Source organism: Argentina silus (genome assembly GCF_951799395.1).
Source record: "Argentina silus genome assembly, chromosome: 6".
Lineage (NCBI taxonomy): Eukaryota > Metazoa > Chordata > Actinopteri > Argentiniformes > Argentinidae > Argentina > Argentina silus.
This window is the reverse complement of record NC_139660.1, coordinates 23948301-24092479: the sequence shown is the minus strand read 5'-3', so window position 1 is coordinate 24092479 and position 144179 is coordinate 23948301. Positions and strand designations below refer to the sequence as shown.

Here is a 144179-nt window from a genome sequence, read left to right as displayed (position 1 = left end):
ATTTCGTTTTTATTCCTCTGGGAACGTTGTCTTTATTCGCCTCAAACAGTGGACCTCTCCCGTGTATTCTCTTTGATCGTGTTAGAGCTGGCGCAGTTTTGAACAATTCCAAAGCCGCGCTCATACGTCCGCTACGTTCCAAGGTAAAGTCCGATGTTTCCATTGAAATGGTTTTGGGTTCTTTGTTTTGTTAGGAACACTGGGATATTTCATTTTTATTTCGTTTTTATTCCTCTGGGAACCCTGTATTTTTTCTCCTCAAACAGTGGACCTCTCCCGCGTATTCTCTTTGATCGTGTTAGAGCGGGCGCAGTTTTGAACAATTCCAAAGCCGCGCTCATACGTCCGCTACGTTCCAAGGTAAAGTCCGATGTTTCCATTGAAATAGTTTTGGGTTCTTTGTTTTGTTAGGAACACTGGGATATTTCATATATATTTCGTTTTTATTCGTCTGGGAACGTTGTATTTTTTCGCCTCAAACAGTGGACCTCTGCCGTGTATTCTCTTAGATCGTGTTAGAGCGGGCGCAGTTTTGAACAATTCCAAAGCCGCGCTCATACGTCCGCTACGTTCCAAGGTAAAGTCCGATGTTTCCATTGAAATGGTTTTGGGTTCTTTGTTTTGTTAGGAACACTGGGATATTTCATTTTTATTTCGTTTTTATTCCTCTGGGAACGTTGTCTTTATTCGCCTCAAACAGTGGACCTCTCCCGTGTATTCTCTTTGATCGTGTTAGAGCTGGCGCAGTTTTGAACAATTCCAAAGCCGCGCTCATACGTCCGCTACGTTCCAAGGTAAAGTCCGATGTTTCCATTGAAATGGTTTTGGGTTCTTTGTTTTGTTAGGAACACTGGGATATTTCATTTTTATTTCGTTTTTATTCCTCTGGGAACCCTGTATTTTTTCTCCTCAAGCAGTGGACCTCTGCCGTGTATTCTCTTTGATCGTGTTAGAGCGGGCGCAGTTTTGAAGAATTCCAAAGCCGCGCTCATACGTCCGCTACGTTCCAAGGTAAAGTCCGATGTTTCCATTGAAATGGTTTTGGGTTCTTTGTTTTGTTAGGAACACTGGGATATTTCATTTTTATTTCGTTTTTATTCCTCTGGGAACGTTGTCTTTATTCGCCTCAAACAGTGGACCTCTCCCGTATATTCTCTTTGATCGTGTTAGAGCGGGCGCAGTTTTGAACAATTCCAAAGCCGCGCTCATACGTCCGCTACGTTCCAAGGTAAAGTCCGATGTTTCCATTGAAATGGTTTGGGTTCTTTGTTTTGTTAGGAACACTGGGATATTTCATTTTTATTTCGTTTTTATTCCTCTGGGAACCCTGTCTTTTTTCGCCTCAAACAGTGGACCTCTCCCGCGTATTCTCTTTGATCGTGTTAGAGCCGGCGCTGTTTTGAATAATTCCAAAGCCGCGCTCATGCGTCCGCCATGTTCCAAGGTAAAGTCCGATGTTTCCATTGAAATGGTTTTGGGTTTTTTGTTTTGTTAGGAACACTGGGATATTTCATTTTTATTCCGTTTTTATTCGTCTGGGAACGTTGTATTTTTTCTCCTCAAACAGTGGACCTCTCCCGCGTATTCTCTTTGATCGTGTTAGAGCGGGCGCAGTTTTGAACAATTCCAAAGCCGCGCTCATACGTCCGCTACGTTCCAAGGTAAAGTCCGATGTTTCCATTGAAATGGTTTTGGGTTTTTTGTTTTGTTAGGAACACTGGGATATTTCATTTTTATTTCGTTTTTATTCGTCTGGGAACGTTGTATTTTTTCGCCTCAAACAGTGGACCTCTGCCGTGTATTCTCTTAGATCGTGTTAGAGCGGGCGCAGTTTTGAACAATTCCAAAGCCGCGCTCATACGTCCGCTACGTTCCAAGGTAAAGTCCGATGTTTCCATTGAAATGGTTTTGGGTTCTTTGTTTTGTTAGGAACACTGGGATATTTCATTTTTATTTCGTTTTTATTCCTCTGGGAACGTTGTCTTTATTCGCCTCAAACAGTGGACCTCTCCCGTGTATTCTCTTTGATCGTGTTAGAGCTGGCGCAGTTTTGAACAATTCCAAAGCCGCGCTCATACGTCCGCTACGTTCCAAGGTAAAGTCCGATGTTTCCATTGAAATGGTTTTGGGTTCTTTGTTTTGTTCGGAACACTGGGATATTTCATTTTTATTTCGTTTTTATTCCTCTGGGAACCCTGTCTTTTTTCGCCTCAAACAGTGGACCTCTCCCGTGTATTCTCTTTGATCGTGTTAGAGCGGGCGTTGTTTTGAATAATTCCAAAGCCGCGCTCATACTTCCGCTACGTTCCACGGTAAAGTCCGATCGTTTCCATTTGAATGGTTTTGGGTTCTTTGTTTTGTTAGGAACACTGGGATATTTTATTTTTATTTCGTTTTTATTCCTCTGGGAACGTTGTCTTTATTCGCCTCAAACAGTGGACCTCTCCCGTGTATTCTCTTTGATCGTGTTAGAGCTGGCGCAGTTTTGAACAATTCCAAAGCCGCGCTCATACGTCCGCTACGTTCCAAGGTAAAGTCCGATGTTTCCATTGAAATGGTTTTGGGTTCTTTGTTTTGTTAGGAACACTGGGATATTTCATTTTTATTTCGTTTTTATTCCTCTGGGAACCCTGTCTTTTTTCGCCTCAAACAGTGGACCTCTCCCGTGTATTCTCTTTGATCGTGTTAGAGCGGGCGTTGTTTTGAACAATTCCAAAGCCGCGCTCATACGTCCGCTACGTTCCAAGGTAAAGTCCGATGTTTCCATTGAAATGGTTTTGGGTTCTTTGTTTTGTTAGGAACACTGGGATATTTCATTTTTATTTCGTTTTTATTCCTCTGGGAACCCTGTCTTTTTTCGCCTCAAACAGTGGACCTCTCCCGCGTATTCTCTTTGATCGTGTTAGAGCCGGCGTTGTTTTGAATAATTCCAAAGCCGCGCTCATACTTCCGCTACGTTCCAAGGTAAAGTCCGATGTTTCCATTGAAATGGTTTGGGTTCTTTGTTTTGTTAGGAACACTGGGATATTTCATTTTTATTTCGTTTTTATTCCTCTGGGAACCCTGTCTTTTTTCGCCTCAAACAGTGGACCTCTCCCGCGTATTCTCTTTGATCGTGTTAGAGCCGGCGCTGTTTTGAATAATTCCAAAGCCGCGCTCATGCGTCCGCCATGTTCCAAGGTAAAGTCCGATGTTTCCATTGAAATGGTTTTGGGTTTTTTGTTTTGTTAGGAACACTGGGATATTTCATTTTTATTCCGTTTTTATTCGTCTGGGAACGTTGTATTTTTTCTCCTCAAACAGTGGACCTCTCCCGCGTATTCTCTTTGATCGTGTTAGAGCGGGCGCAGTTTTGAACAATTCCAAAGCCGCGCTCATACGTCCGCTACGTTCCAAGGTAAAGTCCGATGTTTCCATTGAAATAGTTTTGGGTTCTTTGTTTTGTTAGGAACACTGGGATATTTCATATATATTTCGTTTTTATTCGTCTGGGAACGTTGTATTTTTTCGCCTCAAACAGTGGACCTCTGCCGTGTATTCTCTTTGATCGTGTTAGAGCGGGCGCAGTTTTGAACAATTCCAAAGCCGCGCTCATACGTCCGCTACGTTCCAAGGTAAAGTCCGATGTTTCCATTGAAATGGTTTTGGGTTTTTTGTTTTGTTAGGAACACTGGGATATTTCATTTTTATTTCGTTTTTATTCGTCTGGGAACGTTGTATTTTTTCGCCTCAAACAGTGGACCTCTGCCGTGTATTCTCTTAGATCGTGTTAGAGCGGGCGCAGTTTTGAACAATTCCAAAGCCGCGCTCATACGTCCGCTACGTTCCAAGGTAAAGTCCGATGTTTCCATTGAAATGGTTTTGGGTTCTTTGTTTTGTTAGGAACACTGGGATATTTCATTTTTATTTAGTTTTTATTCCTCTGGGAACGTTGTCTTTATTCGCCTCAAACAGTGGACCTCTCCCGTGTATTCTCTTTGATCGTGTTAGAGCTGGCGCAGTTTTGAATAATTCCAAAGCCGCGCTCATGCGTCCGCCATGTTCCAAGGTAAAGTCCGATGTTTCCATTGAAATGGTTTTGGGTTTTTTGTTTTGTTAGGAACACTGGGATATTTCATTTTTATTTCGTTTTTATTCCTCTGGGAACCCTGTCTTTTTTCGCCTCAAACAGTGGACCTCTCCCGCGTATTCTCTTTGATCGTGTTAGAGCCGGCGCTGTTTTGAATAATTCCAAAGCCGCGCTCATGCGTCCGCCATGTTCCAAGGTAAAGTCCGATGTTTCCATTGAAATGGTTTTGGGTTTTTTGTTTTGTTAGGAACACTGGGATATTTCATTTTTATTCCGTTTTTATTCGTCTGGGAACGTTGTATTTTTTCTCCTCAAACAGTGGACCTCTCCCGCGTATTCTCTTTGATCGTGTTAGAGCGGGCGCAGTTTTGAACAATTCCAAAGCCGCGCTCATACGTCCGCTACGTTCCAAGGTAAAGTCCGATGTTTCCATTGAAATAGTTTTGGGTTCTTTGTTTTGTTAGGAACACTGGGATATTTCATATATATTTCGTTTTTATTCGTCTGGGAACGTTGTATTTTTTCGCCTCAAACAGTGGACCTCTGCCGTGTATTCTCTTTGATCGTGTTAGAGCGGGCGCAGTTTTGAACAATTCCAAAGCCGCGCTCATACGTCCGCTACGTTCCAAGGTAAAGTCCGATGTTTCCATTGAAATGGTTTTGGGTTTTTTGTTTTGTTAGGAACACTGGGATATTTCATTTTTATTTCGTTTTTATTCGTCTGGGAACGTTGTATTTTTTCGCCTCAAACAGTGGACCTCTGCCGTGTATTCTCTTAGATCGTGTTAGAGCGGGCGCAGTTTTGAACAATTCCAAAGCCGCGCTCATACGTCCGCTACGTTCCAAGGTAAAGTCCGATGTTTCCATTGAAATGGTTTTGGGTTCTTTGTTTTGTTAGGAACACTGGGATATTTCATTTTTATTTCGTTTTTATTCCTCTGGGAACGTTGTCTTTATTCGCCTCAAACAGTGGACCTCTCCCGTGTATTCTCTTTGATCGTGTTAGAGCTGGCGCAGTTTTGAACAATTCCAAAGCCGCGCTCATACGTCCGCTACGTTCCAAGGTAAAGTCCGATGTTTCCATTGAAATAGTTTTGGGTTCTTTGTTTTGTTAGGAACACTGGGATATTTCATATTTATTTCGTTTTTATTCCTCTGGGAACGTTGTCTTTTTTCGCCTCAAACAGTGGACGTCTCCGGCGTATTCTCTTTGATCGTGTTAGAGCGGACGCTGTTTTGAATAATTCCAATGCCGCGCTCATACGTCCGCTACGTTCCACGGTAAAGTCCGATCGTTTCCATTGAAATAGTTTTGGGTTCTTTGTTTTGTTAGGAACACTGGGATATTTCATTTTTATTTCGTTTTTATTCCTCTGGGAACCCTGTTTTTTTTCGCCTCAAACAGTGGACCACTACCGCGTATTCTCTTTGATCGTGTTAGAGCGGGCGCTGTTTTGAATATTTCCAAAGCCGAGCTCATACGTCCGCTACGTTCCAAGGTAAACTCTGATCGTTTCCATTGAAATGGTTTTGGGTTCCTTGTTTTGTGAGGAATTCATTTTTATTCATTTTTCCGCTGGGAACCCTATCTTTTTTCGCCTCAAACAGTGGACCTCTCTCGCGTATTCTCTTTGATCGTGTTAGAGCGGGCGCTGTTTTGAATAATTCCAAAGCCGCGCTCATTCGTCCGCTACGTTCCAAGGTAAAGTCCGATGGTTCCATTGAAATGGTTTTGGGTTCTTTGTTTTGTTAGGAACACTGGGATATTTCATTTTTATTTCGTTTTTATTCCTCTGGGAACGTTGTCTTTTTTCGCCTCAAACAGTGGACCTCTCCCTTGTATTCTCTTTGATCGTGTTAGAATGGGCGCTGTTTTGAATAATTCCAAAGCCGCGCTCATGCGTCCGCTACGTTCAAAGGTAAAGTCCGATGTTTCCATTGAAATGGTTTTGGGTTCTTTGTTTTGTTAGGAACACTGGGATATTTCATTTTTATTTCGTTTTTATTCCTCTGGGAACGTTGTCTTTTTTCGCCTCAAACAGTGGACCTCTCCCGCGTATTCTCTTTGATCGTGTTAGAGCGGGCGCTGTTTTGAATAATTCCAAAGCCGCGCTCATACGTCCGCTATTGTTCTTGATGCAGGTTAAGCTCGAAAAGCTCAGTTCACTCACATATGTCGTGGAAAAGGGTAACAGTATGTCAACGACACTACTTGACACTATCCGGTATTCCTTTTCCAATGATATCCAAAATGTATCCAATGTCATATCTTGAAATTTCATCCTTAATGTACGATCTTCTTTCATCTCTGCCAGTTGCTCCTGTGCCTGCATTGGCAGGTCGGCTGCGCTCTCCAAAGCGCACGAATTCCAAGGGTCACGGACCCAGTCAAAACCAGCAAAGGTCTCAGCTGGAAAATACTTATTAAATCTCTCGTCAAGGGTTTGCAGATGCTGAGAGATAAGGCCAGAAAGTTTTTTGCTGTTTGGATGTGCACTGTACAGGGGAAACATCTAAACTCTCCCCTGTTTCACACAAGAGCGCCAGAGAGTGACGTTAGACTTGAAGCCACGCAATTTGTCTGATGAGCTTAGTAGATTTTCCTCTTTACCTTGCATTTTAGAATTAAGTTCATTGAGGTGCTTAAATATATCGGCCAGGTATGCGAGTTTCGCGCACCATTGCGCATCTGCAATGAACTCTTTATATGCAGAATTCTCTCCCGCTAGAAACACTCTGACTTCTTCTCTTAACCCTCGTATTGTCTTCACTTTTTGGACCCTTTGGAAGTCTTCGGGTCAAATTGACCCGGGACATTATTGGGGCTTTAAAAGCAATACAAAAATACAAATTTCCATTCAAAACTCTTTAACATATATTGTCTTTATCTCAATTCCAAACAATATAGATAACATGTATGATTAATATTTGCAATTAATCTCTGCTAGATCATATTTAACAGTGGAAGTGTAATTCGTTTTTTGTGATAAAGTTATAATTTATGTAAAAAATCTGCTATAATAAGGACTTGGGTGGAATGCTTATCTCTGAAAAGTTGAAATGAAACAATGTTTTCATTGATGTTTATTATTTTTGAGGAGATATTCTCATTTGATTTTCATCTTTATCTTATTATAATCAAAGCTGTGAAAAGCAAATACAGGTGATGAACGACAATAGAAACACAAGAACCAAACTTAGATCGATTTAGTCACTGGATATGAAATACATCTCTCAAAAATGTCTCAAAAATAATTTGAGATGATTTACAATAAATAGAAACACAAAACATGAACGAAATGTACACTGCTTTATTCACTGTCAATGAAATACAGTACACTGAAAAATACATCTTTCAAACAATTCTGAAATAATATTGGATACATACAATTTGAGAGTATGTGTCCTACAGATGTACTTTTAGCAGTTTCTGCATGTGGTTTGTGTCTTTGAGTCCTTTGAGGGTTCACACACCTCGCTGTGCTTCCTCTTGTTGCCACCAGCTGCAATCTAGAATAATGAAAATACTTTATTAGTTCAGGATTTTTTTCCCACCACATCTTCTAATAGTCAATTTCAATTTGACCCACATACATACAGAGATACTCAGAAACATACACACACACACACACACACACACACAGATACATGCACACATAAACAACAACAACAACAGGACACTTACTTCAGGCACTGGAGGTTGTGGTTGTGTGGGTCGTGCAGGTGGGACAGCAGGAGCCTCCTCCACCCTCCTCACTATGGCTAGAGAAGCTGGGTTCCTGGGCACATGTTGTCTCCTCTGTATGTGCGGTGTCACCAGTGCTCATAAGCATCACATTTTTGCCCTTTTTGGGTATGTAGGATACCAGGGCCATGTTGGCCGTAAACACAAAGTGGGAGGAATGGACTGGCCTGTTCGTTACAGTTAGAAGCTGAGGTGGGAGCTCTGTCTTATTTTTTCTGACTGTTCCACCCATTGTCAGCTTTCTTTTGAGAAGTTCCTGTCCCGGGCTGTACGATGTGAAAAAATTATCCCAAGTGATGTTGTGGCCACTGAGGCCCTGTGACATATCCAGTACCACCCGTGTCCCCTGATGTCTCTCAGGGTCTCCTCCCTCTGGCTTCCCAGAATGTTTTGTAACAACATTGTGCAGATTCTGTGTGTGTGTGTGTGTTTGTATGTGTGTGAGTGAGTGTGTGTGTGCATGTTTCTGTGAGTCTGTGTGTCTCTGTGTATATGCGGGTCAAATTGACCCGAAGACCTTGTGAAGGACATAAATGTGTAGGGGGGGTGTAGCATGTGCACTCAATGATTTTTTTTTCTTTGACATGTTCTTCACAGTAAATAAGCCAAGGCCATGGAGTTTCAGGTTGAAAAAATGTTTCCTTGTATATTTTTTCTTCAGGTAAAAATTTAAAAAGGGTCAATTTGACCCGAAGACCACACAAGGGTTAACTCGTACAGTCGGTCCAAGCACTTTCCGCGTGAGAGCCAGCGGACATCCGTGTGCAGCAACAAGCTCTGATGCTCGGCTCCCATTTCCTCGCATAGAATGGAAAAAGACGGGACTTTAACGGTCGCGCCTTTATGAAATTAACTATGTCCACTGCCCTGTCCAGTACATCTGAAAGATATTTCGGTAAAGTCTTGGCAACCAGTGCCTCCCTGTGAAGGAAACAATGCGTTGTGCGAACATTTTGGTTTTGCGCTCTGATCCTGCTGATGAAACCTTTGACACTGCCGGTCATCGCAGCAGTGCCATCGGTGCAGACACTGATACCATTTTTCCAACTTAGACCTCCCTGTTCAAGGTACTCTGTTGTGACACGGTATATTTCCTCTCCCGTTGTTTTGTGCGGCAAACACTTGCAAAATAAAAAATTCTCACGAATTTCTCCTCCATCAATAAATCTCACAAATCCCAAAAGTTGTGCGTGGCCACTCACGTCTGTTGATTCATCAACTTGCAGAGAGAATTTCCCACATAGCCTTATTTTCTCTAAGACCACGTCTTCTATGTCTGCCGACATGTCATTTATACGCCTTCCAATGGTAGAGTTCGAAAGTGGTACCTTTGCGATCTCTTTAGCTGCTTGTGGGCCTATCATTTTGTTTACAATAGCCGTGCAGGCTGGCATTATTACTGATTTGGCAATGGTGTGAGGCTTTTTAGCCTTAGCTATTATTTCGGCTACCAGATAGCTAGCCTCCAGTGCATTGTTTGAGACTTTCGCACACTTGAACATCACCTGCTCCTGTCGGCTGTGTTCGCTTTTCAAACGAACAAAGTATTCCCTACTTTGGTTGGCATGTGATGGGTGATTGGTTGTCAGATTTCTTTTCAACTTGCTGGGTACCATTGCCTGGTTGGACAATTTCATACCACATAACAGGCACAGGGGGAGAGGACATGACAGCTCTCCAGTGAAGATGAATCCAAACGTGAGGTAATTGCCATCATACTGTCGTTTCTTCATCTTGCTGGAGGTGCCTACCTCCTTCACTGACTGACCACACGATGACGATGTTGAGGGCTCAGATTCAGATATATCAGACTGTGGAGCTTTTCTTTTCAAAAACTTGTCCATGCTGCTGGCTAATTAACCGCTGCACAACGCTATGACAACTCATCCGATATCGCGCGCTGTAAATAAAAGTATTTGCCTACGTCATGCAGCCTACTTTCCAAACACTGATTGCAGCGTCGGTAGGCTACTAGAAAATTAATCCGAACTATTTTCTCTGATGTGTGCCTCGATTTACTTAACTGTATGATACAGCTAAAAGAAAGATTCCAAAATGATGCATTCATTTATTTCAATTTCACTATATTAGCCTAGTGTCAGCCACGTTTCTGCAGCACCCCTAAGGATGCCAGACGGCACCCAAGGGTGCCGCGGCACCCCTGTTGAGAAACACTGGTCTAGGGTACTCCAGCCCTCCTCCTCCTCCAATCCCAGTCAACTCTAGGAGAGCAAGTAAATATTACAAGCCTCATGTAGCCTTAACTCCTTCTAATGGATCAGCCAGTCATGACTGTGATGATGATGATGATGATGAGGAAGAAGATGAGGATAATGATTATGATGATGTGATCATATTTCCCTACTAATGATGATGTGATCATATTTCCCTACTAACAGCACGTCCCTTTGCCTGCGGGGGGTCAGTATTGATTTCAACCATAAGTGTCCTCTCTTTACTCTGCTAGAAGCCTGATGTGCTGGTGACCTGAGAACAACTCCCACCATTTTGAATATCTAGCTTCTTGACAGGCTTCACTCCTTATTCTGCCTAAGCCATTCATAACCGTGTGATGATCTCTTGCTAACACACCCAGGTTTGATGCCGATTAACTTGGACCATTCATCGATGATGGCGCCCAGCTCTGTGCCATTCCCACTCGAGAGTCAGTATTCATTTGAGTAATAGGTTTTCTCTCTTTTCTTCCACAAGCCTGATAGGCTGGTGATCTAAGGCATCTCTATTTAATGGTGGACTTTAACGGTGGACTCATCATTCCCATGAATGATGTTATGCCAGTCAATGCCCCCCTTATGAATATGACAATAGTTTGTCAGCAAGCTTCTTGACAACAATCTACAGCCCCTGGTCAAAGCCCCTGTAGACTTCAAATAATTTCAGTTTGAGCTGAGTTACAGTATGGTAGCCAGGGCTGTTTTGAACAGACAGTGATGTTTTGTTCATTCCTCGGCAGCTCCTGAGGAATACAAGGAACCTGAGGAGACAATAGTCTGTGGTCTCTTCGGAGGCAATCCTCGACGCGTTGTGATAAGGTCAAGACCCTCTCAGCCATTCTGATAGAGACGGTTCAGTAGACAGTCGCTGAGGTCAGGAATTAACACCAGGGGGAATGAATCTTGATTCATTGATACAATGCTGTCAACCCTCTTCACAATCCTGTTACATAAATACACATTTCAATATGTTCTCTCCTTTATTTATCCTCAGCTTCCTCGTGGACATCATTAGATGTCCGCTTCCACGGTCCTTCCAACTGAGGTGTGTCTCGCTCGACAATCCAGCCCAGTTGAGCACTGTTGCAATGTTTTACTTCTTTCTGTGAATGTACCAAAAATATATTTCTTTTTTTAACTTTAGATTCTTTACAGTAATGTACAGTATGACTGAAGTAAGAGTGATGATAAATGACTTTCTCTTGCTTTCACAGGCCATCAAGGAGGAAGACAAAAAAAAAGGACAGCATTGAAAAATTGGAATAAAAAAAGCATTCAATCATAACATACCGTCTCTCTCCCTCACTATGTGAAGTTAGGTTGCTTGTACTGTGGTGTTCATGCAAAGTCAGAAACTCAAAATATCCGATTTAAAATGAACATGTTATTTTCATAGAGCTTCCTGTTGGTCGAACCTATTGGTTCTGATACTCTCAGAGTGGAAAACTCAGGCATCATCTTTCTATGAGTTTCCAAGTCTGAGATTTCCGAATGTCATGGTTCCAAGCGCACTGTGAAGGCAGGACGTTATCCCTCTTTTCTATTGCCTTTCACAGACCCACTTGTGTCCTGGAGTACTGAATGTTACAGACACAGGGTTGTGCTCATAATCATATCCATGGCAGGGGAGGCTGGTGGAGGTAGAAATCGGAGGACGGGCTCATTGTAATGCATGCAACGGAATGAGGAATGGTATCAAACATCCTGATTTCTCCCCCCACTGATCCATGGGATATGGATTTGCTTCCACTCTTCTGTAAGATGCTGACCCTCTGAGTCACAGGGGTCTCAAACTCGCGGGCCGCGGGCTAATTGAGGCCCGCGTGACGATATTTTGTGGCCCCCTACGTGACATCAAAGTTTAGTGTTAGTGCGGACCGCCCGTTTTTTTTCGTTGCCCTGGGCGTTTTATATATATTTTTTAATCACTTATGGGCTACCATAGCTCAGGCTCGTGACAGCTTCCGGTGGTGTTTGTTGACAAGTTAGCGAATTTTTCCTGAAATTGTCTGTGCTCGTCGCCAACCTTTCTCTTCACGGCAGGTTTTTTTTGGAATACTTGAAACCCTTTTTTTGTGAAATACTTGATGCGGCCCAGCCTCACCCAGACTCCTCCTCCTCCAGCGGTCCCCAGGTAAATTGAGTTTGAGACCCCTGATCTAGAGCGTACATTGTCGTTAGACTTGTTTCAGTCGCTCTACGCGTCATTTCGCTCCGCAGCCTTTTGTCATCTTGTGCTCGCTCGTTTTGTGTACAAGGGTCTACCTTCCACGCACGAATGCACGGGCTGCTGCAGCCACTGCGCGAAAGTTAAGTGTGTGTGTGTAATCGGGTTGAAATGGTAAAACATTGGGTAATTTAGGAGACGGTCTCGTGTGTTGGCAAGTCAGAGGTCGGAAATTCGAGACTCGGTCGGAGCAACCTCGATTGCGGGGCTACTGTTTGCAACAACTTGACAAACAATTGACTGACCCGATTGGAACATAGGGGTTAAATGAGCCAAAGAAAACAGTCATGTTTTATCCATAATGTTAAACTGCTGGTCAGTGGAAGTGCTCCTTGCTCTCCTTTTGGCCATATGTGCTGGCCCAATTTAACCCCTGAGCACCCTTCATAAGTATTGGAAAGAGGAAGATTGTGTCTTCTTTTAGCTCTATACTCCAACATGTTGTAAACAAATCATATAATGTCCAAATAAAGTACTCATGTCTAGTATTCAACAATTCTTTGCATGCAATAATTGACTGAAGTCTGCAAGCCATTGACCTCACCAGATGCTGGCTATATTCTCCGGTGATGCTCTGCCAGGCCTGTACTGCAGCCATCTTCAGTTGTTGTTTGTTTTGATGTATTTTTGTCTAACCCTTATTACCAGGAAATAAAATGCATGTTCAACTGGATTTAAATCTGAAGATTGACTTGGCCAGTCAAGAACCTTCTGCTTTTTGGCTCCCTAGTTGCTTTGACAGTAGTATGTTTGGGGTCATTGTCTTACTGTATGATGAACCGCCATCCAATCAATTTGGAGGCATTTGCTTGTACTCGAGTAGACAGGATGTTTTTGTACACAACAGAATACATTCTGCTGCTGCTGTCAGCAGTAACATCATCAATTAAGACAAGTTAGCTAGTTCTTGTGGTAACTATACATGCCCAAAACATACACAACATATGCTGTAAATCTTGGGCTGATCCTTTTTTCCCAAACATTTCTCTAGCAATAACTCTGGTACATAATAATATCTGTCCACAAGACCATTTTCCAGCATGCTTTTTAGAAACTTTTTAGCAAACTGTAACCTGACCATCCTTTTTGAGGATAACTACTGGTTTGCACCTTGCAGTGAAGCCTCTGTAGTTCTGTTTGTGACATATTCTGTGAATGGTAGTCTCTGACACATGTGCACCTACCTACTGGAGAGTTTTCCTGATCTGTGGGACAGTTTTATTTATTTATTTATTTATTATTATGATGAGCATTCTTCGGTCATCCACTGTTGAAGTCTATCTTGGCCTACCAGCCCGTTTGCAATTGCTGAGCTCACCAGTGCTCTTTTTTTTTAAAGATCAATTAATAGAATCAATACTCGATATTGACAGCTCTATTATACCTGCACAAATGATGTGACGGAACACACCTGTCAAGCCAGTCTTTCAATACTTTTGGTGCCCTGAAATAGGGGAACTATGTATAAAAGGGTTGTCATTTCTAAATGTTGAAACCAATCTAAAAAACCAAAACATTTAATTGAAGCTGAGAATCTCTACTATAGCTTCATAGTAATTGTTTGATTTAAAATCCAAACTGTTGGAGTATAGAGCTAAAAGAAGACAAGATAAAATAGGGCACTGTATTTCAACCAACAGCTTGGGAGAGTCTGACATGTTTTTATTTAGGGGGGAAATACCTTGTCCTGTCATGCTGGTGGGAGACACAGTGTGCCCGCTTGGCATAACTGTAGCCCACAAAATCTTCAGTCAGATTAATGTCCCCCACTGATGAAAGCAAAGGGGACTATGAAACGTTCTCTGTCCGTTCGTATGAATCTTTTTCTCTGACACCACTGGAGCAATTTTTATGAAACTTTGAATGATGGGTCTTACCATACAGATGGGACATGTACGAAATTACAGTGATTGGCCCAATTTTGACTAATCTACAGTGAAAGATGTGTCTTGCCATAGAGATTGTTTATGAGTTTCAAGGTGACATTATTAAACACGTCATAATAGGGTGCAAAGTGAAGAGCTAGGAGTGTAGCAAGGAACCGTGTCCACAATAAGCTTTTTTTTGTTAAAGCAGTGCTGGGCTTTTGTTGTTGCTTTACTGTTGCTGATACAATACTTCAGCTGGCAAGGTAGCTAGCAACGATTAGAGATTATGCTAACAGAAACTTTGTAGGCGTTTCTATGCTAGTAACAGAGCTTGCTAGCAAGAGGGGGTAAAATACATTTAGAGAGTGTTTGTTTCATACAAAAAGAGTGTATATTTATTTCAGATTTTTTTTTTTACATTTTTAAAAATCGTTGAAATTTGTTTTTGTCCCGCCCCTCCTTTAACCTTAGTCGGCTAGTATAAAAATGACATTGATGTGAGCTTTTTATCAAAAGTTGAACCTTATTTAACTCTGAGGTTTGGGTCTGACTTCTACGGGTTCAGGTCTCTTCTCCTCCTGTCACCTTTCCCTTCCTCTTCTCTCACCTCTAGTAACAAAATGGAATGCTTGAATATCAATCCATTATGACGTCATTTAGAAATGTTGTTTTAGCAACAAATAATTCTATCTCCATGGTGTGAAAAATAACATTCTATTTTTTATTGGAATCCTGTTACATCACAGTTGACTTCTATATTCTATATGGAATGTATTCCCCGGGAAACAGAACCAAACATGCATATTACCAAGAAATGATGAATGCATTCATAACACAATGAATGCATTCACAACGTGTGACAAAGAATTCTGCTGAGATTTTCAATAGCATCATCAATTAGCTCGGAGAAATAGGTAGGGGTCTATTTTTGTCTTGGATTCATTTTTGCAAACTTCATTTTGATGAAGAAAAATTCATAATTTTGGAATACTGTACCAGATTTAATTTGATTCTCTCATAGAATTATCACTTAGGCCTAATGCAATGTTGTCAGATCTTACAGCAATATTACCTGCAGCAACATTAACTGTACTGTAGTGTTGGCCTGTGACAACTATACACTAAACAGGTGAAAACCATATATCTATTATTATTATTAATAAATAATAATAATTTTATTAAGTCTGCACATTTGAACAGTGTCTGCACAGTGTGTGTATGACGCTGGTTGAGCTGGCTGCCTGTTTTAGCAGCTCCGTCTTTTTTAGTTATTTATAGTAGTTTATCGTACTTTTTTATACTGTTTGTTAAAACCGACATCGAAATTTAACTAAAATAACCATGGACACTAAACTTTTTATTTACTTTTTCACCGTTTTATTACTGATGGGGACTGTTTTTATTCCTGATTTGCGTGCTACGAGACCGCTATTGTTTACTTTCGAGAACAACTGATCGCATTGGCTCAGCCGGCAATGGTTTTCGGCATGCGGCCCACTGTACCAGAGGAAATAAGGAGACGGCATTGGGGAAGCAGAGCAGGGGTGAAGTGACGGATGAAGAAAAGGAGATATAAACCGTATCTTCCTTCTATCATCATGGGCAACGTGAGATCTCTGGGCAATAAGATGGAGGAAGTTATGGCACTGACGAGAGGACAGAGGGAATACCGTGAATGCAGTCTTATGTGTTTCAGGAGACATGGATGCAGGAGGTTATTCCCAACGCAAACACCACCATCGAGGGCTTTCAGACAGTGCGGGCGGACAGGACTCACCTTCAGTGCGGCAAAAAGCGAGACGGAAGAGTTGCTGTATTTATCAACAACAGGTGGTGCAATCCTGGCCATATTCACATGAAGGAAAGCGTCTGTAGCCCGGACATTGAACTTTTGGCCGGTTATATGCTAATGTGAAGGACGCCTACATCTCTACAGTACCCCCCCCCGGGCAGATCGGACCACAACCTAGTCCACCTCAAGCCCATGTATGAGCCTCAGACCACTAGGACTGTGAGGAGATGGACACAGGAGGCTGATGAGGCTCTGCAGGACTGTTTTGAGACAACAGACTGGGAAGTTGGTGGTCTTTCATATTGCATCTCAGACGACATTAACCTCTGTGTGGAGAACACTGTACCTATTAGGAGGGTGCAGTGTTTTTCCAACAACAAGCCAACAACAAGTGACCTAAAGGCCCTCCTCAACAACAAGAAGAGAGCCTTCAGGTCCGGTGATAAGGAAGAACTGAAGTGGGTGCAGAGGAAGCTCAAGGAGAAGCTGAAGGAGAGCAGGGACAGGCGGAAGATGGAGGACAGCCTGTAGGACAACAATACAAGACAGGTGTGGAGCAACGTGAGGAAGATCATCGGCTACAAGCAGGCTAAAGACCCGCAAGTACCAGTTCTTAGGTTTGACTCGGGGGCTCATTGTCTCCCTCCCCCCAGCTCCACCAACGACTGTACAATCCGTCCTCCTTCTCCTTCTCCTCCCCAGCTCCTCCAGCCCTGCTCAGCTACTAGACCCATTCACACCTACCCCTTTGTTATATGTTTTTTTTATGTCTGCAACCCTGTTAATTGTGCTGCTGTCTGTCTTGGCCTGGACGCTCTTGTAAAAGAGATATTTAATCTCAACGAGACTTTTCCTGGTTAAATAAAGGTTATAAATAGATAATGTCCCATCCAGTACCCTCTCCCCTCCCTCTCCGCCCCTCTGACTCCATTCACACATCCCCTCCATTCCCCTCCTCCTCCAGCCCCACCATTTCCTTACATAACAACTCTTCAACGTCCCCCATCATTCTGCCCCCCATTCTGACACCGCTGCCACAGCCAACGACCCCCCCACCACCCCCCACTCCAGTGTCTTCATCAGTATGGCTCAGGTGAAGAGAAAGCTGGGGAATCTGCACCAGGAAGGCTGCAGGCCCTGACGGTGTGAGCCCGAGGGTGCTCAAAGTCTGCGCGGACCAGCTGTGTGGAGTACTCCAGTACATCTTTAACATGAGCCTCAGTCTGGAAAAGGTCCTATCAATGTGGAAAACATCTTGTCTGGCACCGGTACCAAAGAAAAGGAACCCCATTGTTCTGAATGACTATAGACCGGCAGCCTTGACATCCCACATCATGAAGACCATGGAAAGACTGGTGCTAGACCTCCTGCAGTTTGCCTACCAGGCAGGCATTGGTGTGGATGATGCCATCATCTACCTGATACTCAGAGCTCACTCCCATTTAGATAAGGCAGTGCATTTAACACCATACAGACCTTACTACTTGTGGATAAACTGCTAAGGATGCAGGTGGACTCCCCCATTGTTTCCTGGATTACAAAAGACCTGGCCAACAGGCCAGCGTTTGTACGACTGCAGTGATGTGTGTCAGACTGGGTGGTGAGCAGCACTGGTGCCCCCCAGGGGACAGTTCTGGCTGCCTTCCCCTTCACCCTCTATACCTCGGACTTCAGGCACAACACAGATACTTGCCATCTGCAGAAGTTCTCGGACGATTCTGCTACTGTGGGATATGTCAGTGGAGGCCAGGAGACCGAGTACAGAGTACTGGTGGACAGTTTTGTTGAGGGGTGTGAGCAGAACCACCAGCTACTCAATATCAGCATGACAAAGGAGATGGTTGTGGACTTTAGGAGGGCTACGGTACCCCTGTCTCCTGTTTCCATCCAGGGAGAGGACATGGAGGTGGTCCAGCGCTACAAGAACCTGGGGGTGCACTTCGACACTAAACTGGACTGGACTGGTAACACAGATGTCCTATAAAAGAGGGGCCAGAGCCAGCTTTATTTCCTGAGGAGGCTCAGGTCCTTTGGCGTGTGTAGGGCTCTGCTGAACATGCTCTACCAGTCAGTGGTGGCCAGCACAGAAGTGCTGTGCGCAGTGGTATGCTGGGGAGGCAGCATCAAGGAAGGTGACACCAAGAGGCTGAACAAGCTTATTAGGAAAGCTGGTTCTGTCCTCTGTGTCACCCTGGACACTGTGGAGGAGGTGGCCAATAGGAGGATGAGGACCAAACTCCTGGCCATCATGGACAATCCCTCCCATCCCCTACATGACACTGTGGCAGAGCACTGACGGTCCTTTAGTAACGGACTACTACAATCACGTTGCACTAAGGAGCGCTATAAGAGATCTTTTCTGCCTGCCGCAATAAGACTGTACAACTCCTCCTCCGGCTGGGGTGATCAGAGTCCGGCTGGGGGATGTTAACTCATACAGGACTGTTCCTACTGTATATAATGTTTCAGTTGTCTATTTTATTCAATTATACTATTGTCACTTTATTTTGTTGTTTGTGATGTGAGCTGCTGTAACGCCTTAATTTCCCCTCAGCGATCAGTAAAGTATCTATCTATCTATCTATCTATCTATCTATCTATCTATCTATCTATCTATCAGTTTACAGTTTGGTTTGGTGGGTATATCAAGCTGTGGGAGGGGGATATGAGCAAATGTTTCCAATTGACACCAATGCAAATTCATAATGCAGAGTTTCAAGAAACTGTTTTAAAGGAAGTTAGGTTGAGTGTGCCTACATATTGTAACACTTGTTTGGTGTGTCTTAGCTAGCATAAATAATTAAATACTACATACTTGTATTGAAACTAGTAAAATAAGTTCCAGAAGAAACTGTGGGCTTGTAATGTCTTATTTTGGTAGTAGAAAAAGTTTCAAGATGACGATACATTTGCTGGGTAGCTGGGTAGTTTAAAGAAAGTGAGACGGTCTTACTATGGTAGCGGATAAAGTTAAAGATGGTTTGGTTGCTGGGTTGGATGGATGGATGGATGGATGGTTGGTTGGTTTGTTGGTTGATGAAAGAGAGATAGATATGAAAGCAAGATGGGCTACTTTTATTATGATAGCAAATAAAGTTTAAAAATGCTTTGGTTGGTTGGTTGGAGTAATGAATGGTTGGTTGGTTGGATGGATGGATGGTTGGTTTGTTGGTTGGCTGGTTGGTTGGATGGATGAATTGGTAGATGGGTGTAGTTTAATGGAGTGGGTAGAGTCGGTTGGTTGAGTGGTTGAGAGTGATTTCAGTGGGGTAGAACTGGTAGCCAAGAGAGTGCATTGTTGTGCAATCATTCTAAGAATTTGTTCTGCAGGTCTCCATGTTGTTTTTATTCAAGAGTTCTAAAAATTCCATAGCGGTTGCAGTAACAATGGCAGCTCTCAGAATGTTGTCCAAAATCTGCATTCCACAATGTTAACTGGATGAGAGTTTTTGCAGTTACAAATAGCTTAATAGTATTAAAAAGGTTAATAGGTAGCCATAGTCCCATACACCTCCATGTTAAAAAGTGCACTTTCAAGTTTGTATAGTTTGAAAAGTGTAATAGGTTTCAAAACCAGTCATAGCAACATGAGTTAGACCTCTCTGCACGTTGTAATGTTGGATTGGTGTGAAAAGCTTGAAAGTTGTAGTAGGAGCAGCACACTTGGAAGAATTAACATGAAGTATAATAATAACTATGAAGTAAGTTCATGAAGTGGGAACTTTGTGGGCTTGCAAAGTCTTACTTTGATTAAATCCAACTGTGAAATAAGAAAAGAAAAGAAATACAATAGATTGAATGCAACACAAACATTTACTGAATGATTTAGGTGGGCTTCTGGGTCTTCCTGGAGGTCTTCTTGAAGGAGTTACACAGGCCCTTGTTGACAGCTGACACCATCCTCCTGAAGAGGGCCGCTAGAGACAGTGGGAGGGAGAGAGAGAGAGATTCACTTCGGTAGGCAACACTAAATTCATGTTTTAGAAAGATTACATTTGTCTTACATGTCTTTGACATTTGTTATAAATATTGTTGATTGTCCTATCAGTAGACTTACGGATGCAGTGTTCAACCTTCGGCTCCTGTGCTGCCTCTGGGGCCTGGCTTTCCTTCTTGTTGCTCTTCTTAGAGCGCTGTGAAAGAAACAAGTATTACAAAACAAAATAAATGGCAAAGATGGGCCTATCTGTAATTAATGGACTTGGTAAGATACCATAACTCCAAAAATATTATGTATAAGAAGATTGTGTATATAGTGTATACATTTACAGTTGTAATCTTTACAAAGAGAAATCAAACTTGGACTGGAATGTATATAATATAGTAAAATATGGTTTACCTTGAAGCTGGCCTTAAGCTGACTGAGTTTAGGGAGGAATCTGAGGAAACTGGACCTCCTCTTTCCTTTGGGCTCAGCCTGGACCTTCTCAGCCTCTCCCTCAGACCCAGTCGGCGACACACACATCCTAACTGACCCTGACGCTAAAGAATTAGTAGCCTTCACGCTACTCTGGCACCCACCGGTACCAAAGAGGGTGGGGCGGGGGGAACATGTGACAGGCTGACAGCCGTCAATCATCTCACTCAGAGGTGTTACCCTCTCTGGCTCCTCGGGTGACTCTGGCTCCAGAGAGACCGTGTCCATGACTTGGTGGACCATGGCCCTCGTGAACAGGTTCACAGTCTGGTTGTAGGACTGTGAGCTGCTCTTGGAGACCATGGAGCTTCTGCGGCTGGAAGAGACATCGGAGGAGGAGGCTTTCTGATCCAAGCCCCAGGTCATGGGAGGGATGAGGAGAGTAACCAACAGACGCTTCACTGACTCTTCAGCAAAAGCGTAGATTAGTTCAGAGGGACCGAGCCCCCTTGTAACTCTTCCTCCCTGTGTGTATTTTAACAGGACAGAGTCTGAGAGACTTCTGCCAGCTCCCACATGGTGCAGAGAGATGTTTCTGTGTTCAAACATCAGGCCCTTCAGTCGGTCTACTAGGTCACGGGACAGAGCCTGGACCTTACCTTGGGACAGGAGCTCCTCCAGTCTACTCAGAGGGGCAGTGAGGTCAGACCATGAGGAAGAGGCCTGCTGCAGCTCTGCAGGACTAAACATGGTGTCCACAATGGCAGCCATGGTGTCCCTAGCACCAGCCAATGACGATTCCAGCATCAAATCATTCTGATCATGATCATCACCATCTTTATCATCATCATCGCTCATGTCAATCGTTGAGCTACGCACAATAGACCAACTTATGACTTTTTGCAGGTCAGACGGAGAGGGGGTCCCAGGGAGTGTGAAAGACATATCTTTCAATGTCCTCTCTGACCTCAACGTTTTAGAAGAGGATGTGGACGTAGAGGAGGTGGTTCTAGGTTCACTGTCTTCACAGTAAACCTTCTCTAAGTTCTCCAGCATATTTCCCACCAAGCTGTATAACCCAGAGAGCTCCCCTGTCCTATTCAACAGGTCTGACTTGGATATTTCATCCTGAACTACACCCAGGATCTGGCTAACGCTTTTCTTGGCCTGCGTTAATGTAGCTATTTGGGTTTTGGGCTGGGGCCGCTTATGCACAGACAGAAAAACGCTAAACTTATGGCACAGACTCTTGTACAGCCTTTGTGCCGTTGACCAAATGTCCATCTCAGACACGCTAACCCCACTCTCAGAGGCCTCCGGGTCTCTAAAGCTGCCCAGCAGGACAGAGTCTGCGGGCCCAACAATGGTGGAAGACTCACCTCTCTGGAAAAGGCCTTTTACACCATCAACAACGGTGCCAAAAAGATCCACTGCTGCAGAGTCCGTACTGGCAGCAGACATGGTGGAAGAACCTTGTAAAAAGTCCAAATGGCTCCGGCTGACCCCACTGGTGAGAGACTGGGAGTCAATGCACCTCAAGGACTTAATGAGGACCTTCCTCACAGTGCGAGTTCCCCTCCTCTTAAACCTATCGGACGTCAGGTCTCTAATGATCTCATTTGGAGTAATATTCACACCCTCCAATGACGTTGACTCAGAGGAGGAGATGTCCTCTAGCCAGCCAATAATACCCTCAACAAACTGTGAGATAACCAAGGATTCATTTGACCATGTCATTGGCACTGAGGAGGACCCCTCCTCCTTTGACATGTCAGACCTAATCAACACCACAAGACTGCGAACCACCTTTTTAGTTTGGGTGTCCAGGAACACCTGACTGACCTGGGAGGTCCCTCTGAGTGGCTCGCTACGCCCCCTACGGAGCACCACTCCCGATGACCCCTCATCCCTCATGACCCCTGACCCCACCCCTGAGAGAATAGGCTGGCTCATGCTGGACTTAGGGGACTTTGCATTCGAATTGAAAACAGAGGCGGCATTAACTTCTGCCGATGCCAGAGGCTCTTCGCCCTGAAGCGGGACCTGATCCTGAGCCATAACCCCATAACGCGCATAAAACCCTCTAAGCTTACCCTGTAGTCTCTTAACGAGACCGATAAGGGCGGTTAAAGATTTGATGTATTTACCAGGCCAAGCTGACTGTGAAATCAACTTAAAATCAGAGGCGAACGTCTCAACGATTTCTGAGGCCTCACGTTCCACAACCAGGGGGCTCAGGCTGGTCTGGCTGGGCAGACGGACTGACGGCTCGGACTTACTGGTGAAGACATGGGCGGATACATCTCTGAGAGATCTAAGAAGCACCTCGCTCACTGACTTAGTGGCCTTAGTCTGAAACCCCTCACTACAGAGCCTCTCAATAGCTGGAATCGAGGGGGCAGTGGTTTTGGTGCTCGACTTTGTACTGAGTTCGCGGGATGATCTGTAAAATGATTGAGAACTTGCAAGCATTTCCTCAGAAGGGGAGGGGCTGTTGGAGGGTGTGAAAACCCATAGCTGGGATAGCACATCCCCCACAAAAACACCAGCCGTGAGGGATTCCTCAGAAGACCTACCGATAGAGGACTGGGACTCCACTTTTGCCATTGACTCAAATGTAGTCAGTATCCCCCCAATGACTTCCATGGTGCTCTCATCGAGGTGGGTTTGGGAGTCACATCCAGCCCTAAGTGACTGGGAACACTCGCTCAGAGAGAGGGTCTCTATGTCCTCAGAGTTGACCTCCTGCCGGGGCTCCTCGAGGGGTGATGACGTCACCAAATCTGCTCTGCCGGTGGCAGAGCCCGTGTTGAAGAACTCTGCCACTTTACTCTGCAGGTTGCTGTAGAGCCTCAACATGGCTGAGAAGACCCTCTGCCTCCTGCTGGGACGTCCACCGGGTCGGTCGACGGAGGACGCAGTGTCATGATCTGTGCCTCCAGCCTGCATCATGCTGTTCCCCGCCTCCACGGCCTGTGCTGCTACGTCCTTCACATCTGCCACAAACGTATCAATGATCTTGTTCGCCTCAGCGTCACAATGGGCGTGGAATGTGTTAGTGGAAGATGGCGAGGTGACATGAGAGCCATGCACGTGGGTTAGGCTGGGACCAGCACTGGCAGGCCGGGATGACTGCACAGAGCCGCTCTCAGAAGATCCACTTCTCCGGAGAATTCCACTGACAGCCCTTGAGGCTTTTGTGTGGAACTCCCGACTCCCGATGATGGCGACGTCTTTCTGGCTCACTGTGCCCTCAGAGTCTCCAGTCTCTTCTGAGGAACGTGAGCCTCCCTGACATGAGTCATCTCGGTCGTCGCTTTGGGACAACATCTGTATTTTCAGTGCCACCTCCCTTAGCATTAATGCTGCATCCTGTCCGCCTCCCAATGTCTCCTTGCAGCTCTCCATTGTCTCAACAAGGGCGGCCATTACTTCACCTGCCATCGGAGCAAGAATCTTTTCACTTACCTCCATACTTACGTTTGCTGCGGGTGGCGATGCTGACGGACCCTGTCCAGTGACCCCAAACGCCTGAAGAGTGCCAGAGATCACGCGGACCATCTCCTCGGTGGCCGGCATGGCGTTCTTCTTCTCAGTCATCACTGGGGACGATCGTCCGGAAGTGGTGTAGGCTACGACCACCGAGAAGGCGGAGTTCAGCTGGCTGAGTGTTTCCCCCACCAGAGCTCTAGTCAGTTCTGGTGAGGAAGAAGTGTCGTCACCCAGGGCCTGGAGTACGGTGTCCGCCGTCACCCCAAAGAACACCTCGAGGGGGTCTCTCACAGGAGCCCTCTGCAGGGACGTCTTGGAGCTAGAAACACAAACATGAACGCTACAGTCTGATGTCTGAAACATTATGCCACACAATTATTGTAGCTTAAATTGACTAAATATGTTTACATTTGTAAATAATGTCTCCTATTCTGGATGTAATGATTATGGTCCTTTCCTAAGTTCTATTTTGCTTCAGTCTTAAACCTCCTGAGCCTAACGAGGCCTAACAATGAGGGTCTTTCTATGCTGTAGTTGATAAACCTTTAAAATTAGGTGCATCACAAAAATGGACAAGAGTGAGTAAAACACGTCCTCCAAACTGAACTTCACTGCAAAAGATGTTATGTATCTTATTACAGTTTAAATTCTATCTAAAAAAAAAAAAAAAACATAAGAAATGAAATGTCAATGTGGGTCACCTTAAAAATGTAACAAAAACCATAGGCCCCTTAAAGAGTAGTTGGGAACCTTCATAAGTGGATGTGTAAATGAACCCTGGTCGACAGCTTACCTTGGGGAAGAGGAGAGGAGTGTGGGTCCAGCCTCCTGCTCCTGGGGGTTGGTACTGGAGGAGCGCTCTGGGTCTGACCCGGGGGCTGAAGCCTCCTCCTCCTCGCTGTCGCTCTGCTCTAAGATTTGCACCAGGGCTGGCAGGAAGACCCGGAAGGCCGTCTCACAGATGACCTTCACCACCCTGCGGCACAGTCGGCCCAGCTGCATCCTGGTTGTCTGTGGTTCCACAAGAACACAACATCATCATATTGCATGTGTTAGTGAAGTTAGGATGTATGGTATATTATGAAAATATATATTTTTATATATAGAAAATAAACACAAATCTGGACTGATAGGTTAGAATGTTATGAACAAAGTGTATTGCATTTGTGTATGAAACGTGTTATACAAATAAAGGTTGATTGAGTGATAATCAATCATTCAATCATTCAATCAATTACAACTCACAGGGTCTCTCATGCCCTTACGGATCACTCTCCATTGCCTGAATGATGAAGAAATAAGGAAATATTTTCAGCAGTTTGGTAGATGTAAAAGACAGGCTACAGCAAGAACAAAGTTACACACAATAACAACAACAAAGCTACACACAGCACACAATACCAACAGTTGTGAAAACACAACAGATGCACCGAACCCACAGAATGTCCACTAACTTTGTTATAGACACACTCAAACAGCACAGTCAGGGGAGGCTGATGGAGGTAGAAATCAGAGGATGGCTCTTTGTAATGTGTGTTTGATACCATTCCTCATTCCATTCCATGCATTACAATGAGCCTGTCCTCCGATTTTAACCTCCACCAGCCTCCCCAGAGCACAATCCCCCTTAAGATACCTCCATTACAGAGAGACATTAAACATACTTATCAGTCAGACTCCTCAGGAAGTTGATGAGGATGGGGTAGACCTCTTCTTCCTGGTCTGAAGGGGTTTTGGCACTCTGATGTGCCTTCTCCTCCAAGAGCTCAATCACTGCAGCTCGGTTCTCAAACCTGTCTGGAGACCGGGGCCCAGGCGGAGGGGAGGGAGCTGCTGGCAAATACAAGGAGACATAGAAAGTTGTATGTAAAGACTAACTATCTATGGTTCACAGTAGCCTGTATATTTCAAAGAGAAAATCAAAGTTGTATCCAAATACAGTATATATGGCCTCTATAGGATATTTCATCCAAATATACATGATCTGAACGAAGAATTGTATGCATTGTAGTCTGTCTGAACAGAATAACACAATTTCCCCACCATCGGGAATCATTGTAACATTCTAAAGAGAATCTCTAACCTGTGTTACGTTATAAAGATAATCTCTAACCTGTGTTACATTATAAAGATAATCTCTAACCTGTGTTACGTTATAAAGATAATCTCTAACCTGTGTTGGTGGCATTCTCAGCCATGGTCTTCTTGCCACTACTCTTTCTCTTGGCCTTCAAAGAAAACACACATCAGATCACACATGATAAAATCCAGTCAAATCAACACAATAACACATTACGAAGTAGTTACCTCTTTTTTGTTCGGCATTGTCAAAGCAAATATAAAAACACCGTAGATTGTCGTCTTACTTTAGCGTGAAACACGTTTGACAAAGCAGTGAGGGCTTTTTAACTTTATGATTGTACAGCGACTGTTGTTGAAGCAGGTGTCACAAAACAACTATGACGTCACAATACGGCTGTTGCCATGGGACCATGCAACCTGTGTAAAATCATGGTAGCTAATAATGATAGCTAACGATATTAATAATAGGAAATTACAAATAAATATAATAGCCTAATAATAATGATAATGACAATATTCCACACATTTTACATCCGTGTATTGGTTTTAAAGTTGGATATCAAAATCACTATAACACATAGTCTAAGCAACATGCAGTTTCGTTGTATGTACATATTATATTACCGTATACTCTCCGGCCATTATATTCATAACAACAGCAATTGGCTGTTAATCATAAACTGTTGAAATAAAATCGCATTATCTGATGTAGGCCTAGATGAACAACTTTTTGAAGGACGATCAAACAATATCCAAATTCACCTCAACCATAGCACACCTGCTAACTGTACAGCTGCTGTTACAGTGTAGGCCCATAACATAATAGGAAGGATGCTTTTAGCTCGGCCAATAGCCCTACATGATGTACACATTAATGCTTTAAGCACTTTGCAAGACCGATTAATTTCAGAGATTAACAAATAGTATCAGAAGTGTACAGTGAGGAGCTATTCTAAAACCAATCAGAGTTCATTTCAAAATCTCTTAATTAATATTAAAAGAATATTATAGCCTAAAAGAAAATGTATTCCACTACAATAGCGTACAATATATCTCAATGTGCAAGTACACCTGACCCGCTCCTCACTATCGGCCTAATTGGGCAGAAATCCCCAGTCATATGCTAGCCTGTCTATTTGATTGTCCTGCACGCTGTTACTTACCTTCTTGTTATTCATATTTGCGTTGATTGGCAGGTTCGGTAACTCCTCGGTGTGTCGGTGATTATGGCTCGTTAATGAACTGATCAGAGTTATGACCAGGCGATAATGACTGACGGTAACAACATAAGCAGCAACTTTTAAAACTGTATTATGACGTCACAGTGCCGCGATGGAGCAGAGAGGGGCAGCTATGTGTGTGAGTGTGTGTGTGTTTCGGGGGGGGGGGGGGGGGGGGGAGTTTGAGGGGGGTTATAAAATGCTTAACACACACACACACACACACACTCACACTCACACTCACACTCACACTCACACTCACATTACCATATCAGGATTCGCTTAGTTCCTATCAGTGCTTAGGACTGCTGGGTCATGGGTGATAAACTTGTGTAGAATCACTATAATAATAATAGTCCATGTTGGACTATTACAATGTGGACACTTGTGACTTCTCATTCTTCACCCGTAGAGGGCAGCACCCCCACAGGCCAATTGAGTCTACTAAACACTAATAATAGGAAAGAAGCACGACCTGTTCAATAAAATCAGATACACTTTATTTCTAAAACAATTACAACAAGAATGTATTTTACAAAATTATTCAAAATATACAGCACAATTTCAATGGTAGGAAATTTGTGTCATTGAGCCAAACATTTTAAATGAAATGACATGAGTATTGACGTGAGTAAATCGAAAATGATCTGATCGTTCCAAGCACCGTTGTTGAAGTCATGTTACTAGTGGTTTGGCTACTTGTCTCAGTCAATATCTTGGAATTATTATTTGTCACAAAGACTAAACCAGCACCTCACACATGCTTACAACGCATTATATTTAGAGAGAATTTTGATCTCATGGATGGTCAGTCCTTGCAGCCAAAGGTCTGTCTATGAAATTGAGAGTTGTTACGTTTCTCACTGAGCTGTTTCCCCCCAAAAAGTGACGGGGAGCCGCTGTGTTCAGTTCAGTTCAATTTTATTTATCATTATATTGAATTCAAGTATACAATGCAACGAAATGCTTGGGATACAGGGGGGTGCTGGGTCGGGCTACGCCCCCCAGTCAAGTCCTCACTCTACCACGCTCACAGCCAAAACCTTAAACTGTCACTCAACAGACACGCCCACATTCAATTAGCGTGCGGGAGTCAACCAGTTGCACTATTCTCAGCGCTAGCTAGCTAATTAGTAGTACACGTCCTCAAGGATTAACACAATGAGGTAAAGTGCATAAGAGATTAGAACACGTGTTGACTACAAATGCACTAATTAAACATATTTAATGTGGAACCTTTGCTTCAACGTGTGTTCAGTGGCCCTGCATATGTTAGCAGCAAGCAAGGAAAGTCAGCTAGCTAACTCTGTCAACGCCGTCCACCTTCACGCCTCCTCCATCTCCCCTTCAAATGACATTATGGATTGGTCGCTTTGTCACTTTTGTCTGATGTCTTCATCATTTTTACGTCTCGTCACACTAGCTATAAAGAAAGTGTCTGTCTGTTTGGTTGACTACTTATGCTTGAGGATGAACACAAATGTATAAACACGTGCCCGGTCGCCCATTCCTGTAGTGAGTGTTCATCATGGATCCTTGTGTTTTGTGCATTGCAAATGAAGCCATATCCATTATTTCCCAATGTCCACCTCTTTTACCAGAGGAGAGAGGACCCGGGGCCGGAGTGGCCGTTATGGCTGTCGTGGAGGAGGTGCAGGCCCTCGGTATGTAGCAGGACGTCTGTCCATCCTGTTCTGCATGCACGGTTCCCTCTGCTCCTCAGTGTTTGGGGAGGGGAAACGACCTCACTCATGCTGGACTGGCTATTCTGCCTTGAAATGAGGTCCATTGGGTTCCAATCTTATCCGTAGAAGGTTGGTTTGGGTCCAGGGTTTCTGTCCAACCTAGAAGTAACTAACTAACTTCTGTCCAACTATGCTAATCAATGCTGTCTCCTTTCACTGTTGTAGGTTTCACAAGCCCTTTGACCTCTATGTGGTGAGTGTGCCTGTCCTGTGACATCACAGAAATAACTGTGTATTCATAACTAATGATTATAATAATGAGTCAAGTCAGGCTTTGTTTAAAGTATATTTCACAGTGCCTCAATACACCTTACAGTTTAAAGAAGATGATATAAACAACATCGTGTTTACACTGTAAACAGCCCCTGTGTCCCCTCCTCTCAGTGTGAGATGGCCTTCCCGCCCCTGAAGCCAGCCCCAGATGAGACTGGCTTTAGTGAAGCTCTACTGAAGAGGAACCAGGACCTCAGCCCTACCTCTGCAGAGCAGGTGGCTTTCCTAAGCACCGACTCTCTTCCGGATTAACTCACGTTGCTGAAAACCTTTAACATTCATACATAACACACATATATTCATTTATACATGTATATTCATCATAACACACACATTATTTTATACATTTATATTGAACATGCATTATGTTCAGTTTATATTACATTTATACTCAACATACATTTTACAATTAACATACTCCTTGACAAACTAGAGTGATCAGACAGTAATTCAGATGAGGTGGCCTGACTGCACAAAGGCAACCTAGCAGCAAGCACTGTATTGATGACCACTCTACCAGTGGTCCAGACCCTCTCAGTTTGTTAGCCAGGATGTTTCTCTAATATGATTGTTAAGCTGTGAAGTGTTTGCTTCTGAAGCAGTGCAGTGGTGAGGGCCTGCTATACTGTCCAGAGCCTCCTGGGGGCAGCACTTCCCCACATTTTGTGAGATTTCTCTGCACAATTATCACAAACACAGACAGCCTGCTGTTTCAGGGCTATGGTTGAGAAATTGTACACAAAATATGCAGCAGAAGAGATGAAACACAAAATGAGTTTTTAGAAAGTACATTGCACAAATATTATGGGTCCTTAACCTTATGCTTCTGCTTACTAAGTTAATCAAATGTTTTACATCATATTTGACTGTTCTCCCCCTCTCTCCCCCAGGCCTCCATCTTGTCTCTAGTTACCAAAATCACCAATGTCATCGACAACATCATCGTTTCGGCTGGCACTGATGAAGTGGTGGGTACCAGACCTGGGATGAAATAGTATTTCAATTACATTCAAGGCTCTCTCCAATTTTTGGGGGGAAATTGTCATTAGAAAATGTCTGTAGTATTGGAATGTATTTGAAACTATTTAAAATACATTGAAACTATTTAAAATACATCTGTTTAAATATTTGTAAGACTATGTTTAGAATTAGCTTGATCTATTTGGAAATACACAATGATCTGGTCTGAAGACACTGGGGACTGGAACATGTAGGTACAGTAGGCCTGCTACAGGGGAGGCTGTTGGAGGACGGGCTCAATCAGCCTATGATTTCTACCTCCACAGCCTCCTCTGGTGTACTACTGTCACAGGTTTGTGTAACCTGTTATTGTAGTATTTCAGTGGTACCTATGCTGGATTAAGGTTAGCTGATATTATCGAATATTGTGATATTTGGAGCATATCGTGGTATTGTTTTCTTACAGAACATTGTCTGTGAAAATGCTGACAAGTATAGTTTCCCGCTTTTTGCAAGGTAAATCACATCAAGCAGTGAAAACATCTTTGTTTCACCAGATTATTTATAGTACAACTCCAGCCACATGCTCTATGCTCTGCAGATCCATAATCTTTGCTCACTGCCATGTCTCCACCGTATTTCAGCGATATTATTCTGATATTTTCTCAAAGTAATTTGGATGGCGCCCAACCCTAGCTAGAGTTATCTTTTGCCCTCCAGGAAATAGAGGAAATGAGGCAGACAGGCTCCTACAGGAAAGGCACCATGACCACTGGACACAATGTTGCAGACCTTGTTGTCATTCTCAAAATATTGCCCTGTTGTAAGTTTCCCCAAAATGCATTGATGCCACTTCCTCCCAACTGTCACTTCTCAATGCTTCTTGCAATGATGTTACCAGTTCACACCATTATTTAGTCAGAATTGCCCCCATACCTAGCTATGTTCCCCCATTTCCTGCCTAAAATTAGTTTGGCTTCAACTTCTCTGTATTGGCTGTCAACAACTTGTAATTGTGCTTTAGAGGCCTTGTTGCCCCGCCTACAAAATAAGACGCAATAAGTTGGAATGGGATGCAATATGTTCAAGAGGAATGTGGTGTAGTTGTTGGAATATGGGTAATACTGACCAGTAACAGAACTTTGTTTCTCTTAGTGGACACAGTGGCATGTCTGGGAAACAAGGTAGTGGAGACCCTACGCACACAGGATCCCTCAGAAGGTAATACCGCTGGAAAATGCTAATAGTGATGATAAAGTTTAGAATGCTCTATAATTTAATTAGATTTCTGATGGCGCTATAGTGTACTGTAGTGCGACATACTGTGTAATATATAATAATATATGCCATTTAGCTGACGCTTTTATCCAAAGCGACTTAAATTGCAGTGATTGCATACATTTCAGTATATATGTTCTCATCGGGAATCAAACCCACAGTAGTGTAAGAAGTGACCTTACATTAGCCCCTGGGTAACTTTGTGAAGCAGGTTTGTAGGGCTGTATGATATACCATACAACTATTGGTATTCTGGTTGGGGGGGGGGCGGGATTCATGCCCGGACGCAGTAATATATTCAAACATTAAATTATCTCATAACAGTCGAAGTACCAGAGTGATGTCTGGACACCTCCATTTGTTCTTGTTACAGTGTCATCATTGAGTTACGTCAATACAATGCAAAAAATAATTAACTGGTTGTGTTTAGTCAGGACTTAAGAATCATTAGAATACCACATTTTGTGTTTTAAAGAGCTTACATATTGATGGACATAATTAGTGAAACTGTACATAGCCTGTAAAAAAAAAAAAGAAAAGAAAAAAAAACTTGCAGTCAAATGTGAAGCGCCAATGCTTGATAACGAGTAAAACAGAACACAAATCTGAAGCAATAATGGAATGAAATACAATTATACATATTTGCAAAGATTGATGTTGTCTCCTGGCTTATAACAATTGAAATTGTAACAATGCTATTATGTTAAACAGACATTTAGGAAAAGCCAGGGAAGTTGGGGGACATTGGTTTCATAATGGCAGAGGTATTTTAATTAACTTGTGTAATGTTCTCCACACTGCACTTGCCTCCCTCATCAGCTGACGGTCTGCTGCTACCTACCGCAGCCCTACAAACAGCCCACTCACTCACTGCCACTCTCTAACCACTGTCCAACCATTGCGTGTGTCATAGCAAAGAGGATGAATACAGTACTTATTGACTGAAGGCATTTCAGCTTTTAACTTTTAAATGCCAGGCTTGGCAGCTGGGAGGTGAAGATAATAAGATTTGTGCCCCCGTTGTAGTCAATGCTGAGTGAGCCGGTTAGAGGGTAGATCAGGAGCCACACATCCGAGATGGAATAGGGATGTTGTGGGTTCCAGACCTGATTTGCTCAAAGGCTGACCAGAAGGTGGTCATTGACATGAGTTTGTTTAGAATATGCAAATGATACTCTGGATGTGGTAGAAGCGGGCAAGGTTGCATACTACACACCAATTATCCCCCAGCTGGCCGCGACTCTAGAGTGGGGTGGAAAGGTCCAGGTCTTTGGTTTCCCGGTGGGAGCCACGGGCAAATGGCCTGCCTGTAACAACCAGGTTTTAATGGCACTGGGCCTGTCTAAGTCTAGGAGGACTTCCCTGGATGTGCTTTGGGATTTCTACTCTCCGACACCGAGTGGCAATGAGTGAGTCCCCGCTCATTCCCCTGGGGGAGGGTTGCCAAGTCTTGTAGGTGGGTCGAAGCATCTCCACTCACCTACTGGAGTCACGGAAAGAGCGGACAGGGTGAAACAGGAGTGAGGACTCATCAGATGGCGGGAGTCAGGAAAATGTGTTGAAAGGGCCCAGGCCTTGTAAAACCCATAACAGAGGGGAGAGTCTGAGGGGGTCACCGGCAGGTGGTCAGATGTTTTGGGGGCCACAAGGAGTGACGCAGATTTAAAGGACAAAGTCATAGAGTGAGGGAGGGGGTCACCGGCTGGTGACCCAGAGAAGTATAATGGCCGGAGGGCGACGCTACAATGGCCTCCTGAACGATTGGCTCGTAGGGCATCATGGGTTAACTTATATGATCTTAAAATGTATTGCTGGAGGAGGGAGTAGAGAGGAGGCTGACTTGGACCCAGGGCGTCGCGTATTCGGAAAAGGGGGGGCTACGAGGCCATAGCGCCTTGGAGTTGTTTGAAGTACGAGCGTGTATCCGTGGGTTGGAGGAGGTCTATCAAGAGTCGGGGGTGTTCTCCGAGCATGCACGCATCACTGTGCATGAGTTTGAATCCCGTTGGAGGGATGCCGGACGCAACACGGACCCAGGGAGGGGACTAGCTCTAGTCTCATTAGCTGCACGGGCGGGGCCATGCAATGTGTTTCGATGGGGAGTTTCCAAGCTGAGTTACCCGGTATGCGTACATCTATCGCATGGACCGGGCGGTTTACAGACAGGAATGGCTTAATTGAGCTTTAAAATAGTGCTAAAATGCCCATGATAAATCGTTAGTGATCAAGGAATGAGATTGCATGCTAAAGAACGTTCATTGGAGAGTGCTGTTTTGGTCCAGACAAGGAGCACCTGGTGTCATGGCCGAGCACTTGCCCATATGTATAATTTGTATGTTTTATGGATATGCACACATTTGCCGCTATTAGAAAATGCAATATATTGTACATTTTCAGTGTTGCCAAATAGGGCAGCAAAGCGCCTAACTTCATGCTACAACACAATCAAACCATTTAGTGGTTGAAATTAAATTGTGCATATAAAGAGGTACCTTACATGACATTGGTAACGGTATGTGTGTTTCCCCAGAGCTCTCCATGCTGCCGAATGAGACAGGCTTTGAGATAAACTCGTCGGACGCCGGAGTTAAGATCCTCATTGCCACTGTGCCACACAACATGAATAACTTGGTGGAGGGGGTACGCAGTATGTACGGGATTGAGCAATGCAAGAGTCAAACTCTGAGATCGGTTGGTGTTTGTTAAAGCCACTGTCAGTGACACTCTACTTACTTATTAATGATGAATATGACCTAGATACTGTAAAACAACTGAATTACCTCCTCATAAGCAAAGTCATGAGGACATATTACTCCATTCATCACTGTGGTAATTTTAAGAATTTGTTAACAGATGCCTTTTGGCTTCAAATCATGTTAAAAAAAGTAACGCTGCTCTCTTGGAATGTCATTCTGCACAACAAATGGAGAGATGGCAACAAGTATATCATAGTAATCAAGTGCTATTTGCACTAGCCTCTTTTCTCTCAACCTAACCAAAGCTTGTGCCCTGCGTAAGTAATGGACAGTGAAGCATGTTTTGTTCTATTGGCTCTATACTCCAAAAGTTACTATGAGGTTAAGTTATAGATTCTCAGCATTTATTTGATGGTATTTGTGTACATTGGTTTCACCATTTTTTTGGAGGTATTTTCTTATGCTTGAGCAGACAAGATGTTTCTGTACACAACAGAATACATTCCTAAGACAAACACAACTTAGGTTAAAATAAACCATATGGATAACAGAAAAGCAAAGCAATAGATAGGAGTCACATAACAAAGGACCTGGTAAAACATTTACTGTAGGTAGGGGTTTAATAGGTCCAAGCCGACACTTCAGCGGGATACATCGAAGGCCTGCCACTGCAGAAATTTCAAGATGTCAAGTGTTGCCAAAACCCACCACAAGATGGTGACAAGAGCTGTGAAGGGTGGGCTATTTGTCTTGCACTTGCAAACATCCATGTTTGTTTACATTTGTCAGTTTGCATTTCACAGCACGCACAAACTATAACCGTCATTGGATTATTTAAATGTTCTGGTTTTAGTCAATTACTTTGATCACTAATGAGCTCACACTTAATGTGATCAATTGTGAATTGTAATCGCTACATCTCAAATGTAGGATGATCTCACATGAGACGACATACCTTTGTCAGAGCCAAACGGCAGTTTTACTGTTACACCATGTTTTGAAGCTAATATACAGCATCAAGGACAGGAAAATATTGTTGAACAAGCAAATCTGGTTACTTTTGACAGGAGAATAACGTAGTGGTTAGTGTGAATGAAAAACATTAAATTATCGGATCTCAGGTTTATAACACATGGCCTATGACAAACAGCTCTGATAAGCGTTGCACATGTCATCCGCTGCAATTCCATTCTCCTGTCAAAAGTCACCAGAATTGCTTGTTTAACATGTGATATGCAACACAGTCCCCCTTCACCCCTCACAACATTTTAGGCTGTAGCCCCCTCACATACATTTGTCAGATATCCAATACAGGCAACATTGAAGATGACATCAAACTACTGTATACAAGCTAGACCAACCTTTTTAGCCTACCAATGTGATGACAAAGAGTTTATTTATTGCAGATATGAAGATTGGAAATTGTTTAAATATCAGGTTATTTTAACGAGAACCAAGCAATGGTTATACCTCATACCGTCATCAAGCATTCTCTCAAAGCGCAAAGAAGCTGGATGAGCCTTAATTTAAAAATTATAAATGTCTTCATGGACACTTCATAAAATGATGGCAGACAATGGAATATGTGTCCCCGAAAGTGCATATTAATTAACTCATAGGATATAATGTTTCTCACTTGATTCCGCGTATTTCAAGTACATGTATATAAATATGTTCATATGCGCAGAGAAGCGGAGGAAATTTTTAGCTTAGTCTGACATGAATAAGCGTGAGCTTTAATAATGCAACAAATGTTCATGCGAGACAGGAGTAAGGATTTGGGGTTTCAGTTAGATGATGATGATAATGCATTTATTTTATATAGCACCTTTTGGTGGATCGTTTGAAGGGGGAGAGCGTGCTGGAAAATTGTCACGCCTTGATTGGAAACGATCAAGAAAATGATGACCCTCCCCCATGAACCATACAGTATATCACTATAAAGGTTCAACTCCTGGCTGGCCCGGGAACATCTCGCTCCAGTCACACTGGATTTTAGGTTTTAGTCTGAATAGAAACGTGCCACAAGTGAGATTTGTTGACACAGGTCTGTTTGCTACAGTTGTCATAGAGAACAACTATCAGTCAGCTAAATGGTTTTGGACACACTCTGCTGTATCCCCCTCTCTCTCCTGCTCTCTTGCTTGATTGTGACTGAGCAAGTCCCCTCTCCCTCCCCCTCCCATTGTAACTTTAACTAAACTATTCTGCTTTGATTATTAATCTAAAACGATTTTTGCAAGCAAGCGATTGCAAAAGGCTATCTTATTAAGATGAGTACGAAGAGCTGTGAACGATGTTATCACCACCGTTGAAGTAAAGCTACTGGATAAAGCTAGACCAAACTTTTTAGCCTACCGAGGCTATGGTACAGCACCTTTTGAAACAACTCATCAAGCCACAGTACAGTACTCTCACAATGTAGACATATCTATCATACTCAATGATGCCTCCTGGTGGTTGTTTTGCGAGGTGAATGACCTGGAAAAAAAACCCTCACAGGGGACGTCACGGGACGACATTGTCACACCAGTGGGGACTTTCTAAATTCCTACCTACTGTACATTTTTCAGTGAATAAATCTGCTAAATATCTCTCGCCAGTTATAAACCGGAGCACACTGTGATATAGCATCCAAGGATTTTAATGTGCTAGTGGGAGTATGCATGCATGTATAAAAATGGTAAACTCACTTCAAGTTCAAATACCCCCACCCACATTGTCGAATGGCAAGCTTTTTGATGGCGTAGCTGGTTAACATCGGCTAAAAATGCTTCACCCATTACTTGTATATGAAAGGTTTTTCAATGAAAAAGAATTTCTCAATGGTGAAACCAACATCTGCACAAATACCATCAAAATAAAAGCTTAGAATCTACTTTAACCTTTCAGTAATTGTTTGATTTCAAATCTAAGCTTTTGGTGTGTAGAGCCAAAAGAAGAAAAAATGCTTCACTGTCCCATTACTTAAGCAGGGCACTGTAGATGACTTAAGTCTGTGGAGCCCCCCACCCACCCACACACACACAGATATTGATGTGGTCTATCCTCTATCTCTGCCAGTGGATATGATGCTCCTGCAAAACAACATGGCTGCCGTTCGCCACGCTCGCTGGGTACAAGAGAATGCCTCCCACTCCACGTGAGCTGTCATTTGCAATGTCACACACAGACAAACACACATACAGTACAATCGTAAATGCATTTATTATGGAACTCTTAGAATTATACAATTCTGTCAATTATTGTGACCAAATGGACAGATGGATGTCTACAGACATCAAACCTTCTTCAGTGCTGTTTATCAACTATATATATATATATATATATATATATATATATATATATATATAAAACCTTGTTAACCCTGTTATATTATTTCACTACAATTAAGTACTTGATGCCACGTGTCTTGCAATATTTCTGCAGCAGTGCAATTTCAGGAGCTCTAGGTTACCTCTCTTTGTGTGCAGTGAGTCACTACTCTCTCCAATGCACAATTAACTTGAACTCAACATCAAAGAGCTCAGCATTCAAATGACTCATTGTTCATCAGTGACACTTCCAATCCACAGGTGAATAAAATATTTGTCTAATTCATTTTTTGATATGCTCATCATGTGTAAAGACATTACCTAGGCTAAAAGTCATACAAAACAAATTAACAAACCGTTGCAGGACAGAAGGTTTTTTTCTTTTCAAAGGTAGCACTTTTATTTGCATCTGTTTCTTTTTCCCTATATTGGTTCAACCTGGAACAATGGCATTACTGTTCAGAATTGTGTGCTTGGCTTCCCCAATAGTAATGCAGTTGCTTAGTTTCAGAATATCATGTCAGAGTGATGTTTGTTATTTGGTTCTGGGATGTCAGGGTGAAGGTTCTGGTCCGCTTGCTAAAGGACCTGCGGAGCCGCTTCCTGGGGTTTGAACCCCTCACCCCCTGGATGCTGGACTTACTGGTGAGCCTCCATTTAAACATGGTAAACTCCTACACGCAGCTGTCAGAGTTTACATGCTCCATTTATCAACGTCTAAATGTCCATGTCTGTTGAATGGAGCTGTTAATTGTGTGTGTTTTGATTTGACACAGCAGCTTTTTCACATGCAGAGGCGTTAAAGCGCTGTGGTCTCATTACAGGTGTGTGTGTGTGTTAGACATTTGACTGCACTGCACCTCCTGGCGTGTGTCTGCTTTTATTTAGCTTAATTCAGAGCAGAAACTCTTGGTCATCAGTTGGACAAGCACACAACTGTCTACTGTCTGCCGCGTTCTTCACCCAAGTTCACTGGAGCACAGTGTATAGTTGTGGGGGGACATGCAGCGTTCGGCCTGTAGAGGGAGCTACAGGACCGTGGCCGGGGTTGTGTCGGCGAGACTTTTGTTGCACACCTGCTGCGAATTAAGTCTCGCCGGCAAATGTTTAAGATGTGTGTGCTTCTGCCATTTCAGGGGAGAGGCGAGGTGAGCTGGGAACGGCGAACGAGAGAGAATTAGGCTGTTTGAGAAGCTTTTGAATCCTAGGCAACCTGCCCAGTGGAGAGGCGAGGTGAGCTGGGAACGGCGAACGAGAAAGAGACGACGGCAAAGTCGCCGAGTTATCATTGAGGAGGCTGGAAAGCCAAAAGGACATTGTTACCAGAACTATATGAATAAACGGGAGAGATTCCCTTACCGTAACGCTGCGTCTGCCTCTGTGTACAACGGACTTTGTTACATTGGCGCCCAACCTGGGACACAGAGGGAAGGCAGAATGGAGGCGTTGGCAGCGGCGATGGCGAGGATAGCGCTTGTCCTCGAGCGGCAGACGGCCCTGCAGCAGACCCAGCAGACGACGCTGGAGGAACTAACGGCGGCGAGGAGCACGGACAGTGCCCTCCTTCAGGACTTCACCAGGGTCGGCGGGCCGGCGCCGGGGACCGGAGCGGCACCAGGTCCCCCCAAGGTCCAGTACCACCGCCCCCAGGACCTCCAGACCGCCGTCGGACAGGCCGAGGACCATCTCTCCCTCCCACCGCGGGGGCCACAACGACCAACCCCGGCCCCGCGGCAAGGGGGGGGGGGCCAACGCCCAGGAGGAGCCGGGGGAGCAGAAGGAGAGAGGCCGGCGCCAGCCCCGAGGACGAGATGGCAGGGGCGCACCTATCCGGAACCGACCCCGGCCCCACAGGGAGCACCTCGAGCGACAGGGGGGGTGTGTTGGCGGTGCGGACGGCCGGGCCACGTGCAGGCCGAGTGTCGGGCGATGGACGTGGGACGGGTCGTCCGCATCGGCGACATACCGGGCCCTCCCCCCGGACCAGGAGCGGCGTATCGTATTCCGGTAAGGATACAACATGATACGCACCAGGCATTCTTGGATTCGGGCTGCATGCAGTCCATGATCCAGGAGCGCCTGGTTCGGCCGGGGGCATTGTGGAAGGCATCGAGGGTGCGGGTGAGGTGTGTGCATGGGGACATTCACGAATATCCGGTGGTCGCTATCGAAATTCATTTTGAGGGGAAAACCCATAGAGTACAGGCGGCGGTTAGCCCACGCCTCACGCATCCCCTGATTCTAGGTGTGGATTGGGAGGGGTTTCCTCAAGCGGTAAAGAGGGCTACCGGGATGCGTGCACGACAGCTAGGGAGGTGTGTGGCGTGTAATGTGCTCTGTGCCGAGGCGGCGCCTCGCGACACTGCCGGGGAGCCGGAGCCGGCGGGGGCGCCTCACCCCGAGACTTCCTCGCCGAACTATCCGCTGCTAGGCGACTTCCCCCTCGAGCAGTCTCGTGATGAGACCCTCAGATCAGCCTTTGACCAAGTGATAGCAATTGATGGTACTTTGATACGGCCAGACACAGTGCGCGCCCACCCCTATTTTGCGATTATCAGCGACAGGTTATATCGAGTAAGTCGTGACTCACATAGTCAGGAGGAAGTAACCCAGTTGCTGGTTCCCCGCAGCCGCCGCGAAATGGTCTTCCAGGCGGCTCATTTCAACCCCATGGCGGGCCATCTAGGGTATGACAAAACACTGCACCGTATAATGGCTCGATTTTATTGGCCGGGGATTCGGGCAGAGGTGCGTAGGTGGTGCGCATCCTGTCGGGAATGTCAGTTAGTAAATCCCCCGGCCATCCCACGGGCCCCCTTGCGGCCCTTACCATTGGTCGAGAACCCGTTCGACCGCATTGCGATGGATATTATCCATTTGAACGGAGCACACAGGGTTATCGATTTGTGTTGGTCTTGATAGATTACGCCACCCGATACCCCGAGGCAATACCTCTGCGCAATACCTCTGCCAGGAGTGTAGCGCAAGCATTGTTTCAAGTCATCTCCCGCGTGGGAATCCCGAAAGAGATTCTCACCGATCAGGGCACTAATTTTATGTCACGCACCCTCAAGGAACTGTATGGCTTGCTGAACATCAAGGCGATTCGAACCAGTGTTTACCACCCGGCCACGGACGGCCTTTGTGAGCGGTTCAATCGGACCTTGAAGTCAATGATCCGGAAGTTTGTCCACGAGGATAGTCGGAATTGGCATAAATGGCTAGATCCCCTGTTGTTTGCGGTGCGGGAAGTTCCCCAAGCTTCCACCGGGTTTTCCCCGTTTGAATTACTCTACGGCCGTAAGCCCCGGGGTGTCCTAGACCTGTTTAAAGAAAATTGGGAGGAAGGGTCTAGCGACAGTAAGAGTGAAATCCAGTACGTCCTCGACTTGCGCACAAAGCTCCACGCCCTAGGGGCTATCTCACGTGAGCATTTGCTGCAAGCCCAGGAGCGTCAGAAACGCCTGTATGACAGGGGGTCTACCCTACGAGAGTTTACACCGGGAGACAAGGTGCTCGTACTGTTACCCACCTCCAGCACGAAATTACTCGCGAAGTGGCAAGGACCGTTTGTGGTCACACGTCGCATGGGGGACGTGGATTATGAGGTTGTACGCTCGGACCGGGGGGATAGCTTGCAGGTGTATCACGTCAATCTCCTAAAAAAATGGAACGACGTGGTCACGGTTGCTCTGGCTACGGTAATTCCGGAGAGAGAGGAGTTCGGTCCGGAAGTCCCAAAATCGAAAGTTAGCACTCCGGTCGATATTGATAACCATCTCTCTGCTAGCCAGGCCGCGGACGTTGCAGATTTGCAGCTTAAGTTCGCTGACGTGTTCTCTCCCCTGCCCGGTCGGACTACGCTCATCGACCACCATATAGAAACGCAGCCGGGTTTAACGGTGCGCACGCGTCCCTATAGGTTGCCGGTGCACAAACGAAACGTTGTGTGCACGGAGTTGGAAGCCATGCTGGAGCTGGGTGTGGTCGAGGAGTCCCGCAGTGATTGGTGTAGCCCCATCGTGCTTGTCAACAAGCCAGATGGGACTATACGGTTCTGTGTGGATTATAGACGGGTTAATGCGGTCTCCAAGTTCGATGCCTATCCGATGCCCCGGGTCGACGAGCTCTTGGACCGGCTTGGTACGGCCAGGTACTTCACGACATTGGATTGCACGAAGGGATACTGGCAGATTCCACTCTCGCCGGTGTCCCGGGAGAAAACGGCATTCTCCACTCCGCTCGGGTTATTCCAGTTCACCGTGCTCCCTTTCGGGTTGTTCGGAGCCCCAGCCACTTTTCAGCGCCTCATGGACCGTATTCTGCGGCCGCACGCCGCCTATGCTGCGGCATACCTAGATGACATTGTCATTCACAGTGACACCTGGCCGCAGCATGTGCGGAGTGTGGCTGCTGTTCTGCGGTCCCTGAGGCAGGCGGGGCTGACGGCCAACCCGAAAAAGTGCGTGATCGGGCGGAGGGAGATCCGGTATCTGGGGTACCACTTGGGACGGGGGGAGGTGCGGCCGCAGATTGAAAAGACTGCGGCCATCGCCACCTCTCCCCGGCCCAAGACAAAGAAGGAGGTGAGGGCCTTCCTGGGGCTGGCGGGATATTACCGCCAGTTCGTACCAGGGTTTTCGGAGCTGGCCAGTCCCTTGACGGACCTCACCCGGAAGGGTGCCCCGGATCCGGTCCAATGGTCGGGCCAGTGCCAGGGGTCGTTCGAGGCCCTTAAGGGGGCTCTTTGTGGAGAAACGGTCCTGTATGCGCCTGATTTTAACCTCCCTTTCTCCCTACAGACGGACGCGTCGGATAGAGGGCTGGGAGCAGTACTGACCCAGCGCGTGGAGGGGGCCGACCGGCCGGTGCTGTACCTGAGCCGCAAGCTGTCGGAGAGGGAGGGCCGGTACAGCACCGTGGAGAAGGAGTGCCTGGCCATCAAGTGGGCGGTCGGCACCCTCCGCTACTACCTGCTGGGTCGCGCCTTCACCCTCTACTCCGACCATGCCCCCCTCCAGTGGCTCCACCGCATGAAGGATGTAAACGCGAGGATCACCCGGTGGTACCTCGCGTTGCAGCCCTTCAACTTTTCCGTCGTGCACAGACCGGGTGCGCAGATGGTCGTGGCAGACTTCCTCTCCCGTGCAGGGGGGGGGGAGTAGGTCGTCGGCCGTCGGTTCCCCGGCCTGTGTCGGGCGGTGGGGGTATGTGGGGGGACATGCAGCGTTCGGCCTGTAGAGGGAGCTACAGGACCGTGGCCGGGGTTGTGTCGGCGAGACTTTTGTTGCACACCTGCTGCGAATTAAGTCTCGCCGGCAAATGTTTAAGATGTGTGTGCTTCTGCCATTTCAGGGGAGAGGCGAGGTGAGCTGGGAACGGCGAACGAGAGAGAATTAGGCTGTTTGAGAAGCTTTTGAATCCTAGGCAACCTGCCCAGTGGAGAGGCGAGGTGAGCTGGGAACGGCGAACGAGAAAGAGACGACGGCAAAGTCGCCGAGTTATCATTGAGGAGGCTGGAAAGCCAAAAGGACATTGTTACCAGAACTATATGAATAAACGGGAGAGATTCCCTTACCGTAACGCTGCGTCTGCCTCTGTGTACAACGGACTTTGTTACAATAGTATATGAGGCCAAAGAAATGTCAGATATACAGTCATGTTTGGGTTGTAGATGCTGGCACAAGTTACCTGCCTGTTCATTCTCCTGTTGCCATTGGAAATTACCCCCCCCCCCCCCCCTCTCTCTCTCTCTCTCTCTGAGAGAATGACCCCGGTAACAAACAGCCAGGAGCCACTTAACCGTGTATACCGGCCCTCCATCAATGAACCGGGGGGGTGGGGGGGGCTTGGAGGGGAGTCGAAGACGCACAGCCACTGGATAGGCATTACGGAGGTCCAGCTTAGTGAAAATCTTAGCCCCTTGCAATAGTTCAAAAGCAGATGAGATAAGAGGGACATGTTCTTTATGGTGATCTCATTAAGGCCTCGATAGTCAATGCAGGGACGAAGCGTCTTATCCTTTTTGGATAAGAAAAAACCTGCCCCAGCAGGAGAAGAGGAAGGGCGACTGATACCAGCAGCTAGAGAAGAGTCAATATATTCCTTCATAGCATCCCTCTCTGGGGCCGATAAGGAATAGAGACGCCCTCTGGGAGGAGACGATCCTGGGAGCAAGTCAATGGTGCAGTCGTAATAATAATACAATAATAAGCTTTTATTTATATAGCAACTTTCATATATAAGAATGCAGCTCCAAGTGCTGTACAATACTGCGCAAAAGAAAGAAAAAGAACCAGATTAAACAACCAAAACATTAGCAAAGTGCTGTACAATACAGTGCAAGTGCAGATTAAAAACAAAAACAATTATAACATAATTAATTAATACAATAAAAGCAGCATCACTCAATCTAGTTGCATAGATAGTTGATCAATACAGCAGAAATAGCAGCATAGATAAAATGCTAATTGAAAGCTAAATTGAAGAGATATGTTTTTAACTGGCGCTTAAAGATGTTTACTGAGCTTGCTTCCCTGATTTCTTGAGTTACCGTATTCCACAGTTTAGGGGCATAGTTAATAAATGCCACATCACCAACTTTCTTTCTTTGGGTTTTGATAGTAACCTTCAATAAACCAGCAGCAGAGGACCTGAGTGCTCTTGAGGGCGTATAGATTGTCAGCGAATCAGTTAGGTAGCCCATTTAGTGCTTTAAATACGAGTAGAAGGACTTTGAAGTCAATTCTAAACAATACAGGGAGCCAGTGCAGAGCAGTTAAGACTGGAGTGATATGCTCTCTCCTCTTAGTTTGTGTTAGTAGCCTAGCAGCAGAGTTTTGAATTAGTTGGAGCCTGTCTATAGACTTCTTGAGGAGGCCAGTAAAAAGTGCATTACAGTAGTCAAGTCTACTTGAACTAAAAGCATGAATCAGTTTTTCAGCATCCCGCTGAGTTGCACCTTGGCAATGTTTCTCAGATGAAAAAAGGCTGTCTTGGTCACCTTGCTAATGTGGGAATTAAAACTCAGATCAGAGTCTAAGATAACACCAAGACTTGTAACCTCTGACTTAATCAAGGGAGTCCCAAGGCTGTTTAAAAGCATAGCTTTTAAATGTATATCATACTCATCCAATACATGATCTCCAAGACTGACATAGAATTTTCTTCCTGTAATATATGTACGGAACTAGCTTAGGATGCAATCAGACAGGCCAACCCAGTTTTGAAGACGATTGATGAGGATCTTGTGATCAATTGTGTCGAATGCAGCACTTAAATTCAAGAGAACAAGAATGGAGACCTTATTAGCATCAGTGTTTAGTCTGAGATCACTGACAATTTTAGTGAGAGCAGTCTCTGTGCTATGATTAGACCTGAAACCTAACTGAAACTTTTCCAGAATCTTGTTTTCGTGTAGGAAGGAGTTCATTTGATTATAAACCACCTTTTCGAGTATCTTGCTAATAAAAGGAAGATTGGATATTGGTCTATAATTAGTTAGAGTCTGATTAGAGTCTCACTATCTAAATTTGATTTCTTCAGCAATGGTTTCACAACAGCTGTTCTAGAGATGTGTTGATGATTGTCAAGACAGGGTTTGCAACACTGTCAAAGACCCGCTTAAAGAATGCAGTGTGGACAGGGTCAAGTCACATGCTTATTACATGTTTTATTATAAGGGTCACCAGTGTCAATAATCTCACCCCTAATGGTTATGATTTTATTGTTCAAGAATTTGGCAAACTTCTCACATTTCGAAGCAGAGGCTTGTGAGAGAAAGTCAGTAGAAGGGGCAGGATTTAGCAGCTGGTTAATAGTTGAAAACAATATTCTAGAGTTGCCAGCTGTTAGCAGTGCTGATGCGGTGGACCCAAGTGCGGAGAAATACTCAGACAAAAAGGCGTAAGGACAAGACGTTTACTTTAATAGGGATGATCGGGGCACGATACACAAACAAATACTGGGGGGAAAGTGGAGAAAACTAAGCTCCGATAACTAAGGTACTCACTTCACAAGTGGCATAATGTAGAACTTAGGAAATTGCGAACACAGAATACGGCAACGGGGTAAACAACTGGAAATACGGGACCGACTGGCAGACAGGGTATACATGAACAAAACAGGGAGAATCTCTGACAAGGACATGGGGAAACACACAGGCTATAAATAACAAACAGGGGACAGAAATACTGGTATATTAGGAGGGCACTGGCCCCGTACCGCCAGAGGAAGGCGCCAGAGTCACCAGACAGCAACCTCAGGCGTGACAGCCAGCATTGTCACTAATCATCTTAGACAAATGTGTTTTTCTTGCTGCGTGTACTGCCTTATTATAGTCAGCTATTGCTTCCTTATAAATGCCACAGTGAACTTGTAATTTGCTTTTTCTCCACTGCCTTTCCGCCAACCTGCACCTTCTCTTAAGCTCTTTAACAGAGTTGGAGATGTTTTCTCATGTGACCTCTTTTTAACTTTTTTTTTACTGTTTAGAGCACCAGACATGATATTGTTAAAGGCATGCACCATTTCATTAAGTGAATAGGTTTGAATACATGGATCAAAAGAACTTCAGAAGAATTTCTGTGAATTCATGTTCCGCCGAATCATCTAGAAATCGCTTTCACACTATAATTTCCTTTGTTTTCCTTGGCAGAGTCAAAGTAGTATCAAAAAACACGCAGAAATGGTCAGATATAGGGATGTTATATACTAAAAGATTTCCAATGTGTAGCCCTTGTGACAGCACCAAATCTAGCGAGTTACCATGTTGGTAAGTAGGTTGAGTGACATGTTGAATTAGGTCAAATCTGTTAAGTAAGCCTAAGAATTCAATAGTTTTGGTATGACTTTTTTTTCTTTATATGAATGTTAAAATCTCCATTTAAAATTATCCTGTCATATCTAGTGATAGCAATAGATGCTAGTTCAATGGAATCCGATAAAAATAGTGATAGTTGCTTTGGTGGCCTATATAGAGTAATGATAAGTACTGTAATTTCAGCCTTGAGTTCAAAAGCAAGATATTCAAAGGAAGAGAAATTGCCTAAATTGATCTTAGTACAAGTGAACTGGTTTGAGTATAAGACAGCAATTCCACCTCCTATTTTGTCATGTCTAACTGACTGAAAGAAATTGTAATTTGGAGGGCATGTCTCAATTAAAGTTGCTACACCATTGTTGGTAAATCAGGTCTCAGTTAAAAACATAAAATGCAGCTTTTTTTCAGATATAAAATCATTAATAAAAAAAACTCTTATTTGTTAAAAATCTGACATTTCGCAAAGCCATATTGATTGTGTCAGACTCAGTGATATGGCGTGGTGGGGACATAGGGAGTTGGGCAGTGATTAGCCTTGCCTTGGTGACTAGCTGCTGGGGGGTCATGGATTTAATGGCCATAGTGACGTGTTTCCATATCAGCAGTTAGATTCAGATAAGGGTTTGAGTCATCACTGGAAGACTGAGGAGTTGAAGGCTGCAGTTGGACTGCCCCATTGTTTCCTGGATTATGAACTACCTGACCAACAGGCCACGGTTTGTACGGCTGCAGGGATGTGTGTCGGACTGGGTGGTGAGCAGCACTGGCACCCCCCAGGGGACAGTTCTGGATCCCTTCCTCTCCACCCTAAATACCTCAGACTTCAGGCACAACACAGATACCTGCCATCTGTTCTCGGACGATTCTACTGTTGTGGGATGTGTCAGTGGAGGTCAGAAGACCGAGTACAGAGGACTGGTGGACAGTTTTGTTGAATGGTGTTAGCAGAACCACCTGCAACTCAACATCAGCAAGACAAAGGAGATGGTGGTCCCCATGTCTCCTGTTTCCATCCAGGGAGAGGACATGGAGGTGGTCCAGAGCTACAAGTACTTGGGGGTGCACCAGGACAATAAACTGGACTGGACTGGTAACACAGATGTCCTGTACAAGAGGGGCCAGAGCCAGCTTTATTTCCTGAGGAGCCTCAGGTCCTTTGGTGTGTGCAGGACTCTGCTGAACATGTTCTACCAGTCAGTGGTGCCCAGCGCAGTGCTGTACACGGTGGTATGCTGGAGGGGCAGCATCAAGGAAGGTGACACCAAGAGGCTGAACAAGCTTATTAGGAAATAAGCTTGGAGCTGCTGTAACGCCTTGATTTCCTCTCAAAGATCAATAAAGTACCTATCTATCTATCTATCTATCTATCTATCTAATCATACTCCACCTGGACCCTTCTCTACATCGGCAAAGACACATGCTTGTCTCTACTAAGTGTCTATCAGCTCTTCAATGCTGGAGAGACCCATCCCTGTTGTCGTGGGGTTGCTCCACAGGGAGAGTCCTTGCAAGTTGGGGACAGACGAGTCACTGCAGGGATGGGGGGCATGGTATGGTGAGACTGAGCACAGCCAATATCAATGTTCTGGAGCTCTAAACAGTGTTACAAGCCCTCAGACACTTTCATCCGTTTCTGCAGAGACACAATGTCCTGATCAGGTCGGACAACATGTCCACAGTGACGTACGTCAACCGCCAAGGAGGAACGTGTTCCTAGCATCTTATATCCATAGAACAGGAGAAATTGCTTTGGAGCAGCGTGCATCACATCACAGTGCAACACATGGCAGACTGAGCTCGGTTGCGGATTTACTGTCTCAAGGGAGCCCCCTACCAGGGGAATGGTTCATCTCTAAGTTGTCGATGAGGTATAGAGAATAGGAATGTACCCGAATCCAAAGATGTGCATGAATAATGAGATTTAAACATGCAGATTTGTGAGTTTTTTTTTCTCCCTCAGCTGCTGAGAGCACGAGGGGGGAGGGGCTGGTCCTCTCAGTCAAGCCCACTCGCTTACACACACAGCAATCTTTTCCTTTTCCTAACGTGTCTGTTGTTTATCCATTCACTTCACATGATGGATAATAAAGTTGGTAAAGTTGTGAACAAAGCCTGCTTTTTTGCCAAGATAGTATCATGTCATCTATGTTGAACTTTTCCCTATTGCTAGTGAACATGATGGGCAGTTGTTTCTCCAGGGAAACTTGGCTAAGCCATCCAGCTTGTGTTCCAAACTGTTCAACAATTTGAAAATTACTTTGAAAAAATTAAAGTCATATGATGGTCGAGTTCTACCAGGCCATCATTGAGCCTATCAGAAATATTGTAATTATATTGGCTTTATGGTACGAAGACAATTGTTTGAAAAGCAACCCTTTTATCATTAAGCCTTAATTATTATATGAGTGAAGAATGGTTGTGGCAATTCCTGTGTCAATTTACATTGTATTGGCCTATGTAAAATCTGTTTCATGGATATTTTCGGACACTTCCGGTTTAAGCCACGCCCACCCGAATAATGATCAGAATACAGATAGAGATACAGAGGATTGAACAGATACAGATACAGATAGTGACCTCTCAGTACACCCCTAATGGAGACGTTACAGCAGGGCTGCTGTCCATCTTTATGCATCACAGGACAATGTGCACTGTCACCTGTTCTGTCCTCCTGCACCTCGAACTGATCAATCTCCCCATCATGGGACTTGTGACTGGTTCTTGAACACTCACCAGTGCTCGATTTGAACCCCGGGACATCGTGGACCTTAAGACTCTGTCTTACCAGATGGCTTCTTCTTGCCTTGGCTACAGCCAAACTCCATGAGCTCTCAGTGGTGCTACAGGATTTTTGGTGCTAATTCTTTAATTTCTTTTAACCAAGTTTTGGCTGAAGTGTTGATTATATGGTTCATGACAATGTTAATCCATGTCTTATCTCATTAGACCACACAGTCTTAAGTTTAAAGCCAACAAACTTTTGCTAAATAAGCTTTTGGTCATGGAGGTGGAGAGGTCTGCCCCTCTGTCCAATCAGGTAATACAGAGACCCGTTTTTGGCTTGTGAGCACTCATTTTAGAGTGGCTGAAAACTATACAAAAAATCATTTAGCATCATATTAAGCCAAAAATCATTAGAAACACAAATCCTGTAGCATTTCTTTAACTCTCTTTAATTTGTTCCTATATCATTATATGGCGATATACAGTGCTCTGCATTTGTATTTGGACAGTAAAGCATTTTTTCTTCTTTTGACTCTATATAAGGCTTGGATTTTAAATCAAACCATTAATATGAGGTTAAAGTACAGATTGTCTTTTATTGTTGTTAATTTCCACCCTAGTAATTTTCACATTGTAACTTTATGGTCCATGGTCTGTAAATGTTTTAGTTGTTCAAGTGCGATAGTGCCAGAAAAACATTTTGAGTGATAACTTGTGTCCTTAAATCAATCATCTGTGTCTCATGAACTGTACTTTATATGCTTTGCTAATTTTAACTACCCTGTTGTTGTTTTTTCATTTTCTTTATTTTCTTTTAGACCCGGGTGAATATATGTTTATTGTTGTTGTATGTATTGTCCTTGATTTGTATTGTACACTTATTGAAAAAAAACTAAAAAACGTAATTTCCATTAATATAATCAATGATTCTCAGAGAAAATGTGTACAACTGTCTTACCCTATCAAACCGGGTTTCAGTTAGTCTTTGCATCCGGAGAGCTCTATGAATTTGATTGTGGACTACATTTCTTACCTGTATAACAAAACAAGTGGGCCAGGCTTTTGGCTGATAAGCGAATTAAAACATAAATGTTATCAAAAAGCAGAGGCGGTTAATCATTTATTCTCAAACTCTAAACCACATGTGTCAAACTCAAGGCCCGCGCGCCGAATCCGGCCCGCCACGTCATTTTATGTGGCCCGCGAGAGCTTAAAAAGTACATAATTGTCTTAAAATAAAAATCTACGCTGCTTTACAGCGTAGTGACCACAATGCATGTCAAATTTGTGACCCGCGAAATGACGGGATCCTGCCGCTAGATCGCATATCGGCGTTTGACTAAACCGGTGATGGATATGAAAAAGATCTACAAATAATCCCAAAATGTCCAAGAAGAGAAACGTCGATGCAGAGGGAAGGCAATTTAATGAAAGGTGGGAAGGCGAATACATGTTTTTGCTTCAAGGAGAAAAACCGATATGTCTTCTGTGTTACGAGGCAGTGTCGGTGATGAAGGAGTACAATTTTAAAAAAGTTGATTTGTAATAACTTGTTTAATCATATTTGTCTTTGTTATTCACTTGAAAAGTTTGATCTTTGATTGATGGAGTAATGTGGGTTTCTTAACCTGATAAATTAAAGGGATTTATGTTATAATAACAGTGCAATGTGCTTACATAGATTTTTACATTTATGTAAATGCATGTACAATATTTGTACACTTGAATAAATAATAATCAAATGCAGACAGTTATTTGTTACAATATGTTAAGGAGAAGTAACATCTATACAGTCTTACAGTTACAACCGGCCCTTTGAGGGCAACCATGATGCTGTTGTGGCCCGGGGTGAAAATTAGTTTGACACCCCTGCCGACAGCCTTGTGTTAGAGAAATCTAACTACCGGTACTAAAAACTGAAACGGTTCAACAAATAAAACCAATGAAAAAATTGATGATCAGACTATGCTTTTAATAGCGTTCTCCTTGCTTGGGCTAACATAGCTGTCTACTACAGAAGCACTTGACAAGACAAATTTGCAACCACAGTTGACTTTGAGTGAGCAGTCGATTGGTTTGTTTCGGAGTTTTATCAGTGAGGATTGAGGCGGAGCTTTGCGTTTACCAACCAGCCAATCAGAAACTATTGTAAAAACTATTTGAAGAAAGGAATTCAATGGTTGGTTTCCAGACGTTTTACACGAAAATAAAAATAAGGTTTTGGCTGTGAGCGTGGTAGAGGGAGGACTTGACTGGGGGGGCGTAGCCCGACCCAGCACCCCCCTGTATCCGGCCACCGGCCCCAAGCATTTCGTTGCATTGTATACTTGAATTCAATATAATGATAATAAAATTGAACTGAACTGAACACAGCGGCTCCCCGTCACTTTTTTTGGTAAACAGCTCAGGGAGAAACGTAACAACTCTCAATTTCATAGACAGACCTTTGCCTGCAAGGACTGACCATCCATGAGATCAAAATTCTCTCTAAATATAATGCGTTCTAAGCATGTGTGATGTGCTGGTTTAGTCTTTGTGACAAATAATAATTCCAAGACATTGACTGAGACAAGTAGCCAAACCACTAGTAACATGACTTCAACAACGGTGCTTGGAACGATTTCGATTTACTCACGTCAATACTCATGTCATTTCATTTTAACTTTTTGGCTCAATGACACAAATTTCCTACCATTGAAAATGTGCTGTATATTTTGAATAATTTTGTAAAATACATTCTTGTTGTAATTGTTTTAGAAATAAAGTGTATCTGATTTTATTGAACAGGTAGTGCTTCTTTCCTATTATTGGTGTTTAGTAGACTCTATTGGCCTGTGGGGGTGCTGCCCTCTACGGGTGAAGAATGAGAAGTCACAAGTGTCCACATTGTAATAATCCAACATGGACTATTATTATTATAGTGATTCTACACACGTTTATCACCCATGACCCAGCAGTCCTAAACACTGATAGGAACTAAGCGAATCCTGATATGGGAATGTGAGTGTGAGTGTGAGTGTGAGTGTGTGTGTGTGTGTGTGTGTGTGTGTGTGTGTGTGTGTGCGTGTGTGTGTGTGTTAAGCATTTTATAACCCCCCTCAAACTCCCCCCCCCCCCCCAAACACACATACACACACACACACACACACACACACACAGCTGCCCCTCTCTGCTCCATCGCGGCACTGTGACGTCATAATACAGTTATAAAAGTTGCTGCTTATGTTGTTACCGTCAGTCATTATCGCCTGGTCATAACTCTGATCAGTTCATTAACGAGCCATAATCACCGACACACCGAGGAGTAACCGAACCTGCCAATCAACGCAAATATGAATAACAAGAAGGTAAGGAACAGCGTGCAGGACAATCAAATAGACAGGCTAGCATATGACTGGGGATTTCTGCCCAATTAGGCCGATAGTGAGGAGCGGGTCAGGTGTACTTGCACAGAGATATATTATACGCTATTGTAGTGGAATACATTTTCTTTTAGGCTATAACATTCTTTTAATATTAATTAAGAGATTTTGAAATGAACTCTGATTGATTTTAGAATAGCTCTTCACTGTACACTTCTGATACTATTTGTTAATCTCTGAAATTAATCGGTTTTGCGAAGTGCTTAAAGCATTAATGTGTACATCATGTAGGGCTATTGGCCGAGCTAAAAGCATCCTTCCTATTATGTTATGGGCCTACACTGTAACAGCAGCTGTACACTGTACACTGTAGAGGGCTGCATTGGGATTGGGTCCCGCCGGGTCCCGCGGGACCCAACGCAAATCTCGCGGGAGCGGGCGGTTTGAACTTTGCTGCGGGCGGGAACGGGCGGCTAAAAAAAACACTGCGGGATCGGGATGTAGTCTAGGCTAGCTAACACTATAGCCTAGCTTCGGAAGCTCTGGAAGTGCTGCTCACATTTCACGTAGGGCTTTGACGAAATAGAAGCGCGTCAAAATACATGCAGGCCAGGGAAACGAAACAAACAACCCCATGAATCTCTTTATTAATAGCCTATAACATTACGTGTTTTCTCCTGCGGGACAGGAGAAGACACAAAATCAATGCATCTCTATTATTGTGCGGGCAGAAATTCTCAGAGTTTTGCGGACACGGGCGGGAGTGGACATACACACTGCGGGAGCGGGCGGGAGTGTAACACGCACCCTGCGGTCGCGGGCGGTAATGGTCAGAAATTCAGTGAGAGCGGGCGGGAGCGGGATGAAGAAAACAGTCCCGCGCAGGGCTCTACGCAGGTGTGCTATGGTTGAGGTGAATTTGGATATTTTTTGATCGTCCTTCAAAAAGTTGTTCATCTTGGCCGACATCAGATAATGCGATTTTATTTAAACAGTTTATGATTAACAGCCAATTGCTGTTGTTATGAATATAATGGCCGGAGAGTATACGGTAATATAATATGTACATACAACGAAACTGCATGTTGCTTAGACTATGTTTTATAGTGATTTTGATATCCAACTTTAAAACCAATACACGGATGTAAAATGTGTGGAATATTGTCATTATCATTATTATTAGGCTATTATATTTATTTGTAATTTCCTATTATTAATATCGTTAGCTATCATTATTAGCTACCATGATTTTACACATGTTGCATGGTCCCATGGCAACAGCCGTATTGTGACGTCATAATTGTTTTGTGACACCTGCTTCAGCGTCAGTCGCTGTACAATCATAAAGTTAAAAAGCCCTCACTGCTTTGTCAAACGTGTTTCACGCTAAAGTAAGACGACAATCTTCGGTGTTTTTATATTTGTTTTGACAATGCCGAACAAAAAAGAGGTAACTATTTCGTAATTGTGTTGATTTGACTGGATTTTATTATGTGTGATCTGATGTGTGTTTTCTTTGAAGGCCAAGAGAAAGAGTAGTGGCAAGAAGACCATGGCTGAGAATGCCACCAACACAGGTTAGAGATTATCTTTATAATTTAACACAGGTTAGAGATTCTCTTTAGAATGTTACAATGATTCCCGATGGTGGGGAGATTGTGTTATTCTGTTCAGACAGACTACAATGCATACAATTCTTCATTCAGATCATCTGTATTTGGATGAAATATCCTATAGAGGCCATATATACTGTATTTGGATACAACTTTGATTTTTTCTTTGAAATATACAGTCAACTGTGAACCATAGATAGTTAGTCTTTACATACAATTTTCTATGTCTCCTTGTATTTGCCAGCAGCTCCCTCCCCTCCGCCTGGGCCCCGGTCTCCAGAAAGGTTTGAGAACCGAGCTGCAGTGATTGAGCTCTTGGAGGAGAAGGCACGTCAGAGTGCCAAAACCCCTTCAGACCAGGAAGAAGAGGTCTACCCCATCCTCATTAACTTCCTGAGGAGTCTGACTGATAAGTATGTTTAATGTCTCTCTGTAATGGAGGTATCTTAGGGGGATTGTGCTCTGGGGAGGCTGGTGGAGGTAGAAATCGGAAGACTGGCTCATTGTAATGCATGGAATGGAATGAGGAATGGTATCAAACACACATTACAAAGAGCCCGTCCTCTGATTTCTACCTCCATCAGCCTCCCCTGACTGTGCTGTTTGAGTGTGTCTATAACAAAGTTAGTGGACATTCTGTGGGTTCGGTGCATCTGTTGTGTTTTCACAACTGTTGGTATTGTGTGCTGTGTGTAGCTTTGTTGTTGTTATTGTGTGTAACTTTGTGACTATATCTACCAAACTGCTGAAAATATTTCCTTATTTCTTCATCATTCAGGCAATGGAGAGTGATCCGTAAGGGCATGAGAGACCCTGTGAGTTGTAATTGATTGAATGATTGAATGATTGATTATCACCCAATCAACCTTTATTTGTATAACACGTTTCATACACAAATGCAACACACTTTGTTCATAACATTCTAACCTAACAGTCCAGATTTGTGTTTATTTTCTATATATAAAAATATATATTTTCATAATATACCATACATCCTAACTTCACTAACACATGCAATATGATGATGTTGTGTTCTTGTGGAACCACAGACAACCAGGATGCAGCTGGGCCGACTGTGCCGCAGGGTGGTGAAGGTCATCTGTGAGACGGCCTTCCGGGTCTTCCTGCCAGCCCTGGTGCAAATCTTAGAGCAGAGCGACAGCGAGGAGGAGGAGGCTTCAGCCCCCGGGTCAGACCCAGAGCGCTCCTCCAGTACCAACCCCCAGGACCAGGAGGCTGGACCCACACTCCTCTCCTCTTCCCCAAGGTAAGCTGTCGACCAGGGTTCATTTACACATCCACTTATGAAGGTTCCCAACTACTCTTTAAGGGGCCTATGGTTTTTGTTACATTTTTAAGGTGACCCACATTGACATTTCATTTCTTATGTTTTTTTGTTTTTTTTAGATAGAATTTAAACTGTAATAAGATACATAACATCTTTTGCAGTGAAGTTCAGTTTGGAGGACGTGTTTTACTCACTCTTGTCCATTTTTGTGATGCACCTAATTTTAAAGGTTTATCAACTACAGCATAGAAAGACCCTCATTGTTAGGCCTCGTTAGGCTCAGGAGGTTTAAGACTGAAGCAAAATAGAACTTAGGAAAGGACCATAATCATTACATCCAGAATAGGAGACATTATTTACAAATGTAAACATATTTAGTCAATTTAAGCTACAATAATTGTGTGGCATAATGTTTCAGACATCAGACTGTAGCGTTCATGTTTGTGTTTCTAGCTCCAAGACGTCCCTGCAGAGGGCTCCTGTGAGAGACCCCCTCGAGGTGTTCTTTGGGGTGACGGCGGACACCGTACTCCAGGCCCTGGGTGACGACACTTCTTCCTCACCAGAACTGACTAGAGCTCTGGTGGGGGAAACACTCAGCCAGCTGAACTCCGCCTTCTCGGTGGTCGTAGCCTACACCACTTCCGGACGATCGTCCCCAGTGATGACTGAGAAGAAGAACGCCATGCCGGCCACCGAGGAGATGGTCCGCGTGATCTCTGGCACTCTTCAGGCGTTTGGGGTCACTGGACAGGGTCCGTCAGCATCGCCACCCGCAGCAAACGTAAGTATGGAGGTAAGTGAAAAGATTCTTGCTCCGATGGCAGGTGAAGTAATGGCCGCCCTTGTTGAGACAATGGAGAGCTGCAAGGAGACATTGGGAGGCGGACAGGATGCAGCATTAATGCTAAGGGAGGTGGCACTGAAAATACAGATGTTGTCCCAAAGCGACGACCGAGATGACTCATGTCAGGGAGGCTCACGTTCCTCAGAAGAGACTGGAGACTCTGAGGGCACAGTGAGCCAGAAAGACGTCGCCATCATCGGGAGTCGGGAGTTCCACACAAAAGCCTCAAGGGCTGTCAGTGGAATTCTCCGGAGAAGTGGATCTTCTGAGAGCGGCTCTGTGCAGTCATCCCGGCCTGCCAGTGCTGGTCCCAGCCTAACCCACGCGCATGGCTCTCATGTCACCTCGCCATCTTCCACTAACACATTCCACGCCCATTGTGACGCTGAGGCGAACAAGATCATTGATACGTTTGTGGCAGATGTGAAGGATGTAGCAGCACAGGCCGTGGAGGCGGGGGACAGCATGATGCAGGCTGGAGGCACAGATCATGACACTGCGTCCTCCGTCGACCGGCCCGGCGGACGTCCCAGCAGGAGGCAGAGGGTCTTCTCAGCCATGTTGAGGCTCTACAGCAACCTGCAGAGTAAAGTGGCAGAGTTCTTCAACACGGGCTCTGCCACCGGCAGAGCAGATTTGGTGACGTCATCACCCCTCGAGGAGCCCCGGCAGGAGGTCAACTCTGAGGACATAGAGACCCTCTCTCTGAGCGAGTGTTCCCAGTCACTTAGGGCTGGATGTGACTCCCAAACCCACCTCGATGAGAGCACCATGGAAGTCATTGGGGGGATACTGACTACATTTGAGTCAATGGCAAAAGTGGAGTCCCAGTCCTCTATCGGTAGGTCTTCTGAGGAATCCCTCACGGCTGGTGTTTTTGTGGGGGATGTGCTATCCCAGCTATGGGTTTTCACACCCTCCAACAGCCCCTCCCCTTCTGAGGAAATGCTTGCAAGTTCTCAATCATTTTACAGATCATCCCCCGAACTCAGTACAAAGTCGAGCACCAAAACCACTGCCCCCTCGATTCCAGCTATTGAGAGGCTCTGTAGTGAGGGGTTTCAGACTAAGGCCACTAAGTCAGTGAGCGAGGTGCTTCTTAGATCTCTCAGAGATGTATCCGCCCATGTCTTCACCAGTAAGTCCGAGCCGTCAGTCTGTCTGCCCAGCCAGACCAGCCTGAGCCCCCTGGTTGTGGAACGTGAGGCCTCAGAAATCGTTGAGACGTTCGCCTCTGATTTTAAGGTGATTTCACAGTCAGCTTGGCCTGGTAAATACATCAAATCCTTAACCGCCCTTATCGGTCTCGTTAAGAGACTACAGGGTAAGCTTAGAGGGTTTTATGCGCGTTATGGGGTTATGGCTCAGGATCAGGTCCCGCTTCAGGGAGAAGAGCCTCTGGCATCGGCAGAAGTTAATGCCGCCTCTGTTTTCAATTCGAATGCAAAGTCCCCTAAGTCCAGCATGAGCCAGCCTATTCTCTCAGAGGTGGGGTCAGGGGTCATAAGGGATCAGGGGTCATCGGGAGTGGTGCTCCGTAGGGGGCGTAGCGAGCCACTCAGAGGGACCTCCCAGGTCAGTCAGGTGTTCCTGGACACCCAGACTAAAAAGGTGGTTCGCAGTCTTGTGATGTTGATTAGGTCTGACATGTCAAAGGAGGAGGGGTCCTCCTCAGTGCCAATGACATGGTCAAATGAATCCTTGGTTATCTCACAGTTTGTTGAGGGTATTATTGGCTGGCTAGAGGACATATCCTCCTCTGAGTCAACGTCATTGGAGGGTGTGAATATTACTCCAAATGAGGTCATTAGAGACCTGACGTCCGATAGGTTTAAGAGGAGGGGAACTCGCACTGTGAGGAAGGTCCTCATTAAGTCCTTGAGGTGCTTTGACTCCCAGTCTCTCACCAGTGGGGTCAGCCGGAGCCAATTGGACTTTTTACAAGGTTCCTCCACCATGTCTGCTGCCAGTACGGACTCTGCAGCAGTGGATATTTTTGGCACCGTTGTTGATGGTGTAAAAAGCCTTTTCCAGAGAGGTGAGTCTTCCACCACTGTTGGGCCCGCAGACTCTGTCCTGCTGGGCAGCTTTAGAGACCCGGAGGCCTCTGAGAGTGGGGTTAGCGTGTCTGAGATGGACATTTGGTCAACGGCACAAAGGCTGTACAAGAGTCTGTGCCATAAGTTTAGCGTTTTTCTGTCTGTGCATAAGCGGCCCCAGCCCAAAACCCAAATAGCTACATTAGCGCAGGCCAAGAAAAGCGTTCTCAGGATGAAATATCCAAGTCAGACCTGTTGAATAGGACAGGGGAGCTCTCTGGGTTATACAGCTTGGTGGGAAATATGCTGGAGAACTTAGAGAAGGTTTACTGTGAAGACAGTGAACCTAGAACCACCTCCTCTACATCCACGTCCTCTTCTAAAACGTTGAGGTCAGAGAGGACATTGAAAGATATGTCTTTCACACTCCCTGGGACCCCCTCTCCATCTGACCTGCAAAAAGTCATAAGTTGCTCTATTGTGCGTAGCTCAACGATTGACATGAGCGATGATGATGATAAAGATGGTGATGATCATGATCAGAATGATTTGATGCTGGAATCGTCATTGGCTGGTGCTAGGGACACCATGGCTGCCATTGTGGACACCATGTTTAGTCCTGCAGAGCTGCAGCAGGCCTCTTCCTCATGGTCTGACCTCACTGCCCCTCTGAGTAGACTGGAGGAGCTCCTGTCCCAAGGTAAGGTCCAGGCTCTGTCCCGTGACCTAGTAGACCGACTGAAGGGCCTGATGTTTGAACACAGAAACATCTCTCTGCACCATGTGGGAGCTGGCAGAAGTCTCTCAGACTCTGTCCTGTTAAAATACACACAGGGAGGAAGAGTTACAAGGGGGCTCGGTCCCTCTGAACTAATCTACGCTTTTGCTGAGGAGTCAGTGAAGCGTCTGTTGGTTACTCTCCTCGTCCCTCCCATGACCTGGGGCTTGGATCAGAAAGCCTCCTCCTCCGATGTCTCTTCCAGCTGCAGAAGCTCCATGGTCTCCAAGAGCAGCTCACAGTCCTACAACCAGACTGTGAACCTGTTCACGAGGGCCATGGTCCACCAAGTCATGGACACGGTCTCTCTGGAGCCAGAGTCGCCCGAGGAGCCAGAGAGGGTAACACCTCTGAGTGAGAGGCTGACAGCCGTCAATCATGTCACATGTTCCCCCCGCCCCACCCTCTTTGGTACCGGTGGGTGCCAGAGTAGCGTGAAGGCTACTAATTCTTTAGCGTCAGGGTCAGTTAGGATGTGTGTGTCGCCGACTGGGTCTGAGGGAGAGGCTGAGAAGATCCAGGCTGAGCCCAAAGGAAAGAGGAGGTCCAGTTTCCTCAGATTCCTCCCTAAACTCAGTCAGCTTAAGGCCAGCTTCAAGGTAAACCATATTTTACTATATTATATACATTCCAGTCCAAGTTTGATTTCTCTTTGTAAAGATTACAACTGTAAATGTATACACTATATACACAATCTTCTTATACATAATATTTTTGGAGTTATGGTATCTTACCAAGTCCATTAATTACAGATAGGCCCATCTTTGCCATTTATTTTGTTTTGTAATACTTGTTTCTTTCACAGCGCTCTAAGAAGAGCAACAAGAAGGAAAGCCAGGCCCCAGAGGCAGCACAGGAGCCGAAGGTTGAACACTGCATCCGTAAGTCTGCTGATAGGACAATCAACAATATTTATAACAAATGTCAAAGACATGTAAGACAAATGTAATCTTTCTAAAACATGAATTTAGTGTTGCCTACCGAAGTGAATCTCTCTCTCTCTCCCTCCCACTGTCTCTAGCGGCCCTCTTCAGGAGGATGGTGTCAGCTGTCAACAAGGGCCTGTGTAACCCCTTCAAGAAGACCTCCAGGAAGACCCAGAAGCCCACCTAAATCATTCAGTAAATGTTTGTGTTGCATTCAATCTATTGTATTTCTTTTCTTTTCTTATTTCACAGTTGGATTTAATCAAAGTAAGACTTTGCAAGCCCACAAAATCTCTTCAGGAACTTACTTCATAGTTATTATTCCAATTCTTCCCAGCGCTAGAGCGCTATTCACAACAATCCAACTTTACAACTTACAGAGAGGTCTAACTCACATTGCTATGACTTTTGGTTTTGATACCTTCAAACTATACAAACTTGAAAGTGCACTTTTTAACATGGAGGTCTATGGGAACCAAAATATTAAATTTTTGGACGGCTACTCTTACATCTTTCACACCAATCCAACTGTAAAATGTGCCAAAAAGTCCAAATGATCAAACCTGATAAAAGCTGTCTTATAACTATTAACCTATTTGAACTACTACGCTATTTGTAACTGCAAAAACTCTCATACAGTTAATATAGTTGAATGTTGTTTCGGCCAACATTCTGAGAGCTGCCATTTATTCTGCAACTGCTATGGAACTTTCAGAACTCATGAATAAAAACAACAGGAGACCTGCAGAACAAATTCTTTGAATGGATTACACAACAAGGCACTCTCTTTGCTACCAGTTCTACACCACTGAAACCACTCTCAACCACACAACCAACCAACTCTATACCCACGCATATTGTTGCAAGATTTGTTTTGTATCCAAACATGTCAGCCACTGTCACATTTATGAATAAGCCTCGTTCTTAAATGTTTGAGCTTTTCTAATAGAATTATTTATTGTCTCACATTCTAGGGATCACATGTTTCTAATTTAACAGCAGATCACCTTCTGGTGTAAAAAACTAAATTAATGACCAAGAACTATGTTTCAAGTGAGAAGTTATGGCTTGTCAAAAGACGCAAAAGACAGGAAATTCAGAATGAACACCACCACCCATAACTATGCACTAACAAGGTTTTCCAGCATGCAGCTTTAATACCTGCTATAGTGCTGTATGTTGGTCTACTGTACTTCAAACAACATGTACTCACCACTGGGCAGGTTGCTTAGGATTCAAAGCTTTAAGTACTTTTAGTTTACTTTAAAAGTAATGTGTAGCTTGACTTTTTAGGACAGATTTAACGAGAAACAGATTAACATTGTAATTATAAACAAGTCTACAGTAGTTCTACAAGCCTCTGTAGTTCTGTTGGTGACTTGTCCCCCATGAATCCCCCTTGGGCCAATCAGTGTAATTTCAGAATTTCAGTTGTTTACTATTTTCGTAGCAGTTCCCGGACATTTCAGATTTCCTAATACTGTGTCATTTGATAACAACACATACGTGACTTTTATCAATTATCATAATAGGTTTATTTGAACAAACCAGTGGAGGGTCTGTGTACCTTGGGATAATTCATTTTCTCCTTTTTATCCCAAAAAAGAAATGACAAATCAACAGGTTGTTCATTCCATTTCTAAAGCTTCAGACACAGGCAGACATAGCCCCTCGCGCACAACCTAAAAGTCAGGGTCAGGCCTACACTTGAAGCACATGCAGAGTAGGCCTATAAGCCTGCGTTACAAAAGAAATTGCACAGTAAAAATGTTTTTATTAGTGTGGTAGAAAGAATAATAAGAATAATACAATAAAATGCAAGAACCTCAGACAGCAAGTGTCCTAACCAGAACATTGTGTTCTGTTGAAGCACTTCATGGACACACGTGGACACAAAAACTCAGACTGATTTGAATATAATATTTCTACATTACATGTTTTATTGCAATGTGATTTATAAGTGTTATTGATAACTCTATATAGTTGGCAGGACTGGATTTAAAATAAATTCTCTTAACTATTATATGTCTACTGTCCTTGTACATGTTCAGTTTCAGTTTCAACACGTTAAAAATCTTCTTTTTTTTTAAATAATAAAATACATTATATTGGCTGATCAGAAAAGCAGACTTGTTAGCATCAATATATTATTTTCTGCTATCTATTTAGTGTTCTGGAGCAATTTAACCAAATGTAATTCACTTTTTTTGTGACAAATATGCCTTGTCTATTAATTGCCAGCAAACAAGTACCACTATTGCTGTTTTTTGCATTGAGGAAATACTGAGTAATACTAAGTGAATAACTTGATTTAAGAATATAAGAAATGGTTTTGGGTTCTTTGTTTTCTTAGGAACACTGGGATATTTCATTTTTATTTCGTTTTTATTCCTCTGGGAACCTTGTCATTTTTCGCCTCAAACAGCGGAGCTCCACCCAACCCACACCCTTGCGCCGCCAGTCAGCGAAAACATTTCATCCACTGATGATTTCCCTCGCCGTGATCATCTGTCCGCGTTGGTCGGTGCGTATTCACTTCGATAGTATAAGAGCTGGCGCTGTGTTGAATATTTGCCAGACCGCGCTCATGCGTCCGCTACATTAGAAGGGAAACTCCGATCGTTTCCATTGAAATGGTTTTGGGTTCCTTGAGAGGAACACGGGGATATTTTATTTTAATTTTATTTTCATATTCCAGAGAAGCCTGTCTTTTTTTGCCTTAAACATTGGATCTCCAGCCCACTTTATTCCATCACGTTGGTAGGTTGTCTCCCGGGAATAGGCTCAATACAGAACCCCCGACCAACCTCAGATCTTATAACAGTTGTGGACCCTGTCAGATGCTGACTGGTCCTATGTAGGTTGGTGTCGATTAGATTCACTCCGCTGTTAACGGTCTACATCCCATAGTTCCTCCCATATCTTCCTCTACCCACCTCAGCTGAACTGAAAAATCTCCCCAAACCTAAAAACTGTACACCGAAGTGGGTAGTCTCTATGGTTAACGACCGCTCTAATCTTATATGAGTGCCAGTTGGTGTGGTTGCGGATAAAGGGTTTATCGGTAAGGATAATTTACCCAAAGGAGGTAATAAGAGGCCAGATATAACCCTTCAGATCCTAAGATGTATTATGCACAGCAATCTATAATATTTTATGTTACCAGGAGGAGGTAAAAGGCTTATGAGGGATGGAATGACTAAAAATATAAATTAATGATGGCTTAAAACATTACAGCATTACAGGCAGAGTGATTATATGGTAGAATGCTAGTATTCAAAAAATGATAAAAATTAGAAAAGAATAAAATCAGTCTCTCCCTACTCTGCCTGTGAAATTTAGAGAAGGCCCAGTGTCACTGGATCAGAGCGTAGCTGGTACATCTATCCGCCAGAGCTGTTGTTATATTGTAATAAAGTCCGTTGTACACAGAGGCAAGCGTAGTATGTCGGTGAGGGATTTTGTCCCGTTTATTGGCATATACATTTAATCTTGGCTTTTCAGCCCGTCTCACCGTTCGTGACTTTCCAGTCGTCGTCTCGGGGAAAACTTCGTCTCGTTCCCAGCCCCTCTCCTGAAATGACAAAGGCACACTCATGTTAAGCACTAGCCAACGAGGCTTCATTTGCAACAACCCTGGTCACGGTCCTGTAGCTCCCTCTACAGGCCGAACGCTGCATGTCCCCCCACATACCCCCACCGACCGACACAGGCCGGGGACCCGACGGCCGACAACCTACTCCCCCCCCCCCTGCACGGGAGAGGAAGTCTGCCACGACCATCTGCGCCCCCGGTCTGTGCACGACAAGAAAAATTGAAGGGCTGCAACGCGAGGTACCACCGGGTGATCCTCGCGTTCACATCCTTCATGCGGTGGAGCCACTGGAGGGGAGCATGGTCGGAGTAGAGGGTGAAAGCGCGACCCAGCAGGTAGTAGCGGAGGGCGCCGACCGCCCACTTGATGGCCAGGCACTCCTTCTCCACCGTGCTGTACCGGCCCTCCCTCTCCGAAAGCTTGCGGCTCAGGTACAGCACCGGCCGGTCAGCCCCCTCCACGCGCTGGGTCAGCACTGCTCCCAGCCCTCTATCCGATGCGTCCGTCTGTAGGGAGAAAGGGAGGTTAAAATCAGGCGCATACAGGACCGTTTCTCCACAAAGAGCTCCCTTAAGGGCCTCGAACGACCCCTGGCACTGGCCCGACCATTGGACCGGATCCGGGGCACCCTTCCGGGTGAGGTCCGTCAAGGGACTGGCCAGCTCTGAAAACCCCGGCACGAACTGCCGGTAATAGCCAGCCAGCCCCAGGAAGGCCCTCACGTCCTTCTTCGTCTTGGGCCGAGGAGAGGCGGCGATGGCCGCAGTCTTTTCAATCTGCGGCCGCACCTCCCCCCGACCCAAGTGGTACCCCAGATACCGGATCTCCCTCCGCCCGATCACGCACTTTTTCGGGTTGGCCGTCAGCCCTGCCTGCCTCAGGGACCGCAGAACAGCAGCCACACTCTGCACATGCTGCGCCCAGGTGTCACTGTGAATGACAATGTCATCTAGGTAGGCCGCAGCATAGGCAGAGTGCGGCCGCAGAATACGGTCCATGAGGCGCTGAAAAGTGGCTGGGGCTCCGAACAACCCGAAAGGGAGCACTGTGAACTGGAACAGCCCGAGCGGAGTGGAGAATGCCGTTTTCTCCCGGGACACCGGCGAGAGTGGAATCTGCCAGTATCCCTTCGTGCAATCCAATGTCGTGAAGTACTTGGCCGTACCAAGCCGGTCCAAGAGCTCGTCAACCCGGGGCATCGGATACCCAACCTATAGGGACGCGTGCGCACCGTTAAACCCGGCTGCATTTCTATATGGTGGTCGATGAGCGTAGTCCGACCGGGCAGGGGAGAGAACACGTTGGCGAACTTAGCCTGCAAATCTGCAACGTCCGTGGCCTGGCTAGCAGAGAGATGGTTATCAATACCGACCGGAGTGCTAACTTTCGATTTTGGGACTTCCGGACCGAACTCCTCTCTCTCTGGAATTACTGTAGCCAGAGCAACAGTGACCACGTTGTTCCATTTTTTTAGGAGATTGACGTGATACACCTGCAAGCTATCCCCCCGGTCCGAGCGTACTACCTCATAATCCACGTCCCCCATGCGACGTGTGACCACAAACGGCCCTTGCCACTTCGCGAGTAATTTCGTGCTGGAGGTGGGTAACAGTACGAGCACCTTGTCTCCCGGTGTAAATTCTTGTAGGGTAGTTCCCCTCTCGTATAGGCGTTTCTGACGCTCCTGGGCTTGCAGCAAATGCTCGCATGAGATAACCCCTAGGGCGTGGACCCTTCCTCCCAATTTTCTTTAAGAAGGTCTAGGACACCCCGGGGCTTGCGCCCGTAGAGTAATTCAAACGGGGAAAACCCGGTGGAAGCTTGGGGGACTTCCCGTACCGCAAACAACAGGGGATCTAGCCATTTATGCCAATTCCGACTATCCTCGTGTACAAACTTCCGGATCATTGACTTCAAGGTCCGATTGAACCGCTCACAAAGGCCATCAGTGGCCGGGTGGTACACACTGGTTCGAATCGCCTTGATGTTCAACAAGCCATACAGTTCCTTGACGGTGCGTGACATAAAATTAGTGCCCTGATCGGTGAGAATCTCTTTCGGGATTCCCACGCGGGAGATTACTTGAAACAATGCCTGCGCTACACTCCTGGCAGAGATATTGCGCAGCGGTATTGCCTCGGGGTATCGGGTGGCGTAATCTATCAAGACCAACACAAATCGATATCCCTGTGTACTCCGGTCAAATGGCCCGATAATATCCATCGCAATGCGGTCGACTGGGTTCTCGACCAATGGTAAGGGCCGCAAGGGGGCCCGTGGAGTGGCCGGGGGATTTACCAACTGACATTCACGACAAGAAGCGCACCACCTACGCACCTCTGCTCGAATTCCCGGCCAATAAAATCGAGCCATTATTAGAGATTAGATTAGAGATTAGAGATTCAACTTTATTGTCATTGTGCAGAGTACAAGTACAGAGACAACGAAATGCAGTTAGCGTCTAACCAGAAGTGCAAAATAGCAGAAAGTGCAATGAACAGTATTTACAGGTAGTGCAATATATGATCAGTAGTAGTGCAGTATAATATAGCAGTGCAGTATAGCAGTATATGAGTACAGTAGCATTATAGCAGAATAAATAGTTACAGTATGAACAGTGTAGCAGCATATGAGCTGTATGGGTAATGCAGTCTAGCAGTATATATGTATTAACAGTAGCATGAGGTAGATAGCAGAATAAATATAAATATGAATATGGAATGCCGTATAAACAGTATAAACAGGTATGTACAGTATGTGCAGTAGTATTAAAGAAAATATAAGGATATGTGCATTATGTGCAGTATGAACAGTATGGACAGGTATGTACAGAAGAGCAGTGGTATGAGTAAGAGCAGGGGAGGGGAGGGGAGTAATAGTGCAATAGTGCAATTGTCCGGGGGGGGGGGGGTTGCAGGGGTAGTAGGTTGTCAGGTCGGTGCAGTGTTCGAGTTCAGTAGGGTGACAGCCGCAGGGAAGAAGCTGCCTCTGAACCTACTGGTTCGGGTGCGGAGAGACCTGTAGCGCCTCCCGGAGGGGAGTGGGGTGAAAAGTCTATGGTTGGGGTGAGAGATGTCCTTGACGATGCTGCGTGCCTTACGCAAGCATCGTTTGCCCTGGACAGCCTCGATGGAGGGGAGTGAGGAACCGGTGATGCGTTGGGCAGTTTTCACCACCCTCTGCTTGAGGGTGCGTGACATAAAATTAGTGCCCTGGTCGGTGAGAATCTCTTTCGGGATTCCCACGCAGGAGATTACTTGAAACAATGCCTGCTCTACACTCGTGGCAGAAATATTGCGCAGCGGTATTGCCTCGGGGTATCGGGTTGCGTAATCTATCAAGACCAACACAAATCGATACCCCTGTGTACACCGATCAAATGGCCTGATAATATCCATGGCAATGCGGTCGAATGGGTTCTCGACCAATGGTAAGGGCCGCAACGGGGCCCGTGGAATGGCTGGGGGATTTACCAATTGACATTCGCGACAGGAAGCGCACCACCTATGCACCTCTGCCCGAATTCCTTGCCAATAAAATCGAACCATTATACGGTTCAGTGTTTTATCATACCCTAAATGGCCCGCCATGGGGTTGAAATGAGCCGCCTGGAAGATCATTTCGCGGCGGCTGCGGGGAACCAACAACTGGGTTACTTCCTCCTGACTATGTGAGTCACGACTTACTCTATATAACCTGTCGCTGATAATCGCAAAATAGGGGTGGGCGCGCACTGTGTCTGGCCGTATCAAAGTACCATCAATTGCTATCACTTGGTCAAAGGCCGATCTTAGGGTCTCGTCACGAGACTGCTCGAGGGGGAAGTCGCCTAGCAGCGGATAGTTTGGCGGGGAAATCTCGGGGTGAGGCGCCCCCGCCGGCTCCGGCTCCCCGGCAGTGTCGCGAGGCGCCGCCTCAGCACAGAGCACATTACACGCCTCACACCTCCCTCGCTGTCGTGCACGCATCCCGGTAACCTTCTTTACCGCTTGAGGAAACCCCTCCCAATCTACACCTAGAATCAGGGGATGCGTGAGGCGTGGGCTAACCGCCGCCTGTACACTATGTTTTTTCCCTCATAATAAATTTCAATAGCGACCACCGGATATTCGTGAACGTCCCCATGCACACACTTCACCAACACCCTCGACGCCTTCAACAATGCCCCCGGCCGAACCAGGCGCTCCTGGATCATGGACTGCATGCAGCCCGAATCCAAGAACGCCTGGTGCGTATCATGCTGTATCCTTACCGGAACACGATACGCCGCTCCTGGTCCGGGGGGAGGGCCCGGTATGTCGCCGATGCGGACGACCTGCCCCACCTCCATCGCCGGGCATTCGGCCTACACATGGCCCGGCCGTCCGCATCGCCAACACACCCCCCCTGTCGCTCGGGGTGCTACATGTGGGGCCAGGGCTGGCTCTGGACGGGTGCGCCCCTGCCATCTCGTCCTCGGGGCGGGCGCCGGCCTTTCCCCTTCCGGTCCCTCGGCTCCTCCTGGGCGCCGGCCCCCCGCCCCCTGGTGCGGGGCCGGGGTTGGTCGTTGCAGCCCCTGTGGTGGGAGGGAGAGATGGTCCTCCGCTAATCCCACGGCGGTCTTGAGATCCTGGGGGCGGTGGTACTGGACCCAGGCGGCGGTTCGGGCCGGGAGCCCCGTGAGGAACTGTACCAGGACTACCCGGTACCCGACCTCCTCCGCCGAGTTGTTCCCTGGGTCCAGCCACCGCCACGCGCTGTCCCGCAGCCGCTGGGCGTAGGCGAAGGGCCGGCTCCCCTCCTCCATAGTCAGGGCCCGAAACCGGCGACGGTGCTCCTCCGGTGTGAGGCCCAGGCGGTCCCGAATTGCCCGGGCCAGGGACGGGTAGTCCCGTTGGGCGGCCGCTGGTAGGCTGTGGGCCGCGAGCTGCGCCTCCCCTGACAGGAGGGGCAGCAGATGGTAGGCCCACTCTCCGTCCGGCCACCCCGAGATCCTCGCCGTCCCCTCGAACACCGCGAGGAACGCCTCCGGATCGTCCAGGTCCCCCATTTTCTGTAGCTGGACCTTGGGGGGACCTTGTGCCGACCCGGTCTCCGGCGCCGGCCTGATGGCCCTGGCGAGGTCCTGGAGGAGGGCACGGTCCTCAGCCCTCGCCGCTGTCATCTCTCCCACCGCGGCCTGCTGGGTCTGTTGCAGGATGGTCTGCTGCTCCAGGATCAGCGATATCCTCGAAATTGCCGTTGCTAGCGTCTCCATTTCTGTGTCCCAGGTTGGGCGCCAATGTAATAAAGTCTGTTGTACACAGAGGCAGACGCAGTATGTCGGTGAGGGATTTTGTCCCGTTTATTGGCATATACATTTAATCTTGGCTTTTCAGCCCGTCTCAACGTTTCGTGACTTTCCAGTCGTCGTCTCGTCTCGTTCCCAGCCCCTCTCCTGAAATGACAAAGGCACACACATGTTAAGCACTAGCCAACGAGGCTTCATTTGCAACAGGTGTGCCACGAAGCCTCGCCGACACAACCCTGGCCACGGTCCTGTAGCTCCCTCTACAGGCCGAACGCTGCATGTCCCCCCACATATATAAACAAAGGTCCGCCAAGGTCCTCCGTTGTACTAGTGTGGCGGGGCCGACAGTCAGAATTCAATCAGAGTGTGAGCTTTGGACAAGGAGATCCTCCTGCTCGGTTGCTAGAGTATGAAAATCTCCAGTTTCCACTCGGGGGTAATCTTCAACACACTCACTCCTGCTCCGGTCCTTCAGGTGTTACGCTCCGCAGCGGGGAATGACCGATGTACTGCTCCAGGGAGCTCTTTTTATAATCTTCAATGGGGCTTTCCTTTACCCCCACCCTCTCTTATCTAATTCATTACGTCAGGCATAGAATTCGATCTAGTTCTCATTCAAGCATAGAATTCTATCTAGTTCATTACATCACCCTGAGTTCGCAATTCATGCTTAGTCATGGGCCTAAGGGCACCTGTTGTTATGTCTACTAGACATACTTATCACTCTCCTGCTCATACTGGACTCAAGGCCACTTCTTATTGTGGACTTATGCAATTCTTTTCTAATTTCGTAACATAAAAATCTAGGCCTTTCTCAAAGTTAACATCTAGTACATATGGTATACAATTATCATTAGCCCACATGAATTATACAGTAAAACATTAATATGGTGGCCTACTTCAGCAATCATTTCTGAGTAAGAATTATACAGTCAAACATTAATATGGTTTGGTTGCCTACTTCAGTATCAGTTTAACCGTTATCACTACGAGGTCCAACTAGATATGTTGACCTGGAGTCATACACTACCTTTATAATTTCTTTTGTTAAGTTTTGCCTTTCGCACATACTTGAACTCATTTATCATTAACCTATTGTATATTTGACTCAACTTATTGGAGCGGGCGCTGTGTTTAACATCCAAATCCGCGCTTATCCGTCCGCTACATTCTAAGGGAAACTCCGATGGTTTCCATTGAAATGGTTTTGGGTTCCTTTTTTTGTGAGGAACTCATTTTTATTTATTTTTCCGCTGGGAACCCTGTCTTTTTTCGCCTCAAACAGTGGACATCTCCCGCAGGTGCGTATTCTCTTTCATCGTGTTAGAGCGGGCGCTGTTTTGAACAATTCCAAAGCCGCGCTCATCCGTCCGCTACGTTCCAAGGTAAACTCCGATGGTTTCCATTGAAATGGTTTTGGGTTCCTTTTTTTGTGAGGAATTTTTATTCATTTTTCCGCTGGGAACCCTGTCTTTTTTTTGCCTCAAACAGTGGACCTCTCCAGCCACTTCCTGCCAACACGTTGGTAGGTGCGTATTCTCTTTGATCGTGTTAGAGCGGGCGCTGTTTTGAACAATTCCAAACGTTCCAAGGTAAACTCCGATGTTTCCATTGAAATGGTTTTGGGTTCTTTGTTTTCTTAGGAACACTGGGATATTTCATTTTTATTTTGTTTTTATTCCTCTGGGAACCTTGTCATTTTTCGCCTCAAACAGCGGAGCTCCACCCAACCCACACCCTTGCCCCGCCAGTCAGCGAAAACATTTCATCCACTGATGATTTCCCTCGCCGTGATCATCCGTCCGCGTTGGTCGGTGCGTATTCACTTCTATCGTATTGGAGCGGGCGCTGTGTTTAACATCCAAATCCGCGCTTATCCGTCCGCTACATTCTAAGGCAGGGGTCTCAAACTCGCGGCCCGCGGGCCAATTTTGTGGCCCCCTACTTGACATCAAAGTTTAGTGTTGTTTAGTGCGGCCCGCGCGTTTTTCTCACACGCACCTTTTTGCCGAGTCGTTGCCCTGGGCGTTTTTTTTTTTTTTTTTTTTTATCACTTATGGGCTACCATAGCTCAGGCTCGTGACAGCTTCCGGTGGTGTTTGTTAGCCAACGCGAATTAGCGAATTTTTCCTGAAATTGTCTGTGCTCGTCGCCAACCTTTCTCTTCACGGCAGGTTTTTTTGGAATACTTGAAACCCCTTTTTTGTGGAATACTTGATGCGGCCCAGCCTCACCCAGACTTTACCTCCAGCGGCCCCCAGGTAAGTTGAGTTTGAGACCCCTGGACTAGAGAGTGGTGGGAGAACAAGACATACACAAGGGAAAGGCTCACTAAAGGACTATACAAGAACTGCATGGCTTACTGGCTGATGGAGAGAGGATGATATATTTGTACTACATCCATGCTTAGTGCACCCTCTTAAATAACCCAAACCATCTCCCAAAAAAATAAAAAGCATACACAGTATAGCAGCAGTATACAGTCTAAAAGGCTACTACTGTACTACCACCTAGCTAGCTAGTGCCCAAAATCTTAAGTACATTATTTAGCAAAACAATACAATATCATCAGATAAAGCTAGCTACATGAATCACTCTCATACCTGTTGTCTGATTTAACTTTGTTTTATCATAAACGCTATAACTAGCGAACTAACTACATTCTAGCTAGACAAGGTGACAGATGCCACTCAATGATCTGACTTGCCCTCCTTTATTTCATGTTTGCTATGACGTTATGTCCCCGAGTCTACCTTTAAACTAAGGACTGTGTGGCCTAATGAGATAAGAAATCGATTAACATTATATCATGAACCATAGAGTCAACATTCAAGGCAAAATCTGAATAAGTGACAAAAGATCCGTCATTCATCTTCATGGATTTAAAATTAGATTAAGATAAAGATGACTTCATTGTCCATTATCACAAGGTTATTATCACACACACACACACACACACACACACACACACACACACAGTTCAGAGCACAGAGCCGTAGTGCAGTGCCAGGAATTGTCATAAAAATAGTTTTCAAGTGACCAATAAAGTGTGTAAAAAAACGAATTTTCTTTTTGCAAAATAAATAATAAAGAAAAAGTATTACTTTTTTATGTTTTCAGTACTGTATATGTTGGTAGTTTCATTAAACAAAATGATAACCAGCTAGTTAATAGTTTTCTGAAGTTTTCTCTGACATTGTCATTGTGTAAAAATGTAATTTAAATAAATGAGTGTCAGGTGTCCATGGCCATCAAATGATCAGTCTTACTGCAGGAATGTTCACCTACATTATCCTTCGTACCTAATTATAAAATCAACCAAATCAACTCATTTATTTATGGCGACTGTTGCAAGTAAAACAGAGCATGTGAGAATTCTCTTTCACCCAAAGAGATCATGAAGTCTAATGAAATCGGTAAACTGCATGGAAAAATGCAAAACTGCCTCCTTGAACCGGCCCCGCGGTCCCTAGTGGTTAAGAAAAAAGATGCTGCAGCCAGAGAAAGACAAAATGCCTGGAGTTTAACAGAAGCACTGAGCCAGCCAGCTGCGAAAAACATTACATTTCACGCATTTCATAGCTTCCATACTCAAGGGAAAAAAAACTAAAGCACAGCCGTGAATGTTTCATTAACCAAAGATTTAAGAAAAAGTATTCGATTTGCTAACGGTAGGACATGAAGATACAATTATATGACAGGGTGATGCTTGCAACAACGCCATCTGCTGGTGACACCGGCCCTGAATGACGAAATGCTGCTGGGTCTCACAGCAGTTTTTGATATGAAAAACACCTGTGATCTATTACTGGACAGTGGGGACCCCTGCTGGCAATAATGAGATACAGAACTATCCCTCCTATCCCTCATCATGTTGTGAGACCCAAGTCAGAAACAGTCTCAAATGTCATTCACATTGTCCCAGAGAGCATACAACTTTGTAGTAAATATGATTTAAAAATGAGTACAACTACATTCAATCTGACAAAAACGTTTATCTTTTCGAGCAAGCCAATATTTCTTATGTGTACAGGGGGACAACTGATGAAAAGCTAAATTGAAAAAGCATACGCAGGGGGACAAAAAGAGTCAAAGTTGAGCTACAACAATAATAATAATTAAAAAAAAAAAATCAGATCATTAAAGTTTACAGCATCCTCCCCACACTTAGGGGAAAAGTGGGCTTGGTTGAATTCCCTGCTGCCTATAGTATGCTCATGCGCACTCGTTGACAGAAGTAGCAAAACATATGGCGGCTGACTACTAAAGGAAAGTGTTGTGATCTGACTCAATTTCGAAAGAGAAACGGCGCTTGTAAGTCGTTTATTTTCCATCCCTTCATCTACGGTTGTTTGAGATTATAGACAGACTAAGTCATAATTGAAAAGAGACGATTCTATCGAAAAGATCGCTCGCTAAAAAGCTAGCTGTAACTAGCTTTATTTGTCAACACTTGCTAGCTGGCGCTTGCCAGCCCAGTAGCTAGCTAGCAACCCCAATATAGCTAACGCTACCTCCTAGCTAGTTGGTACCATACTTCAAACGTTATCTGTGTGTAGATAGATTTCTGCATTTGGGTCGTTATTGCAAAGGGAGAAGGATCTTTTATAAAACTACTTACTTATCTATTAGCTAATAGTGATAGTATGGAGTATTCGCTGACGTTGCAGCTAGCTAACTTATAGCTACGGGGTAGCCATAAAAACGACTCGGGAGTCTTCCTAGCAGCAAGCATATGACTGAGCGTGTCACGGTTGACATCCTGAAAGCAGGTAACATAGTAGGCAGCTGGTAGCAATTTGGATAGTTTGGTTGCTAGCATGATTCATAATCTGGATTCTAGTGATTCAAAAGGATTGATCTGGCTAGCTAATATGACAGTAAAATAGTATTGTTGTGCCCGCCAGTTGTCAGTCATTATTTCCTGCGTGGCATAATTTTCCATCCCCAACATCACAACACACATCGTTTGTCACATTAGTCTAAATATTAGCTGGTTTATCCAAGTCCAAGGCACTTGCTTCTCAATTGACCCATCACAGTTGAACTTTGAACAACGTTTTACTCCAGATACGTGAATTAATCTCAGTACTTAAATGTCTACTGTATAGTAACCATGTCATGTATGCTGTTCATCTGTATTTTCTTTCGTAGGAGTAACGCAAAACAAACTAATCCAGGTGAGGATGCGTTACCTTGATGAGTGTGTCCTTCGTTACTCCGAACTGCGGGGGGCAGTCGCGACACCCCCCGTACGTTGCACAATGTTTGTTCTCAAAAGATCGGGACATTTGAAAGAATATGTATATCAACGTCATACATGGCCATACATGATTAATCTACAGTGGAAACGTAAATACTGTGATTTATTGAATTATCTGGATTAAAACCTGTTCAAAGTTCAACTGTGATGGTTGAGTTGAGAAGTGCCATGTTGTTGGATAATCCAGCTAACTAAATATCCAATATTCGGAGGCAAACTGTCTGGCTCTTCAAGATTATTAATAGGCTGGCACTGTGCAGATGGATCCTATGCCCCATGACATGTATTTCAAATGTATGAATGAAATGGAGAGATTGTATGTTTGTCTTCCCACTAATAGCCTCCCTTTTGGGTTCAGATTCATAAAAGTAAGATAGTAGGCCAACATGATGGAAAACCCTTATTGGCTGCAACACGACTGCTTCCCCTTCGGGTTGCACACAAATATATATATAAAAAAAAAAAAAAAAAACACACCGCCACACTCTGGTTTGTTGTGTTTTTTCTTGCAGAGCCTTGAAATGAAGTCAAAATACACACCAGAAGAGATGTTTGATCCGTTTTTCTCCTGTGGCGGTGGTGTATGCCGAGTCCTGGCTAATGAAAATGAAAACCTGCACTTGCATTAGCCAGAAAATGCAATGCACCACTGTCACAGAAAGAAACGGAAACAACTTTTCTGGTGAGCGTTTGACTTCATTTACATTTTTCGCAGGAAAGAACAACACAACAAACAAGTAGGATATCTTACATTTACATTTATGGCATTTAGCAGACGCCTTTATCCAAAGTGACTTACAACAAATACATTTGTTTAAGTAAGTGAATCATCTATCCATCAGTCATCATAAGATAAAGTAATCAATGCTCAGACCAGGGGCCATAGGCAGTCACAATGCTAGAAGAAGGAATTATTACAATTTTTTTTATTTTTTTTATCTTGAAGCATGTTTTTCTTCAGTGATAGACTGCGGCGGCAAAGCCTCTTTTTAAAGGAGTCCGGTTCACTCCACCACCATCTTGGCAACGCATTTTCAGGTGCTTATTTTAAATGCTTACCAAATGCTGTTGCAGGTTGCCTATGGATGGAAGGATAAGAACTCTACTCGTTCAAAAATGGGTTAGGGTAATTTTTTTCAGATCACTGAAGTGTGTAGAAACATTTAGTGCGATCATTTCACTGTTAAAAGTAGTTGTATTGTCTTAAAAATACACTTTATTTGGCTTTGTCTTAGCCTTCCTAGCCTCCCGCTCTAGTCTTACACACACGTTACTAGGGAAACAGCGCAAGAAAGACGCAATCATAGCAATGTAAACCTAGCAACGACAACTGCGTGGTAATTCATCAGAAATATATCCCCACGTGGGACTGGGGCCATCTTTCCTGTATATCAAAACCAATAGTACATCAAGGCAGTGGCATATATCTAGTATATACAATCTCTGGCGGAGTTGCGTTTCTCTGTTTTTGTCCTTGTATTTGCGTGCAACTTGAATTGGGGTAGCACCTAGACCCTTATATGAGGTGGTACTTGATGTGCAACCTTTGAAACTCCCCCTTGTAAATCACCCTCACTCTCCCCCAAGCTTCCTGTCAGGATAGGGGTGCCCCCTCTCAGGGCAGACATCATCTGCTTTGTGAAAGGAGCAGGAATCCTTTTCATGTGCTTCAGGCAGTAGACCTGAATACTGTATATATGCTACAGATGCATGGTCTTTATGGAGACTGCTCAACGGAACCCCTATCCGAAAGAATGAGGAGGGGGAAGCAGCGAAGAGGTCTGATCCTGAGTGCTTACCTTTGTTCTAAAATTCCTTATTATTTGTTATCCAATATTATTTGTGTGGGCGTTCTGTAACCTTAGTTGTAGTCGTGAAATCTGCTCTCCCACCAAAGCAACCCAAGACTGTGAGAACAGAAGTGGCACCTGTGTCGTTTCTATAGTGGCCAAGGAACTTCTTAAATAACGTGCACAGCCATACTAGATTAAATTGACAATCTAGGATTCAAACAACAACAAGGTGGTCTCCCCTTTTTTAGTAAACAGCTGAGGGATGGGGCTGGAGAAAAGCTCAGATTTATAGTCGGAGCGATGGTTGCAAGGAATGATCAGTGATGACTGATGGATAGATGATTCACTTACTTCGTCAAATAAGTATTTGTTGTAAGTCGCTTTGGATAAAGCGTCTGCTAAATGCCATAAATGTAAATGTAATGTATGTAAATGACCATCCATGAGATCAAAATTATAGTTTTAACCATGTTTTTAAGCTATACAGTGTTTGTTTACAATTACATTGTTTACAACCAATGGAGGAAAACAAGCTGATATTTTGGGTTCTGATGGGGGTAAGACTGAATGAATCAATGACTATGTATCATTAATTTAAAATGGATGTACCAGTCTCCCTTTTTAAAGAGCATCATTTTCACTGATTCATAACGTATAGGCTACCGGTAGGCTGAATGTTTCAGGGGATTTTTGTTGTAACAGAATATGTGTCACTTTTAAACGTATGCCAAAAAATATGTATGTAAAAAATTAAAATACAAGTAGGCCTATGTTATGTGCAGACACACACACAGACACCCAATCTGCTCCTAGTTTGCTTCAGAGATAGCCTCTGCAAAATGTTCTTTATTGTGTGCAAACAGTGTGGGAAGGATCATAAGAATCTGTCTTGGGGACACCACACCATATGTCTCAGTGTGCTCTTTAATGATGAAGATAATAATAATAATAATAATAATAATAATAATAATAATAATAATAATAATAATTGTAAACTTTATTTATAGCACATTTTTTAAAAACAAATAGATAAAACAGATATGCAAATAAAAACTAAAATATATGTAGAAACAGTAAAACACAACACATTCAAAAGGATAAGAGCAGCATCAAAAATAAAAGTTGAAAAACAGTAAAACAATACATTAAAAAGAATAAGGGCAGCATCAATTAAAGGCTAATCTATAAAAAATAGTTTAAATCCTTTGATGTCCTTTTTGTAGTAGTGAGCAACATGTATGTCATCATTCTCAATGGAAATTACTTGCTCTACATATTTGTGTGATACGCGTGTGCTGGCTATGCTTTCTCCACTGTAATAAAAAATTAAGCCTCCATTTATTGGAGCATGAATTGTTGATGCGGTGGTGAGGATGTTGATGCAGTTGTTTGTAGCTACTACTGTATGATTTCCCGCAGTTTTTTTGGCTGTCCCTCTAGAAAAAATCATTCCATGTTGAACCCTCCCACAGGTACAGCCGAAGAATCCTTTTAGGATCTGTACAGTCTGTACAATAAGTAAATGTAGCCAAATAAATGTCAGTAATTCTGTTACCGATTTGGTAATAGAATGACCCGTTTTAGTCATAAAGAAAATATCTTACACTTATGTGTTTTTTTGGTAACAAAATGACCCAGAGATTGGCCAATGAAACTTACAGAAGCCAAACCATTTCCTAAAATCAACATGTACGTGTTCATATTAGTTGACCTGGGTCTATACTTGAAAATGAATGAGGTTTGATGTTTTTCTAAAAACCTTTAAAGACTTTTTCTGGTAGATGTTTTCTTAGATATTTTTCCATATATTTGACCAGAAGTCAAAGCCTTTTCTTCTGATGAAAGATGGTTGAGAATTGTATTTCTCACTTAATTTCCCAAAAATATTTGACACCCAATTTGATAAGTTCTGATGAATTTCACCTTTTGGACCTCATGGGTCCTTTTACACGGAACTGCCCTTCTCTTAAAGAGGAACTGAAATCAAAACCTACTTTTCCTGTTGAAAACGGTAGTTATATACAGTACCCTACGTAAGTAATGGACAGTGAAGCTTTTTTTGGTGTACACAGAAATTACATCACTTTTTATACATAACCCCTCTATTTCAGGGCACCAAAAGTAACAGATTCATCCAAATTCAGCATTCATGTTTCATATTTGGTCATTCTTTCAACTGGCTGAAGTCTGCGACCCATTGACTCCACCAGACACTGGGTATCGTCTCTGGTGATGCTCTGCCAGGCCTGTACTGCAGCCATCTTCAGTTGTTTGTTTTGATGTCTTTTTGCCTAAAATCATATCATCAGAAAATTAAATACATGTTCAATTTGATTTAAATCTAAAGATTGATTTGACCAGTCAAGATCTTTCAATTTTATGGCCCTGAAAAACTCCCTAGTTGCTATGGCAGAATATATTGGGTCAATGTCTTATTGTATGATCTGCTATCATGTGAATTTGTGCCATCGAATGAATTTGGAGGCATTTCCTTGTACTCAAGCAGACAATGTTGTGTTTCTGTACACTTCAGAATACATTCTGCTGCTGCTGTCAGAAGTTATATCATCAGTTAAGACAATTTATCCAGTTTTAGTGGCAGCTATACATGCCCAAACCATAAAACCCTCCCTTCTACCAGGTTTCACAGATGAGGTGATATGCTGTAAATCTTGGGCAGATCCTTATTTCTCCAAAGTTCCTCTTGCAATCATTCTGGTACATGATAATATTCATTTTATCTGTATGCAAGCTTTTTAGATACTTTTTAGCAAACTGTAACCTGGCCATCATTTTTGAGGGGAACTAGTGGTTTGCACCTTGCAGTGAAGCCTCTGCAGTTTGGCTCATGACGTATTCTGCGGATTGTAGTCTCTGACACATTCACGCCTACCTCACGAAAAGTGTTTGTCTTAATCATGGTGAGCATTTTTCAGTCATCCACTGTAGAAGTCTTCCTTGGCCTACCAGCCTGTTTGCGATTGCTGAGCTCACCAGTGCCTTTCTTTCTTTTTAATGACGTTCCAAACTGTTGATTTTGGCTATGTTTCTAATAGCTTATTTCAGGTTGTTCAGCATAATAATGACTTCCTTGACTTTCATTGACACCTCTTTGGTCCTCATGTTGACAGACATCAATAGCAGACTTGAAACGCAAAGGCTAAAATCAATACTAGACATTGACAGCTCTTTCATGCCTGCACAAATGATGTGACTGAACATAACTGGCTTACCGGAAACACCTGTCAAGCCAATTGTCCCATTACTTTGGTGCCCTGAAATAGGAGCACTATGTATAAAAAATGTTGTCATTTCTAAATGGTGGAACCAATATGTACACAAATACCCTAAAATAAAAGCTGAGAATCTCTACTTTAACCTCAGAAGTGTTTAACATGTAACATCCAAACCTTTGGATTATAGAGCCAAAAGAAGAAGAAATGCTTCACTGTCCCATTACTTATGCAGGGAACTGTTCATCAATTGTAGCCCCAAAATTGACAGACAGATAGATAGATAGGATGAGCCTGGGGTAGTTCAGTGGAGTGGGTAGTAGTGGTTGGTTGAGAGTATAGAGTTGGCTATTTTAGTAGTTGAGAGTGGTTTTAGTGGGGAAGAACTAGTAGCCAAGAGAGTGCATTTTTATGTAATCATTCTAAGAATGTGTTCTGCAGGTCTCCTGTTGTTTTCATTCAAGACTTGTGAAAGTTCCATAGCAGTTGAAGTAACAATGGGGCTCTCAGAATGTTGGCCTAAATCAACATTCCACCACGTTAAAAGAGTTACAAAAAGCTTAAGAGTGCATAAAGTATGAGTTTGAAAAGAATAAATGTAAGCAACTCAAGTTAGTGCCTTGCTCGAGGGCACAATGACAGTGGTAGGCATCTTAGATATGATGCCAGCAACCCTCCAGTCACCAGCTTACATCCGGCTCCCTCCTGGGGTGGGGATGGAACTAGCGACCTACTGATTGCTGGATGGCCTCTCCAACCTTTAGGCTACCTGCCTCTAGGCTACCTCCACCCCCTTGTTCCAAATACCTGTTCAGTTCCAACAGGCCCTATCCTTCAGCCTGCACATAAGCAAGAATTCCTCAGACATGGTGACATTAAGTTGACAGCACTGGTCACCTACAGTGCATTCAAAATGTATTAAGATTCCTTAACTTTTTCCACATTTTGTTATGTTACAGCCTTATTCTAAAATGGATTAAATTATTTTTTTCCCCTCATCAATCTACACACAATACTCCATAATGACAAAGTGAAAACAGGTTTTTAGAATGTTTCCTAATTTATTAAAAATAAAAGACTGAAATATCATATTTATATTTTTTATAAGTATGCAGACCCTTTGCTATGACAGTCGAAATTGAGCTCAGGTGCATTCTGTTTCCATTGATCATCCTTGAGATGTTTCTACGACTTGATTAGAGTCCACCTGTGGTAAATTCAATTGATTAGACATAATTTGGAACGGCACACACCTGTCTATATAAGGTCCCACAGTTGACAGTGCATGTCAGAGCAAAAACCAGGCCATGAGGTCGAAGGAATTGTCCGTAGACCTCCGAGATAGGATTGCGTCGAGGCACAGATCTGGGGAAGGGTACAAAAACATTTCTGCAGTATTGAAGGTCCCCAAGAACACAGTAGCCTCCATCATTCTTAAATGGAATAAGTTTGGAACCACCAAGACTCTTCGTAGAGCTGGCTGCTCAGCCAAACTGAGCAATAGGGGGAGAAGGGCCATTGTCAGGGAGGTGACCAAGAACCTAATGGTCACTCTGACAGAGCTCCAGAGTTCCTCTGTGGAGATGGGAGGAACTTCCAGAAGGACAACCATCTCTGCAGCACTCCACCAATCAGGCCTTTATGGTAGAGTGGCCAGATGGAAGCCACTCCTCAGTAAAAAGCACATGACAGCCCGCTTGGAGTTTGCCAAAAGGACTTTCAGACCATGAGAAACAAGATTCTCTGGTCTGATGAAACCAAGATTGAACTCTTTGCCCTGAATGCCAAGCGTCACGTCTGGAGGAATCCAGGCACCGCTCATCAGCTGGCCAATACCATCCCTACGGTGAAGCATGGTGGTGGCAGCATCATGCTGTGGGGATGTTTTTCAGCGGCAGGGACTGGGAGACTAGTCAGGATCGAGGAAATGATGAACAAAGTACAGCGAGATCCTTGATGAAAACCTGCTCCAGAGCGCTCAGGACCTCAAACAGGACAATGACCCTAAGCACACAGCCAAGACAATGCAGGAGTGGCTTCGGGACAAGTCTCTGAATGCCCTTGAATAGCCCAGACAGAGCACGAACTTGAACCTGATTGAACATCTCTGGAGAGACCTGAAAATAGCTGTGCACTGACGCTCCCCATCCAACCTGAAAGAGCTTGAGAGGATCTGCAGAGAAGAATGGGAGAAACTCCCTAAATACAGGTGTGCCAAGCTTGTAGCGTCATACCCAAGAAGACTTGAGGATGTAATCGCTGCCGAAGGGGCTTCAACAAAGTACTGAGTAAAGGGTCTGAATACTTATGTAAATGTGATATTTCAGTTTTTTTATTTTTAATAAATTAGCAAACATTTCTAAAAACCTGTTTTGGCTTTGTCATTATAGGGTATTGTGTGTAGATTGAATTTAATCCATTTTAGAATAAGGCTGTAATGTAACAAAATGTGGAAAAAGTGATCGGGTCTGAATACTTTTCAAATACACTGTATATACTACTGTATAGTGTGTACAAGGCATTCCTGATTCAGAAATGCAGAGGTAGGATACCATCATATGTGCTCTTGTGTCAAGATGTCTCACTGTGTCATCACTAAACGGGTGTCATGGAAACTAACCTTTAAAATGATAATTCCTGTTGTATTGGAATGACACCATGAAGGTCGTAATTAAGTCGTGGGTTGGGGACACATGCATTGAACATTCCAACTATTGTACATTCCAACTTTTGTACATGCAGACCCTTGGTGACTTTCCGCTGGCGCTGGGCGCAGTGTCAGTACTACAGTATCATCCATAAGTATTGGAAAGAGGAAGCATTATGTCTTCTTTTAGCTCTATACTCCAACAGTTTGATTTTGAAATCAAACAATTACTATGATGTTAAAGTAGAGATTGTCAGCTTTAATTTGATAAAACTAAGATTCCTAAAATATAAAACTTAGCCTTTTACCCAAAACAATTAAGAGGTTATCAGTATGGGTTATGGCTTAACCCTAACCCGAGTGAAGCAGTAGTGACTGGTGAAAGGAAGAAAGGATGATGCTAGGTAGTTGAAAGGTTAGATAGATATACGGTTGGAAAGATAGATAAATCAACATTTCACCATGTTGGGTAGAGAGTTGGTTGGTTAACTGGATGAGAGTTTTTGGAGTTACAAAAAGCTTAATGGTTTAATGCTTATCAGAAAGCTTTTTATCAGGGTTGATGACGATTTTCTGGGTAGTTGAAAGAAAGTTATATAGGTTGCTTGATTGGATGGATGAATGAATATATGAAAGAGGATCGATAGATGAGAGACGGGAGGTATAGACAGATCAAAACAATTAAGAGGTTAATCAGTATGGCTTATACTGAGTGAAGCAGTAGTAGGTGGTGAAAAGAAGAAAGGATGATGCTTGGTAGTTGAAATGTTAGATACTGTATATGGTTGGAAAGATAAAATGTTAGACAGAGTATGTTAGGACGTCATAGATGAATAGATAGATCCGATAAGCCTGGGGTAGTCCAGTGGAGTGGGTAGAGGGTTGATTGGTTAAGTGGTTGAGAGTGCTTTAGTGGGGTAGAACTCGCAGCCAGAAGAGGGCATTGTTGTGTAATCATTCTAAGAATGTGTTCTGCAGGTGTCCTGTTGTTTTTATTCAAGAGTTGTGAAAGTTCCATAGCAGTTGAAGTAACAATGGATAGTTTTTGACTTATAAAAAGTATGAGTTTGAGAAATATACATTTAAGCAACTCAAGTTAGACCTCTCTGCACATTTTAAAGTTTGAATAATCTGAAGAATTGTAATAATAATAATAGTAATAGAGGTATGAGCACTAACAATAATAATAGAAGTATGAGCAATAACAATAATAATAGAAGTATGAGCAATAACAAGAGTTGGACTTGCTGAAGCAAGCCCACCAATAAAAAGAATAAGTTTGAGCAATATCAATACTTGGACTTGGTGAAGCACGCGGTCTTGCATGATCTGTTCCATAATATTGACAGAGTAAATCTGATTCCTGATTTTGACTCTGGGAATATTTTCAAATCAAATGTATGTCCATTTGTGATAATCATGCCTCTGTGGAAAAATTTAGAATCAGTGGAAGGGACAATCCCTGATTTGCAGAAAACTTGGTAGAATTAGTTAGACAGAGAAAAGTCTCTTGGGCTAAAGCTAGATGTACAAATGCGGCTGCTGACTGGATCTCCTTCAGAGTACTAAGAAACAAGTGTACAGGGTTGATCAGTTAGTCTAAATCAGACTTCTATCTGAAAGCAGTTACAGGGAGTCTTCACAACCCTACTATGTTCTGATAATTAATTAAATCAGTTTCGGGTTCTAATGTATCCTCTGGCCATCCTGACCATATAGTGATGGATTCTAATGAAGTGAAGGATAAAGCTTTATGGTCTTTAACAAGCACTTCATACTGTATCTGCTGGTTCTGTTTTTGGTAATGGTGGGGCACATGCTTCCAATGTAAGCTCTGCTGCTGTCATTTTTGTTACAGGCCCTCAGGTGAACCCTTTTAACTTTGAGCCTGTTTCTTATGCTGAGGTCTATAAATCTCTAAAAGACATAGACCCTAAAAAGTCTGCAGGCCCAGACAACTTAGATCCTTACTTAAAGGCAGCAGCTGGTATTATTGCTGAGCCCGTGGCTCATGTTTTTAACATAAGTCTATTGACCCAACATTTGAAAATTAGCATATGTCCTCCCCCTACTAAAGGGTGGAGACCCTTCAGATGTGAACAACTATCAGCCTATTTCCAAGCTTTCTATCCTGGCCAAAGTCTGTGAATCCCTAGTGAACTCCCAGCTAAAGAAATTCCTACTTGAAAACAACATCCTGAGTGAGGTTCAGGTCTAGCTTTAGGTCAGGGCACAGCACCATAACTGCAGCCTAGCAAATGATATCATAAATGCACCTGATTAAAAAAACAACATTGTGCTGAATTATTTATTGATTTATCAAAGGCATTTGATTCAGTTGACCACAAGCTGTTGCTAGCCATACTTAATAGCATTGGTCTCAGTCACGGGGCTGTCAATTGGTTTAGAAGCTATTTTGTAGACAGAACACAATGTGTCTATGCTGAGAATCACAAGTCTAGCTTCCTTGAGATTACTAGAGGTGTACCTCAGGGTTCCATGTTAGCTCCTGTTTTGTTCTCCATTTTTTTCAATGACCTGGGAAAGGGGATACAACCAGCAAAGTTTCATCTGTATGCAGATGATGAGGTAATCTATTCAAATGGTCCTTCTCTGGGTCAAGCTACTGAAGAGCTCCAGACTGCCTTTCAGTCTCTACAGACCTGCCTGTTTGGTCTCAACTAGTCTTGAATGCACAAAAAAGCAAAATTCATGACCTTCACCAGAGCTCGCTCTCTGCCAGAGAAGGTTAGCATTTTCACGACTTTGTTGCCAGGGCCGTTACTGAGTTGGAATAGTCTGCAAGTGCCCCTAAATGGGTTTAAAACTCTGATGCAAAACTGGGTTCAGGAGGAGTGCAAATGTTTTCTGTAGGGCGGATCATGTTGTGTTAGATTATATAGTATGTTTGTAATGTTGTATTGACTGCTGCTGCGTTCTTGTCCAGGTTTCCTTTGCAAAAGAGACTTTGTCTCAATGGGCTTTTCCTGGTTAAATAAAGGTTAAATTAAAAAAGGTGAAACACCTCATAGCAAATACAGCACAGCTTTGAAGGCCACTCAGCCAATCACAATGCTTGTTCTGATCAAACTGTTGTATAAACCCTATTTAAATACAGCGATGGGAGAAGAAAATGTGAACTCAATGTGGGCACAGGAGACCGTTCCCCATTTTAACTGTCAAATGTAGACGAGGCCTCCATGAATGTAGAGTTTAAAGGTAACGATTATCCATCCTCTGAATTTTTATTCTATTGAGGAGTTGAGGTGGTGCTTGAAATGGAGGAGGGGATTTCAACCATAATTTTCAGAATCATTCTGTAAGAAGAACATGGCATGTGACATTTTAATGGCTATTTGTTATTTATGGGCTGACCCAGTTCCTTTTTTTCATACTACAGGGGCCATAGTGGGTGAGGAACCTGCACCTGTCTTCCCCTTGTAGAAGTACCACCACAGCGTGCAGACATGGGCAGGACTTCACTTAAAGGTAAGAAGACATGGGTATGCTTAGTGAAAACATTTGTAGAACTCCGTCAGTTAGTTTTTGTTCATGGAAAATAAAGATACAAACAAAATTGATAGAAATGCAATTACATTTACTAGTGTGGTCAAATTACTTATTTATGATTTTTTTTTTTTTTTATGATGTTCTATACCACATGATGAATAGCCATGCATTTTTCCATGTTATTCAGATCAGAAAGACGGCAAAAAAGAGAAACCTGGAAGGAGTTTCCCCCTTCCAGGTCCAACTACGGCAGCTGCTAAAGGTAATTATTATTTCCTCACACATAAATTGTGTGATAAAAATAACACATAAAAAAAGTGTCTGAAAGCATGATCTGTTTTGAGACACTTCAACCTAGTTTGTACACAGTACAGTGTTTTTAGGGGTGTGCAGGAGTCATGCTCGTATCTGTTTAAAGGACTTCATTCTCATATCTGGATGATACTGGTGATCGGACAACCGGGTGTGCCATTAAAATGCTTAAAATGACGGGGCATTGTGCACAAGTCAAGGCGCACCAGTCAGTCAGAACCAATATTATCGATGTTATTTCAGTTCAATGCTCTGAACCCATCATGGCAGCACACACATTGCACACATCTTCCATTGGTTTATAGACGGCCTGACTAGCCAATGCCATACACATTTTTTAGATAGAAAGGATTCCTCTCAGATTACAGATAATATCTGAAAATGATCGGATGATACTCGTATCCGTAAAATGCCCGAAATCCACAACGAGTATTATATTATTATATTATTGTATTATAACCATTACAGTGTATGGCACACCCCTATTCTGTACCTCATTCCCCAAACAAAACTCAGACAAGGCTGTAATGTCAAACAGGACGTTTACTAGGAAAAAAACATCAGAATACATGTTACAAACTTTGCACATGAAGGCTTTTGTTGCTTAGGTCGGCTTCCAGCACTGAGAAATGGTTGTGGCTCCCAGGCAGTAGACCTGTAGCCACTGAGCCACACACACACGGAAATCACAGGTTACCCACCCACAGCAAGTGATGGATGCCCAGAAACGCCCCGAACATTTTGGAAAAAGCAAATTGAGGCAGAAGGGCAGGGTCACAGACTACCAATGCATCATAAGCAATGACTCAGCATGGTTATTTAGTGACATTTTCAAGGTTAAAAAGATACATATAGCACCTTTTAAATAATGCTGTACAGTTTGAAGAGCATTTTCTGCTTAGGGCTGAAGCCTGAATAAACTAGAGGGTTGATTGTGGTTTAAAAAACAGAACCAACATTTCTCAAGGCTATACAAGACAAGCAAAATTACACATGATAGACAGAAAGCGTACACTTAGAGGTCACTATCTGCATCTGTTATAATGTTTGCTATGTGCATGACATTTTCAAAATAGACCCTCCTAGGAAATTGTCACTTAAATCAATAGGCCTAAGACCTCTAGGAAGACAGCTGTGTAGTTGGCACAACCAACCACATCTTTAAAACCAATATAATAATTAAGGCTGGCTGGCGGGGTGGGGTGGGGTGTGCGTGTGCGCGTGCGTGTGTGTGTACCAGCCCTTTCACCTTGTGCTCTCAGCACAGGGAGAGAGAAAAAATGCTTTCATGCGTTCAGCCTCAGACAGAACTCCTCAGGAATTCTGTGATGTTGTAGCCTAGGTTAAGGAAAATGGACACAACTTGATGAAAACATTTTAGCGAAAATGTATGTTAAAAGTTTATCATTTGGGGATGAATTTATCATTTATCATTGTTATTGTGGCATATTTTATCGTGATAATTATCAAGATGAATTTTTTACCCAGCCCTAATAAATAGATCTATCAAGACCATGTACTTACTCATACATGTTTTACTTCAGAGTCTTTCAGTTGGGAGGAGTATCTCAAGGAATCGTCATCTACACCGGCCCCCCCAAGCTTTTTTCGGCAGGTATGTATCCATCCATGTACTTTGCTTTTCTTAACATATTTTGTGAATTTTATAAGAAATGAATGGAGTGGGAAGGACCAGTAGGAGAAACACATGGAGTGCAAGAAGCAGCGCTAACTGCTAGATGGATCTTGAGCCATTGCTTTTCACACACACTGCCCAGTGCCACTATGATCTGATATAATATTATATATTATATACAGTTAGGTCGATATATATTTGGACTCTGACACAATTTGTTATTTTAGCTGTTTACCAAAACATATTCAAGTTACAGTTATATAACGAATATAGGCTTAAAGTGCAGAGACTCAGCTTTAATTTGAGGGTATTCACATCCAAGGAAGGGTTTAGGGTTTGGAGGAAGGGTTTAGGAATTACAGCTCTTTTATATTTTGCCCCCTCTTTTTCAAGGGACCAAAAGTAATTGGACAATTGACTCAAAAGCTGTTTCATGGACAGGTGTGGGCTATTCCTTTGTTATTTCTTTATCAATTAAGCAGGTAAAATGTCTGAGTTGATTCCAAGTGTGGCATTTGCATTTGGAAGCTGTTGCTGTGAACGCACAACATGCGGTCAAAGGAGCTCTCAATGCAAGTGAAACAGGCCATCCTTAGGCTGCAAAAACAAACAAAAAATCATATCGGCAACATTAGGAGTGGCCAAATTTACAGGAAAAAATAGATATTATCTATTGCTGACTAGAGTTTTAAATGGGCCTGAACATTCAAGCCCTACCCGGGCCTGTTGAGATTAGGCCCGAGCCCGACATCAATGAGCCCGAGCCTGAAAAAAGCCAGAAGTCTAGAAAATGGTGCAAAAAAAAGAAAAATAGTGTAAAGGAGAGGAGAAAACCATTCGAAGAGTGGAGAGACTGCTTGAAAGCTCACCTCAGTTACTATCAAGAACTGTATTTACTTGACTTGCCTTTTATGGAACACCTTATATATTTCCAGAAATTAGCCAGATCTTGCTGTTGTCGCCTGTTTTGTGTAGATGCCAATACCGCTCCATAAGCTGTAAAGTGTGTGATGCTTTCAGTTTATCTGATACCCATGGTCAGGTGCAGGCGAATAGAGCATGACAGAGCAGAGGCATATTCGTGAATTGGGAATATACACAACATTTAAACACCCAGTAATTAGGACTGACAGAAACAGCGAGAGAACGTACACTGTTAAAAAAACCCTCAAAAACGAAACTAGATTATTTGCATTATTTCTTCAAATAATATACAGTGCTCTGCGTAAGTAATGGTACAGAGAACCATTTGTTCTTCTTTTGGCTCTACACTCCAAAAGTTTGGATTTGAAATCAAACAATTACTATTAAGTTAAAGTAGAGATTCTCAGCTTTTATTTGATGGTATTCGTGTACATATTGGTTTCACCATTCACAAATTACAAAATGTTTTATACATAGTCCCCCTATTTCAGGGTCCCCATAAGTGATGGGACAATAGGCTAGACAGTTGCTTCTGTTAACTCAGATGTGTTCCATCACATTATTTTTGGAGTCATAAGAGAGCTGTCAATGTCTAGTATTGATTCTAGACTTTGTATTTGCCTTTGGAGTTTGCTATTGGTGTCTGTCAACATGAGGACCAAAGGTGTCAATGAAAGTCAAGGATGCCTTTATTAGGCCGAAAAAACATAGCCAAAACCATAGGCTTGCCCAAATCAACAGTTTGGAACATCATTAAAAAGAAAGAAAAGCACTGGTGAGCTCAGCAATCGCAAACGGGCTGGTAGGCCAAGGAAGACTTCCACAGTGGATGACCAAAGACTGATCACCATAATTATCCTAAAGAAAAACCCAAAACAACTGTCACACAGATCAGGAACACTCTCCGGGAGGTAGGCATGAATGTGTCAGAGACTACCATCCGAATAATACGTCACCAACTACAGAGGCTTCGCTGCAAGGTGAAAACCACTAGTTATCCTCAAAAAGGATGTTCAGGTTACAGTTTGCTAAAAAATAAACTAAAAAGCCTGAGGTGGTCTGTAAAAACATATTGTGGACAGATAAAATGAATATTATCATGGACCAGAGTGATTACAAGTGGAATGTGTGGAGAAAAAAGGATAGATTTACAGCATACCACCTCATCTGTGAAACATGGTGGAGGGGGTGTTTGTTAGGGCATGTACACTCACCGGCCACTTTATTAGGTACACCTGTTCAACAGCTCTTTAACGCAAATATCTGATCAGCCAATCACATGGCAGCAACTCAATGCATTTAGGCATGTAGACATGGTCAAGACGACCTGCTGAAGTTCAAACCGAGCATCAGAATGGGGAAGAAAGGTGATTTACGTGACTTTGAACGTGGCATGGTTGTTGGTGCCAGACGGGCTGGTCTGAGTATTTCAGAAACTGCTGATCTACTGGGATTTTCACGCACAACCATCTCTAGGGTTTACAGAGAATGGTCTGAAAAAGAGAAAATATCCAGTGAGCGGCAGTTCTCTGGGCGAAAATGCCTTGTTGATGCCAGAGGTTAGAGGAGAATGGCCAGACTGGTTTGAGATGATAGAAAGGCAACAATAACCACTCATTACAACCAAAGTATGCAGAAGACCATCTCTGAACGCACAACACGTCGAACCTCCGCAATAGCGTCGCTCAACCATAAACCTTTTAAACACTGACCTACTGAATGTGTAGGAGCATTTTTAGGTAATTATAATTACATGGTGTTTTAACATTGCAGAATTCCAAAGTGTCATATGGTGTGTAGAACACTGGAGATGTGCATTAACAAGGACTCAAGGACATCATACAGTCGTTTCAGGGAGAATCCTCGCAAAAGAAACAATGGGATTCGTTTTATAAAGGCGTGAATGCTCCAGGTTGTGCATTACCAGCAGATATCCGCATGCTTCCTCGACCTGTGGCCTCTGTCTCACTGTCACAACCGCCAGAAGTGTGCAGATATCGGCTGTTAATGCACACCCTGTCACGCATTAATGCTTATGTATCTGACATTTCTTATGAGACCATGACCCTTTTTTATGGTATAATAGAGTAGAACTTTTCTCCCTGTTCCCCTCAAAGTTCACCAGAGAACGCTGCATTTAGCAGTTGAAATGTAAAGAATTTCTCTTGGACCCCCTACAAGGTTTTTTCTTACTGTGAGTTTATTCTATCACCTTTTCCACCCCTCACCAGGGTGCATCCCTGGTATATGGTACAGTACATCATTGTTTTGACCCCCCCGGACGGTTAGGACAGTTACAACGGTTGTAGTGTCATAGCCCTACATGTATACTTGATTAACAGCAGGAAACATTCATTCTATAGTTAGTAGCTGAGGGTATTGGACAATGTAGACTCCTAGCAATGTTCTCCTCACCTCTGATGGTGTCCCCTGTGTTGTTTCTAGTCCAGAGTTCCACCCACCAATGACTTCAAGGTGGGCATGAAGCTTGAAGCTCACGATCCACGCAACTCCACCTCAGTGTGCATCGCCACTGTGATGGGCATGACAGGTGTGCGTCTGCGGCTCCGTCTGGACGGCAGCGACAACACCAATGACTTCTGGAGGCTGGTGGACTCCTCCGACATCCAGCCTATCGGCACGTGTGAGAAGAACGGTGACATGCTGCAGCCACCACTGGGTATGAAGGCCTTGTGCCGTGGGAGGTGGGGATGGAGGCCTTGTGCCGTGGGAGGAGGGAATGGAGAGGTGCAGAGCTGTCTAACGCATGTCTCCCTGCTACATGACGTCTGTCTTCTCTGTGTGTTTGAAAGGGTTCCGAATGAATGCGTCCTCATGGCCTATGTTCCTGTTGAGAACCTTAAACGGAGCAGAGATGGCACCAGCAACCGCTTTTAAGAAGGTACCCAAACCTTTACATAATACCTTTTATCTTTACAAGTATTGCAAGTTAGTGTTTGGCAACACACTGTACATGATTGATTTGTTTTTTTGTGTCTTTATCATTGTCCATTGACAGGAACCTCCAAGGCCTTCCCAGAACAACTTCAAGCCCGGAATGAAGCTGGAGGCTGTAGACAAGAAGAATCCATACCTCATCTGCCCTGCTACCATAGGCGAAGTGAAAGGCGAAGAGGTGTTTGTCATGTTTGACGGGTGGAGGGGCGCCTTCGATTATTGGTGCAAACAGGACTCCCGCGACATCTTCCCTGTAGGCTGGTGTTCCGTCACCAAGCACAGTCTGCAGCCGCCAGGAAACAGTAGTAAGTTTTAACCTGTAGGGAGCGCTGGAGCTCTATTTTTGCAGTCTTGAGGCTTGCAGACAGACTAATGAGACACTACTAACCTTTGCATTATTTTAAAAACAGACTCTCAGGGAAAGTCTCATTTCCACGCTTTCGTGTTTTCCTTTGGAGGATTATTAGAATCCTCTGTGTTTCCTTTTTTGTATTATGATCATTTTTTTCACTTGAAAGCAATTACTGCCTCTGGACATTTTGTAATTGTGAAACAGGCTTGAAGAGCAGCAAAATAGAATACTAATTTTATTTTATTTGATCAAACCGTTGCATTTTCTTGGTCTGAAAGAGGCGATGCGAAATACCTTGGGATTAAAAGAAAATAAATTGGCCAGTCCATATGTTTAGATAATTTTATGCATTTTGCCACTTAGGCTCAGGGTTCTCCTCTTTCTTAATAATGTAAGATGGTTTAAACCCAGACAAAGATTTCAAAGGCCTCCCCAGACAAAGAGTCTGGGGAGGCCTTTTGATTTTGGCACGGTGAATCGATAATGAAGGGGCTGAGCCCGAAGCTGACTGGTGTACTTCTTGTATCTTGTTGAATTGAACAAACCATAAGGTATATTTGTTTTAAGAACCCCCCCCATCACTTCTCACTCCAACGAAAGGAGCAAAGAACGAGAAACCATGACCAAATATAAATGCATGTAAATATGTGAGAACCAATCAATGCGCTCGCTCAGAAACCTTCTCGAACATGGGCCGCTTAACATTGTAGTTAATGAGAGTAAAGATAGTAGGCTGGCTGTGTACAGTGCTGGTCTAGCTTCAGCTAGGCTAACTGTCATTAGCTAAGTGGACAGAACATAAAATGACACTCGATCAAATGAGCAAGTAGTTGTAAAAGTAGTTGTAATTTTTTCAATGGTATAACGTGTGAGGTAATCCTTTAAGGCTGCTCATTTCTGTGGGGAAGATAAGCCTGTAATACGGAGGTTGTGAGGCTCTGACAGGATAATGGATATGAGTTAGAGAGATACGGTGGTGATGGATGGGCGTCTAGTGCATCTTGTGCGTGTTTCTGAGGAAAGGACAGGGTCATCATCATGTCTTAGTGGGATCATAACTTCAACAAACAACTCATTATAAGGACCTGTCTCCTGTTGTAACCTTCCTACACAGCCACTGATGTGTGTTACTACCACTGTGGCTTGAGGTCAAGGATTGGAAATGCAACCGTAACCTGTACATTTTTGGCTTTTAGCCCAGACATGGAAAACTATAGACTCAACCTTGATTATAAACAGCTCATAATGTTTTATAATACAGTACTACAATGATTTGGGATTTTTAATACAGTATGGTATAATAGTCGTTTTCTATAGAAAACTCTGTAATCATTGCGTTTAGTTAACAGAGTGTTTGGTGCAGTGTGTTTGATGATGCTGGGTTCTGCTTGGCCTCTTCATACCACATACAACTGTCAATTTCTGCACAAATATAAGACTTTCAAGCAAATATGACCCAAAACATCATCCTCTGATGATCCTCTCCTGTGATGACTATGTGTGGGTGGTACTATATGCTTAGGTCACAATACACGATACAGGGTTCACAATAGGATGCACGATAAGATACGCAATACGATATGTGTTGCTGTCAGGATATCAGAAATAAAGTTAAAACAGAAACAAAAGTATTACTGAACAAGATTGCTTGTTTATTCCTTAATGCATACAATGTGTAAGGAGGACAATGTTTTGTTAAAACAGTGTGTAGAAAAAACAAAGAGATACCAGCATACTGAGACTGTGATTTAATGCGTGAGTGTGCATGCTTGCATGCGTGGGTGGAGTGTGTGTGTGTTTTTCCTTCCTTTCCATTGAGACAGAGTGAGAGACGCTGGGATTTAGGATAGTCAGGAGATGCACGCACACACACAGAGTATGGCTGAACAAGATTGAACAAGATTACTTGTCGTTTATCATTTCATAATGTAAGGAATAAAATTTACAATATCTTGTTAAAATAAAGTGCTTTAACAAAATAAAGGCTAGGCTTAGCAGCCAAAACATACCAACACATTCAGAGAGACTGATTTAATTGTTTATTTAGTTATCCTAGCATGTGGACATGTTTTCACACACAAGAAAATATGTTTTTCAGAGCACAATATGAGCACTTTTTTTCATTTTGCGGTATACCACATTTCGGTATTTCGTCCCATGCCTAGATATGACAGATTGTGACACTTTTTTTTTTAACTTTTATTTATAGTAGCCCCTCCGAGTTGTCAATTGGTCGGTCAGTAGACCCTTGGTTGGCTAAATTGTGAATCACCGCAGGGCAGGAAAATTCCCCTCATGCAAACTTTTCCTATCTATTTCTAACCACAGGAATATTAATTTGTAAAAATGCAATCAGTCAGGTATCAGTGTATTTTCTTGTGTGCGCACACTCAGTTTTTCGAGCACAATTTACAGCCTCTCTGCCTCCCAGCAAAAAGGGACTTGGTGAGGTCTGTGGACTTGTCCACCTCTCCTGCTGGACAGAGAGAACGATACCCACAGCACAGGTAGCCCTATTCTGCTATTTCCCTATAGGCTTAAGTTCAACGTAAAACTACATTATGAGGCCAGATGCATTGCTGAACTGTCTGATTTCTTAAAGTGCAATGGCACATTCTCCCTTGTTGTATTAGGCGAATCGCGGGGCTGCCTCACAGTTTCACTAATCACCTATGTGAAACAGGGTAGCCTCATCGGTGGTAGACATCGTGAATGAAAATAGCCCATTTGTCAGCATGTACATCTAGAGAAAGAGCTCCATCATTCGGCAACAGGATGAGCAGGGCTGTTTACACAGTGGTGTCCTATCCACCTGCAGCTCCCTATCAAAGACTCCTACTGTATATGCTGAAATCCGTGCTAGTCGTCCCATGCGCCTTTTGCACATTACCCTCCAATTCAGGCTGTAGAAGAGCAGCCTTTCTAGTGTATAAAGGACCACCCAAAAAAAGTGAAATGCAAACTGTCTTGTTCCTGTCCTCTGCAGTTCATCTTAAAGAATAAATATATTTATGAAAGATATTTCAAATAATATAAGCATATAAGCTTGTTTTACTCCGTTGTTTGTAAACAATGTAATTGTTTACACTATAAAGCATTTTGATCTTGTGAATGGTCAGTCCAGGCATCCATAGCGTGACTGTTCCTGTGGGGTGGCACTGGCAGAATCAGAAAGTTTACATTAGACCACATTATATTGAGGCTGTGCAGAGACATGGTAGAGAGAGAGAAGGAGGGGGAGGTAGAGAAAGGGGAGAGATGGAAAACAGGCGAGGAGGCGAGGGAGGAAATGGAGAGGGAGGGGAGATTTGTGACCCCCTCATCCAACCTGTTTACATGGACGGATTCCTGTTGTTTACATGAGAGCAGCTGAAGTGTGTATGTAGAGTCCTGGATGTCAGGCCGCTATTATGTCAGCTATTATGAGAAAAACACACAAAATTGTGTGTTTTATATTGTATTCAGGGCGTTGGTGCTGTGCTGTGCCATTGGCTCCTGCTTTATTGCTTCAGGGTGAAAGCTCCTAACTAGAGGCGTATGTGTTGTACAACTCTGCGGAATCAGGAGCCAACCCTTTCAGGAGCCAACCCTCTTGTAAGAGCTCCTACATACACACACACACACACACACACACGCACACGCACACACACTGACTAAAGCTTGGGTGGGGCTTAGGAGAACGATCCCCCCTTGTACGTATGTGTAGCCAGCCTTCCTCCTCTCCCCCCTCCCCCCCGTCTCTCCACTCCCCCCCCCCCCCCCCCTCCTCCTCATTTCTCCACTTCTCCCCCCTCTCTCCACTCCTCCCCCCCTCTCTAATGTGAATCAGTCTGTGTCTGAGCCTGGCTCGTCTGTCAGCATGGGCTTTGTTATGGGCTCGTTCTGACATTTTGTAAAGACATTCTTTCTTGTTATTGTCTGTGTGGGAAGTGTTAAATCTGGGGGAATCCTCCTCTGTGTGGACCAGATGAGTGTAGGCTGCTAGGTGGTGAGACCGGCTGTTACGGTGTGGGTGTCCATGGGAATTTAAAGCCTCTTTGTTTTTTCCCCCCCCCGTCTACGGTGAGTTTCTCTGCTTTTGTTCTATTTCTATTTTTGGCACTGTGTTTTCCTCTGACGTGTGGAGGGTGAATGAACATGTTTTCAATTACAGATTATGAAAAGGGATGAATGTCATTTTTTGATTCAACTGTGGCAAAATGTCTGTGTTTGAATTATTTGTATACTGCTTACATTTGTGATGTGAAATTGTGTATTTAGAAGATTTGTGTGTAATCACTGATGGGGTCCATGTTTTATCATTTTGTAGCCCCAGAATGAACCATTTATTTCACTTGGTTAATGGAAAATGTTTTACCATCAAAGTATTTACTGTTTTACAAAGAAATACTATCTTGTCTTTTTTTCTTCAGTTGGCTTTGAATAGGTCTACTGTTGGTCAAATTCATTAAATATAAACTGGGTTCTATACAATGTTCCCAATGTGAATCATGAAAGTTTGCCAGAGGTGTCTGTGTTTCTGCACAATGCTGAATTCATTCATGAAGAACAGCTATGCATGGAGGGGCGGTGTGAGTTTGCAGAGATCTGTTAGGCTAAGCTTGCCTTTTGGGAATAGAGCTTGGTATCCCAGACTGTGGGAGGTAGGACAGGCAAGAGGGAAGACAGGTAGGCATTGCTTGAATTTCCTTTGAAATGGCAATTACTGTTTGAGTGACACGTACCATTTTCTGTCTGTACTTTCCCAGACGGCATTGTTCTATGTATCAAGCAAATAATGCTGGTTTTCAGAAACTGTATCTCAGTGTCTGAAATCTTCGCCGTATATATTCAGTGGATGATGCCCTCAGTGTGTGCATTATCCATGTATTGAGTTTCTCATGACAAACATGTATTTGTATACGGTAGAATTAGAATATTAGTTGAGTGAAGCTCTTGTTAGCTAAGGATGCAAATTTTGATTATTTTTGCTTTAGACTAACTTGACCCTCAAGTTACCCACAAAAAAATACAAATACCTGCGTACAATTGATAGATGTTTTTCAGAAAGGCTTTTATTTAAACATGGCACAATGACTGCCCATCTACTGCACTTCTCTATCCCGAGTCCTAGTGTTTCTGAAAGGCCAGCTCTACCCTAATCTTTAGCCTTTGTCCCCCCAGCTCGCATGGGACTCTCTGAGATGGGAGATGGTTATCTGCTCATTATTTGAATTGCATGTATAGGCCTAGGCCAGAGGAACCAGCACAGACAAAGGAATATATGTTTCTGTGAAGGATTCAATGCACCATTACTCCTCCAGTCTCTGCTGAGATGTTTGGATGGCTGATGTAAGAATTATACTTTGCTAGTCTTGCATTGTTTTACAAAGCTGACGATAAAGAGTATTTTTTAATGTCTGAATAGTCCTAGGAATTGAATTAATTTAGGATTGTTGTAGAATTGCAATCTAATGGGATTTTCCCTTCTCCCTAAGGAATGCATAGAAGATGCTCTCTTTGTTTTCGACTGCCCTTATTTTCTGTTACCCCATAACAATTTCATAACCGTAAGCAACAACTCAGTAGCAAACTTCTTCCACCTAGTGTGACCTCTGAATTGTTGTAGCTACAGCAGCCCCAGTCCCTGAAATTAGGACTAATCAGTCCAACAAGTGTCGATGAACACATTTCACAGCTACTGGACAGGGCTTTTAGGGTGGAGTAGGACCTTTGTGATTACCTGCCTTAGCCTCCATGCTAACCATGCTAATCTCTGTCATGTTGTTGTTGTTGTTGCTGCAGTTACCTTGCCAAAGACCCTGCCGGTCCTCTCAGCGTCGCCCTCCAAGCCCAGCAGGCGCTCCATGCAGTCCCCCTACAGGTTGCCCACCCCCCTGCCCCCTCTGCCCGTCAGGAAAGGCGTGAGGGGGCGCCGGCCCAAGAAAGAGACTATCGCCATGCTCAAGGCGGTGGCTGAGGCGGCGGCAGCCGCTGCACAGAACGGCACAGCCCCCCAGACAGCCGCCAGCACACAGCTGGCCCCCAGGCCGCACAAGAAGAGAGGCCCCAAACCTGGGAGCAAGGTAACACTCCCCTCCTCTCACTGAGCTGTCTGTCCCTGTCCCACCACACTGAAAACCCACCGGCTCAGTTGAACTTTGAACAGTTGAACTTTGAACAGTGACTCGCATGACTTGGTGGGTTATGGTTCTGTTGTGACCCACAGTAACGGCTGACCAGTAAGTGGTGGGGTGGGTGTTGTTTTTCCAGAGAAAGCCACGTCTGCTCCAGGGCCCGGTGTCCTCAGCCTCTCCAGCGGGCCGGCTGGCCAGCCTTCAGGGGCAACAAGACCTCCCCTCCCACCTCAGCTCTGTCATCTCCACAGGTGAACCCCTCAGTGCAACAACCTCATCACACAACTTAGTCACTCAATCTCAAATTACAACCTTTTCAATCCCAACCCCAACCTATGGTGTACCACCTTTGAAACAGTCTCCGTCTCTCTCCTCGTGTGTGTGTGTGTGTGTGTGTGTGTGTGTGTGTGTGTGTGTGTGTGTGTGTGTGTGTGTGTGTGTGTGTGTGTGTGTGTGTGTGTGTGTGCGCGTGCGTGCGCGCCGGGCACAGTGTGTGTGTATGTGAACAAGCACGGGAACTGCGGACCACACCTGGACAGGAAACAGATGCAGCGGCTGCCGGACCACTTCGGCCCGGGGCCGGTGAATGCTGTCCTCCAGCAGGCGGTTCAGACGTGTCTGGATTGTGCCTACCAGCCCAAGGTCCTGCTCAGCGCCTTGCAGACCCACTCTGGCGGGGGGGAGTTGGTCAGAGGTAACCACTCCACCTCCCTCAGTCTCCCTCCACTTCTCCACACTAGAAACTATATACAGCAACACTCATCTTTTCACCTACTGTCACATGACTGCATTTTTCAATACAAACAAGAATTCTTCAATACAAACAATACATAGAAAAACCATTATCTCATCATGTTTCACTTTTCTTTTTTTTGCCACATTCCTTCCATATTTCTATTTTCTTCAGACAGGTAGAAGTTGTAGAGATGGTCTTACAATGAGAGAGAGGAGAGACAGAGTAGAAAGGCTTGGATGGAGGATTTGAACCCCGTCCAGCCCATGGGTACAATGTGCTGCTATGACCACACTCTGTACCACACTCTGGCACGTTTACATTTTGTACTTCAGTCATGCGCCTCATATAGAATGTATACGTCAAGGAATGACGTCAGAAAAAGCACAGAAAGCTTAGATATTACACATGGTAGTAGTATTAGTTTAGTAGTTAGGAGCATTGAAGGATGCTGTACAGATGGTCTTTTTCACCCATGGACCCGTGGTTGATGAGTGAGCCAGTGATGAGGCTGTGTGTTTAACCTCTGACCTTTGACCCCAGTGAGGACGGACGGCGGTGTTCGTCTGGTGAAGCTGCCCTCGGCCTCCAGTGCCTCATTCGTGCTGCGTTTCCTGGAGACGCTGTGTGGCCACCTGCAGTGTGACAACCTGTTCAGCAGCCAGCCCTTCAGTCAGTACAACGCCTATGACAGGACCAAGTCAGGTAGCTGTCTGTCTGTCTGTCTGTCTGTCCCTGCCTGCCTGCCTGTCTGTCCATATGTCTGTCCATATGTGTGTGCGCTTACTTGTTTCACAAAATGTATTTATTTTTTTTATTTTATTTTTTTTAACATTATTTTGACTGAGAAATGCTGAGGCAATTCTGGATGCGTGTACACCATAGCAGTGGCTCAGAGCAGCTCCCCCCCTCTCTGTTCTAGTGAAAGAGGAGGCACTGGAGGCACCGTCACTGAACCGGGGGAGTAAGCGTCTCTCCAGGGACTCTCCCCCCTACGCAGCCCCTCTGTCCCCCAAGCTTCTGCGCACCGAGGCCCACCCTTCAGAAGGTACCAAGGAGCATTTGTCACTACAGTCTCACTGCACAGAAACATACATCATTCAACACTACTTTGAAGTAAAAAAAACATGGAGAGATGTATAAATACCTCAAGTTTACAACAGCTTATCGGTTAGGGTTAGAAGTCCACATCCAGCAGCTTTATTTGCCATTTTAAATCATTCCTACAAAGTAAATGTGTGAAGGTTATTGAATGAAAGGCCTAAATGAAGGTCTCTACATATTTTAGATCACATATTTTCCATTCCCCTTCTCTCCCCTCAAAGAACAAGCTGTTTCAGTTGCATGTATTAATATTCATAAAGAAGGAGTGACAAAAGTTTTGTATTCTATCTTTTAGTGGTGTAATTGTGTGCGTTGTGATGTTTCTCCAGCAGAGACTCTGCCCCATGAGGAGAACAGCCTACTGAAGGAGCAGCACTTCATGGACTCGGCCTCCAACTCCATGACCCCGCGACCCCAAACGCTGCGGAGCCCCTCTGAGTACCACCCCCCCACCCAGGCCGGGGGCAGCCCCTACTACCCCGGCCACGGCACCTCCCTCCGCCGCCCCTCCTCCAACCCCACCGACCTCACCTCCACACACACACACAGACGAGTGGAAGGTAGGCCCGCTAGGAGCCTTCTCTCACCTCACGGTGTGTGTTTGTTTGTATATCCTCCTTAGAAACTGTGTGTCCGTCTGTCGGTTACTGCTCGTGGGTTTTGCAGTTGTTTGAGATCCATTCTCTGGATATGTCTGGTTCTCTCTTCTGGTCTCTGAGTGCTGGGGGACTGAGCGCCTGGTCTTTCTCTCTCCAGCTGCGAGCTCCACCACGGGCCCTGAGCCCCCCGCGGCAGACAGGGAGCCCCCCAGAGTGGCCGGTAAGAGCCCCTCTACCTGGTCCATCGAGGAGGTGATGCAGTTTGTGAGGGACGCCGACCCGTCTGCGCTCGCCCCACACGCTGAGCTGTTCCGGAAACACGTGAGTCGCATAAACAATTTTTCAAAGAATATAGGACTGTATGCTGAATCCAAACTCACAATCAACTGATTGCAGCCTTGCCATAAATTGGAAGGGGAAAATTGGAAAAGGTGAAGAGGATTTAGTTTGTTCGCCTTGTATTAAAAGTCACAAATGGTGGAAAAAGATTAGTATAAATAGATCAGCATACCAGTTTCATTTCCGCTGCGCCATACAGGGTACAAAATTATCTGTATTACAACAGATATTTGACGTTCCTATCCCATGGCATCAGGTTTATGAATCAATATATAAAACAACATTTGACTCATCACTTTGTTTTTTTCAATTTAAAGTGCTGTATAATATGATTGCAACCAAAAGAATGCTCACCATATGAGGCATTGAACAAACGCCACTATGCAGATTTTGTCGTGAGGAAACCGCAGCAATAGAACATCTGTTTTGGTATTGCCAAAATCGGGTGTCTGACTTTGGGTCTAAGGTTCAGGAATGGCTGGCAAAAAAACAATATTCATCTAAAAATATCCCTACAAAAAAGTATTACTGAGTGACTTAGCAATTGATAGATAATCAATATAATTATACTCTTAGCAAAAATAATCATTTTTAGCTCAAAATCTGTGCAGGCTCTACAAGAAAAAAGTTTCAGGAACTACGTGAGACATCACAGCACAATTGAAAAATAGAGAGGAAACCAAGAGAGGATGGTATATCGAGAGATGTGGGATGGGCTGGGAGCAGCTGAGAAGTGGAAATAAAATGAAATCTCTTATATGAATCTGTCCAACAACTTTTGGTGCCCTGAAATAGGGAGACGGATGTATACAAATTGTTGTCATTTCTAAATGGTGAAACCAATATGAACACAAATACCTTCAAATAAAAGCTGAGAATCTCTACTTTAACCTCATAATAATTGTTTGATTTCAAATCCAAGCTTTTGGAGTATAGTGCCAAAAGCCCTCTCGTTTCTTACCATGCATGTTTTATTTCAAGACCTTACCCCATACTGTTTGCTTTGAGTAGTTACATATCCTAATCCCCAAATTCCATAAAGTGGTATTGAATAAAGATAGTTCTACTTCAAGCTAGAGAGCAATGTCAGTAATAATAGTTATGTACCATTATACCATATATATATATATATATATATATATATATATATACACACACACACAGATTTACAGTACAGCATGCATGTTTAGTATACTGTACCTGAGCACAGCCTAGGTGTTACCAGCCCCCTGCTCTGCCCACTGAGCCTCACAGGACCTGGACAGTGTGATGGTCTCTGCTCCAGGAAGCTCCTGACTGCTCTCTCCGTTTGTGTCTGCAGGAAATAGACGGCAAGGCCCTGATGCTGCTGCGGAGCGACATGGTCATGAAGTACATGGGCCTCAAACTGGGGCCTGCCCTCAAGCTGTGCCATCACATAGAGAGACTCCGACAAGGCAAGCTGTAGCAGGGCAAATACTGCTGACTGAAACAGAGCCAAGATTGGGATCCAGCTCACCATACCACCACACACACCAACGACACACACAGAGCGTATAGACGTGGCGTCTCGTAGAGGTCACCGTGACTCCTGACTTCCATGGATGTTTTCCAACCTTATTGCAGCGTGCCTCTTACAGTGTGTGGGAGACATGCGCTGTGCATAGTGCACACAAACGTTACCTCATTGCCTCATCAGCGAACAGAGAGCTGTCCAAGGCAGATAGACGGCATCGACTTGTTTCAATCCCAAAGGAAGATAATCTCTGGAGTGTTTACATTGCATAGCACAGGGAGGGCGCACACACAAGAACATTGATTTTACTGAGACTTCTGATCCTGATTTTGGATTCCCAAAGATGGAGAATGTTTCCTCTTAAACTTTTGTTTTTATTATTTTGGAATTCCAGTTAATAAGGAGGGATGATATGTTTATTATCATCGATTATACCAGATGTTACCCCCCCCCCCCCCACTACACTGTTTCATTTAAGCTGCAGAGCGTTTTGTTTAAATTTTCCATTTCAATTCCTGTTCATTTAAAATGTTGCTGGCTGCCAGTCCAAGACAGACTGCAAGAGTGTTGTCATGACAGTTATTTTAATTTCTGAAAGGTGAAGAGCATATATGTTAAACTGATTACTTTCCTTCACATGGTCATTGTATTGTACACCTCGAAAACATATTTTGGCATCGCCAACAAAGACCTTCACCTGAATCCCAAATGAACCCCTAGCCTGTAACCTGTCGATCTGAAAGTACTCTGATACATTATGCTAAGTGGCAACATTTTCTGCATATGATCTGATTCTCTCTGGTCTACACTACGCAGGGGCTAGGGGTTGGTGTGGGATTTAGGGCCTCATGTGATATGTTCTGAGAATTATTTTGAAATTCAAACTCTGTGTCATGCTGGAATCCCTCTGACTGTCATGTGTGTCGTTGACAGGCTGGGGTTGACATACTGTGTGGTTGTCATTGACAAGCATAAAAGAGTTGACTGCCCCCTGCTGGTGGCATTATTAATGTGGAGGACTCCGAAGAGCCTTGGTCTGGAAGCATCCGGAGCTCTAAATCAATGATTTGGAAATCACTGGATGCTTGTATTTATTTCAGAGGACATGTTATTGTAGAAGTGTAAATGTGACTTTTCTAAGGGCTTTTTATGCTGAATTAATTTTTATGTAATAACATTTGTAGTACCAGTAAGAAACATCTACACCGGTCCAGTTAGGACGTCAATGTTGTCATTTTGACCGTTACAATCACTGTTATCAATGAAAACAGCTCTGGTGTACAGTTTTATGGGTTTAACCATGAATATCAGCGATAAGAATGTACATTTTTGTAGAAAAAATAATATTTTAATGAAATCATATATAAGTAGAAAATGTGAAGGGGTGGGGTGAAAATTGCAGACAATGTATTTCATACAGCCTTTTAATACTTTATACAGCGCCTTTTAGTTAAAATGCCCCTCAAAATGATACAATAGAAATTGCCTTGCTTTACTTTGAGATTTCTCAGGTGTATATGTTTTTTGTTAGTACAAACCCTTGTAGCATACTGTATTGGTTGTGATGCACTAAACCTACATTTTCTTCCGTTGGTCCCTTGGTGAATTTAAGTACCTGTTGTGCCATACATGCAACACAAAATCATAGTGTTGTTAAACTCTCTTTTGCATCTCAAAGTACTTGAAAAATATGTGTTGCGCAAGTCGCCTATGTTCCTAAAGTCACGGCCAAAACAAGTCTTCAAAACAATGAATATGTATTTGTGTTAATGATGTTGTGTATTTTCTATTTTATAAACATACTGAAAAGGAAAACAGTGTGTCTCCTTTCTTCTTGTGTGACCCACCCAGGTTAGATATACACTTACCAAACACTTTATTAGGAACACCTGTACACCTTCTCATGGTGGAGGTGGTGTAATGGTATGGGGAATGTTTCCTTGGCACAATTTGGGCCCGTTAATACCAAACAGTCGTCGAATGCCACAGCCTCTTTGAGTATTGTTGCTGACCATGTGCATCCTTTCATGGCCACAATTTACCCATCTTCTAATGGCTACTTCCAGCATGATAAAAATGAATCTCAAAGGAATGTTTCCAACATCTTGGAAGAATTGAGGCTGTTTTGATAGCAAAGAGAGGCCCTACCCAGTATTAGTATAGTGTTCCTAATAAAGTGTTCCGTGAGTGTATTTCTCTTAGCTAGAGTAAACGACCCAGGTCAAGATTATATTAGATGTATTTCTCTTAGATACAGTAAACCTAAACATGCTGTCCACCATTTACATACTTTTACATTTACATACTTACAATTGATTAAGATTCACAATAAGGCTTGCAATTACACAGTTGCTCAATCATTTTATTTTGTGATCATTCACCTTCCTTCGTTGCCTAGAAAAATCTAACCCTCAGATGGTTAACAGTAGAAAAGTTTCATTCATTACTTAAATACCAATGCATACAAAATGGAAACTTTGCACAATAACCACTAGTGTTGAGAATGACTGGCTGAAACATAAATACAATGGTTATCATCATTAAAAAACTTCCGCCTCCATTTGTGTCACCCTTGACTGGCATGATTACTTTGTAAAGATGATTGGAAGCCATTGTTGACAATCTTCTAAGAATAACAAATTGAAATGCCAATCCAGGAGTTTAAATGGTGTGTCTTGTTCAAGCAAACCAGAGAAGCATATTGTGACACCACACTTCAGGGCATTTTGCTGTAATGTATTGCCCTATAAAAAGGTAAGTACGCACAAGGGGAATAAGAGCACACATGCCAACATATTTCAACTGACGTGTTGAGTTGTTATTTGCTTAGTCTGTTGACATGATAATCCTGACTGACAGTTTGGAAGTAAGATGTTTGACTGAGGAGGTTTGTCATCTGCCTAACCCTGGAGAGTGTGATAACTCCATTCTTAACACATCACTCACATAATTATAAAAACAGTGGCAAGAATGAATCATGATATTGTACAGCAACTCTAGTCCAGTCCACAGAGAGAGATGATAATAAAAAAATATATACAGTGCACTCTTGAATGATGTTCTGATGCATTAATTGATGCCGGCAGGAAGTACTCTCCTCAAACAACCATCCATTACAATTAAATAACTTAATGTTAGACAATACTTGCAAAGTAAAACAACTACTGTTGTCTAAAGTGGGCCTGTTGTGGACATTTAGTGAGTTTCATTTCCTTTTGATTTACATCTTTCTGCCACAGTCAAACACAAGGCCACTGGGTTCTATCAACCCCTGGCTTTATCAGAGACACCCTTATCATAGAGAATAACCACATAATTCCACACATTTTCCATCCTCAGTAGGGTCCTGTAGGTAACAATAGGTAGCGGTACCTTGTAACTTTAGACATTCAACTAAAATGCTATGACAAAGTGCATCCAATAGAACCAAGACACACAGGTACACTCACGGACACATCTCTAAGCATAAGCATGAATAGCAGTACAGCATAAATACATCATACAGTATGTGCAAAGAAAACATTAAAAAGTAACAGAAACACTTGAAGCAGTGTACACAGTAGTAGTACACTCATTACAGGTGAAGTTGACATCATGATGACACTACACGCTCTGAACCAGCTTTATAATAACTGTGAATGAGACAGTCAACGATACACTCCAAACATGGTAAGAATAGCTAGTTCTTCAGAGATAGAATTGGGCACCGCAAAGAATGACAGTTGTTGCAGTTGGATGGGAGTGAAGCCTATTTCTCTTTTTTAGCTTTGTTTTATGTATGCCAGTGGTTTAACTAACAACATGACGAGTAAAAAAAAAAAAAAAAAAAGCATTGGATTAAAAAGGACTATTGTCAATGTTAACAAAAATAGCTTACTGGAACATTGAAAATCTGATCTGTTTTTCTTTAGAGAAGCCCTTGATGAAGATTGTGTTTAATTTGAAAGTGGGTAAAGAGAGTATCGAGTTAGGTCCCTTTTTTCCTCCCATGAAACTAAATGATGAAAACTGTGCTTTGTTGCCATTGACAGGCGTTTCCGACACTCATTAAAGTTAATGAAAGTGCGGGATGCAGCCTTGCCAAGTAATTATTAGCCTGCCATGCTAACCCCCTCCCCATCAAAGAAGACGTTTCGCTTGATTCAGCCACTGATGAATATGGCAATTACATATGATGGGACAGGTCACAGTCAGCCCCTGCCATTATATACGGCTCAGCTCCAATAATGTAACTCAAAGAGTGTGGAATATCATGTTTCATGGCTTCAGTGTGCCTAAATAGGTATTAAAACATGAGGAAGTGAACCATAAACTCAAAGATGGGGGTTAAACAGAGTATCACCAGTGACATCTGGACAGCTGATTCAGTTCCCATATTGTTTTAACATGGAAAATGAGAGAAGAGATAGATAGATAAAAGTGAATGGTTTGAAGTGTGTGACCAAAAAATATTTCTATTCATACACATACAAAGGCAAACCTTTGAGAGTCCCATGTCAGGCTATCAGGCATTTACATCAGACAATCATTATGTATCATGGACAGTCTCAGCTGTCTGATCAATCAATCAAGTTCCTGCCGATTAAAGACTGCTTTACATGTCTTTGACTATAGAACGTGGCAGCATGTGGTTCTGTTCTAGTCTTCAGAGACGGGCCCAGACATTAACCTGCCTCAGTCAACCACTTTCACTTCCTGGGGAGGAACGCAGCTAAACGCTGCTTCTTAATTGGAAGGATGTGGATCTCCTGTGAGCTGACCTTCTTAAGTTTGATAGCTCTGTTTTTGGGGATCTTTTTGAGGGGGTCATTGGGGTCACGCTGCTCCCCCTGGGCCCTGGATGGGGCTCCGTAGAGCTGCTGCAGAGCTGCAGCCCCCTGGCTGCCATCCCGTTTGATGGAGAAGTTTTTAGTGGACACACCCGAGAGGCCCTTGATCTTGCCGCAAAAGATGGCGGGAACCGCATCCTTCACCGACACGATGACCTTGGCCGTCTGCGAGGTGCTGACAATCTCAATGTTGCCTGTGCTGCTGAGAGAGGCCTCACGGCCCAAAGAGTTGGCCCCGATGCTGTTGTCTACCAGCCACTTGTGCTGCCTGCTGAACTCCAGTGAAGCCAGGCCGCTCAGGAGCTTCTGAGTGCATTCCACGGGTCTGAGGACACCCAGAGGCAAGGCGGTGCTGGTAGCACCTGGACTAGAGAGGTGTGCACGCTCTCTCTCTCCCCATGGTGACCCACTGGAGCCACATGACTGGATACACGTTCTCCTCACACCAGCCACTGACAGGTCGAGGACATTGTCCTGCTGTTGGGGAAATTCCTGTTTTGGCTCAACTGGACATGGCCTCAGGGATAGATCCAGCACCTCTCCCTCACCCACTGAGAGAGAGGACAGGGAGGCGTGCTGTAGGTGAGGAGGAGGCATGATATACCCTCTTGGTGAAGGGAGAGGAGAGGTAGTTGTATCCTTTGTGTAAGTCTGGGTGCTTTTGCTCACAGTGCAAGTTGGTTTCGGCGGGTCAGTGTTCCGCTTGGAGTCCTCGCTCTGTGGGATGGGGATGGGGATGGGAAGAGGGATTGGAAGAGGCACTGGCAGAGGGACAATGACCGGGTAGGGGACCAGGAGGGTGGCTGGGGGTACCAGAGGTGCCAGTGGGGAGCTGTAGGGATGTGGGGGTGGAGGTGGCGGGAAAAAGGCAGAGGTGAAAGGGTCTGACTGGACAGATCCAGTTGACTGACAGGATGAGGGCGACTGAGAGGGGAAAAGGTCCTGCAGGATGGCTGCAAAGGCTGGATTCTGGAGAAGGGACAAAAGGCTTGGATCCTGCACCTGCCCGGCTGTTTTGTGGTCCATGGCTGGAGGTGAGCCAAAGGTCACAGAGGCATTCTGACAGAGGATGTTGTTCTGCAGGGACAAGGCAGGGCAGTGAGCGCTCTGTGGGATCACTGGAGGGTGCAGGTGCTGGAGAACCTGCTGCTCCAAAACCAGAGGCAGGGAGACTGGGCCTTGGCTGGTCATGAAGTAGGGACTCGCCCCCATCTGGCCAACCTGAGGGCCAGCTGCCCCTGCCATCTGGAGATGAATAGGCAGCATCACCGGAGTGTCTCCTAAGCAGATGGGCTGTAAGACAGTGGTGGCTACTTTAAGGGCCATCCCTCCAGGTGACTCAGCTGTTGGGCTTACCACTGGGGGTCCAGGGATATCCACCAAGGGGCTGAGCTCTCCCTTTGTCAGACCTGAGGAACTGGCATCCCAAGAATCAGCAGTAATGACTGTATTTATGTCATTCTCCAACTTCCCAATGACATCCCCTTCTCCCATGTCACTGCTGCACACATCGGCCTGGGGGCTACATGTAGCCATGGTCATGGCCATGTTGTCCTTGTACATGCCCTGCATAGTCTACTTTGATGTCTCTACCAAGATGTTCCTCAAGTGCTAGTGGTGTGCTTCATGATTTTTCCATTGTTGTGAGCAGTCCTAAAAAAAGAGAGAAAATAATATGTTATATGTCAATAAGTAAAGTATTACTGCTCATTCTTCACATTTTAAAAGCAAAATAAGATTATGTAAACCCTGTGCTTGAATAAGACACAAAGCAGGGGTCTCAAACTCAAATCGCCTGGGGGCTGATATCAGTCATGTCAACCTCATAGGGGGACATTTCATGTATTGCTAACAAATGTTGTCAAAAATAAATACTACTCTGCGTGTTTAATTAAATAGTGTCATTTCTGATTATAGGACAATCCATCATTTTGGCTACAATATCCTTCAATAGAAATTTCCATTTGTTCTTATTACTGTTCTTTAAATTCTCTATGTTCAGTTTTAGGTAGTCTGTGGCCACTCCGGTAATATTTAATCCTGACCAATGTTATGATAGTTCTATAGTTTTCCACATGGGTAGGAGAATGAAAAAATCCTCTTGCGGGCCTGTTTTTCTATTCAGCATCGTCTGGGGCAGTATCAGCCCCCATTTGGCCCCCAGGTCATCAGTGTGAGAACCCTGGTTTAAGGCTCTCATCACTGGTCTATCTATCACACCATCACACTACTGCACGGTGGAGTGTAGCCTCAGATTAAAGGGAATCACATTAGCTTCACTCTCAAGAGCCTTGCTTATTTGTTTATGTGCCAGAATAAGAGTGGAATTTATTACACAAAATAGACCAACTCCCCAAGCATCCCCTCCCCCATTACACACCATGGCAGACACTGAGGAAGAACACAATGCCAGTGCCAGGGAAAACATACAGATTGGATACCACTGCAAATGATTCCCTCTCACAGCATGCTTTCTTTTCTTTCTCTTCAGCAAACATTAGTAAAGACAAGTAAACAATAAAACCATTTCAATGGAATACTATATAATATCAAAGATGACAAAACCAAAATCCAAAACAAATACACCAACTTTGGTGTGTGTAAAACTAGTAAAGCATTTGCCTCAACTCAATTACAGAAAATAACAGTACAGTGTGATTAAGAGTGAATTATATCTGTCGACCTCTCCAAATACAAGACAAAACCCTCTATTCATGCCAGTGACAATTACGTTAAAAGGGCTTATCTGTGTGTCTATAGTTTGTCTCCTCAACAAAGAAACTGTTTTTATTTTATTAATTTTAATCCACTGACACTTGGGTGGTTTTGCTGTGGAGAAAATCACTCCATCATGCCGCCTGGTTCCCTCTGATTACAGACAGGGACCATAGGGAGTTGTTTTTTTTCAAGCCCATTCTATTCCTCCCTCCCTCCCTCCCTCCCTCCCTCGTTTAACTCTTATCCTGTGGTGTAAGACTTCATTTGGAGAGGTTACGCCTAGGGTAATAATAAGCCATGTAGCTGAACGGGGTGAAGCATTTAATTTGAGAGGCCAAGGAAGAGCCCCAAGCAAACTCTACTCTTTGAAAATTTCAAATTTCAAGAGATGGTTGAGTTTCACTATTGACTGAGATCAAGTAAACCATGCATTGTTTAACTATACATCATTGCAGTTTAGCTACACATTCAGGTAAGATACTAATACTGAGGTAAGATACCAACTAGTCAGAAACTGACAACAGAGTTAAATCAATATTGCAGTAGAGAGCAGATTTCATATAACCAGGGTTCTATTACACAAACATTCCTTTTTATCTTCAATATGTTACTCTACACTTTTGGCGCCTGAGTACAAATTATTTATTTGTTCAAGTTTGTGGAAAACAAATACATACTTTAAATGCTACCAACATCATACATCTAATTTTAGAGTTAATCTAAAATGTATTGAAGTAAACGCTCAGTCAAACATGTATAAATCATAGTCTAGAATTGGAAAGGCAACAAGGTAGGTCACTGGCTTTGGAGATGATTTATTCTTTTGGATATTACTTTACGTGAAATACTATTCATAAAGAAACCATAACTCCAACTACCGCACAAGTCCAATCATAACAGCAAACAAAAATGTAGGGCCTACTCAAAGCTTTCAGTGGTCCATGAAGAGGTGGACCTCTTCAACCCTGGTAAATTGACTAAGAATATATTCTTATTTGCACCAACGACCTAAAGATTGGTTGCAGAGGAGAGGAGATGAATGGGACAATTTGAAATAGATGGTCCATGTGCGGACAGTGTACGGTTATTCTTCCACTGTGTGTCCTCAAGGTATATCATGTTGTTGCCTCCATGTATCTGTGTGACACCAGACAACAGCCACCACATCCTCCTCCTGCCAGCCCTCATCCATCCCCAGTGATAGAATGCTCCAGGGGGCTTCTGGGTACTGTGGGCCTACAATGTCAGCAGTAAAGGTCACTTCATCATAGATCAACACACCAATGACCATGTCATGGGTTTTATGTGAGATTTCCTTGAAGGAAATAGCCCTCCATGCAGTGTTGGGTCAAGTAAAGTGGAGGAATGCTGTCCCCTCAGGGTGAGTTGTGAGGTTGTTCTGTAGCGTAGCTGAGACATTGTACCAGGCCTCTGATGGATCATATCTATGATTCCCAGGCCAGATGGCTGGCTGATCACCTCGTCGCCAAGGACACAAGGGACAGGTCTAGAGAGTGTGCGCCTTGGGGATAAAACAACAACAACGTGTTTAAACACACCGTACGAGGATCCAATAAAAGAGGGCGTATTTATAGCATGCGCTCACAATGAATGATGCATACAGTATCCATACAGTATGCAGTGCACCGCACACACACAGCTTTTCCCCCCAGCTGCACAGTCGTAAATAAGACAGGGGAGGATCGCAGACTGGGACTGTCAACATCACGCTGTTGCTATATGGGGATCTGTCCACATAAACACACTCTTTTCAAAAGCATTTTAATCTATCAATAATCAAATTCTGTTCACTTCTCTTCTACCTGCACCATGCCAGATACACACAAGAGCATTTCTCATATTCTAATAAGCAGTGAACCCAACAGTCTGGGGGGGTTAGCCAGCTTACTGCAGTCACAGGACTACATTGAATGGCATACTTTGAATTGACATACTATTGAGGTGAGGTGCATTCAGGGCACAAATGATGAATTTTCTCTCCTTTTTTCCCAGTAATAGAGGAAAAAACAAATATAGGACTTCTCTTTTTATCTCATTAAACCGATGATGTACTGCAGATACATTTTGAGCATACCATAAGGTGCTAACTGCACAGAATCTGGCTGTGGGTCAGGTGATATGAACTCAGACCATGGTGAATAGTCTCTCTCAGCTGAGTAGGCATTAGCAGGACAGCCTGGCTGCTCTCTGGCCTCTCCACACCAGTGCTGCTGTTCACGGACCACTGAACTGTGCCTCCCTTTACTGGGATCATGTGAGTGCAGCACTTGACTCTCCAGAATAAATATACACAAAAAGTGCAATGTGAAACCAGGACAAGGATATTAATTATCCTTGTATGGCTAATATCTATGCTCTTTTCCTGAGTAATCTTGAGAATTTTTTGGTCAAGGTAGGGATCTAAAAGCATTTGTGTCATCAGCATTCTGCAATTGTCAAATTTCCTTTGAACACATATCATCATTTTTTACGGATGATATACAGTGCCCTGCGTAAGTAATAGGACAGTGAAGCATTTGTTCTTCTTTTGGCTCTATACTCCAAAAGTTTTTTGTGTGAGGAACAAAGAGGTGTCAATGAAAGTCAAGGAAGCCATTGTTAGGCTAAAATAAATTATTCAGAAACATAGTCAAAACCATAGGCTTGCCAAAATCAACAGTTTGTAACATCATTAAAAAGCACTGATGAGCTCAACAACTGGAAACAGGCTTATAGACCAAGGAAGACTTCTACAGTGGATGACCAAAGAATGCTCACAATAATTAAGAAAATCCCAAAACAACTGTCTCACTGATCAGGAACACTGTCCAGGAGGTAGGCGTGAACGTGTCAGAGACTATCATGCGCAGAATACGTCACCAGCTGAACTACAGAGGCTTCACTGCAAGGTGCAAACCAGTAGTGGACTGATAAGATGAGTATTATCATGTACCACAGGGTTTTTCCTAGCGTGGGGGGTGGGGCATGGGGGTGGAGTCGCGGCTGCTAGGGGGGTTTGGGGGCAGGACCTGAATCAAGGACACTTTGATTGACGGTGGTGTTCTTCCTGGAAGCTGGTTTTACATCCCTGTTATAGAATTACTCATAACCTGAATTATAACCTATTATAATATTATATTATATATTATTATATAATATTATATTATTGTATTATAGCCTTACTGTATACAAACAAATAAGTTAAAATGTAGTCAGCAGGCCTATACTTCCCAGCTGGTTGGTTAAAGAAAAATAAATATATTTTCCATGTTATTATCTGTTTATCAATCAGAATATCAATACATCCAACCCTCATGCTCACATCCAACCCTCATCCTCACCCCTGTCCGTCATTTGGCTAAGACTCAAAGTATAGAGCCAAAAGAAGAACAAATGCTTCACCGTCTCAATACTTACGCAGGCCACTGCATGTACCTCTACTAAGTCATATGCATTTAACACAAAAGGCATTTACAAATGCAATATACTGTATCTAGCATTTGCACACAAGGTACTATAGTTCCTCTATGCACTCCCCCCTTATCCTCTCACAATTCTTCACTGACTCACTGGGTATTACTGCTGGACCCAGCAGCTCCCTAACACACACACACACACACGCACGCACGCACACGCGCACTCGCGCGCGCACGCACGCACACAAACACATACGTTCACTTTCCATTGAGAATATATAATCATTATGGTCACTTCTCTCCCAACATGACTTGAATACTAATGGTAAATAACCTCTGACTCTGTTTACCTTAGTGAGATTCATTCAACCTTGTGGCTTTTCCCAAGGTCCTCTTCCTGTGTCATCTGCCTTCTGTCGTTTTCCATTTCAACAGAGAGGACTACAGTTTAGGGACAGTTATAAATAATCGCCAGAAAGACAGGGCTTCTTTAATTAAATATGAGGTAATGTTAGCCAGAGCACAACAGAAACCTGAGAACATCCATTATCATTACTGCTAAATAGCTAATGGCCATTCAGTCTCTAAACACTATTGTTATGACAAGACGGGTCAGAGTGCCTGTGTAGTACTGTGCTGTAAAAGCCCATAAGACATCCTCTGTGAGAGGTTTCTGTTAAGTAAAAACACAATAGTGGCGTTCAGGCGCTCAAGCTGCACGCACCTAAAACTAATTGGGTAAACTGAGAAGAATACTAGCCCTGGGAGGACCAGAGGAGATCCCACCCCCTCTTCTGTAATCATTTCCATATTTCCCTTCTTCTCCTTGCCTCATCGAAGGAATGTGCAACACACAAAGTCAGTGATAGGAGGAAAAACAACAGCAACAAAGTGTTGATGAGGCGTCTCTTCAACAGCTCACAATAGTCCCTCACAAACAGCTGCAAAACAGAAATATTTGTGTTTAAAAAAAAATAAAAATAAAAAAATAAAAAAAAATATATATATATATATATATATATATATAGTTCTCGTTTTCTTTTTTTTGTTCCCTTTCCTTCCACACTACTAAGTTTAAATGAGAAGGACTCAGTTAATGAGTTAACTATTGTAGGTAGTAATACTACAGTGCACGTGCACATTGCATCATATTGTTTGTAGCCTAATAACTCCACTTCACCCAGTACTAGTGAGTAATAATTAGGGGAATGGCCTTCACCATGACAACAAAGAAACATGGGTGGAGGATGACCCAGACCTTAAATGAGCAGGGCGTAAGTTTGTCCGAAATCTGCCACCAAAATTCAGTTTGAAGTTCCAAACAACAAAATGAATAACCCTAATAATAATGTAAAACCCCTGAAATGGATATTAGCTGTTCTGTTCATGCATGCACACACAATTCAAAGAGGCAGCCATCAGAGACAGAAAGGCGAAAATCTATCAGTCCACTCCACTAGAACACCCCTGGCCAGTAACAACATGTTTGTTTACATCAGGTAGGAAACTCCATTTTAGAAAGCGCATTTGCGGCACCAAAACAGTGTTCGTAAATGAAATATGTTTCAACAGATCTCATTCCCTGATTGCTACCGATTAAACATAGCCATTACAACTATTAGGCTTGAATGTTACATACTGGACCTTTCAGGCCATCTGATAGACATCTTATTACATACAGAAACCTATATAGAACCATATCTGATGTTCCACATGCCCACAGCTCTGTTTTAGTAAGACTGGGCATATATTACACTATCATCACTATCATTATCATATTTAATTTAAGAACAATAATAACAACAATCTGAAGCCAAAATAATTTCGCATTGCATTTTTGTTGAATATATGTTATCTCTCCTTCAAGCTTCCCTGCACATCAATGTTGTGGGTGTTACACTATCTAGTCAATGCAGTACTGTATTATGTGATTGCTAAAGTACAACACTACTACCTAACAATGCTATAAATGACACCAGTGAGAAGCAATAATATTGATCACAGCCTTATGGAGGGTGCGAAAGCTATGAGACTGTACTGTAGATTGATGGTCAAAACAATGCAAGCTTTAAAGCAGGCCCATAAACTAGTGTTTTAACTGGTACACCTCTTATTCAGTTAAGTGCAGGACCATTGATTAACCTCAACTGAGGCTTTAACAAGGACATACATACATTCAGCGGTCTGGTAATACCAACACCACAAGCCAGAGACATCAACATTTCTTTGATACTAAATATATAAATTTTTCCTCCAAAATGAAATTAGTCAGCATAGTCAACATTAACATGAGATGTTATGTTGCATCATAACAATGCTCTATTGTTTCATTTAAATGCAGAGACCACACCACCATAAATGTCAAGGAATGTTAGTCTGCCCATGTCATATGAGCGTCATAATGCTTGCATTGATGCATCTACTGTCCTCATGCTGAAGACAGCCATAGTCCTTCTCTGCTCTGAGTGACAACTAGCATTGCTAGCGTCTATATCTGTTTGAGACAGGAAGGCCTTCTCAGTGTTTCAGATGTTCTTCCTCGAATGCTGCTGAGGAGACAATTTGATATCACTGACTGGACATCTATGCTACAGCTTTTTGAAAATCAATATGGCAACTCGGAGTTCAAACAACAAAGATGCTGCCAGTGCCTGTTAACACTGTGACTGCCAGAGAGGGGCACAGCAAGTTCGACTCAGTCTGAGTGATTTCTCACATTAGTCAAATGAGACCTCCACTGGTCTCTAGCCTCTTGTGTGATTTAGTTTGCTGTGAGATTCTTTAGAATCTAACAAGTTATACATATCATGTGCATTATTTTATTTTCTGAAAACAAAAGTCTTTGCAAAGGTGCCACAGTAAATGTTTAGGTTTGAGCATCACTGACCTCACATACAAAACACAAACTGGTTTGCACAGTAACTGTACCTGTGTTATTTACTGTATATAAACCAGGTATGATTGAGGTGTGATATAAACCTGACCTCAGAAGTTTTAACATCAGAACAAGCATAGGTATATAGGTAAAGGCTACAGATGATGACAACTGTGACTAACTGTATCAACCAGACACTGAATCGTACATAAAGGACGTACTGTATGGTTGTAATATTAGGGGAGTCACCTGGAAGCATAACATTCCTACAATATAGCGGAAACAATACATTTGCCATAAATAAATCATCAGGCCTGTTTATTTGAATAGTGAAAGGGCGTTTTAATTTGAATAATTAAGAAATGTACCTTCAATAAAATGCCGGTCCCAAAGCAAACAACACCAAGCCAGAATGAGGTGCCTATTAGTAATCTAAAGACCTCTTCTTCTCATGTAATCCTTCCAGCACCATAAATGACTTCTTTTCCCCCGAGATGAGCAACGCCGATACAATATTTACCATTTCAGCAGAAATGCGCGTTGGATGCAATTCAGAACACGTAGTCTTTATGTCATAAAAACGGAGATATGATTGCCTTGGGCTAATAATATCGTTCGGTAGGTAACGTTTTTATATCCCCATCATAGACAGACGTTTGCAGTGCTCGTTTAATAAATACCCCCAAGAAGGATGGACTCCTGTGACAGCAAGGCTGCGTGCGCAGCTCTAGGGATAGCGGTCCGCCCCCTCTCCTCTGATGCTCTGTCTTCTGAGGTGAAGTAAATCCTCCTCATACTTCAAGCTTCATGAAGAATTTCTTTTCAATATTGTTAAAGTTTTCAGTATTATTGAAGATTTACTATATGTATTGTTTGGTTCAAATAACCCCATTGTATTACATGGGCTAATGTATATGGAGGTCTGTCTATTCAGCAAATAAAAACATACATGGATGCTTGAGGGTTCACATGAGGGCAGGGCTGGTCAGAATAGTATCATTTGTCACAAGAAATTCTAAAACATGACATAAAGAAGGAGAGAATTAAAAAGCAAAATCTGCAATTCATGTGCATTTGAATTGCAAATGACTCAACATATATAAATGCAGCTGATGTTAAAGTGGTGCTAATGTGTTAGCATCTCCATAGATTTGTTTTGATGAGGTTTTCAGTATCACCTCAGAATTATTATAACCATGTTGATGAAAAAGAGCCTTTTCCAATAACAATAGCCCTTTTTACTGTGTATGATGGGAGACAAGGTGTGGAGATGACTGCTGAGCCTGTGGAGGACGTAGAGGAGTGCTAGGAGCTGTCGTGTGGTGGTGACAGCCAGGTCTGGTGAGTGGGTTCCCTGGGGGTTTTCCTATCAGCCCCAGGCAGCCCAGGGCTCTGCCTCAGGCCCAGGCCTCCTATTGTACCACAGGGAGGCTGCCTATCTACACATTAATGAGCCACACAACATCTGGGGAAAGAACACATGGCTTCCCTTCACGATTCCCCTCAGTTTCTCTCCTCACCATGTCTCCATTCAAGAGAGAATTCATCCTATGAAAGTCCTCTGTCCTCACTTGATATCTGCTTTTACGGTTTGAACTACCATGGCTGTAAAATGTTTATTATCCTCTGTTGTTTTACCTTGTTGTGTTTGTATTTTCTCCCTTATGTTTTTTTTTAAATGTATTCTTCCTCCTGTAAAGCTCATTGTATTGAATCTGTGTTTAAATGTGCTGTACAGTATAAATACAATTTTAACAACAGATCACAATTTGTCAGATACAGAACTGGATTTAATGCTCACAGACTAGAATCAGACTCACAGTGACCTCAATGACCCACCACTAGCTCCACTTGCTAGCTAGCTAGCTCCACTTGTGTTGGTGGATATTTGTGTTAAATAGGAAGATTCTGTAAAAACACCCCCTATTAAGGTATCAATCTCAGGAAGATTTAAAAAAAAAAAATCAATTCATCCCCCAAAAATGTTTTACATTAAATGTACTGCTTGCCATTGGGATAGACTTGGACAAGGGAGACTAAAGGAGATTAAATGATACAGGATTGTTTGAGAATGTAGAAAGAAAAATTAGAGGAATGGTAGAAGAGAGGGAGATAATTAGAACAATTTAGAGGGCTAGAAAACGAGAAACAGAGAGAGGTGCCATTTGCACTGCTTTTGGATGGATCCCTTGGTGTGTAAGCAGGATCCCTTGGTGTGTAGGCACTATGAGGAGTCAGAGCTGAGTGATTCTGAATTTAGGTCACCCCACCTCCACCCCCTCATGGACTCAGACGTCACACCACGCAAGCCTAAAAAAGCCTCTGTTTTCAGTCATCGCCTTTTTAACAAACATCACTGTCCTACAGCTTTGCTCTGGGACAGATCAGTGACATGATGCATTAGGGGGCCTGGTAACATCTGCGTTGAATGTGCTTTGAGTGACTGTGTGTGTGTGTGTGTGTGTGTGTGTGTGTGTGTGTGTGTGTTTCCACACCACATTTTCCTTCCTAAATCAACTCTGTTGTATAATAAGATTGCTGTGCTGGCATTTACTGTGTGAAGGCCTAAAAACATTGAAGTTAGCAATATCTATTGTGTTCACTGGACATATGGCCCTGTTTTAAAAATGTGCATGAGACAATAGAGTCTCACCCAGAAAGCTCCCAGAAGTAGCCTACTACAGAATACAGTACTGCAGGATGTTATTCTCTTTCCTTTCTATCCAATTCAAAACTCAAATTCTGCTTTCAAATGTCACATTTCCTCTCCCTGGGGGATTCCTCATGATTAGATTTGGGCTCCTCTGAAAAGGAGGCAGTTGGACCACCCCAGCCTAAATAAAGATGTTATAAAAAATAAAAAGATAAGATATTTGGCTTCTTACGCTGATTTATGTATGTACATTTCCAGATCCTCCTGCTTCCCCAGCCCCATGGTTATGATCAAGCAGATGGCTCAACATGGGGATGGCAAACAAGGTTGCAGTTGTCTGTTTTTATCTGTAATCATCCACTCTTTGGGGGATTCCTCATGATGTGAGGCTCCTCTGAAAATGGGACCTTGGTCTCAGCAGAATCTCCTTGCCTAAATAAATGTTTAATAATAACAAAAAAAGACAAAAGATATTTGGCTTCTTACGCTGATTAATGTATAGTTGAATTCAATTCAAGAAAGCTTCATGGGCCGGCAGGTGAAGATAGTATTATACATAGTATTCATAGTATTATACAAACACAAAAATAAAATAGAATAAAATACATGATAATAATAATAATAAAATCAATAAGAAACAACAACATATAAAACATATATACATACAGAACACTAAAACACAAACATATATAGAACAAATCAACAGTAAAAAAATATCTCACCTTAGTGGAAAGACATTATCTACCACTATGGTTTCCAGTAACTATTAACTGTCTCTACGGTCATGGCATGCTCTGACCAATTTAGCTGCCAGGCTGTTTTCTCTTCCTCTCCAAGAATGAAAGGTAGTTTATTGGTATGTGAGAGTGCAGTAAAGTTGAAAATCATTTTTTTAAATAAAGAGTTATATATTTCCTGAATATCATTGTATTTTGGGAATGTAAACAGGAAGAGCAGTCTCCTCTGGCGTACAGAAGGTGCATACCCTTTGCTGTATGGATCATCATCAGCATGTGTTACTTTGTAATCATCCTCTTAGACTGGTCATCTGACATATAAAGCAGCCAAAATCCAGGCTGGCAGTCTCTCTGTTGTTAAACTTGAGGGCAAAGTTAATGATCTGCACCCTTTGAATGATACCCATGAGGGTCACTAAAGAGTCCAGTGCTTTGTTCGCATCCTCTCGAATAAAGGCCTCCCTCTTCACTGATGTCTCTCTTCAGGAAACATGCAACGAGAACAAAGTGTTTTTGTCCATATCAAAGCTGGCTGACGTTGACCGATACTGGCCATTTATCAACCCTTCTAAAGGAGCAATTCTTCCTGGACAATAAATAATACAAGTTTAAAAGCAGGACTAAGTATTTCTAAGTATCTCCTCCCTTCAACTAAATACTGCAACATGCTACAGATTATAATTACATTAAGATACCAGATGGTTTATAAATGGTTTATAATTAATCAATACATCATGTATAACCAGTTTAGTATTAAATTATAAACCATTTACAAACAGTTATAACTCATTCGTTTAGATTGTACGATATTCACTTGGTGCTTGACAAATAGGGAGCTTGCAATCAGGAGCCAATTATTAATGCATTATAAATGCACTTTTAAATGTTTTGAAAACTAACCCTGATGTGAAATGTGCAAAAATATGTCTCTATAGTCCAATGAGTGCCCTATGTTGTCCAAATTGATTTAACCTTTTGATTTGAAGGTTAAATCAATTTCCAAGGTAGCCATGGCACCATAATGGTTGCCTGGTTGATTAGCTCTCACTAATTTCGCTGTATTTTAATACCTTTCTGTTATTTTTTTAATGAGAATTCATTTTGAACAATTATTGTTTTTGATAGTTAATTGTTTTGCCTATAATATTCATCAAAAACAATGTCAACTTCAAGGATAAACTGGACTACTACAACAGTGGATACACAGCTAGTCTACTCTAGATTTCTGCATGGCTTTTAAAAAATGCAAACTGCAATTGCAGTGGAATTTAAGGCTTTTCTCAAGATGCTGGGCCTACTACGGTGGAAAACATGCAGAGGAAAGAGAGCAGGAAGGCAGAAATCCATTAAGCCTTATTCCTCTAGAGATGCCATCCCTCATGTAAAAACTGCTGAGGTGAGAAACCCTGGGTCCAGCCAGAGACTGTGTCCTGCCACTGTTGCTTCCCCACAACATCATCCTGCAACCAGTAAGCGATCACACCTGAGGATGGCACTGTTTAACACCAGATCCATTGTCCCATCCTCAGTGAGTTCATTATGGACAACCATCTTGATTTGCTCTATTTGACCGAAACATGGCAGAAACCATCTGAATATTTTCCCTGAATGAGACAATTCCCAATTCTGGTTATGCTTACATGGACAAACCATGTAAGCATAGCTAAACTCTGACAACTTTCTCACAAACAGTGCCTTCTACAGTTTTCTCTGAAATCAGCACCTCTGACCTTGTAAAGGTGGTTGCAGGCATGAAGACCTCAACCTGTGCCCTGAACCCAATTCCAACCCAAAACCCAACTCCTCCCTCTCAACTGGTAATGTCCCCCCTGCTCAAAAACAAGTTTGCTGCTGTCACCCCCATACTTAAAAAAACTTGGATTGGATCTGGACAGCCACTATAGACCCATCTCAAACCTCCCTTTCCTGTCCAAAATCTTGGAACGAGTTGTCGCCTCCCAGATGAAAATCTATGCGGACTCCAACAACCTCTATGAGCCATTTCAGTCTGGCTTCAGATCCAAACACAGTACTGAAACAGCACTCCTAAAAGTCACTAATGATCTACTGCTCTCCACTGACGCCCGATCCCTCAGCATCCTCATCCTCCTTGATCTCAGTGCCGCTTTTGACACCATTGATGTTGAAATCAACTTTTTCACTCTAAATAAACGTGAAACAGACACCAGTGTTACAATCATTTAAATCAATCAATATATCATTTATTATCATTCATATAAAATCAAATAAGAGTCACAATAAAATACCAGTAACAAACAAACTTGCAAGGAGAGAGTAACAACATACCCTCGATGAATAGAATAGTTGTTTTTTACTGGAAAAAAATACCCAAAAACTCTCTGCCCAACAATTCAAAAATGTCCTTTTTATATTTGTATCTCTCTCCTGGGGCACCAATAGTTATTTAGATTCCCCATATCTATGTTCTCAAAACATGGCTTTGATGCACAAGGCTCTACTTTGTTATGCATCACACAGACAGCATCAGATGTCCCTGAGTATTCCCAGAGGGTCAAAATGTGATACACGTTGAACCACCTGTTACAAGCATTTTTAGACATGGTTGGTCAAACAAACACGTTAAGTACTGGTATGATTGACAGTTCAATGAGGCTTCACGAAGGAGGGGCACTCCGGACCAATTCCAGAGACCCAGATTCCTTCAGTTACAAATGTTGATAACTCATTAATGAATGTTGGCAACTCATTAATAAATGGTTAACGGTTAACCCTTTAACTCTCGATGCTGCATATAGGCAACAATGTCTTTAAACACCTGGTAAAATGTCTGTACGTGATCAATTTACAAAAGGAAACTACTGTCTTGAACAAGTGATCCTAATGAACACATTTACCACCTTCTTTTAGCACCTTCGGGTGCCCGATTGTTGTAATTACACCAGCGTACGTTTTCTCTGAAAAGTTGAGGAAATCCCAAGACTGCAAACACAGAAATTCTGCTCCTCCGGAAGAACCTTGTTTGTGGTCAAAAGGGTGAGTTTCTGAAATTCAATGGATGCAAAATGCTCATAAGATGTTAAGAGATGCCAGAATAAATTCTTAAAAAAAAGATACATTTTTAGTTGTGTATACGCAAACATCAGGCGTTGGACTGTAATCATACTTTTTGGCTCAAAAGTTGTATGAAAACTTACATTCAGAGTCTGGATCTCTTTATTTACATTTATGGCATTTAGCAGACGTCTTTATCCAAAGCGACTTACAACAAATACATTTGTTTAAGTAAGTGAATCATCTATCCATCAGTCATCATAAGACAAAGTAATCAATGCTCAGACCAGAGGCCATAGGCAATCACAATGCTTTTAAAAAAAATTATTAACAGGAGAGAAACTTGTACAGGGGGGTAGTGGGGATGAAGAGGTCTATCGCTGCTGTCCTCCACTATTCCCTCTCCCACCTGGAAAACAAAGACTCCTACATCAGGACGCTCTTTGTAGACTACAGCTCCGCTTTTAATACAGTCATCCCCCACAGACTCATCCACAAAATGTCCACACTTGGCCTGCACCCCACCCTCTGTGACTGGCTCCTAGACTTTTTGACTGGCAGGCCCCAGTCTGTCAGGATTGGCAATAGGACTTCAGCCAGCATTATTACAAATGTTGGCACCCCACAGGGATGCGTCCTCAGCCCCATCCTCTACACCCTGTTCACCCACGACTGTGTCGCCTCCCACAAGGACAACATCATCCTAAGGTTTGCAGACGACACCGCAGTGATAGGATGCATCACTGGCGGGGACGAAGCGGCTTACAGGAGGGAGGTGGCCAGTCTGGTAACATGGTGCGAGGACAACAACCTCACCCTCAATACGGACAAGACGAAGGAGATGATAGTGGACATGAGGAAGAAGAGGGGACCTCATCGGCCACTGTACTTCCGGGAACTTGAAGTAGAGAGGGTGAGCAGTTTCAAATACCTGGGCATCCACATCAGCGAGGACCTCACCTGGACACTTAACACCACTCAGCTGGTTAAGAAGGCCCAACAGCGGCTGTACTTTCTGAGGAGGCTGAGGAAGTTTGGCATGTCGCCCAAGATCCTCAGCAACTTCTACAGCTGCATTGTTGAGAGCATCTTAACTAGCTGCATCACTGTGTGGTACGGCAGCACTACTGCTATGGACCGCAGACGCCTGCAGAGAGTGGTGAAGACCGCTGAGAAAATCACCAGGACTCCACTGCCCTCCCTGCAGAGCATCTACCACCGCAGAGTCCACAGGAGAGCCGCCTCCATCCTCAAGGACCCCACCCACCCCCAGCACGGACTGTTCACACTTCTACCCTCAGGCCGGAGGTACAGAAGTGTTAAATGCAGGACCACCAGACTGAAGAACTCCTTCTTTCCCACTGCCACCAGGCTCCTAAACAACCCATAGGAGATTAAGACTAATATAACCTTACTACCTCATAACCAGTTTGCATAATTGCACTGCTACGTTTGCACTGTTTATTATTATTATTGCTGCTATTTTTATTTTTTGCCTTAAATTTTGCTGTCTTGTACATTTGTTTAGTATATATTGTATATTCTTTTGTATTGTATATTTTACATTGGTTGGCATTCTGCGGACAGCAAAGTAAGAATTTCGTTGTACAGGGAAACATGTTTTCTACTGTGCCAATGATAATAAACACTTTGAATCTTGAATCTTGAATCTTTATCACACATACAGTGCTCTGCATAAGTAATGGGACAGTGAAGCATTTTTTTCTTCTTTTGGCTCTACACTCCAAAACTTTGGATTTGAAGTCAAACAATTATTTTCTGTTATTTGTGTACATATTGGTTTCACCATTTGTGGCCCAGGCCTGGTTTCTCTTCATCAAGAGATCTGATAGTTAAATCTGACAGTAAAATACTATGGGTTAGACCTACACTTCTAAGGCATTTAAAGAGGGCATGTTTGTCTGCTAGAGAAATAAATATAGAAGAAAAAAAATCTAAATCCATTTCAGGGTCAGGTATGCCGCCAATACATGACATTTCAGAGTAATACAAATCATGGAGAAACGCCTGCAGTGAGGAATGTTTAACATTTCTTTTCATAATGATACAAGAATCAGTATTTTTCTGTTTGGTGTTTCTAGCAATAGGGCAGTGATCACTCATTTGCAATGACCCCACTCAATAAGTACTTATGGGGGCTATTAGTCAAAATTAGGTCAATCAGCGAGGAGTTTGCTTAGTTTTATACATGAACCCGAATAGGTATTCTTCAAATAATCAGATGCTGGGGTTAGCCAATCACAGTTAAAATCCACTAGGACAACTAATTCAGATGACAAAAAAGGTCTTAGACATTAATATTATCAACAGCATCTGCCAAGGCTACTGGCTGGCGGTAAATCCCAGCATCAAACACAAATACATTTTGCCCTGTGGCCACATCAATAATGAGCATTTCATTGCATTTCTTGGGGATAATAATATTTAACAAACTTAAAATCATGCAGTGTATTTTTCAAATATATAACAACTCCTCCCCCTTTTTGGTGCCTTTCACATCTGAAAACATTAGAACCAAAAATGTCTTTATCCAAGACTGAGCTATTTAGCCATGACTCTGAGAGGACCAGAATGTCAGTATTAGTCTCTTGAACCCAGATGTCCAGGAGGTCAGTTTTAGGACGTAAACTGCACACATTTACAGTATGTGCATCAGCCCAAGCCCCTGCCTTAATTTCAACACATTTGGGGAATCCATTTCATTTAAACGAAGAAGCCTGACTTTCAAAGCCCTTTGCTAGCATTTAATGTCTTGTGTTCAAAATCTAGGAAAACAAGCACTCACACACAAACACACCTCAGGCCAAACCAGTCAGTCCCTGATTAGATTATAACAACAGGAAATTGCATCAAACCATGACGTAGAAGTTAACTCGCTGGCTATGTTCCCATATCCACACTAGAATAAAGCAATGTATTGGCCTATACAGAATAAAGCAATGTATTGGCCATGTATTCTAAGTGATTTACTAGTGTGGACAGTAAAACACAGTATCTGATTGTGGCTGAAGCTTCCATAATATGATGGTTTAGCAATTGTTTGGGTAATGTTTCTAATATTTGAGAGTGTAGCAGACTCAGTACTGCATTAAGCGCACCCCCCCCCCCCGGTATAGACTAAGCTACACAGTCAGGAGGACCGTAGCCAGGCGCCTTGCTGTGAGAATGATTGATCTTCCTCCCAGTGTACAGGAAAGGAGGAGGGGAATGGGAAGATGGGAGGAATACATCATTATTGAGGTAGATCAGACGGCTCATTATCCAAGTCAAAGTGATCTGCTCTATACAGAGCTCTGACAGTTGCTTCCAGACAGCGGCAGAAAAAAAAATGTGAGAAGGTGGATTTGCCCCAAAAAATCTCTGCTCATTTGTTGGTTGTTTGTTGATTTGGGTCTCATTAGTTTTGAATGGAAAACTTCAAACAAGCTTTCTGTTTTTAGACTGTTGGACATCCATTGCGAACATGAAGAACAACAGCGTGGGGGTGAGGAAGGAGCTTTCTCAGACTCAATAGAATGTTGTCCTCCTTGTGTCTGATCTGACCAGCGCCTTTCAATACCTGTTGCATGATGAGGATAATACGTTTCCAGCTTGCTTCAAAAGTTTGACTGCTTGAGAGTTACGAGAGTCTGTCAAATCAGCTAAATCTTCAAAGAAGGGTGGTAGGATGGAAGGCAGGGGAGAAGGATGGCAGGGGAGAGGACACCTTTTTAAAAAGTATTTGGACAGCCCATGGGTTTCTTTTAGGCAAGTGGCTCTCCCTAGTGGTCAAACATGAAAGCCAACACCAGCAATAAGCACATGTAGGCCTACACGTGTGCAAGTGTGTTCACACACGCGCACGCACGCACGCACGCACGCACGCACGCACGCATGCACACACACACAGGGCTCAAGAAGTCCAAAGCATGTTAGTTATTTGCTATATTTAAGTGGCAAAGTTGTATACAGAAATGGTGGATTTGAGTCAGTTTTAAATCTATTAATTTAGTTTAGATAAAGATTTTATTTTATTTTATTTAACCTTTATTTTAGCAGGGGAGACCAAGGTCTCTTTTACAAGGGAGCCCTCCATACACACAGTTTACAACCATATATAATACAAATACAGAATTACACATAACACATAGAGGTTTTAACAAAGAGGTCCTCAATCAAATCTTTAAACTGCGTGGCACCAGAGCAACATGAGTTCAAGAGTTAACCAATTCTGAGAATGAGTTAGGTAATTTATGTTCTTGAATTTCAATAATGAGGTTAGGTAACCCAGGAGTTTATGCAGTAGGGCTTTATACACAAAAAGGGAGTAATGAAGAGATCTACAGGACTTTAACAAGGTCCAGCCAAGATGGATAAACAGTAAATACAAAAGAAAAGGAAGTTCATGAAGAAACGTTGTGGGCTTGCAAAGTCTTATTTTGGTAGTTGGTAAAGTGAAAAGATGGTTTGGACTATAGATAATCTGACAGATGGATAGATACCGTAGATAGAGAGAGTGAGAGTGTAAAGATGCTTAATGTTTAAAAAGTCTAAATAGGATCAAAACTCTGAATGGAAGTTCTTTAAGTGGATTCAGTCTACATATTTAAAGTTCAATTGAGCTGTCAAGCTTAAAATATGAATTCCAAATTCGAGTACAGGTCAAAAAGTATAATATGAAAGGCATTTAAAAGTTGATTTGAAGTTAATAGGTTAAGCGGTTTAGGTTGTGCAGGGATGAATAGGATTTCATGCAAATTCTCAGTCTAAAATTCAAAAATGTTTAAATTGCAGCAAACATCTGAATAGAAATTCTTTAAGTGGAGTCTAGATAAATAGATAGATAGATAGATAGATAGAGAGAGAGATAAATAGATAAATTGATAGGATGAGCCAGGGGTAGTTCAGTGGAGTGGGTAAAGAGTTGGTTAGTTGAGTGGTAGAGAGTGGTAGAGTTGGTTGGCTAACTGGATGAGAGTTTTTGGAGTTACAAAAAGATTTGATGAAAGAAAGTGAGATAGATTGGTTAGGTTGATTGGTTGATTAGATGGATGAATGGATAGATGAAAAAGAGGATGGATAGATGAGAGAGGGGAGGTACAGAAAGATCAAAACAATTAAGAGGTTAATCAGTATGGGTTATACTGAGTGAAGCAGTACTGACTGGTGAAAGGAATGCTAGGTAGTTGAAAGGTTAGATAGATATAAGGTTGGAAAGATAGAAGGTTAGACAGATAGTATGTTAGAAGGTCATAGATAGATACACTCACCGGCCACTTTATTAGGTATACCTTGCTAGTACCGAGTTGGACTCCCTTTTGCCTTCAGAACTGCCTTAATTCTTTGTGGCATAGATTCAACAAGGTACTCAACAACATTCCTCAGAGATTTTGGTCCATATTGACATGATAGCATCACACAGTTGCTGCAGATTTGTCGGCTGCACATCCATGATGCGAATCTCCCGTTCCACCACATCCCAAAGGTGCTCTATTGGATTGAGAACTGGTGACTGTGGAGGCCATTGGAGTACAGTGAACTCATTGTCATGTTCAAGAAACCAGTTTGAGATGATGTGAGCTTTGTGACATGGCGCGTTATCCTGCTGGAAGTAGGAAGAAGATGGGTACACTGTGGTCATAAAGGGATGGACATGAAATAACGTAAATCGCTTACAGCCGTAATTGACATGGTGAAATGCTTTGGGATCTTGCTCCTCGCTCAACAACAACAGTCAGCAACAATCAACAAGTCAACACTGAGAGTAATTAAAAAAGTGACAATAGAAGAAAAATGATAATAATGCTAGACAAATAAAGTGCAATAATGTCAGGTGTGCAATAATATTGTGCAATAATGTCAGGTCATTCTTGCATTATGTAAAATAATATACTATGTGTCTGGCGGGCATATACCGTTCCTTACTTGGGATGTATATGATGACAGTTCTAAAAGGTAAAACTCCCTGCACTGTGATACAGTCAGAAGGGCACATTGCATGGTGCTGTGCTACATGGTTAACAGTTAATAGTCAGGTCACATAATGCTTCTTGATTCAGAAATACAAATAAGCACAGGTGGGATACTGTCATGTGCTCTGGTGTCAACATGTCTCACCATGTCATCACTAAACAGGTATTGTAGAATCTAACCTTTAAAATGATCATTCCAGTGGTATTGGAATGACACCATGAAGGTCATAGTTAAGTGGCGGGTTAGGGCATGCACAGAACATTCCAACTATTGTCTATTAGATTATGGCGTTGGGCTCATTATCAGTATTACAGTGCCCTCCATAAGTATTGGAAGCATTTTGTCTCCTTTTAGCTCTATACTCCAACAGTTTGGATTTGAAATCAAACAATTACTATGAGGTTTTAATAGAGATTATCAGCTTTAATTTGGTAAAACTAAGATTCCTAGAAGATAAAAGTTAGCCTTTTATGGTTATGTTGGTTGGTTGGATGGATAGAATGTTAGAGATACAGATAGATAGATAGATAGATAGATAGATAGATAGATAGATAGATAGATAGATAGATAGATAGATTGATTACTGGTAGCAAAGAGAGTGCATTATTGTATAATCATTCTAAGAATGTGTTCTGCAGGCCTCTTGTTGTTTTCATTTAAGAGTCCTGAAAGTTCCATGGCAGTTGCAGTAACAAAGGATCTCACATAATGTTGGCCTAAATCAATATTCCACCGTGTTAACCAGATGACAGGTTTTGGGGTTACTTAAAAAAGTTTAATAGGTACCAAAAAGCTTTTATCGGAGTTGATAGTTTTCAGTTTTTGGTTTTTTTTACAGCTGAAATGGTGTTAATATCTTAAAAGGTGTAAGTTCAGCAATGGTTCAAAAATTCCATCTTTTGGTTTCCATAGTCCATGTTAAAAAGTGCACTTTCAAGTTTGTAACATTTAAAAAATTTCATAGGTATCAAAACCAAGTCATAGAAACGCAAATTAGACCTCTATGTACGTTTTAAAATGTAATTGGTGTGAATAGCTTAAAAGTTGTAGGAGGAGTAGCAGGTGAAAGAATTGGAATAATAATAATAAGTATGTCGAAGAACGATAGTAGGACTTGCTGAAGCAAGCCCACTAATAAGTTCAAGAAACTTTGCTGGGTAGTTGAAAGAAAGTGAGATAGTATTATTGTAGAGCATTTATAATAATATCAGTTTACACATGAAGGTTTGGCAGAGACTTTTGGCTTTATTTTGTTAATAGCAAAGCATATCTAATATTGATAATCTGACTCCAATTCAATTATCACTATGTGCAAAGAATTGTTGAGTTTGTGCTGAATTAGTGAAAGAAAGGTCAAATAGAATTAAATGAGGCTTTAATAATACTGTATACTTATACAACTATTACAAGGCAAATACTTCATAGAGAAATGTTACATCTTAATAGAGAGAGATAGAGAGATGACCACAGGTCATTCAAAACAGTGCTACTCACAACATCATGATAACCTCACAACAGGACAGAGGAAAGAGAGAGCTTTTCCCTGACCTCTGCTTTTTTTATCACCCTAAAAACCACAGTATTTAAATTAGGAGCTGTTGATAAAGAGACCCAACCACAATTGATCTTATTACATCCAAACTGATGAGATTACAGCTTTGACACCTCAAGACATTCCACAGAGCTCACAGCCATTTTTCTTCCGGGGGATGGTAAATTTAAGAAGATTGAGCCAGAATTGAAATTATGCTACTATATTATTATGGTAGGGGACAAAGTTAGAGATGGTTTGGTTGGTTGGTTGGATGGATAGAATGTTAGATAGATAGATAGATAGATAGATAGATAGATAGATAGATAGATAGATAGATAGATAGATAGATAGATAGATAGAGAGAGGGGAGGTATAAAAAGAACAAAACAATTAAGCGGTTAATCTGCATGGGTTATACTGAGTGAAGCAGTAGTGACTGTTGAAAGGATGATGGCTAGGTAGTTGAAATATTAGAGAGATATATGGTTGGAATGGTAGATAGTATGTTAGAAGGTCATAGATAAAATGTTAGATAGATAGATAGATAGATAGATAGATAAGATGAGCCTAGATGAATGACAGACAGATAAGATGAATGGATAAATGAAAGAGAAGGATAGATGAGAGAGGGGAGGTATAGAAAGATCAAAACAAAATAAGAGGTTAACCAGTGTGGGTTATACTGAGTGAAGCATTAGTGATTGGTGAAATGAAGAAAGGATTGATGATGATGCTACTGTCGGTAGTTGAAGGTTTAGATAGACAAAAGGTTAGGAAGATAGAAGGTTAGATAGATAGTATGCTAGAAGGTCATAGATAGATAAATAGACTGATAGATAGATAGATAGATAGATAGATAGATAGATAGATAGATAGATAGATAGATAGATAGATAGGATAAGCCTGGGTAGTTCAGTGGAGTGGGTAGAGGGTTGAGTGGTTTAGTGGTATAGTTTGTTGGTCAAGTGGTTGAGAGTGGTGTCAGTGGGGTTTAATAGGTATCAAAAAGCTTTTATCCGAGTTGATAATTTTGGGTTTTTGGCACATTTTACAGTTGATGTGGTGTTAATAGCTTAAAGGTGTAAGATTGGCAGTGGTTCAAAAATGGCACCTTCCATAGACATCTATGTTAAAAAGTGCACTTTCAAGTTTCTAACGTTTAAAAAGTTGAATAGTTATCAAAACCAAAGGTCATAGCAACGCGAGTTAGACCTCTCTCCACGTTTTAAAGTTGGACTGTTGTGAATAGCTTAAAAGTAGTAGTAGGAGTAGCAGGTGGAAGAATTGTAATAATAATAATAATAATAATAATAATAATAAGTATGTCAAAGAACAATAGTTGGACTTACTTAAGCAAGCCCACCTAATAATAATAATAATAATAATAATAATAATAATAATAATAATAATAATAATAATAATAATACGTTTGTCAAAGAACAATAGTTGGACTTGCTTAAGCAAGCCCACCTAATAATAATAATAATAATAATAATAATAATAATAATAATAATAATAATAATAATAATAATAATACGTTTGTCAAAGAACAATAGTTGGACTTGCTTAAGCAAGCCCACCTAATAAGTATGTCGAAGAACAACAGTTGGACTTGCTTAAGCAAGCCTACCTAATAATAAGTATGTCGAAGAACTATAGATGGACTTGCTGAAGTAAGCCCACCTAATAAGTGAAAGAAAAATAAGTAATTGGAATATCAAGAGTTGGACTTGATGCATGGCGACAAATTATTGCCAAAGGTTGCCAAATCAAAATATTTGAGGGTCTGTGCATTTTTTAGGGTCTGTTCATTTAAGACTACAGGTAACTGCAGTAGTTAAAAGAACAGTTATGGCTACACCCCTTAGAAGCTTACCTTGTAATGTATTTACCTCAGACAGTGTTTCTGCAGAGCATACAATATGACCTTCTACTGCGAGTAGACAATCAATGACACCACGACACAGAGGGGGTGATATATTTTTCAAAGCAGTCACATTTATTGGCTTCTTCTATGCACATTTACTAAGCAGCCAGTTGTGCTGGCAGATGGTTGAGAGAAGATTTACGAAGGGATTTTCACAATGTTTACTAAAAAATAAATACAAGACAAAGTGTTGCACAGCTCAAAAATATACAAAGGCTTGGAATTAGTGTAAACTTTTTTTTTTTTTTTTTTTACAAAAGAAACGCTTGAACAACCTTTGCAACAATTTTAAAAGGTATTGTATTTACAAGTTTGTACAAAAAATACAAAACTTGATGCAAATCTGTTGACTTGAGCATTCAGCCTGAATGAGATGCATCTAGTACCAAAACAGTTACACTGTAACCCTCTTTTAGTATTTCTTCCATTGTCTGTTTTCAAAAGTATTGATTCAATCAACTAACCAAAAGAACAGTTCAATGTTACTTACATGTGTACACATTTTATACCCTTTGGTAGAAGCATCAACTGTGTACTCCCCTCCTAAAGCATGCTCAAATTATGAACCATGAAAGATTATTGAAAGGAAACAATCTTAAAAGAAAATCCTATATAAATAACTTCAGGTACAGCAAGAGACAAATGAAAACTTCACAAACCCCACTTTATCAGTGCAAAAGTCTAGATTATATTTTAAAATGTCGGAATGATAGTTCACAGACTCATAACTCATTGTGTACCCTGTAGTAGAAGACAGTTAAAACAGTCCTGGCATTATTGTAGAGCTTATTCCCAATATCAATAAAAAAACTGTTCTGTGTTCTGAAGTTATGAAACTCAGAAAATCTGTCTGGTCCCAATGTTTGTATTATGGCCAACATTATGTTAATAGTCAAGAGTGTACCTATGGGCATACAGTAGCACCTGCAGATTCTCTTAGAGGACTATGGCTACATAGATACTGAAAAATAATATCGCAAGTTAGATAAGAGTTTGCATAATGAGGTCTTCCAAATGATTGACTGTGTCAATTGTCAAACTATGGTCATGCTTTGACAAAAACAGTCCAAAGTAAATCATGTGGATCTACTGTGTGATGGTGATAGAGATGCCAGAAAAACACAAAAGGACAAAGTCTCCCCCTGGTGTTCAGTTGTAGCTTATGCTTTGAAACAGGTTATCAATGTCATATTTGAATGGCGCAAATGTGTTACTATTTTTCCACTCATCTGGGTTGATGTACTCATATTAAATCTCCTGGACCAGTACATAAAGCTTTAACATCTGTCCCACTAGATCATCTTTATAAACAAAATAATTATCAGAATAAAATATGTTGTCATTAAAAATATCATAAATTCATCTCATACTCTTATCAAAAGATTGAATACGATTGAGGTGTAAGTCAAATGTTAGAGACTACACAGGTTCTCAGGTTAACAGTTTCATTTCTTATTTCTTCAGAATATTCTGTATTTTAGTAACAAAAATAAATAAATACATACATCTAAAATTAGACCTTTGCTGCGTGGAAACACTTCATTGAAAAGGGTAGACTTTGGTGGGAGAGGGACACAGTGGTATGTGTTACAAATACAGGTAGCAGAAAATGCCAAGTCTCAGAATCAAAAGTCACCACAGATTTCCTCCCTCTTGCTTATTGGCCTTGCCATTGAAACAGTCTAGAATCAGACCTTGCCCTTCAGCACACTATGCATCAAAGTCAATGGTGTGTATCACCAGACCAGAACATCTGGCCTCTCTCTGTTTAGAGGATAACAACTGATTTACTACAGTAGCTCTCAGGCAAGGTCACTAATGTCCAATGTCACTTTCTGTAAGACCGCAGCTAAACTGCTGACATTGCTTAAAGGCTTCCACCAAGACATACATATTTCAAACTCTAAATGTCAGTAAAAGATTCCCTTGCACCCACAATATAGGTTCACTCCTTTTTGTTCCATTTTACACACTTTCCACATCGCTCTTTCAACACTTCATATGCACATCAAAGTCAACAAACCATAAATGACCCTTTTCCACATTTGTCCACCTCATCTTGTGACCTTTACAGCTTCACCTCAGTGACCTTCATCACCTGACCTCACCCATGTCCACTTCTTTAACTCTTGTCCCACAATTCCATTTGCTACCTGCTTGCTCATAACCTCCCTCAAACCTTCCGTAACAGATTGTCAAGTTAATTCTCTATTTTGATATTTCCAGTCTCTACTGTGTTGAAGACAGTGCTATATTTTACACCTAATGTAGACACCTATACATGCTCAAGTGATTGGAAAATGTCCTATCCTGTCAAATAATAATATTTATTTAAATTCCATAATTTATTTTCTTCTTTATATTCTTAATTGCATGCTGTTTATGAAAGGACTAACTGAGTTAAACAGAATATGAACACACCACATCACATGCTGGCTAACACATACTGCCCTCTGGCTATGGATAGTGGACATCTGGTAGCTTCACAGCTTTTCTCCTGCTCTTCCTTGCACAGTGTTAGTCCTGAAGTTCAGTTAGGGATTGCTCAGTGTTTGGTATTTGTATCATCCAATTATTTTCAGATTCACTGGTGAGCTAAAATGTAGAAATTGTTTGTGTATTTAATTTCAAAGGTATTCACAGAATACATGTGGTAATTCTAATGTTTCTCCAAACACATTGATGTGATTCAAATCTTCACTTATGTAGCAACTGATACAAGTCAGTCTGTATCAGTGTGAGGATTTTTCATTATATTGAACCACTCATTATGTGGACCACTGGTAAAAAAAAAAAAAAAGGCTTGGCTTGTCAGTAAAAGTAAGATCACCTCCTGTTTGAGTCACATGTCTCTGGCTACAAAGATCAATAACAGACTGAAAGACTTAAGACCTATGACAGTTCATATCAGAGCCCTGTCATCACGTGCCAATGACTACTAACGAACAAGGTATTTTCACAACCTTTTAAACTCGGGTGAAATGTATATATTTTCTCTTTATATACATATATTCTATACATCTGGCATTTCTTCCATTAATATCATAAAAGGGATATTCTTGGGGAATTAAGATCAAGTGCAAAGGATTTGTGGTTCATGGAATAAGAACCTATCCATCTGAACAGCCAGCTAAATGTGTTTAAGACCCCCTCAAAAAAGTCATAAAAACCTCAACATCTTTGTCATCCTGCCAACTGCCTGCTAAGACCCCCTATAAGAAAAGGCCACAGTTAGTCTCAAATTTGCCTGCTACAGTATAGACAGAAGCCAAGATATCACAACATCTTTCCCTTCTTATTACACTGACCGGACTCCTGCACCTTACAAGTGTCTTCAATACATTACAGTACGTATGTATCATATGAGCTCATGTTTTTGAGAATTGAACAATGGAAGATGTTTACATGTATCTCTCTTTCTGTGATGCTACAGTACAACACAACGTTGCCTTGATAAAAGGAACAATGCCCATGTATTTCTGTTTGTTGTGACTAGGATTCCTCATTCCTAAATGTTTTAGAGAGTGGTTTCCTTTCATGAATGAAATTAAGTGAATGTTATGTCTCTAAATACAAGACAATTAGTGTTAAAAAAAAAAAACATCCACAAAATAAAACAATATGGAAGTTGCTATCACTGGTACAGTCAGCCAATTTATTCATTCTGTTTGCCCCTAATTGTTTTTTCTTTCTTTAGTGTCATATATACAAAAAAACTATTTTTCTGGTTTTCCCTCAGTCAGAAACACATACAGTATTCAAAAACAGTTCACCACAGTCCAAATGTCTTAAGTATCCTGGTCCAGACTTTCTTATTATCAACTCTCTTTTAAAACCGTAACATTTTTGTCCTCTCTCACTCCTTGTAATGGTTAACTAAAGTGGGAGGGGCCATGCTCAGCTCTAGGACGAGCCCTGTGAGGAGCGGTCGTCGTGTGGGCTCCCGTCTGAGTTCTCTGTCTCTCCCTCCGAAATGGCCTGCATGGGTGCTGTGTAGAGTCTGCTGCGTATGCTGTAGCGGCTGCTGTTGGCTGGTGGAGGAATCCTGGAGCGGCCCTGTCTGGAGGCAGCAGACATGGGGAAGGCCTTGGGGGAGAAGCCCTCGGCGTTGGCTTTGGGGAACGGGCTAAAGAGCAGCTCTGCACCTGGTGGGGACTGTTGCTGCAGGGGGGAGGAGGGAGGCTCCTCAGATGGCCTCATGGTCCCCTCCAGCTGTGGCTCTCCGGGGGATTTGGGGGCGATGGGGCTCTTGAGGATCTCTGTGGCGGACATGCGGTAGCTGGAGTCCGAGCGGCTGCCCTTCTTCAGAAGCAACAGTTTGAACTCCTCGTTGGAGGTGCTGGACTTCTTTGCACTCCTGTAAATGGGCCCTGGGGTTTTCTGTGGGGTGACAGGGGTCACAGGGGTCGTAGGGGTTGCAGGGGTCACCGGGACGCCTGGAGAAGTCACAGGGTTGCCAGGTGGGGTGGCTCCGGATGCACCACCCAGGCGGTTGCGTGCACTCAACTCTCCAGAGTCCTTCCTGCCCAACACTTTCCTTTTGGATCTGTGGATGACATAAGGTGTGACAGTTAGTCAAGCCTGTCCTATTGGTTCATGTCATGTTGTTACAGTAGCAAGGCGATACACTATCACCAGAAACCCACCTGTGGATCATCGCAAAAAGATCCTCCGTTGTGCGTGCTTTAGTGGGTGACAGGAAAACACTGTCCTCCTCAGCCTTGGTCTCCTCGTTCAGCGGGGAGATTGCATTATCACTGGGGGTGGACTCTGGAGAAAGACGTTTGGCTCATGTTAAAGTACATCACAAAAATCCATAAGCCTTCTTAAGTTTCTTAATCACTGTCTGTTTTTTGGTGAACTTGCATGTAAATTTAACCCAGCTGGATAAGTAAGCTTTAACATTACAATAATTTCATTACAAACAGTGACATACTTCAACTTCCTGAATACCTTAAAAATACAAAAATGAAATGAAACGACTATCCCAACAATGAACTACTATACAGTACCATATTGTTTTTGATCGACACACAATAAGGGACATGTCAGGGGTGAAAGCTTACCTTTACTGAAGTAATCCTCTGTTTCTGGTGTCGACCCCTCTTCCCTGCTCTCCTGCGAGGCACTTCTGGTTGGAACACCTGATGATGACTCATATCCCAGATCTCTGCTAGCGGCATCGCTGATTGGGTAAGCTTGCGATGATGTCTCCGACTGATAACTTAGAACAGGCACTTTGTCAACACTGTCAGATCTCTTGGCTAAACTGTGCTGAGCAGGGGCTGAGCCTCCTGCGTTAATCATACACAATGATGAGTCTTCGTCAGTTGGCCCAGATGATCTCTGTGGTTGGACCATTGGCTCTGCCTCTAGGCTGCTTCCAGGAGAGAGAGGAGCTATGGAGGAGCTCCCCTCACTCTGTTCCTCCTTTCCCTCTTTACCTGTGGTCACCTCTGGGAGATCCGTACCCCTCTGTGGGCTCTCCAGGTCTGACCACGTCTGCTCTGATGGGACTCTGAATGCTGTCATACTCCACAGAGGTGCCGGGGCCAGTCTGTCTTGTCTATACCTCACATTGTTGTGACATGCTACTTCCCTAGCAGCATTTCCTGGGCTAAACAGTGATTCACAGTACTCCTGAGAGGGTGGGTGAAGGGAGTTGTAGGCTGGAGGTTTCCTAAACTCTGGGGACCTGCTTCTGCTGGAAGGCGGGCTGGCGATGGTCACAGTGGGACATTTGGGCCTGGTGGCAGTGTCAATGTCTCCCTGCTTCCCAGTGGACCTCAGTTGGACCGAGCGCAGCACGGTGGGGGTGATGGCCATAGGTGTGGTGTTCGTTGCCTCTGAGCTGGCCACTCCCGCTGCAACCCTGGCCTCAGCCTTAGCCGTCACTACCGCTGCCTTCTGCTTGTGGAGGATATGCATCTGGTTTCTGTGGGCTGAAGGCTTGTTGAGGACATTGTGAAGGGCACTTAGGTCAAGGTGGGTAGGAGGTATGATTGGCAGCTCCAGGTCCCTTTTGGAAGAGGAGCCTCCATCCCTGGTGGAGAGCGACTGCTGCTGCAGGGAAGACTTCCTCTCTGGGACTTTGGGCTTCCTCTTCCCACTGGTTGGTGACAGGGGGCCTGAGAAGAACGCAGAGGGGAAGGAGGACGTTGGGGTTTCTGATTGGCTGGAATAGCCACTGGATGGCGATGCCAAGCCTGCCAGCTTCTCTGGAGATGCCAGCTTATACTCTGCACTCTCCACAGAGGGAAGGGAGGGGGTAGTGGCCCTGGACCCAGACTGAGAGGTCTGGGACTCTGAGCTCTCCTGTGACTTGATGCATTCAATCACAGTTGTACCCGTAGCAGTGCTGGAGTTGGACAACGATCGGTAGGGATCATTGGATTTCAAGTCGTTGAGGAGCCAGAGATCTGCATAGTCAGACTGTACAGCACCCTCATCCTTAAAGGAGTGTGTGTCTGTGGAACCAAATAGGCCTGAGTCGGGCATCTCATCAGTGCTCTCGACCCCCCAGGCCTCCAGGGGCTCCCCGCCCAGAGCATGGTTTTCTGCCTGACCTGGGGAGCCAGCCAAGGCCAGCTGCAACTTCCTCTCCCTGGAAGACAATGGCGGTTGCTGTCCGCACGATATCTTTGGTTCTTTCTTGTCGGGTGCGTTTCCCTCGCCACTGCTGATTTTCCTTAATGATGAACTTCGTCTGGGTGGAGACGGCTTCGCCTTTGGTTTCCTTAAGGAGAGACAGCGTCTCCCCATGGTCATCTGACCACCGAAGTCAGACTGAGGGCCGGCGGCTGCATAGTGATTATACGTGAAGCTTTTGCTACCTTTAAGACCACAGTCAAAGTGCATGGAGGTATAGTAGCCTTCGGTGTCTATGGAGTAGTGTGAGACGGAATCCGCCCTCTCGGACGATGGCTTGTCTGAGAAGCTCTCGTAGGTGGCCATGCTGGTGAAGCTGGGACACTCCAGGCTGCCCTCCCCCTCCCTCTCTCTGGTGCTCTCAGGGCTGAAGTTCTGGGGGCAGGGTGGTTCAGTGTGGGGGTAGCTCCACTCGCCCTCACTTGCCGTGCTGACCCCTGCGTCATCCAGCAGGTCTATGGCCCTTTGACCCCGGAGGCCCTGCAGCCTATCCACGTGGTAGGAGTCCATGATGATGAAAGAGGCTGGGTCATCATTGGTGTGGGGAGCCGCATTGAGCGACAGCTCAGAGTCACAGTGTGAAGATCCAGTCAGGGGGGGCGAGGCGGCTGGGGGGATGGTCTCCGAGGTCTGGGAGGGGCAGGTGGAGCTGCTCCCACTCCAATTCCCGCTGGAAGACTGGTGGTCCTCCTTATGGTCCATCTGTCCACTAAGCACCCCCGTGGTGGAGACTGAGTGAATGGGGCTACTAAAGGTGTCTGAGCTCGATGAGATCTCACAGCTGCCCATGTCCGTCTTCCTGGGCAGCCTGGAGCGACCCCTCTCCATCCAGCCATGCTCCGGGCTCCCCGCGTGCTGCTTGTATTTCAGGCTTCCGAGCTGGTGGTCTGGCATGGCCTGGTCGTCTGTGCTCTCCTCCTCATCCTTCAGCATCAGCTCCCCTGGTCCTGACAGGAAGTCCTCCACCTCGAAGGGCGAGAGCTCCTCCTCCTCATCGTCCTCTTCACTGTCGTCACGGCCCTCATCCATCAGTCGCCCCCCCTCGCGTGGCAGGCTGCGGGAGCGCAGGCGCACTCCCAGCGAGGCCGTGAACATTACGTTAGAGCCGTCGGGTAGGGAGGAGATGTTGCCCGTGGAGTGGGAGAGGGAGAGGGAGACGGACGTGCCCTGGCCCCTCTGGGCTCTGATCCTCCTCCGCGAGGGCGCCCCCGCGGCGATCAGGAACTCCTCCGTCTGGCAGCCCGAGTCCTTGGTGTTTAGGCGGCTGGCGAGGTCCTCATTGCAGAGAGTGATGTCAGCGTCAGTGTGAACAATCACTGTCCGCTCTCTGGCCACCGGGGATTCGTCAGAGTCTGCCACAATGATTCAGAATGAATCAACAAAATTATCATTGTTTATTGTAAAATCAGAGGAACATTGAAAATATCTAAGCTGGGCAAAATAATTTGGTTGCTCTTTATTCAATGGTACAGAAATGACCAGTAATTACATTAAAATGGTAATTACACAATAATAACCTATACATTACTTGTTTGTTTCTTTGGGTTCATTATAACAAGCATCACTGGGCACTATTTGGTGCTGGTAGCTACCAATTGTATTAAATTCTTTGAAGTAAGTACCAGAAGGTATGCTATCCATTGTTACCACATCATTTCCTAGTGAATAGCAGAATAATAAACTGTACTGTACTGTAGGTTTATACCAGTCAAAACAGACAAATAAAGTGCTACCTAAAGTTGTATAGCTTATTATAAAAAGAAAAGCCAAACAAATCTCACTTCATTTTCAGCCAGAAAACATTTGTATTGAAATGTAAAAAAAAAAAAAAAAAAAAAAAAAAGCCTAAAAGATACATGTCCTATGAATAATAACATGAAAACTTGCTTTATGTTGATCTCTGACCACCGCTACATGATCTACTATTGGTTAGATGCTACTAAAGAGGTGAGGTGTTGGTTTGACATACCTAGGTCTTGCTGCACCCGTCTAGGAATGCCGGTGATAGTTTTCCGTCTCCTCAGCTTCCTCCTCCTCTGAAGCACCGACTGAGAGTGAACGAGTGAGCAGCGCACACTAGCATCTCTGTCAAAGCCAACCCCTGCAGAGCAAACAGGGCATGTGAGAAACCTTTGTGTGCTGGAGAGACTGCAACCATGCCCTCTCCCCTATTTCTCACACTAATACTCCTGGGTGATTTACAACACTAACCATATCACTAATATAATCTGATTTATTCCTACAGTTAAGATAACATGAGTTAAAACAGGCAAGGGATATTTAACAGGTTATCTACTGTATCTGTCACATAAAAATGTAGACAAAAATGTGTTTCTAAACATAGCAAAGATTTTTACATTTTTACATGAAAGTTAATTACGCTGCTTCATGATATTTATAACCTGCTTTGCTCTCTAGATTAGACCCCAAATCACATGTTATACAGCTTAACACATTATTGCAAAGTTTGCGGACACTACAAAAAATCATAAGATGAAGAACAATGTATCCTAAACCGGATACAAAACATTTAAAATTGTACACAAAAACTTAAAACACTGAACACACTGTATAGGATACAGTGTCATGCATGTTGACGGGGTTCACAAAGCAAGAAAAAAAAAGAGAAAATAAATGGAATAAAATGCAGTTGTGTCATCTGACTGTACCTGATCCCAGCCTAGCCCGCTAGCTGACGCTCTGTGAATCCCTGCTTTAGCTCCCCTGTTGTGCTTTCTTGTTGCAATGTTTCCCCCTCACCAACATCATGACTATCATGTGATTGTAGCCTAGGCTTTTCAGCACCACGGCAATTACTGCACTTTGCTTACAATGTGCAACTTTTTCTCAACTGTCTCTGACTCAGCCAATGCTGGCACAGAATCTCCTTCGACTCAATGCCAGTGAGAGTAAATACAATTGGGCAGGCCTTTAAAAAAAATCAAATCAAATGGGACTAATTGGCATTCATGGGACAACATCTTGCCTCCTTGCACACCATGGCACAAACAAACCATCTAAGTAAGACAACCAGGAAGTCACTGGTTAGCAAAGCATGACTTGCACATTTTAACTTGATTTCCTGGAACAAGGGTCTAGCTGTGTTTTATGCTTTGCATGTATTTCATGCTTTGTTAGCTCTGAGGCTCTGTGGATATAAATAATAATTGAGTGCTAAATATAGACGAAGCAAGTCAAAGCTGGTTAGATAGACATTGTTAGAGTCTTAATCTCTAAAGAGACGTCAGCTCTGTGTTTTCACTGGAAATTGTAAAAGTGTATTACCAATCAACTGAACAGTTATGGTGACACAGGAGAGCAGTGCCACTCCTGACCAGCAGTGACATTGGTCAATGGTCTCTGTGTGTATACGATCTAAGAGTGGTCTCTGTGTGTATAAGGTCTCTCTTGCCTTCCCCTCCTCCACACTACGCTTTAGTTAGTACATGTAGAAGGGACAGGTCACGTGGTGGGAACACTGACAGGCATGGTGAATGGACAGTTAAAAGATGTCTCACTGAGGAAGGCTGATATCGCTGAGGGAGAGGCAGCGACGGACACCTCCTCTGAAAACAATATACATAGCAAAATCAACATACTTACAACCCAAGCCTGACCTTTATTTGATCTTAAAGGAGAACGTAAGGGCAACTTCCTTGCAGAGGTGGCTCTGATATGCCAGATACAAGCAAACCAGGGGCTACATGGCGTTGTAAGTCAGGTTCGACAAGTGTGGTAGCTAAGGGTGACGTCCGGGGTGTTTCTGAAGTCAAGTGGCCATGTTGTGCATCATCAACGTTTTGGGTGAGACACATCCAAAAGCATAAGGTGTATGCCTATAAAAAACCTTTTTAACAGTTCTCCTTTAAATCTAAACACGTGGACACAAACCAAACAGGTCAAGAGACACACAGGAATGAGAAGGTGCTCCAGATTTACCCGTGACATTTATGGGGATGACACATGAGGTGATGACTTGGGAGTCACTTTTCATTCTCTCCTCTGGGGTGGGCAGCGGCAGTGCTTTAGACCAGTTAGTCTGCTTGTCTAGGGTGGAAGGGACGTTAGGGACAGGACACTTAGGCCGGTGGCCTAGCGCCACGACCTCCGCATCAGGGTCAGTCGGTGGAGGGGCCTGGAACAGATGGACAATGACATGGTCAGGTTAGGCTAGGCTACAGCAGTTAGCTGGAGTTACATGTCAATGAGGATGTTTTTTTAGGGGTTAATGGGTGGATTGCTCAAACTCAGCTCCTAAAATGGCCATATGTATACTGCTCAGTATATAAGCTATTTAGCTTTTGAGTAATGATTGAGCTAAGGCAAAGACAGATTATAATGAAATCATGCCCTTCCATGAACTGAGTTTGAGACCTCTTGTTTAAGCAATAGAGGGAATAAAAAGCATGCTCAAGTGAGTTTGAGTTGTACAAAATTGATGGGCCGACATAGTAATATGATAACAACATTTAGTCATCAGTTAGTAAAGCATGCACAACAACATCATTTAAAATGTATATTATTATTATTATTATTATTATTATTATTATTATTATTATTAGTAGTAGTAGTAGTAGTAGTAGTAGTAGTAGTATATTACACTTGGTCATTCAATTGAGCATTACAACCTGTATAACAAATGTAGGACTGTCATTGAAACTTGTTCCTTCACAATGAAAGGACGATTAAAGAGGGAGAAGTTAAAACTTAAAAGTATGTATAAGAAAAAGAATCAGATGAAAACATGGAAAGACAAATGTATGGAAAGGCAAATGTAACTAGACACAAGGTTAATAGAACTTCATAGTCACCACATTGGGCACATTTCAAAATTGACTCAGGGTTGACATCTAAATGTCAGTAAAATCTCTGTATGCTGCATACAAGCTATAGCCTACATTTAGTAATAATGCAGGCTGCACTTCAGCTATCAGAACCAAATAATCTGCCAACTAATATGTGAAACAACAACAACAACAAACTGAACATTAAAAAGAAAGAAGTAAAGAAAACAGTAATTTCAAGTCACAGGTCTTGAGACTAAACAAACTAGCTCAAACAATGTGTCATCAATTATGACTGTACTGCAGAATGAGGGTACATTTCAAAGCACCTGAAAAGAACTGCTTCGCATTGGCGCTTGTCTGACTACCAGATTCAGTAGAACACAACTGCTATACTCACTCTCAAATGACAAAACACTCTATCAAGTATTCCACTTCCCGAAACTTCAGTACCATGTCTGTGAGCCAAACTAAAATGTTGTTGTTGCTTCTCTCTTGGCACATGGTAACACCAGATTTGTCTACATCTTAAGTCTCCATGCTGAATGAATTTGGGGAAAAGCGCACTTACCTTTTCATTCTTACAGAGGGGTACATGTAAGACTGGGCGTGATTCTCAGGCTAAACTGCCCCCCCCCCCCCACACACCCCACACACACACCCTACCCTGTGTTACAGACGGTTCTTGAGCCTTTGTGCTCTCTTTTCCCAGCAGACCAATGAGGCCCTGACAAAACACTGGCCACAAAAGAAGCCTGTTTCCTAGGAAACATCTCCTAAATAGTAAAAAAAAATCCAAAAATCAAAGGGAGTGCATTTACAGCTGATTTGTTTTTAGAATAGAAAGGCACATTAGTTTAAAGGAGGGTATGAGTGAGAGAGGATGAGAGAGTAAAGGAGGGAGGGAGGGAGGAGTAAGAAAGGAGGAGACAGAGAACAAGAGAGAGAGAGAGAGAGGGAGAGAGAGGGAGAGGGAGAGAGAGAGAGAGAGAGAGAGAGAGAGAGAGAGAGAGAGAAAGAGGGAAAGAGAGGAGGTAGTAGGCAATAAAAAGGCAAGGGCAACATTTTGGGGTTTGTGTTTGGCCCCCATCCAAAGGCTATTTTCATTAGAGAGGGGATCTCAGGGGTGATGTTTAAAAGAATGTCATTCATGAGGACTAAACAGGGGGTAGAAGGAGAGAGAGAGGGGAGGGAGAGAGGAGGAGAAAGAGACTCTTTGGTATCAAAATCTGAAACAGAAATCTGAGAAAAAACATCTCTCTGGCTGTCCACTCACTCAGGCAGGGTTTTAGGGTAACCGCAGCACAGAGGAATCATGGGTAATCACAGACACAAGCTTCATCCTGCGAACCCTATCATTATGAAATCCCTGGCTGCTGTGCCTCTGTCAGTAAGGCCGTTACACACACATTCCACACATACTG

The 144179-nt window shown here is 43.3% G+C and overlaps 3 protein-coding genes across 4 annotated transcripts in view; 1 reads left to right on the top strand and 2 right to left on the bottom strand.

Moving 5' to 3' along the window:
* The first annotated feature begins 72867 nt into the window (after positions 1-72867).
* LOC310805347 (sex comb on midleg-like protein 2) lies at positions 72868-103435 on the top strand. 2 transcript variants are annotated; one of them, XM_083670993.1, is made up of 15 exons: positions 72868-72928; positions 84951-85039; positions 85248-85322; positions 86917-86987; positions 90378-90612; positions 90746-90834; positions 90952-91195; positions 97027-97307; positions 97495-97609; positions 97849-98052; positions 98635-98796; positions 99014-99139; positions 99525-99755; positions 99952-100115; positions 101455-103435. In XM_083670993.1, the coding sequence occupies exons 2-15, from the start codon at positions 85018-85020 to the stop codon at positions 101578-101580; spliced, it is 2145 nt and encodes a 714-aa protein (XP_083527119.1). In that variant the 5' UTR covers positions 72868-72928; positions 84951-85017; the 3' UTR covers positions 101581-103435. The 2 variants fall into 2 exon arrangements, with proteins under 2 accessions (XP_083527119.1, XP_083527118.1); XM_083670992.1 differs by having other exon boundaries at positions 99525-99788.
* A 2826-nt stretch (positions 103436-106261) lies between these two features.
* On the bottom strand, positions 106262-107951 carry rai2 (retinoic acid induced 2; the record flags this gene model as incomplete). The annotated part of the gene is made up of 1 exon (XM_083671492.1): positions 106262-107951. The coding sequence occupies one exon, from the start codon at positions 107949-107951 to the stop codon at positions 106317-106319; it is 1635 nt and encodes a 544-aa protein (XP_083527618.1). The 3' UTR covers positions 106262-106316.
* Positions 107952-131394: 23443 nt separating this feature from the next.
* nhsa (Nance-Horan syndrome a (congenital cataracts and dental anomalies)) overlaps positions 131395-144179 on the bottom strand; it is a 73674-nt gene continuing 60889 nt past the window's right edge. Inside the window, exons 5-9 of the mRNA XM_083672100.1 lie at positions 141911-142106; positions 139941-140072; positions 136390-139323; positions 135970-136093; positions 131395-135869 (exon numbers count right to left, since the gene is read on the bottom strand). Coding sequence (XP_083528226.1) covers positions 135227-135869; positions 135970-136093; positions 136390-139323; positions 139941-140072; positions 141911-142106 — 4029 coding nt within the window. The 3' untranslated portion in view covers positions 131395-135226. The remainder of the gene's footprint in view (positions 135870-135969; positions 136094-136389; positions 139324-139940; positions 140073-141910; positions 142107-144179) is intronic.

Coding starts and splice junctions, on each gene's coding strand:
- LOC310805347 (XM_083670992.1), top strand. CDS start 85,018: ATGGGCAGGACTTCACTTAAAG. Junction 85,323..86,916: donor AACTACGGCAGCTGCTAAAG/GTAATTATTATT, acceptor GTTTTACTTCAG/AGTCTTTCAGTTGGGAGGAG. Junction 98,797..99,013: donor CTATGACAGGACCAAGTCAG/GTAGCTGTCTGT, acceptor TCTCTGTTCTAG/TGAAAGAGGAGGCACTGGAG.